The 118,335-nt window shown below is 43.0% G+C and overlaps 3 protein-coding genes across 3 annotated transcripts; all 3 read left to right on the plus strand.

Moving 5' to 3' along the window:
* The first annotated feature begins 33,633 nt into the window (after positions 1-33,633).
* On the plus strand, positions 33,634-43,460 carry LOC135508068 (26S proteasome regulatory subunit 10B). Its single transcript, XM_064927992.1, has 13 exons — positions 33,634-33,763; positions 34,137-34,216; positions 34,304-34,343; positions 34,509-34,561; positions 34,679-34,746; positions 34,988-35,102; positions 35,781-35,868; positions 35,989-36,174; positions 36,258-36,319; positions 38,049-38,169; positions 38,349-38,429; positions 38,539-38,610; positions 42,356-43,460. Exons 1-13 carry the CDS (start codon positions 33,679-33,681, stop codon positions 42,472-42,474), a joined length of 1,170 nt encoding a protein of 389 aa, XP_064784064.1. The 5' UTR covers positions 33,634-33,678; the 3' UTR covers positions 42,475-43,460.
* A 4,100-nt stretch (positions 43,461-47,560) lies between these two features.
* LOC135508069 (protein LBH-like) lies at positions 47,561-57,941 on the plus strand. Its single transcript, XM_064927993.1, has 3 exons — positions 47,561-47,777; positions 53,583-53,688; positions 56,144-57,941. Exons 1-3 carry the CDS (start codon positions 47,749-47,751, stop codon positions 56,345-56,347), a joined length of 339 nt encoding a protein of 112 aa, XP_064784065.1. The 5' UTR covers positions 47,561-47,748; the 3' UTR covers positions 56,348-57,941.
* A 10,254-nt stretch (positions 57,942-68,195) lies between these two features.
* On the plus strand, positions 68,196-102,700 carry lclat1 (lysocardiolipin acyltransferase 1). Its single transcript, XM_064927994.1, is given in 7 exon segments — positions 68,196-68,536; positions 97,254-97,423; positions 97,707-97,863; positions 97,866-97,904; positions 98,032-98,178; positions 98,964-99,080; positions 99,858-102,700. Coding segments are annotated over 6 exon segments (1,149 nt in total). The 5' UTR covers positions 68,196-68,536; positions 97,254-97,255; the 3' UTR covers positions 100,379-102,700.
* The last annotated feature ends 15,635 nt before the right edge of the window (positions 102,701-118,335 follow it).

The following is a 118,335-nucleotide window of genomic DNA, read 5'->3' on the forward strand; positions in this document are numbered from 1 at the left end:
CGTTGTCATCGCAGGTGCAGCCGAGATTCGCCAGAATAAATGAACGCTTCCAGCTCAAGATGTTTTTTTTTCTTCTTCTCTTTCCTTTTTTCTTCCCTCCCTATTCCTCTGAGTTGTTTCCAGGCAGGCAGGCAGGGCTTCAGTGTAGAAGGGGAACAGCAGGTCCAGATCAGCCCCACACATCACAGTGAAGCCCAGTCTTCTGGCTTCTTAAAACAGGTTTTTGTCATCACAAACCACATCGACCAGGGGGCAATTTTAATATCTAGCTTCTGATGCTTGCCTCTCTGCCTGCCTGCCTGCCTCTCTGCTTGCCTCTCTGCCTGCCTTTCTATCTTGCTGCCTCTCTTCCTGATTCCTTGCCTTGCCTGCCTGTCTCCTTGGCTGTCTGCCTGCCTCTGTGCCTGCCTGCATTTCTGCCTCTTTGCCCGCCTGCCTGTCCCTTGGCTCACTCCTATAAACTGTGTAGGGTAGCCAAAAGAACAGAACAGAGGAGGGTGTGAGATTGTCAATTTACCAAAAGTCTCTCCATGTATGTCCATGATTACACAGGAAGGCCTCTGAGCCCCCATCCTGCGTGGCATGGTTCTCTACCCGGTCAGGTGGTATTTTTGCTACAGGGCAAGGTGGAGGTGGAGGAGGAAGAAGGAGGTGGTGGTGTTGGGGGAGTGTACTGTAGCTGTAGCTGGTTTTCTCAGCTTGTTATAGGCTGGATCCCTTCCACACAATGCCAGCCAGGCATGAAGACCGCCGCTAACGATTCACTCCTGGGCATCTGGAAGTGTGAGAGCGGTGGCCTAGCCCGGAATGCCACCCATCTCGGGGCCTGGCGAAGAAAAACAAACACCAGTGGTCACAGAGAGGGGATTTCCGGTTAGAGTCATCTAATACCTCCCAGGAATCCCAGATTTCCCTGAATCCAGAGTGGAAGAGCCCAGGCCATCATAAGCCGCTCAGGAGCGCTGTAATACCACTATAAGTTCTACCTTTCTGCAGTACAGCATGTCAGCCTAGCACCGTGCCTCCGTCTACCCCACACTGCCTCTTTGGTTACCTCACATGAAGGAAATAAGAGTAGATTTCAATAAACAGGACTGGAAAGATCAAGTCAATTGCCATAAATAACTAAATTGGTCAATTCTCAATTAGTGTAACAGGAGTCAACATCCCACAGCTGGTTGGACTGGAGGATGATACTGTGCTGGTAGAAAGCTATGGTTGGAAACAACACCTGACTCTGTACCACAGATCAAGCAGTACCAGCACTTCAGGTGAAAAACATTTTCATTGCATTGTATGAGGTTATTCTTCTTATATAAACTGGGGAGGTGAATTGATGTTGTGCGAGGTTGTAATGTCTTCTGATTTTTTGTTGTTGTTATTCCATGTTTTACAGCTTCGGTGCTCTGGAGCCTGGTGTTGTTGTCGCCATGGAGTGTTCGGACTCAGTCAGAACCAGGTTTCAGCTGCTGCGCAACGCTGACATCCTTCCTCCCATAGATGGTCTGCCTATACAATCACCACCTGGACTTTACACAGACCAACTTATCTTTTTGACAAGATCAGGAAGTTTTGAGACGAAGAGGCTGTGGACGTCACATGCCCTGCACCAAAGTCAAGGGCAGGACAGAAACAGACTCTACGAATGTAGATTCCCTTGTTCATGCGTGGTTCGGATGGACCAGTCATCAGCACTATCTGCAGTTCCTCTATTCAAATGACTCTCTCCTAACACACACGCCATACGTTGCTGCTACAAAAACAAAAAGATATTCTGCTGCTCAGCCACTTTACCCCTGATTGTATGCATATAACTACCTTGTCTATCACTGATATTGATATTGTTCTTGTACATATTGCATATTATTTTATTTATATTGATGCTATTTCTGATATTGCTACTATACAATTAACCATTTGGCTGTACAGTTTACAATTTCTGTAGAGACCAATCCACTTAGCAAGACTTAGCAGAATATTGATATATAAAATGAATATTGATATGTGTGGTCGTAACATGATTTTGTGACATACCACAACAATATCATGTGACCATATCAAGAGTCCACCACATAAATATATGGCGCATAAATCTGTTTACGTTCTGTTTATGTACTGTAATTACATGTGCACCTCACTCAGGTTTCAACTCAGGTTGCATGGCCTTAACTTATGTATGGAATACTATGTGATAAGTGCGTGTGGAACAGTATATAAAATGTGCTAATGTACTGTTGTGAAGGCATTTGGGCAGTGGTGTAATGTACTTGAGTAAAATACTCCTTTTGTATTTGGGGGTATCTGTACATTACTTTACTATCTATATTTTTGGCAACTTTTACTTTACCTTCACCACATTCCGGAAAAAAATATGTACTTCTTACTCCAAACATTTTCCCTGGCACCCAAAGTTCTTCACACACTTATCAAGAGAACATCCCTGGTCATCCCTTCTGCCTCACTAAACACAAATGCTTTTTTTGTACTTATGTCTGAGTGTTGGAGTGTGCACCTCCCTATCCGTCAATAAAAACTAAAAACAATTAGGCCATCTGGTTTAATATAAGGAATTTGAAATTATTTATACGTTTACTTTTGATACTTAAGTACATTTGATCAATTCCATTTACTTTTGATACTTAAGTATTTTGAAAACCGAATACTTTTAGACTTGTAGTTTTTTACTGGGTGACTTTTACTTCAGTCATTTTCTATTAAGGTATCTTTACTTTTACTCAAGTATGACAATTTAGTACTTTTTCCACCACTGGATGTGGCTGGAGGTTCTAGCATTTTTTTCACATGACCCATCAATTTAGACAAGTGTGTCTGGGTAAGCGTCATCTAATATTTATAAAATATTTTGATCTGGACACTTTTTGCTTATTGTAGGCTACTACCACTTTTACTCTTAATCTTTACTACACTGCTAACTGTTTAGCACCTGACCTCACATTTGAATCCATAAAGAGATGGGTGGGGCTGGCTTAAGAGGGTGTGAACAATGCTGAATGGGTGTAGACAAATGAGAGTTCTCCAGTTGGTACCAAAACATTCAAAGGCCCTTTTCTCAAAAGTAAGTTAACAAGTTAGCAACTTTAAAAGCAGATTCCCCCCCCCATTGTTCCTCAGAAATGCAGTGTATGATATAACACGTTGTAGCTCTGAGCCTCTACTTTTTACCAATGTAACAAATCATGTTTTAAATTTTGCTACAAAAGACCGAATCCAGGTGGTGAGTCACACACGTCCTGTGAGCACTCCAACCTCTCTGTAGGGTGTCTGCCCATGTAACGGGTGTTGTCGTCTGATGAGGAGGAATCGGACCAAAGCGCAGCGTGGTAAGTGTTCATAACTTTTATTTAACTGAACACTGAAACAAAAATAACAAAGTGAATAACGAAACTGAAACAGTCCTGTCGGGTACAGAAAACACTAAACAGAAAACAACTACCCACAAAACATAGGAGGGAAAAAGCTACCTAAGTATGGTTCCCAATCAGAGACAATGATAGTCAGCTGTTCCTGACTGAGAACCATACCCGGCCAAAACAAAGAAATACAAAACATAGAAAAAAGAACATAGAATGCCCACCCAAGTCACACTCTGACCAAACCAAATAGAGACATAAACAGGCTCTCTAAGTTCAGGGCGTGACAGCCCAGAGTGGATGAAAACACACTTTGGTGATTAAATTTCACTTCCTTACTTTATCAAATACATTTTTACCAAGATAAATGTAATTCTTCATGTTCTGAATCATTCAGTGGTGTCTTCTTTAACATATAATTAACATTATATCCAAAAGGTCGTATTTCGTAACCTAATACCCCCGGTAATAAGCGCTGAGTTCTGTTGACAGAGCGATGCAGCTTACTCACAGCCACATTTGAGGATTTTGCATGTTGTGGTACGTGTCTTCAAAGTTGTTTCCGCAAGTCACAAAAAGTCAAATTAGGATGAAAATACTACATCATGTCTCAAAATTGATATCAAAAGATGATGAGTTCAACAGGAAAGAGAGCCTGTCAGGTAGCCTTAATTCTCGTACAGTATCCAGCCTAGCTTATGCGATGCTATAGTCATTTTCCTGATTTTTGACCACTTTTTTCTCAGGTTAGTCACTCTAGTTTTGTCCTTTTATAAGGATAAAAATGGATTATGATAGAGACATGAGGTTTGAACCATTGGTTTTCTTTGAAGATTATCTACACGTTTACACAATAGTACCCATTGGTCAAAATATGCGTTTTTGATTGGACACCCTACTCTCTGGTGTCTCCAAGGCTAGACTTTTATGTGCTCTGGGGTCCCTGTGATGAGGCAGCTGTGCGAGTGTGTGTGTTAGAGTGTTTGCATTTGCACGTGTGTGTGTGTGCAGACAGATGCCAGGGTGCCGCTGGAGCCCATGTGACCTCTGGCCCTGGTGCTGCAGCGTGATGTGAATGAGCAAGGTCACCGCTTACCATGGCCTGATGAGAGTTGAGGCATCTGTCTCACTCATGATGAATAGAAAGCACCTGCACTGTACACGAGAACCAGGGGGAGAGAGAAAGCAAGAGGGAGAGAGAGACGGAGGAGGGAGGGCAAGAGAGAATGTCCAGTTTCAATCAGCAACAAGAGACCTCACCTGCTAAGGAATGGAGCAATAAAACATACATCTAACAACCACACCACTAGCCCGACTCTACCGGCTCCCACCCATCTGCTGTCCTGCTAGCCTGAGAGGTCCAATCCTCCCTTCCATTACCACCCCCTCCCCTCTCCGCCATCTGAGATGTTTGTCTTGCTAATGTGGGGGACCTCTGGGAGAATCATGCTTAATGCAAGGAGACCGCTCGCTCTGCCGCTTGGGGGTCTTAATAATGGCTAACCGCTCGCCGGGCCGAGGCTGAGGCCGAGCTGGGGGTCCGAGGGGAGAGGATGGGAGGTGAGGGGGAATTGGTGAACGGGGCCAAGAGAGAGAGAGGCTGGGGGATTGTTTTACAAACAGAATTCCTTTAATTAATCACCATGTTTGAACAGCTGGCATACTCAAGACAGGCCGTAACGGGATCCCTGCGTGGAAGTACGGATTACAGACACAGATTTTGGCAGACAAATATTAGCTGTCAAGCGCTGCAGCGGCCAGAGTGGTGGAGGAGTAGGCGCCCTGTTTCCTGGAGGGGAGAGAGCCAGAGGAGTGGGGTTGCTAACATTGGTCCCCATAGGTCCTAACTTGACAGGGCGGCCTGGGGAGGTGTTAGGGATGACCCCCAAGGCTGGGGTGGGGGTGTGTGGGGACCCCCAGCCTGCACTATGGGGCAGCCCTGGGGCCCAGTGTCATTCCTGGAGTGATCCAACTACTATGAATTCCGAGGAGAGTGAGAGGGCAGTTAAAAGGGGGTTCAGGCACTGACATGGAGCCCTAAGGTCAGAAGACCCCTGTTAGCATTTCTGTACAGGCCTCACATATACAGAGGACATTTGTCTATACCTATACCCTTCCTCTCTTACACAGAGCAGCACGTCAGCGGTGCAAGAATATTCCATAACCACAAAAACGGGTCATAGCTAGGGCTGTTGGGGTGACCGTATTACCACCACACCGACAGTCACAAGTCATGAAGGCAGTCAAATTCCACGTGATGGTTTAGTCGCGGTAATTAGGCTTCTCCAAGCTCTGATGCTGCTGCTGGTCATTAGTGGCCTACCAAACATACTATCTGCCTGGTACCCAGCATTCTATTGTCTCTCTAATCACTTTGACATCAATGCAAATGTAATTGAAAATCTAATCAAACACTTAATGAGAGCCCATGAGATCATGTTGCGCAACAGATCTATAGGCTATGCAATTGCGCGAGAAAACAAAACGATGGCTCTATTAAGAAGAGGATCCAATCATCTTTCTATAGGCTGGGCCGACTATATTTATTTCTCATCTTTCCTAATATTTAGCACATTGCTTATATTTACAGCAGGAGTATAGCCTACCAGGCTGGCATGAAAATGAACCCCTCGAAAAGCGGTTAGATGACATGTATTTTTTCCTGCTGCCCCTGTTTCCATACAGGTGCATGATAACGGTCCATTGTAAATCAAAACACATATATTATTTAGTATATGTAAAGACCAGATTAAATCAAGAATAGTCTGATGGGTGACAATATTAGCCTATCACTTGTGAATTACTATATTATCACTTGTGAATGATGCCCAGCATAGGAAACAATGCCTTTTTTGAGTGACTTTTTGTCACATCCTGACCTTAGTTCCTTTTTTATGTCTCTAATTTAGTTTGGTCACGGCATGAGTTGAGGTGGGCATTCTATGTGTTGTTCTATGTTTTTGTATTTCTGTGTTTGGCCTGGTATGGTTCCCAATCAGAGGTAGCTGTTTATCGTTGTCTCTGATTGAGAACCATACTTAGGCAGCCTGTTTTCCCACTATGGGTTGTGGGTAGTTGTTTTCTGTCTTTGTATTAGTTACCAGACGGAACTGTTTCGGTTGTTCTTTTTTGTTTATGTTGTATTGTAGTGTTCAGTTTAACAAAATGAGGAACACTGCATATTGGTCCGATTCTTCCCACTCCTCCTCAGAAGAGGAGGAAAACCGTTGCACTTTTTCTAATTAGGTAGCCTAGCCCATAGGCCTATATGTTTTGATACGGTTTGTATCAAATAACTTCTTAAAATTAAGCACATTAATCCCCTTTACAAGGGGTGTAGATCCTAACTGGCATACATAAGCAGCACGTGAGTTTCAAGTTTGGGAAAGATAATATTCACTATAAAAATGCACCTTTATAATAAAAGCATTACATGAATAATTGCATTTGTGGTCACTTAAGAAAATGGTGTTTTCCTCTAATGGAACATTCCTGCTTATAGCCTACTACCATGTGCACATTGCTGCGCTTATAATGTGAAGATATAGCCTAAACGTTCTGATCTGTTGCTTCAGCCACATTGCGTAAAAAAGTTTTTTGATGCTAGTGGTTGTATTAATTTGGGATCTATCGCATCCCGCAACATTTCCAGACTATGTCTGGAATATTTATTTCTCACACAGAATAGAATAGGTTGACTTTTGTACTAAGGGGGATAGGAGATTGACATGGGCTAATGCTTTTGCTGTTCGTTAGGCCTACTCATCTTGATGGATGATGAAAAGTAAATGTGAATAGTTCTTCCAATATCTTCAATATGTGCCTCAGAATTGGATAAGGACTCACGCAGTTGCATCCCCGATGTGTTGGTCTTCACTTATAGCCTGTGAGAAAGACCTGATCACATGATAGTGAGTGAGAGGTGATTCAGATTGCTCAGCACTCAGGAAAAGGGGCACAACAGCCACTGGCTGCAGAAGGCACTGATATTTTTGGGTGCATTACAGCCACACAAAGGGGATGCCGCCATGAAATTCTAGTGTGTACAGCCTGTGCAAAAAACAAAGCAGAGCTCATGCCTTTCAATAAACTTTTTTCAAATCATCATTAGAGTCGCATCATACATCCTTACAATGTTTTAAAAATCAAAACATTTAGTCCAACGTTTGTAGAACAACTAAAGATACATTAATAACTCTAAATTAAGCATATAGGAATACCTATTTCTTTGTTCAGCGCTCAACACAGAACAGCCGTATGTGCGCACTCCCACTCCCGTTTGGAGAAAATATCTGTTCTATTTTATTCAGCTTTATTCAATTGTATTTTTCGTACTATAAAATAATGGCAAAATAATGCTAAGCTAATCTTGTCTGCTAAATAAACTTGTGTAGCCCACAGCCATTTGGCATAGCCAGATCAGGACCTAACATAAGGACAGCTCAGAGTATGCTATTCTGTTCTTCTGAAATAGACTACATTTTCTTCATATCATGCCTCTTTAGACCTGTCTAAAGGAAATAATGGATTTATTGTGAAGGTGTCGGCTATAATACATGTATTTATTAGACTTTTGAAATGTAGACAGTCCTTGTAGGCTATGTAGGCTATGTTTGGAAGCTAGGAGATGCTAAATGTGTTTATGTTAATTAACGCTCAATTACCTTGACACCGCCACAGCGGTGAAGTGGAGCGCTAAAGCTAGCCAGCTCACTACCAGCTATGCTAGCGGTCTTCAGCTAACCGGTCATCAGCTAACCTTTAGCTCGGAAAGCTCTCGCCAGTTCGAACAACGCGACTCTAACCAGAGCATAACGGACCTATTTATTTTTTATCCCCGGATTCCCACCGCAAACGGAACATCTTTCAGCTGGATCTTCACAACTAGCTATCTAGCTAAATCGCAACCCCGGATGATTTACTCCTGGCTAGCGTTTCCACCCACTTAGCTTGAAGCTAGCTCGGCCAGAGCCCCTGTGCTACCACCGTAGCAGACTCCTGGGCTACAATACCTACCACCGTAGCATACTCCTGGGCTACAATACCCGGACCCACGACCGGTCTATCGATGTCACCGCATGAAGAGGAATAAACAGACTCACCCCATTGCGACATCCCCCAAAGGCTAACTCTCTAACCCTTGCTATCTCCTTGCTTGCTATTTCGGCCTGCTAACTGCCAGCTTGTTTAGCCCCGGTCCGCTAACTGCTACCTTGTTTAGCCCCGGCCTACTAACTGTTAGCTTGTTAGCACAGGCCTGCTAACCGTCTGAATCGCCGCGTCCCAAACACTCACTGGACCCATATTTACTCTCTATCTCTTTTCGATTTTTAATTTGTTTATACCTTCCGGTAACCTGCCTCACCCAATGTGATACGGAATCGCTAATATTTTTAATTTTTAAAACACACTCAAGAACCTCCAGAAGCTAACCAGCTAAAGCTACAAGCTATTTAGTCATTGTTAGTTTTTTTAACCTGGTTAACACTCACCAATCCAGCTTCCCTGCCCCCTGGACACTGATCACTTGGCTACATAGCTGATGCACGCTGGACTGTCCATTAATCACGGTACTCCATTCTGCTTGTTTATGTTTTATCTGTCGGCCCCGTTGCCTAGTCAACGCCATTTTACCTGCTGTTGTTGTGCTAGCTGATTAGCTGTTGTTGTCTCACCTACTGTTTTCGCTAGCTTTCACAATTCAACACCTGTGATTACTGTATGCCTCGCTGTATGTCTCTCTCAAATGTCAATATGCCTTGTATACTGTTGTTTAGGTTAGTTATCATTGTTTTAGTTCACAAGGGAGCCCCTAGTTCCACTCTTCATACCCCTGATACCTCCTTTGTCCCACCTCCCACACATGCGTTGACCTCACCCATTACAACCAGCATGTCCAGAGATACAACCTCTCTCATCATCACCCAGTGCCTGGGCTTACCTCCGCTGTACCCGCACCCCACCATACCCCTGTCTGCGCATTATGCCCTGAATATATTCTACTATGCCCAGAAACCTGCTCCTCTTATTCTCTGTCCCCAGTGCTCTAGGCTACCAGTTTTGATAGCCTTTAGTCGCACCCTCATACTACTCCTTCTCTGTTCCGCGGGTGATGTGGAGGTAAACCCAGGCCCTGCATGTCCCCAGGCACCCTCATTTGTTGACTTCTGTGATCGAAAAAGCCTCGGTTTCATGCATGTCAACATCAGAAGCCTCCTCCCTAAGTTTGTTTTACTCACTGCTTTAGCACACTCTGCTAACCCTGATGTCCTTGCCGTGTCTGAGTCCTGGCTCAGGAAGGCCACCAAAAATTCAGAGATTTCCATACCCAACTATAACATCTTCCGTCAAGATAGAACTGCCAAAGGGGGAGGAGTTGCAGTCTACTGCAGAGATAGCCTGCAAAGTAATGTTATACTTTCCAGGTCTATACCCAAACAGTTCGAACTACTAATTCTGAAAATTAGTCTCTCCAGAAATAAGTCTCTCACTGTTGCCGCCTGCTACCGACCCCCCTCAGCTCCCAGCTGTGCCCTGGACACCATTTGTGAATTGATCGCCCCCCATCTAGCTACAGAGTTTGATCTTTTAGGTGACCTAAACTGGGATATGCTTAACACCCCGGCAGTCCTACAATCTAAGCTAGATGCCCTCAATCTCACACAAATCATCAAGGAACCCACCAGGTACAACCCTAACTCTGTAAACAAGGGCACCCTCATAGACGTCATCCTGACCAACTAGCCCTCCAAATACACCTCCGCTGTCTTCAACCAGGATTTCAGCGATCACTGCCTCATTGCCTGCATCCGCTACGGAGCCGCAGTCAAACGACCACCCCTCATCACTGTCAAACGCTCCCTAAAACACTTCTGTGAGCAGGCCTTTCTTATCGACCTGGCCCGGGTATCCTGGAAGGACATTGACCTCATCCCATCAGTTGAGGATGCCTGGTCATTCTTTAAAAGTAACTTCCTCACCATTTTAGATAAGCATGCTCCGTTCAAAAAATGCAGAACTAAGAACAGATACAGCCCTTGGTTCACTCCAGACCTGACTGCCCTCGACCAGCACAAAAACATCCTGTGGCGGACTGCAATAGCATCGAATAGTCCCCGCGATATGCAACTGTTCAGGGAAGTCAGGAACCAATACACGCAGTCAGTCAGGAAAGCTAAGGCCAGATTCTTCAGGCAGAAGTTTGCATCCTGTAGCTCCAACTCCAAAAAGTTCTGGGACACTGTGAAGTCCATGGAGAACAAGAGCACCTCCTCCCAGCTGCCCACTGCACTGAGGCTAGGTAACACGGTCACCACCGATAAATCGATGATTATCGAAAACTTCAACAAGCATTTCTCAACGGCTGGCCATGCCTTCCGCCTGGCTACTCCAACCTCGGCCAACAGCTCCGCCCCCCCCCCGCAGCTCCTCGCCCAAGCCCCTCCATGTTCTCCTTTACCCAAATCCAGATAGCAGATGTTCTGAAAGAGCTGCAAAACCTGAACCTGTACAAATCAGCTGGGCTTGACAATCTGGACCCTCTATTTCTGAAACTATCCGCCGCCATTGTCGCAACCCCTATTACCAGCCTGTTCAACCTCTCTTTCATATCGTCTGAGATCCCCAAGGATTGGAAAGCTGCCGCAGTCATCCCCCTCTTTAAAGGGGGAGAAACTCTGGACCCAAACTGTTACAGACCTATATCCATCCTGCCCTGCCTATCTAAGGTCTTCGAAAGCCAAGTCAACAAACAGGTCACTGACCATCTCGAATCACAACGTACCTTCTCCGCTGTGAAATCTGGTTTCCGAGCCGGTCACGGGTGCACCTCAGCCACACTCAAGGTACTAAACGATATCATAACCGCCATCGATAAAAGACAGTACTGTGCAGCCGTCTTCATCGACCTTGCCAAGACTTTCGACTCTGTCAATCCCCATATTCTTATCGGCAGACTCAGTAGCCTCGGTTTTTCGGATGACTGCCTTGCCTGGTTCACCAATTACTTTGCAGACAGAGTTCAGTGTGTCAAATCGGAGGGCATGCTGTCCGGTCCTCTGGCAGTCTCTATGGAGGTGCCACAGGATTCAATTCCCGACTCTTTTCTCTGTATATATCAATGATGTTGCTCTTGCTGCGGGCGATTCCCTGATCCACCTCTAAGCAGACGACACCATTCTATATACTTCCGGCCCGTCCTTGGACACTGTGCTATCTAACCTCCAAACGAGCTTCAATGCCATACAACACTCCTTCCGTGGCCTCCAACTGCTCTTAAACGCTAGTAAAACCAAATGCATGCTTTTCAACCGATCGCTGCCTGCACCCGCATGCCCGACGAGCATCACCACCCTGGATGGTTCCGACCTTGAATATGTGGACATCTATAAGTACCTAGGTGTCTGGCTAGACTGTAAACTCTCCTTCCAGACTCATATCAAACATCTCCAATCGAAAATCAAATCTCGAGTCGACTTTCTATTCCGCAACAAAGCCTCCTTCACTCACGCCGCCAAACTTACCCTAGTAAAACTGACTATCCTACCGATCCTCGACTTCGGCGATGTCATCTACAAAATTGCTTCCAACACTCTACTCAGCAAACTGGATGCAGTTTACCACAGTGCCATCCGTTTTGTCACTAAAGCACCTTATACCACCCACCACTGCGACTTGTATGCTCTAGTCGGCTGGCCCTCGCTACATATTCGTCGCCAGACCCACTGGCTCCAGGTAATCTACAAGTCCATGCTAGGTAAAGCTCCGCCTTATCTCAGTTCACTGGTCACGATGGCAACACCCACCCGCAGCACGCGCTCCAGCAGGTGTATCTCACTGATCATCCCTAAAGCCAACACCTCATTTGGCCGCCTTTCGTTCCAGTTATCTGCTGCCTGAGACTGGAACGAACTGCAAAAATCCCTGAAGTTGGAGACTTTTATCTCCCTCACCAACTTCAAACATCTGCTATCTGAGCAGCTAACCGATCGCTGCAGCTGTACATAGTCTACTGGTAAATAGCCCACCCATTTTCACCTACCTCATTCCCATACTGTTTTTATTTATTTACTTTTCTGCTCTTTTGCACACCAATATCTCTACCTGTAGATGACCATCTGATCATTTATCACTCCAGTGTTAATCTGCAATATTGTAATTATTTGCCTACCTCCTCATGCCTTTTGCACACAATGTATATAGACTCCCCTTTTTTTCTACTGTGTTATTGACTTGTTAATTGTTTACTCCATGTGTAACTCTGTGTTGTCTGTTCACACTGCTATGCTTTATCTTGGCCAGGTCGCAGTTGCAAATGAGAACTTGTTCTCAACTAGCCTACCAGGTTAAATAAAGGTGAAATAAAAAAATAAAAAATAAAAAACAGCCCTAGTCATAGCTCATTCTAGAATTTTAATGAGCCCGCTGTAACCACGCTACCCATATGATCAACGAAGATGTGAGCTCAAGTACACTCTTCAACAACAACAAAAAGGCTTCTACCTGGAACCAAAATAGGGTTCTCCTATGGGAACAGCCATAGAACCCTTATGGAACCCTTTTTTCTAAGAGTGTAGTTGAGTGAGGGCAACACCATTTGACCTCGAAGCTAAGCAGGCATCAAAACACTCTAAGCCCCCCACACGCACACATCACATCCTTAACCATTCCAGAGGAAACATAGCAGAGTAATTGCGTAAACTCCACCACCAGAAGACTTTCTCTGTGGCCTGCTGATGGAATTACTCAGACACTTAATTACTCACTGAGAATGTTGGAGAGCGCTCTCTAGCCAAAGATATTTACAGCATGGCTTTCAAAACCCTCAGTCCCTGTGTTATTCAACGAATGCTCATCCCAGCCACAGTCATGTTAGGCAATGTAGACCACTGGCAGGGTATGGCTGTTTAAGTAATCGGATATTCAACCGTCAAACCAATGACTGAAATATACAGTGGAGAAAAGGAGGAGAGGACATACTCACCAAACAATAGTAGGTCTAAAAAAAAACAAAGACCCTGCCTTAAACATCTGTTGATTTTTCCATTGAGAGCCCCATAAAGTTACTCCGCATAGTTTGGGGTGATTGTGGGGGTTTCTGTATGTATCCCTATAGAGTGGCAGTAGTTAGCTCAGTGAACTGTGCTCAGTTCAAAGCAGGGAGAGGAGTGAGCCGAGTGTTGAGGAGGATGATGTATTGGCCTGGAGCTCTTAGCAGACCACCAGGGTCACGGAACATGGCTTTGTTGTGTGTGTGTGTGTGTGTGTGTGTGTGTGTGTGTGTGTTTCAGGGATGGAGTGAACACACACACACGTATGCACACTATCTCACACAAATACTGTAAAAACACATATACATACACTGAGCACCCCTCCCAAAAAGTACAAAAACAGACCGTTTCCATAGCTCCAGTGTGCTATGAACCCATAGGACATTACTGATGGTTTTGTTTCTCTTCTGAGAGGAACCCTGGGTTGTGGGTGGTAGGGGTGGTGGGCGGTGGGCGAAGGGTAGGGAAGAACAGCCTTGTAGGGCAGCTTGGAAACACAACCAGGATTTTCCAGGATGCAACAGGCCTGCTGTTTTTGTTCTATGTCTGTCTACACTTGTCTGCCTCAGGATTTTCTCATGTCTCACTATATACAGTAGCATGGAGTGTGTATGTGTGTGTGTGTGTGTGTGTGTGTCTGTCTGTCTGTCTGTCTGTCTGTCTGTCTGTCTGTCTGTCTGGCTGGCTGGCTGGCTGGCTGTCCTTCTTCTCCCCTCTCTTGCTCTCTCTCTGAGCAGTTGTTTATGTGTGCCTGTTCTGACTGAGCACTGCTTCAGAAGTGATAAACAGACTACGAGTGACGACACACGAGAGCGAGAGCGTGAGAGAGACAGAGAGAGCGCGAGGGAGTGAGCGAGAGAGAGAAAGATAAAGATAGAAAATGACCATCAGAGAGAGGGAGAGAGAGAGAGAAGAGTGGCTATGTAGTCCCATAGCCTGAGTATCGACTTAAGTCTGCTCCCCGCTCCCACGTCCCTGCTCCCCTCCTCAGCCGACCCTGCTCCCCTCCCCAGTCTGCAGTGGGAGAGAGAGGAAATGGACGAAGGATTTATTGTTGGGTCCTGACTTGTACACATTCCTGGTGTTGTTTTTCTCCCCTTGGCCCCTTCGGCCATACCAAAGGCCTCTAAAACAACAGCCTGTCAGGTTGTGACAGCTGGCTTCAAACAGCTCCTGCAGCACAGCAGCACCCCAAACCCTGGTTCCCATGCATGCAGCAGCCCCACACCGATGGGCCAATGTGTGGGGAGAGATTGAGTGTATATTTCTGTGTATCATGTGTGTACGAGTGTTTTGTGGCATGTGTGTTTCTGTCACAGGAGGCTGCTGAGGGGAGGACGTCTCATAATAATGGCGGGAACAGAGCAAATGGAATGGCATCAAACAAATTGACACCATGTATTTGATACCATTCCCCTTATGCCGCTCCAGCCATTACCATGAGCCCGTCCTCTTCAATTAAGGTGCCGATAACCTCCTGTGTTGTATTCTATAGGGTGGGGTGGTGGGACGATGGGTGGTGTTTATGTTTCTGTAGATCGGCATGTATGTACAGTATGTGTGTTTGTGCGGTTTGTGTGTCTGTATATATTTATATGATACAGGGGTGGAGTCCTGATGGGGTTAGTGGTCTAAAACATTGTTTGTCTTGGGTGGTGTGTTTAAGCATACAGTGTGTTTGTGTCTACTTCCTTGTGTGTGTGTCTGCACGCTTGTGTGTGTGTCACATTCATCTCCCCCTCACCTCCTTCCCCCCACTCCCAGGTGGCAGTGTAGCGTTGAAGCGCGGTTAGCGTCCCTCCCTCCCTGTGATTTCCCTCTACTCTGCCTGTCCAGGTGTGTATGGGCTGCACCCGGCTGTCTGAGAGAAAAAGGCCCTTTTTGTCTGAGCTCTGTCAACCAGCTCTGTCACACCATTGATCTCTCTGCTTCCTCCTCTCTCCTTTAGAGTGCTACCACACCTCTCAAATACTCCCCAGTCTTAGATGTAGGACCTGGGAGAAACCAAAGCCTATTTGGGGGGTAGGGGGGTAGAGATAGGTAGGTAGGTAGGTAGGTAGGGTGAGACTGTCCTTTTGCCACTAATCAGATAATTGTTTGCACTCTACAGGTGCTCGCCTCCTAAATGAGGTCACAGCTCAAGTGCACCTCTTCAGAGGGAGAGGGGGATTAGAATTCCTAGGAGTGCTGGGATAAGATGTGGAGAACACATACACACAGCACACACACACACACTTGCTAGAGGAGAGACATGCATATACACACACACTTAGCCTGTCAGTGTAGGAAGGCTACTGTAAAAAAGATCACAGTCATCATGCGACTTAACACACATATTCTTGTGTTACCTTTTAGGGGTCATGACTCTTGTCCAAAATGTAACATTGCCAGCAGACCCCCGAGTCCTGGTTCAGAGGGAAACACTACTAGCTCCAGAACGTGAATAAATCACCCTGCAAGGTGGATCTTCTTTTGTGTGCACACGCTGGTAAATACTTGTTTTGAGCTTCAGATCTGCTGTTCAACCCTCTACTTTTGGCCCACCTGCAAACAATAGGAGTGAAGAGAACAGAACAGAACATTTTGGGTTTGAGAGATCCCATCTGTCTTAATAGAAGAGAGAGGGAGGGTGTGTGAGAGGGATAGAACGACAGACAAACAGACAGACAGACATACAGACAGAGTGAAACACATAAACACATAAGATGAAGAGGGAGGAGAGGGACAAAGAGGGGGGGAGCATATGAGAATGAATTCATGAAAGAGGAAGAAAATGGGTGAAATTAAAACGATTTTATTGTCTTTGATCACATTGTCGGTTGGATATTTGGGGATTTAGGCTGCACTCTGTTCCAGACTCGTAGCGCAGAGGCCTCTGGCTAAACTTTAGCCCAGATGAGAAATGGACAGAAGATGTCAGACAATTACATGGAGATAAGAAGCCTGGTGAAGAATGGCCATGAACAGCCTGCTCGCCATCAGGCCCACACACAGACACAGACACAGACACAGACACAGACACAGACACAGACACAGACACAGTCCCATTGTCCTCCTTATTAGTTGGGGGCACATGCAGGTATTTTCATCCTGACATTTCCTGTGCTTTTGACTGGTTCATTGTGTCTCTCTCCACCATTGAGTCTTACACAAATCTCTTTGAAGTTTTCCCCCCTATATCCACAGGTATTTACATTCACAACTCATTTACTGTTCTTTTTCTCAGGAAGCTGTAAAGACAAAAAAAAATCTCCAGGAAATTCCCACCGGGTTGTGAAAGTATGGATTTGGTCGTATTTCTGAGGTAACATTTTCAGGAAGGCAAGTCCAGACGGCCTCTCAGTGAGGAAATGCACTTTAGCGGATTAGGTGCAACATGGAAGGCTGAGGAGAGAACTACTTCCTGTTGTAACTGTCTGCTCTTCCGTAGCCAATTAGTGGCTAGCTGAATGAATGGACTGTATTGAGAGAGCTGGACCTATTAAAGACCAGAGCCAGGGATGTGAATGTTGGAGCCGGACCAGAGAACAGAGGCAACGTCCAGACAGAGGGTATGTCTTATCTGCTGAATGAGAAGGGAGAGGATGTCCCAGAAGCCAACCCCACTCTCAGGAGCCAAAATGGACACTCTCTACACTAAATGAATGATGCCAACCCCATTCTCAGGAGCCAAAAGGGACACTGCGCGAGGTGAATGACGCTCCTAAATAATAGTACATTTGATTGGACAGCCAGCCAGCCTCTTGAATGAAAGAGCCTTATAATTCTGCTATGTAGACCTGAATAGGATTGAGCAATTGGAAACGTCATAGAGTCATGGCCTGTAAATGTTAGCTTTAGCTACTTTTACATCAACAGTTTACCCATGGCTAATTGGAACATGCCCCTCCACACCCCCTCCCACTACACACACACACACACACACACACACACACACACACACACACACACACACACACACACACACACACACACACACACACACACACACACACACACACACACACACACACACACACACACACACACACAGTCCACCAGAATTACGACAACATCTGGAGGAACTCACCCAATGCACAGACAAACGTTTCCTGGAGTGCACCGGAGGAACCATCAGAAGGGCTTCAAACGCACACACACACACACACACACACACACACACACACACACACACACACACACACACACACACACACACACACACACACACACACACACACACACACACACACACACACACACACACACACACACACACACACACACACACACACACCCATGGTCACTGAGTACATCAGAGATCAGACGATTGGAACAAGGGGGAACAAAGAGAGTCTCATAGCACTCCTCACCATAGAGGCACTAAAGGTTAAGTCTCTCAACACAAGGGCAGTCTTTCTTCTTTTCTCTTCTCTTCTCTTCTCTTCTCATCTCTTCTCTTCTCTTCTCTCTTCTCTGAACACAGGTCATGTAATATACTGCCCGGCCCGGACCCACCAGGACACACAAAGAGCCATGGGGCATAGAGAGCTTCTTGTGAATCAATTTCAGAATGTCAGGGTCAGGCCGTCTGGCCCAATGAGAGAGAGGAGGGGGCAGCTCCGACATGTATATAGACTCTACAAGCTCTATAAGAGCGAGAGAGTGAGAGAGACAGAGAGAGAAACAGAGAGAGACAGAGACAGAGATGGTTGATATGCCTCTGCTGTTTTGAGAGGAAAGGAAATACAGGGGGGAGAGATCGAGATAGATAGAGACAGAAACATAGAGAGAGACTTTGAGATGAATGGGTGAGTCTGTGTCAAAGCAGAGCTAGAGAGAGGGAGATCGTGTTATTAAGTGGGATTGAATAATCACTGCGTCAGAGTGGGACTTGAAATCAAATATTCTCATCCAAATTTCTCAGAAATGCATCCTTCCTATGTAATAACTTCCTCAATGTAATCATCAATCATATATTTTTTTAGCCACTGTCATCAGTGAAGTGTGTCATGTCAGTTAACTATCGAAAATAAAAGAAGCGTTAAGGAGGGGAGAAAGGAGCTATCTTACAACACCTCAATTGGGTCAGGCACAGAAAAGCAACAGTGTGGTGACAGGAGAGAAGCAAAGTATCTCTTTCTCTCGCACTCTTTTCTTTCACTCAGTCGAGCTATCCAGACAAACACTGTTTATCATTACCGCCCCCCTAACCTGAGACCTCACCTCTCGCCCCTCCCTCACTCTTTTTCCTGTCCCCCCTCCATAACCCCCTCATCCCACCTCAACCCCACCACCCCCACTTATCCCTTCACACACACACACACACACACACACACACACACACACACACACACACACACACACACACACACACACACACACACACACACACACACACACACACACACACACACACACACACACACACACAAACACAAACACACACCGTAGACACATACACACGCACACATGTGCATATGCATACACATGTTCAATACACATTCATGGACATAGGTTTTCACACTGCAGTGCACACACACACACTTACACTTTCACACACACTCTTGCCCCTCTCTCTTACATATGATCCAGCTTGCAGCGCAAAGCTCTGAGGCCTGTGTTATGTAAAAGCATACAGAAACAGAGACAGTTGCAGTGCCTCGAGTGAACCAGCTAAAAGTCATGTGAGGGTGAAGGCCCTTTAATGAGGATATTGACAGGTTCCTCCCTAAGGCACAGAGCTGCTACTATAGTAATAGCCCTTCAACGCTGACAGATTCATAATCAAAGTCTGTTTGATGTGGTTCCCCAACTCCGCTCCTACTTTGACTTCTCTTTTGGCAGGGGAACGTGTTCTTCAGAAGAGTAGAAGAATTTCAAAGGACGGCAAACGGCAATTAACGTCTTCTTTCCATGTTTTACAGGCTGCTAATGTTGCACACTGTTCCTGGAACACTGTCTGGCTGGTGTGTGTGCATCTCTTTGGTTGAGGATCACTACGATTAGGCCTTTTGCCATTGTCTTACTCCTTTTATAGAATATTCCCACGAAACTGCAGGCCTATGGCCTATTTGGCCTAACATTTGAAATACATGTGTGTGTGTGTGTGTGTGTGTGTGTGTGTGTGTGTGTGTGTGTGTGTGTGTGTGTGTGTGTGTGTGTGTGTGTGTGTGTGTGTGTGTGTGTGTGTGTGTGTGTGTGTGTGTGTCAGGGGTTATATGCGGCTGGGACAAGGGGGTTCAGGAGAGTATACTATAGTATAGGCAGTCTAATTGAGCTAAAGCTGAGGATGTAGAGGTTTGGCTGGGGGTTGTCTTGGGCCTGTCCTCACCACAACACCACCCAGCCCCTGTGTTTGGAGAGGGTTTATTTTCAGCCTCTCTGTGGATGTTTAGCATGAAACCCTACCCTGCAATAACCATGCACTGAGCAAAAGAAGGGACATGTGGCCACCAGACTCCCTCATCTCTCCCTTTCTCTACCTCACTCTCATCGCTCCTGCTTTTCCTCTGAAAACATTGCGTCCTGCGGCATGAGCAAACATGTTCCTCTGTCATTCTGTGGAACTGTAGAATGGCGGGACTCCCTTTCTCTTTGAGGTACACCCATAATACAACACTGCCACCTCTCTGTGTTTCTGAGATCTGGTATGACCACACCTCTGTTAGTTGTCTCTGGTCTTTTTCACACATTCTTATGGCTGTATTCATCCAGGAAAGAGGTGGGTAGTGCACTGGGGCAGTCAGGACACACCTCATCACATTGGAAGACACTGCCCTCCAGTGGTGAACAGATCAAGCACCCACACGTAGGGACTGGGAGCATCTCAATAGTCTAATGTCAAATCAAATTTTATTTGTCACGTGCCGAATACAACCCTAACCTTACAGTGAAATGCTAACTTACAAGCCCTTAACCAACAATGCAGTTTTAAGAAAGTACCCCAAAAAAGTATGAGATAGGAATAACAATTATTAAAGAGCAGCTGTAAATAACAATAGCGGGGCTATTATACAGGGGGTACCAGTACAGAGTCAATGTGCGGGGGCAACGTTGTCAAGGTAATTGAGGTAATATGTACATTTAGGCAGAGTTATTAAAGTGACTATGCATGGATAATAACAGAGAGTAGCAGCATAGAAGGGGAGGGCAATGCAAATAGTCTGGGTAGCCATTTGATTAGCTGTTCAGGAGTCTTATGGCCTGGGGGTAGATGCTGTTTAGAGGCCTCTTGGACCTAGACTTGGCGCTCCAGTACTGCTTGCCGTGCGTTAGCAGAGAGAACAGTCTATGACTAGGTTGGCTGGAGTCTGACAATTTTTAGGGCCTTCCTCTGACACCGCCTGGTATAGAGGTCCTGGATTGCAAGAAGCTTGGCCCCAGTGAAGTAATGGGCTGTCCGCACCACCCTCTGTATGCAAGGATCCTGGGACTAAACACCTCCCTCTGCAACTGGATCCTGGACTTCCTGCCAGGCCGCCCCCAGGTGGTAAGGGTAGGTATATCCGCCACGCTGATCTTCAACACTGGGGCCCCTCATGTGTGCATGCTCAGTCCCCACATGTACTCCCTGTTCACTCGTGACCATCATTAAGTTTGCTGATGACACAACAGTGGTAGGCCTGATCACCGACAACGAGGAGACTGCCTATAGTGTTGAACGCTGAGCTGTAGTCAATGAATAGCATTCTCACATAGGTGTTCTTCTTGTCCAGGTGTGAAAGGGCAGTGTGGAGTGCAATAGAGATTGCATCATCTGTGAATCTGTTGGTGCGGTATGCAAATTGGAGTGGGCCTAGGGTTTCTGGGATAATGGTGTTGATATGAGCATGACCAACCTTTCAAAGCATTTCATGGCTACAGACGTGATGGGTCGGTAGTCATTTAGGCAGGTTACCTTAGTGTTCTTGGGCACAGGGACTATGGTGGTCTGCTTGAAACATGTTGGTATTACAGACTCAGACAGGGAGAGGTTGAAAATGTCAGTGAAGACACTTGCCAGTTGGTCAGCGCATGCTCGGAGTACCTGGTAATCCGTCTGGCCCTGCAGCCTTGTGAATGGTGACCTGTTTAAAAGTCTTACTCATATCGGCTGCGGGAAGAGCGTGACCACACAGTTGTCCGGAACAGCTGATGCTCTCATGCATGTTTCAGTGTTACTTGCCTCAAAGCGAGCATAGAGGGATTTCTTATAAGCTTCTGTGTTAGAGTCCCGCTCCTTGAAAGCGGCAGCTCTACCCTTTTGCTCAGTGCGAAAGTTGCCTGTAATCTATGGCTTCTGGTTGGGGTATGTATGTACAGTCATTGTGGGGACGACGTCCTCAATGCACTTATTGATAAAGCTATCGAATCCAGGATAGAATTATGGACAGATTTGCCAAATGGAGGGCGAGGGAGAGCTGTGTACAAGTCTCTGTGTGTGGAGTAAAGGTAGTCTAGAATTTTTTCCCCTCTGGTTGCACATTTAACATGCTGATAGAAATGAGGTAAAACTGATTTAAGTTTCCCTGCATTAAAGTCCCCATCCCCTGGATGAGCGTTTTCCTGTTTGCTTATACAGCTCATTGAGTGCGGTTTTAGTGCCTGCATTGGTCTGTGGTGGTATGTAGACAGCTACAAAAAATACAGATGAAAACTCTCTAGGTAGACAGTGTGGTCTACAGCTTATTATGAGATACTCTACAACAGCAAATCAAAACCTCAAAACGTCCTTAGATACCTTGCACCAGCTGTTGTTTACATATATGCATAGGCCCCGCCCAGTGTCTTACCAGAGGCTGCTGTTCTATCCTGCCGATAGAGTGTATTACCCGCCAGCTGTTTGTTCTTAATGTCGTCGTTCAGCCACGACTCGGTGAAACATAAGATATTAGTTTTTAATGTCCTGTTGTTAGGATATACGTGCTTTCAGTTCATCCAATTTATTTTCCAGTGATTGAACATTAGCTAGCAGGACAGAAGGCAAAGGCAGATTAGCCACTCTTCGCCTGATCCTCACAAGGCACCCTGATCTTTTTCTGCAAAATCTCAGTTTCCTTCCACAGCGAATGACGGGGATCTGGGCCTGGTCGGGTGTCTGCAGTATATCCTTCCCATCCGACTCATTGAAGAAAAACTCTTCGTCCAATTTGAGGTGAGTAATTGCAGTTCTGATGCTCAGAAGTTCTTTTCGGTCATAAGAGACGGTAGCAGCAACATTATGTGCAAAACAACTTACAAACAACTCGAAAAAACAAACAAATAGCATGGCTGATTAAGAGCAGATTAGACGGCAGCCATCCCTTCTGGGGTCATCACACTCCTTGTCTCCTTTCCGTCCTTGAAATAGCTGGGGTCAGTTTCCCAAACACAAAAAGATCATCTTTAGCATTAAAATCATTATTCGTCCATTTCATACTAATATGTTGTTAGTGCTAAAAATTATGTTTGTGTTTTTCAGTTTCAAATCAATCCTTAGAAACTAATGCCTTCCACATGCTTCGAAATGGCTAGCGCATTGCCAAATTCGGCTATCCAAACCGAACGATTGTGCTCGGATACTCCCTTAATACCTTTGCTTAAAAAACAAAAAGAAAGCGGCAATAGTACTGTTTGTCCATCTTGAGATGCCAAAGCCAGTATACATTTCCTCAAAATAGTCAAAAATAATCTAAGATAACTCAAGAAATCTGGAAACGTTTTTGCTGAGGAAATCATATTTGCGCAATTTTACATCTATCTAAGATGTTTGGTGCAGTATTTCTCAAATGTTTTTCTTGTTGAATGACAACAAACACTCAATTGAAGAATACCTACTGTTGACAAATCACCGACGTAGGGGCATAGACTTGTTTGTATGTGAACGAACAGCCGAGAAAATTACTTCTCGAAGATCAAAACGAGAAAAAAAACGTCACAAAATGTTGTCATAATAAACAGTATGCACAAACTGTTCCGGATGGGAAGCCTTAAGGCCTCCACCATGTTCCTTTCACCTGTCATGTCTTTATGGATACGTGCAGAAGAGGGGAGGGAAGAAGAGGGAAGGAGAACACTGAGATACTTCCCAGAGACTAGGAGCTGACCTGTAATCCACCTCACAGGTGCTTGCCTGACTCAAGGTTAGTATTTTCTTTCATCCTGTGACTGTATACAACTCTGTATGCAGGATGATTGCTTTCCAAACACACCCCATTGAAGAAATCCAAGCTGCCTGCCTTCAAGGACTGAGAGGCCAGTGTCAGACAGGATTGTTTTTAGAGCTCGACCCTCTCCCCTTCCCTGCGCCTCTGTGTTGGTACGGAGCAGAGGTCTCTGTGATGTGGTCATTAACTCCAAGGGTCAGGGGTCATAGAGAACATCAACATACAGTAGAGAGAGAGAGAGAGAGAGAGAGAGAGAGAGAGAGAGAGAGAGAGAGAGAGAGAGAGAGAGAGAGAAAAGAGAATAAGAGAGATGGACTGACAGAGAGAACTATCGAATGAGTGTGTAGAACAGAAAGAACAACAGAAATACAGGGCTAGTTAGGACTAGCATGCACAGCTGCAAGCCCCACCAGCCCTGGTGTAAGTCCCACCAGGCCAGAGGCGCGTGTTGCCAGAGCTGGGATCACTCCCTCTAACTAATAAAGCACATCTAAAATGGCCAGGGATCCCTAGCAGGGGGACCAAAGGGCCGCTGGATCAGCAAACACCTGCTTCTTATGGTCCTTATGGTCCTCCGTTGGAGTGAGTAAGCAGAGCGGAGGACTTACACAACTTCACAGCATGCAGCTCAGGGACCAGGCAGGCCCCCTGTTAATGAGAAACACTCCCAGAACGCTGCTGCCCAGTTCTACTTTAGCTATGAATTAAGTCAGGAGAATGTTCCGGAGACAGGCAGGTTGGGTAGAAGGGGGAAGGACGTGCGTGTGTGTGTTAAGCCTGTCTGTTGTCTCCTCTATAACGTGAGGTCATTGACATGTGAACGACACGGGGGAACAGCCCACACAGCCCCACAGTAACAAGGCCTTGTGTTTGCTTTGGTCACTCTCCCATGAATGGGGAATGGTTGTGTCATACATACAGTATGCTGCTTCATGCCTTAGACCTCAAGACAGTAGCCGAACCCTGTCCTGGTTGGGTTATGGTCAATGCACTGGGTGGACAACAGGACATAAGGTCAGGGTTTGGTCGAGAACTGTGCATAACCTTTCACCTGTCATTTTCTTGCACAATGACCATAATCCGGCCAGCAACTGTTAGTATAGTTTAGAGTTTGGTGGTGAGATTTTGAGTTGAGAACATACTTGCGAAATGTTTGGTACAGTAAATTGCCTGTAATCTATGGCTTCTGATTGGGGTATGTATGTACAGTCACTGTGGGGACGACGTCCTTGATGCACTTATTGATACAGTAAAGTACAGTAAATACTAGTTCCACATTTACAGTGTATTCCCATGACTGAAATTATAACATAACATAACATACAACGCACAAGATAAATCCTGAGGAACCCATAGTCCTCAGTGAAGTCCCACAACATGGACAAGCTGTCGAGCTGAAGGCTGATATGTTTGAGAATTGTTGTTTGCTCCTCTGGTCTTGTTTAGTCGGGGGCGGTGTGTATGTGTTGTGTGTGTGTGTGCATAGGACTGCTCAGTGGAAAGGCTGAGGGGGGCTGCGAGTGTGTATCTACACTAAATCACCAAAAGTATGTGGATACCTGCTCGTCGAACATCTCATTCCAAAATCACGGGCATTAATTTGGAGTTGGTCCCTTTGCTGCTTTAACAGCCTCCACTCTTCTGGGAAAGCTTTCCACTAGATGTTGGAACATTGCTGTGGGGACTTGCTTCCATTCAGCCACACAAGCATTAGTTAGGTCAGGCACTGATGCTGGGCGATAAGGCCTGGCTCGCAGTCGGTGTTCCGATTCATCCCAAAGGTGTTCAATGCAGTTGAGGACAGGGCTCTGTGCATGCCAGCCATGTTCTTCCACACCAATCTCAACAAACAATTTCTGTATGAACCTCACTTTGTGCACTGGAGCATTGTCATACTGAAACAGGAAAGGGCATTCCCCAAACTGTTGCCACAAAGTTGGAAGCACAGTATCGTTTAGAATGTCATTGTTTGCTGTTGCATTAAGATGTCCCTTCACTGGAACTAAGGGGCCTAGCCCGAAACATGAAATATAGTCCCAAACCGTTAATCATCCTCCACCAAACGTTACAGTTGACACTATGCATTGTGGCAGGTAGCGTTCTCCTGGCATCCGCCAAATTCATTCGTCTCCAGAGAATGCATTTCCACTGCTCCAGAGTCTAATGGCAGCGGGCTTTACACCACTCCAGCCGACACTTGGCATTGCACATGGTGATCTTAGGCTTGTGTGCGGCAGCTTGTCCATGGAAACCTGTTTCAAGAAGCTCCAGACGAACAGTTCTTGTGCTAACGTTGCTTCCAGAGGCAGTTTGGAAGTCAGTAGTAAGTGTTGCAACCAGCACTCGGCAGTCCCGTTCTGTGAGCTTGTATGGCCTACCACTTTGCGGCTGAGCCTTTGTTGCTTCTAGACATTTCCACTTCACAATAACAGCACTCACTGTTGACCGGGGCAACTCAAACTGACTTATTGGAAAGGTGGCATCCTATGACGGTGCAACATTGAAAGTCACTAAGCTCTTCAGTAAGGCCATTGCACTGCCAATGTTTGTCTATGGAGATTGCATGGCCGTGTGCTTGATTTTATACACCTGACAGCAACGGGTGTGACTGAAATAGCCGAATGCACAAATTTTAAGGGGTGTCCACATACTTTTGTGTGTGTGTGTGTGTGTGTGTGCGTGTGGGGGGGGGGGGGTGGAGTAGTGGGGGTTGTAAAGGAGCTTGACTAAACCATGTGTTTGTACATAAATTGACGTGCAATTATGGAGATGTACACAGTCCCCTTGGTCCGTTTAAGAGATCTGGAATAGTTTCCTAACAGTTTCAAGATGCCCTACTCTGGCTTGGTTTCCAAATTTAAAATTGGGTTTGTTGTTTCAAGTTTTAGTGTCACGTGCACAAGTTCAGTTAAAATGGTTTTCTTGTTTGCTATACCCCAAAAATAGAGTTTCAATATCATTAGTACTATAAAACATTTATAAAAACGTAAAGTAGGACAAAAACACAAGAGAAATAGAAATAAGAACACGAGGATGTAAGTAAGCTATTGTGTGTGTGTGAAGAGTCAGTATGAATGTGTCAGTATGATTTTATGTTTCTGTTATTTTACCAGGTAAGTTGACTGAGAACACGTTCTCATTTGCAGCAACGACCTGGGGAATAGTTACAGGGGAGAGGAGGGGGATGAATGAGCCAATTGTAAACTGGGGATTATTAGGTGACTGTGATGGTTTGAGGGCCAGATTGGGAATTTAGCCAGGACACCGGGGTTAACACCCCTACTCTTACGATAAGTGTCATGGGTTCTTTAATGACCTCAGAGAGTCAGGACACCTGTTTTAACATCCCATCCGAAAGACAGCACCCTACACAGGGCATTGGGATATTTTTTTAGACCAGAGGAAAAAGTGCCTCCTACTGGCCTTCCAACACCACCTGGTCTCCGAACCAGGGACTGACCAGGACCAACCCTACTTAGCTTCAGAAGCAAGCCAGCAGTAGTATGCAGGGTGGTATGCTGCTGGCAATCTGTAATGGACTGTAGCTCCTGCCACGTGCGGCGGGTGTCGGAGGCTGTGTTATAGGATTCCACCTTGTTCCTATATTGTCATTTTGCTTGTTTGATGGCTCTGAGGGGGTCGTAAGCCGGACTTCTTCTACTTGCTCCTGTCCTCAGCCGTAGCCTCGGGGTCGGATGCGATAGCCCTGTGTGAGGTAGCCCTGACCTTCAGCTTGGCGCCAACCTCAGTGTTAATTCAGAACTTTTGTTTGAGGAAGCAGTGAACCTTCAGTGATGCATTTCCTAATGAAGCGGGTGACGGAGGTGGTTAGCTAGTCGATACTATTGGCGGAGTCACAGAACATATTCCAGTCAGTGCTAACAAAGCAGTCCTGTAGCATAGCCTCCAATTCGGGGGACCATTTCTCAATGGAGCGCATCATGGGTACTTCCTGTTTAAACTTCTGCTTGTGGACAGGAAGCAGGTGATCTGATTTGCCAAAGGGAGAACAAGGGAAAGCCTTGTTTGACTGCTTGTGCGTAGAGCAACAGTGGTCTAGGACTTTATCGCCCCCAGTGGCGAAAGAGACGTGTTGATGGAAGTTGGGCATTTCGTTTCTTAGTGATGCAGAATTGAAATCACTGTTAACAAGGAAAGCAGCCTGCGGGTGCATGGTGTCCTGTTTGTTTATAGCCTCATACGGTGCATTATGTGCCAGCTTATTGTTTTTCATGTCCAATATATTGTTTTACTTGTTCTGAGGTGGAATATATACAGCAGTCACGATAACAGCTGAAAACCTTCTCGGAAGGTGGAAAGGTTGGCATTTGACCATCAGGTATTCCAAGACGGGTGAACAATGGGTCAAGGCTTCCACTGCTCTAGAGTCAGCACACCATTTGCTGTTGATGAAAAGGCATAGCCCTCCCCCTCTCAATTTCCCTGAATCCAATGTCCTGTCTGCTCGGTGAATGGATAATCCATCGAGTTATATAGCCATGGGGGGTGTCTTGACCAAAAGCCATGTTTCAGAAATGCAGAGAATATTGCAGTTACGAGAGTCCAGTTGATAGCAAATCCACGATCAGGGGTCCTCCATCTTATTATCAAGAGACTGTACATCAGTTTTCCCTTCGCCTTTATCTCGCCAGGGCTCCCCTTCTCCTGCCTCTTTTTGGATGAAACAAAAATTGGGTCGGAATTACACAAAGAGCACAGGGTCGAATTTGAAGTCGGAATGGAGGTTAGTAACTGCCGATCTGATGTTCAAAAGTTATTGTCAATCTTAAGAAATGATAGCAGATACATTTAGTGCAAAAAAAGATAAACGCAAAAATAATCACAAAATATATAAAGTTGGGTCAGCGGTCACAAGACGGCAGTCATACAGTACGGTGCCATCTTGTATTGCTCGAGCCAACCTGGACTCACAGCTCAATTTGCAAGTTTCTTAGTTAAAACAAACTCGGAAAAAAAGAGCTGACATCCTTTTACAAGGTAGATGTACTGAGCCCCTTGAACCAGTGGCGTATCCAGGGGGTGGCCCGGCCCAGGGTGGCCACGCCCCACTCTGATACAGTGCCTTGCGAAAGTATTCGCCCCCCTTGAACTTTGCGACCTTTTGCCACATTTCAGGCTTCAACCATAAAGATTTAAAACTGTATTTTTTTGTGAAGAATCAACAACAAGTGGGACACAATCATGAAGTGGAACGACATTTATTGGGTATTTCAAACGTTTTTAACAAATCAAAATTATTTTTGAACATTGGACCTTAAGTTAATACTTTGTAGCGCCACCTTTTGCTGCGATGACAGCTGTAAGTCGCTTGGGGTATGTCTCTATCAGTTTTGCACATCGATAGACTGAAAATTTTTCCCATTCCTCCTTGCAAAACAGCTCGAGCTCAGTGAGGTTGGATGGAGAGCATTTGTGAACAGCAGTTTTCAGTTCTTTCCACAAATTCTCGATTGGATTCAGGTCTGGACTTTGACTTGGCCATTCTAACACCTAGATATGTTTATTTTTGAACCATTCCATTGTAGATTTTGCTTTATGTTTTGGATCATTGTCTAGTTGGAAGACAAATCTCCGTCCCAGTCTCAGGTCTTTTGCAGACTCCATCAAGTTTTCTTCCAGAATGGTCCTGTATTTGGCTCCATCCATCTTCCCATCAATTTTAACCATCTTCCCTGTCCCTGCTGAAGAAAAGCAGGCCCAAACCATGATGCTGCCACCACCATGTTTGACAGTGGGGATGGTGTGTTCAGCTGTGTTGCTTTTACGCCAAACATAACGTTTTGCATTGTTGCCAAAAAGTTCAATTTTGGTTTCATCTGACCAGAGCACCTTCTTCCACATGTTTGGTGTGTCTCCCAGGTGGCTTGTGGCAAACTTTAAACGACACTTTTTATGGATATCTTTAAGAAATAGCTTTCTTCTTGCCACTCTTCCATAAAGGCCAGATTTGTGCAATATACGACTGATTGTTGTCCTATGGACAGAGTCTCCCACCTCAGCTGCAGATCTCTGCAGTTCATCCAGAGTGATCATGGGCCTCTTGGCTGCATCTCTGATCAGTCTTCTCCTTGTATGAGCTGAAAGTTTAGAGGGACGGCCAGGTCTTGGTAGATTTGCAGTGGTCTGATACTCCTTCCATTTCAATATTATCGCTTGCACAGTGCTCCTTGGGATGTTTAAAGCTTGGGAAATCTTTTTGTATCCAAATCCGGCTTTAAACTTCTTCACAACAGTATCTCGGACCTGCCTGGTGTGTTCCTTGTTCTTCATGATGCTCTCTGCGCTTTTAACGGACCTCTGAGACTATCACAGCGCAGGTGCACTTATACGGAGACTTGATTACACACAGGTGGATTGTATTTATCATCATTAGTCATTTAGGTCAACATTGGATCATTCAGAGATCCTCACTGAACTTCTGGAGAGAGTTTGCTGCAAGCGTGTGCACACATTGAAGGTCCCCCCCCCCCCCCACCGAATGTCATGGGTATAAACCGCACTCTGGATGGCAGTTTCAAGTGAATTCACTGCTGTATGCTAAAACCCTTATATAAAATCCGGACCTTGAATGCAAATACTGTAACAATACTTTTTGTAATTGATTTATCAAATCAAATCAAGCTTTATTCATACAGTAAATTTCAAACATGGAATGCAACGCATTTTGCTTCACAAGAAACACAAATAAAAACAAGGAAAATGAAAACCTAAATATTTTCTACACAACATGAGGATAAACAACTAAAGAATAAAAAAAACAGAATGACTAAAAAGCCCCTAACGAAAAAGCTAAAAAATGTGTGTTTTAAATATTCATGATTTATTTGAACAGGGAAATGTACCAAACCTAAGCTGAAGCATTTAATGCATTGAACCATCATAATTATATTGAAAAAACCCACCTTGCATCTATTAAGGTTCAAAATGTTATGGCCCCCTAAACTGGGTCTGTGCCCCACCTCCACCTTGTCTCGGGGCATTTCGTATTATTCTATACGTAAATCGGAGACACTCCATATTTTTTTACTTTATTTTACCTTTATTTAACTAGGCAAGTCAGTTAAGAACAAATTCTTATTTTCAATGACAGCCTAGGAACAGTGGATTAACTGCCTATATAAGGGAAGATACCTAGTCAGTTGTCCAATAATGTATTCAACTGAAATGTGTCTTCCACATTTAACCCAACCCCTCTGAATCAGATAGGTGCAGGGGGCTGCTTTAATTGACATCCACAGCGAACAGTGGGTTAACTGCCTTTTTCAGAACAACAGAGTTTTACCTTGTCAGCTCAGGGATTCAATCCAACAACCTTTCAGTTACTGACCCAATGCTCTAACCACTAGGCTACCATATAGTATGCTAAGTTTTGTATGGTATGTATTAATTTGTGGATGTACATCGGCCATTTCATATGTTATGTTACAAATTACAATTAGGATATGTTACGAATTTTTAAAAAGTGCAATATGTTACGAATTTGCTGAACATATGATATGTTACAAATTGTAGCTAGGTGGCTAACATTAATGAGGCTAAGTTTAGGAGTTAGGTTAAAGGGTTAGCGTACATGCTAAGTAGTTGTAAAGTAGCTTAAAAAAGTAGTAAGTAGTTGAAAAGTTGCTAATTAGCTAAAATGCTCAAGTTGTCCATGGTCAGATTCGAACTAACAACCTTTGGGTTGCTAGACATTCATGTTACTAACCACTCTACTTTCCTTTTTGCCTTATGTAACCATAGCAAACGTAACATATCACACTAATTTGAGTGTCCCGAATTTACTTTTACTATGTTACGTCTAGTCTATGAGACCAGGCTGCCCACTTGGCCACCCTGTTCAAAAATATTCTGGACACTTCACTGCCTTAAGGTTGTTGAGGAATACTTAGCTGAATTTCAGCTCTGTACAACAGATTTCGCAATTGTTTCGTAAACATGTTTGGTTTATGCTTTCTGTTTATATAGTCTGTGGAAGTGGAGAGGACATTAAAATAGGATGGCTGGAGCTGAACCATCTCCGCCTGCTGGTGATCCTCAGTCTCAAGCGCTGTAGGCAATGGCATCTCTCCCAGCTCACTTTTTCTCTTTCCGTCTCGCTCTTTCTTTCCCTGTATCTCCCGCCACCACTCTCTAACAAACATACACAGGCTGTCATTCTAAATAAGAATTTGTTCTAAGCTGGCTTGCCTAGTTAGATAAAGGTTAAATAAAAAAAATAAAAAGCAATACTTAGTAATCAAACTTAATGTACAAAGTTCTCCAGACCAAAGCCCCTTTATAGATAGATGTCCTTTCTCCTTCTGTGTGACTCCTTCATTCATATCCCCATAGCAATTTCAACTATTCACTAAAGAACCCACAGAGGTCATTAAAACAGAGGGCTCCAGTATGGCATCCAATGGGTTAAAGACAGCTACCAACATTTGTAGCTGGCTTGTAATTGTGAGGCCCAGCTAGCGAGCAGGCTGGAAAGGGGGGGGGGGGCTAAGCACATATTTCAGCCAAGTGTTCACAGAGTGCCTTTCCGGCTTGCCATGTGGACTCAATGATGGCGTCCAGGGGAGTGCTGCGTTCCTATGAAATCTGCTGCCAGCCCCGAGCAGGGACAGACCACCTGCAAGCAAGCGTGGCATGCGGCGAACGAGGGGATCGGATGTCCCCCAGCAGACACACGCACACAAACAGTTGCACACTCACAGAAATTATCTAAAAATGTCCCAAGCACAGATGCATGAACATAGACACACTAAACTTGAAAAGCATGTAGGGCGTACCAGTTATGCACATATTCACTGTTACTGCATGCATTCTAAATACCAACATGAAGTCACAAAGATACCTCCATTGAATATATAGCTTTGTATTATCCTTCTCTAACTGCTGATAGTGTGACCAATCTCAGCGATACACAGCTGTGTCACAAGTGTCAGAGGTGACAGGACACACACAATCTGGATGAGCTGAACTGACCCTTCACACCCCTTACAGGGTTTCTGACCACTCTGGCTTTAGGAGTATAAGTATATTGTGGCATGCAATGTGCAAGGACCCTTCACCTCACAAACTCAAAGGTGGGTATACACAAAATGACCAGCAGCTAAAAACAACGACCAAGAAGAAAAGAAGAAGAAAAAGAACAGCACACGGAATGTCCAGAGCTCCTTGGAAGGAGTTTAAGCCTTTTTGGAAAGTTTGCCAAGAAGATGACGGGTGCTTGGCGAAGGCCGTCCGTTTACACATTGTGCGGACGGCCTCCCGCCTCGCCCGCCCAGATGTGCCTTTGTTTATGTGGAGCGGCGATCCTGACAGCTGGCCTGAGAATGCTCCCAGCAAACAGTGGAGGGCGCCGCCGTGGCCACCACTCCGCTGGGAGGAACCAACCACTCTGGTTTTATCCTATTGTTTGCTGTTAACTACAGGTTCAAGCTCAGTTAGAAGTATTAGCATTTTAGAAGTAAAACAAAACAAACAAATTATCCATTTGACGATTGTTTTGGGCGGTCGATAGGCCTAGTTCACTCCAAAACCAAGGCGTCTTACCAAGTTCTCCAACCTAAAGTTTAAACCCTGACTGTCACAACCCTTTAGTAACCCCCTGTATCAAATAACGTATCTGTTCAACTCCATCACCCCACTGACTGACCATCCCTGCCCTCTGTGACTCAAGCCCAGATTGATGTAGGACCCCTGAGACTGTGCCCATTGTGTTCAAATGAATCCTCCAAGGCATGGTACATTGCTTTTGTAACTTTAAATACTAGGAAACTCGAAAACATCGGACAAACTAAACGGTTATAGTAGTTATACACGTTCCGCGTTCAACCAGTTAGCAAATCGGACATGACTGAGTTCCTGAGTTCCAACTAGCACTTGAAAGCTGAATTAGTCATTGGGGTAATCGGTAAATTGAATGCATTTCTAAAAGCTCCACAAAATACTACTAATATGTTGTTTTGAATTAATGTCGTCACAAAAATGTCACATGTTCTCAAAATGCACAATTAAATCCACTTCAAATGAATTACGACGTTCCTCTGACAACATAATGTAAACATGGCAAAACATTTTCTCTGATGTCACAACTTTCAATCCCACAATTCAGCGTGGCAGTGCCGGTTTTTTCAAGGCATCATGGCGGATCCCAGAGACAGGGGACTTCAAGATTACAGAAAGAAATTGCTCGAGCACAAAGAAATTGATGGACGCTTGAAAGAATGTATGTATCGTTTCTGTCAATAGCCAGGCTTTAGCAGCCACAACAACTGTCCATGTAGCTTTGTCATTATAATGTAACCCTCTCCAGTTACCTAGCTAGCTAGACCAACATAGCTATTGTAGCCTTGAAAATGAGTTCAACACCAGGTTATTTATACTAAACTATCTAGTGTGTAACTGTTCATATACCTTTTATTTATGCACAATGTTAAGGACGCACCCGAACGAGCAAGCTAGTTTTATAACATTAGTTAGCTAGCTAACTAGCTAGTGTTCGACCAGATGATGATGATGATGATGATGATGACAGCCTATGTGATGGTACACACGCAGTCAGTGTCAATCATTGTATTTGTTTTTGTTTGTCTTTCCAGTGCGTGAACAACTGAGAGAACAGACAAAACAGTATGAAAAATCAGAAAATGATCTGAAAGCTCTACAAAGTGTTGGACAGGTGACTGCAAGTTTAATCCCAAGTCATCAGAAGCCTTGATATAGGTTTTTATTTGATTTACAACGGTCTCTCTTGACTCCTCTCTAGATTGTTGGTGAGGTCCTGAAGCAGCTTACAGAGGAAAAATGTAAATCCTAAATTATAATGAAAATCCCTTTGCTGCATATGATGTTGTTTTGTTGAATCTACCGCTAGGCCTACATGGCTGAAAAAGTTTAAATGTTCCTACTAGCTTGCATTTATTATATTGTGTGTAACGTGGGGTTTTCTTCTATCCTTTCGTGTTATTCAGTCATTGTCAAAGCAACCAATGGCCCACGATATGTGGTTGGATGCAGACGGCAAGTAGGTGAAAACCCATAGCCACAACAAAATATTTACAAATAACATTGCAACTTGTATTTCACTTCCCATTTCATATTGATTATGCTTGAGGTGCCAACCTTATATTTTGTCACCCAGCTGGACAAGGCTATGCTCAAACCTGGTACTAGAGTTGCATTGGATATGACCACTCTGACTATCATGAGGTGAGTTGATATACTTTCCCAAGTCTATAATGCCTCTTATTATTTCATATGTTTACCAAGCAAAACATCATTGTATTGTGTTAGCCTGCATCCAACTTTCTGCAACAGTCTCCCTATTGAAAGCGTTTTAAGAAAAACAAATAATATATATTCTGCTTATAAGACATCTCTATGACGAATATAATCAGTAAGAACAAAGGCACACTGTGATGACATATCGGTGTGCTGTTCCCCCATGCAGGTACCTTCCCAGAGAGGTGGACCCCCTTGTGTACAATATGTCTCATGAAGACCCTGGCAGCGTCTCCTACTCTGAGATCGGAGGCTTGGCTGAGCAGATCAGAGAGCTCAGAGAGGTCAGTGAGGCACAGACACACACTTTATCTATACAGGACAGAGTTAGCTTTTTCTGGGGGCTTTTTCTCATTTGGGAAAAGTCTGCCCTTTCTCCTCCGTGACCCGGAAACCGATAAGTCGATGAGTGTCAATTCGTTAGTAGGAAAATGGTCCTCACCTCCTTGATAGACTCCTTTTGGCGAGGAAGCACAAGTTTATCCTACCTGAGTCCTTTGCGGAAGAGTTTTGAAATCTGATACACTGACTTTTTAATCAGCTATTGTTTTCTCGAAAGAAAAAAGCATGCAAACATTTAAAAATGATATGCTACTTATCCTTTTATCTATAAAATGTTTTGTACAACTAGCGAAATGTTGTTTTTTTAATCACTTTATACATTTATTTTGGGATTCCACCCTGTAAACTTAGTTTGCCTGATGATGTACAATTGGAGAAGGAGTCTCACTTTATACAAGTGTATTTTTGCCCACACTCCCTCTACTTGCCACCTCTCATTTTAAATGGAGGCCAGAGAGGAGGGAGGATATAGGAGTTGAGCAAATAAAATTGAGAGTGCGGAAGTTATTTATGGTCCAATTGTGAGAGGGATGGATGTTGATGCATTTCGCTACACCCACAATAACATATGCTAAACATGTTTGTGACAAATAACATTTGATTTGAAAATGTTGTTTCAGGTGATTGAGCTGCCTCTGACCAACCCTGAACTCTTCCTGAGGGTGGGCATCATCCCCCCTAAAGGCTGCCTGCTCTACGGACCCCCAGGTGAGGAGATCAACTGGCCTGGTTCTCTGATAGCACTACATGCTAGCCTGAGGGCTGCTTTCCAGAAGCCAGTATTATGTGCCTTTATAATTTACTGTATTTTCTTTTCATGCTTTTCAGGAACTGGAAAAACACTTTTGGCCAGAGCAGTTGCTAGCCAACTTGACTGCAATTTTCTAAAGGTGGTGTCCAGCTCCATAGTGGACAAGTACATTGGTGAGAGCGCTAGGCTGATCCGAGAGATGTTCAACTACGCCAGAGACCACCAGCCCTGCATCATCTTCATGGATGAGATCGATGCCATAGGTACATGAACTAGAGCTACAGACTATAGAAATTAACAAACTGAGTTCCAGATAGACACACACGAGTCTTTGTCTGTTTAACAGGTGGTCGTCGTTTCTCTGAGGGGACGTCTGCAGACAGAGAAATCCAGAGGACACTGATGGAGGTGAGTCTCTCAACAGAGAACAACTATAAGCTTAACTGCACACAAAGTACTACCTAAGATGGTTTAGTATGAAAATACACTACCATTCAAAAGTTTGGCATCACTTAGAAATGTCCTTGTTTTTGAAAGAAAAGCAAAAAAAAAAAATCAATTTCAAAGAAAATCAAATTGATCAGAAATACAGTGTAGACATTGTTAATGTTCTTCTAAAAGACAATTGTAACTGGAAATGGTTGATACATTTTTTATTTTTTTTAAAACATTTTATTTTTATGGAATATCTACATAGGCCCTAGAAGGCCAGTATGCAGGAGTCGCCTCTTCACTGTTGACATTGAGACTGGTGTTTTGCGGGTACTATTTAATGAAGCTGCCAGTTGAGGACTTGTGAGGTGTGTGGTTCTCAAACTAGACACTCTAATTTACTTGTCCTCTTGCTCAGTTGTGCACCGGGGCCTCCCACTCCTCTTTATAGTCTGGTTAGAGCCAGTTTGCGCTGTACTGTGAAGTGAGTAGTACAGAGCGTTGTACGAGATCTTCAGTTTCTTGGCAATTTATCGCATGCAATAGCCTTAATTTCTCAGAACAAGAATAGACTGACGAGTTTCAGAAGAAAGTTCTTTGTTTCTAGCCATTTGAGCCTGTAATCGAACCCACAAATGCTGATGCTCCAGATACTCAATTAGTCTAAAGGAGGCCAGTTTTATTGCTTCTTTAATCAGACCAACAGTTTTTAGCTGTGCAAACTTAATTGCAAAAGGGTTTTCTAATGATCAATTAGCCTTTTAAAATTATGAACTTGAATTAGCCAACACAACGTGCCATTGGAACACAGGAGTGATGGTTGCTGATAATGGGCCTCTGTACGCCTATGTAGATATTCCATTAAAAATCAGCCGTCTCTAGCTACAATGGTCATTTACAACATTAACATTGTCGACACTGTATTGCTGATCAATTTGATGTTATTTAATAGACAAAAAATTTGCTTTTCTTTCAGAAACGAGGACATTTCTAAGTGACCCCAAACTTTTGAACGGTAGTGTATGTAGAAACTGCTTCCCTGATAGAAATCACAGATCACGCTTGTAGGCAATGTCATGGCAACGTTGGCTAGCTAAGCTCATGCGCAGAAACACATAATCGGATCTAACGGTTGCCTCTCGCCGAACTGCGCATGTGGAGGCCGTCAAATCAAAGGCACTCCTTCGATGTAAAGTTGTTTTTGACTAAAATGAAAACGTGTCAGTTTGTCACTTTCACAAGGTTGGAGTAAAAACATATTCAGCTACATAGAGTAACTTTCATGAAAAAAACATGTTTTTAATCAAAGACCAGATATCTTAGTTAAAGTGAAACTAGTGAATTCTAGTTTTCATTTTCACAGTTTGTTGCAAAGGTAATATTTTAGTAGTAGTAAATCTAGTCTTTTTGCTCCTAGCGGTTCAACTCTATAATTGAAATTGTGGTGTAGAGGCACCTTGAAGGTACTATAGGTTGTGCCTTTTTGGATTGAGAATTTTTTTTAGAACAAAGGAAGACATTTTCTCTTCTCTCATTGACTTCTGCTTTGCAATTGTTCCCGGAAGTGTTGGGCTTCTGGGTTAGAAACTCTGTGGTACTACTCATATTATTGAGCCTCAAAGTGTTGAAGGCTAAACCTGTAAACACTTGGTTTTATCAGCCAATTATGACTGAAGATGCCAACTTTTTCATCTGTCCTGTCTAGCTGCTGAACCAAATGGATGGCTTTGACACCCTGCACAGAGTGAAGATGATCATGGCCACCAACCGTCCGGACACGCTGGACCCTGCCCTTCTAAGGCCAGGGAGACTGGACCGCAAGATCCGTATGTTTCCTCTCGAGACTTTTAACTATCCTGGTTTGGGAAGCATAGATAATCATGTGGTTCCATTTCAGCACCTCGTCACTTCCCCAAAGGGCCAGGGAAAGTGGCTGAAAAATAACTAGGACTTGGTAAATGACAAGGAACTGCAGAAATCTTAACTTCTGGCTTTGTCTTTACAGACATCGAACTGCCCAATGAGCAGGCTCGGATGGACATTCTGAAGATTCACTCTGGACCAATCACTAAGCATGGAGAGATGGGTGAATTTAGCGACTGGATAGTGTGCTGTGGATGTGACATATTTTTGTGATGAAATGAAGTTGCATGTTGTGAATTTCATGGTGGGCTGTAACTTGAATTTCTTCGCAGATTACGAGGCCATTGTGAAGTTGTCTGATGGATTTAATGGAGCTGATTTAAGGAACGTGTGCACTGAAGCAGGTTAGTAACCTATCTAATACACTCTATAACTGTATATTCTACATGTTAAAAACAAGCCATTCACTCAGTCTGTTCCTATATTAGGGTTTGCACAAGGTGCTAAAAGTACTTGAATTTGGCACTCTGAAATTCAAGTACTAGAATACCTTGAAAATCTGTAATTTTCTCAAGTTGTAACTTGAAGAGTACTTGAATTAAAATGAGGTGAACAGGGAACTATCAAATATGTTAATATGAAAAATATTAGAAAAATGTATGGGTCTTCCGAATTAATTTCCAGGCAGACTACCGAGTTTTATTTCCTCACATGTTTCGTGCTCTGGATGCCAGGCAAGCTTGCTCATTCCACCTATACTGCCACTCAGCCAAGCAGGTACAGAACTGACTGATTCGGCGCTGCCAAATGTCACATCAATAGCCAGGCAAATGTAGATTCAAACTTGCCTGCATGATATTGATGTTTCTGAATGGGTTTTGCCAGACCTAACCAGGGATGTGGTGGAGGGTGAACGCAGTTTATACCTTCTTTATTTGGGAAATAGCATTTACTCACGTTTTTGTTAATTATAATTTACACACTTATTGCGCGTTGATCACCGCTCTGAAGGCTTCTTGATCTGAGTTCTAATCGTGCCTACCTCTGCGAACGAGGGGAATCATAAATTATTCATGTATGCTTGTTATGTTCGTCTGCTCCCCCGGATTTCCCTTGTTAGCAGCGCATTCATTCACCACTCTGTCCCGCGGGAAACTCCGCCCACGACATAGGCTGAGAGGTGAAACGAACTACCTCAGCCCAGACCTACAGTGGCAAGTAGCAGAGAGATGTCACTGACAGTGAGACTTATTTTAACAACCCTTGACTTCAACAGACATCCCCCAAACAAACCAACCCAAGACTCTCAGCGAATGAGTGTACAACTGGTAAATTGTCACTGATATTTCAGTCCGATGTCTAGCTAGGTAGCTCAAGTGCTCCGGCTATTAGCCAGGCAGCTAACTATAACTACCTGGCTGGAAGGATGAAGTTAGATGCTAATGTTGAACGGAGCCTGACCGCAGCATGAGCAGTTGACTGAAATTAAGGTAGCTATAATCAAAAGATGGGATACTATAAATTATTTTCTTTATTGAGAGTAGTGAGACAGACAGTGTGGTGTGTCAGGCCATAATGAAGGATGTAAAGGAGATGCACAGAGAGAGGAAGCATTGACACGAGCAGGAAGAGAGGTTACGCCTTGATCACACCGACAGCGTGAATGCATTTTGGTACACCAGAAGTACTGTACATTAATTTCCAATGGAACGCTGTGTTTGACTTGCAACATTGCGGTGCAGAGGCAGTTGCAGTGCGTTCTGTGTGGTGCATACCTTGGATTTATCGAAGGAATGCATAAACGGCTTGACAGAAATGGTAGCAGAAGGTGAATGTTGAACTTCTGTTGCACACACATCCAGATGATGCTGCGTACCAATTGTGCAATTCGCTGTAGGTGTGATTGAGGTGTTCGTAGTACAGTGGTTCCCAAACTAGGGGGTCCGTGACCATGTGTGGTCCGGGACCCATGTGGGGCCCCCTAAAATGTAAATAGGGTCCTGAGAGTCTTTAATCTTAACAAACACATTCATAACTTCTTTCTCTTCAAATGCGTATAGAATACAACATTTTAGAGTCAACTAAGGCTCTTTTACACTGTTAGAATTCATTTTCATGTCTGTGTTGGGACAGGCTATGGAACCTAACATTTTGTGAATTATAAAGACAATTTTAAATATAAAGACAATATATTATATACACTGAACAAAAATATAAATGCAACAATTTCAAAGATTTTACTAAGTTACAGTTCATATGAGGAAATCAGTCAACATCATCAGTCCTGACTTACCACTCGTGTATGTAGTGAAACACGTATTATTGAGTAGAACTTAAGGTAGTAATGAATAGTAAGTTAGATATTTATTTATTTTTTCATGAGGTTCTGGCGACATACTGCCATCTGTTGGCGACTAGAAACAATTTCATAATATGACTTATTACAAATATATACAGTTGAAGTCGGACGTTAGCCAAATACATTTATACTCAGTTTTTCCACAATTCTTGACATTTAATCAATGTAAAGATTTCCTGTCTTAGGTCAGTTAGGATCACCACTTTATTTTAAGAATGTGAAATGTCAGAATAATAGTAGAAAGAAGGATTTATTTCAGCTTTTATTTCTTCCCACATTCCCAGTGGGTCAGAAGTTTACATACACTCAATTAGTATTTGGTAGCATTGTCTTTAAATTGTTTAACTTTGGTCAAACGTTTCAGGTAGTCTTCCACAAGCTTTCCACAATAAGTTGGGTGAATTTTGGCCCATTCCTCCTGACAGAGCTGGTGTAACTTGAGTCAGGTTTCTAGGCCTCCTCGTTCGCACACGCTTTTTCAGTTCTGCCCACAGATTTTCTATGGGTTTGAGGTCAGGGCTTTGTGATGGCCACTCTAATACCTTGACTTTGTTGTCCTTAAGCCATTTTGTCACAACTTTGGAAGTATGCTTGGTGTCATTGTCCATTTGGAAGAACCATTTTCGACCAAGCTTTAACTTCCTAACTGATGTCTTGAGATGTTGCTCTCAATAAATCAACATAATTTTCTTCCCCCATGATGCCATCTATTTTGTGAAGTGCACCAGTCCCTCCTGCAGCAAAGCACCCCCACAACATGATGCTGCCACCCCCGTGCTTCACGGTTGGGATGGTGTTCTTAGGCTTGCAAAGCCTCCCCCTTTTTCCTCCAAACATAACGATGGTCATTATTGCCAAGCAGTTCTATTTTTGTTTCATCAGACCAGAGGACATTTCTCCAAAAGTAAAATCTTTGTCCCCATGTGCAGTTGCAAACCGTAGTCTGGCTTTTTTTATGGCGGGTTTGAAGCAGTGGCTTCTTCTTTGCTGAGCGGCCTTTCAGGTTATGTCGATATAGGACTCGTTTTTACTGTGGATGTAGATACTTTTGTAACTGTTTCTTCCAGCATCTTCACAAGGTCCTTTGCTGTTGTTCTGGGATTGATTTGCACTTTTCGCACTAAAATACCGTTCATCTCTAGGAGACAGAACGTGTCTCCTTCCTAAGCGGTATGACGGCTACGTGGTCCCATGGAGTTTATACCTGCGTACTATTGTTTGTACAGATGAAGGTTGTACCTTCAGGTGTTTGGAATGAAGGATGAACCAGACTTGTGGAGGTCTACAAATTATTTTCTGAGGTCTTGGCTGATTTTTTTTTGTGTTGATTTTCTCATGATGTCAAGCAAAGAGGCAGCCAGTTTGAAGGTAGGCCTTAAAATACAGGCACAGCTCCAATTGACTCATGATGTCATTTAGCCTATCAGAAGCTTCTAAAGCCATGACATCATTTTATGGATTTTTTTCCCAAGCTGTTTAAAGGCACAGTCAACTTAGTGTATATAAACATCTGACCCACTGTAATTGTGATACAGTGAAAAATCTGTCTGTAAACAACTGTTGTAAAAATTACTTGTGTCATGCACAAAGTAGATGTCCCAACCGACTTGCCAAAACTAGTTTTGTTAACAAGAAATTTGTGGAGTGGTTGAAATGCGAGTTTTAATGACTCCAACCTAAGTGTATGTAAACTTCCGACTTCAACTTTATTAGTGCTCCAAGAAGTACTTGAAAGTCCTTGAGTTTGACTTGCGACTGTCTGTATGAACCCTGCTATGTGTGTTTCCCAGGTATGTTTGCAATCCGTGCTGACCATGAGTATGTGACCCAGGAAGATTTCATGAAGGCCGTTCGCAAGGTTGCAGATTCTAAGAAACTGGAATCCAAGCTGGACTACAAGCCTTTATGATAGTACCACCAACCAACCTATCAGGAAATATATGTTCATTTGAGTCTGGAAAGAGTAAAGGAACAGACGACAAAAGCAAACATATTTGTGGTTTTACTGTATTCCAAATGTATATTTCAAAGACATCATTTTAAATCTTTAGCTAATACAGACTTGTGTGGTGAAAAATAGGGTTTGGTTTTTATTTTCGTAGTTTGCATAAGAATACATATTTAAATAAGCTGTCGACCATCTTATATCCAATCATATGATTATCTTAATGCCCATTCAGAGGTTACTGAGCAATACACCAGTCAGTGTAACATATCCTTATGGATTTTTGGAATTCAGAGTCAAAACCACAGATGTCATGTACTTTTCATTTTTGCATTTGGCAGTTTCACTAGTCTGATTCAAGAAATGGTTGAGATTTATGGCTGACGTTGTGCCATATTAAAGTTATCGTCATAACTCCACTAAATGGTGGAGAAGACAAAATGCAAATTACTGACTTAAAGGGGCAAATTGCAGTTGCCACAAACATTTTTAGACTTAGAAATTAATAATATGAACCCATTGATTCTTGAAGAATATAACTTATAAATGCCTCATGAGCTTAGTTCAACTGTCGTACCCCATCAGAACCCAAAATATAAGCTTGTTTTACTCATGTTTGTAAACAAACATTATATAGCCTAATTTTTGATATCATGGCAGGTCAGTCCTTGCATCCATAGCTTTGTCTTTGAATTTGAGCAGTTACATTTCTGCAGCCCCATCCCTCAGCTTTTTTTTACAGAAATAGCTACGAGACGCTTTGTTCTCGTTTCAAATACTGATTGCTGCTTTAAAATGAATCGTATTACAACAGGTTAACGTGCCTTGTCGTTGACTGTAAATGTCTTCACTGGCAAGCACAAAAATGTTCCTTCTGTCTTTGATCTTGAATTTCAGAAAAGATTCCCCTTTAAAACTACTGCTGCAATAAAAATGTCACCCAATCAATATATATGCTGTCCTATTTCTTGATCCCAAGAATGTGCCGCATGATGGAAAAATAATAGCTCCAACATGCTTTCAATCAACTTCTTTTAGGTTATGGAAAACGTAATCTAATGTGGGAACGCCATAAAGAGCTGTTTTGCACCCGGTGAGGCAGCCACAGTGTTTGGTCGCAGCTTGTGTGTTTACTGTTCAAATTACTTTTGGATGTATGTAAATTGTCTTCTGTCTTTAAATGTTGTTTATCACTAGCTGCACCAAGTAACATTCATGGTGCCTTCAGATAGTATTCATACCCCTTCACTTATTCCACATTTTGTGTTACAGCCTGAATTCAAAATGGATTAAATGTTATTTTTCCCACCAATCTACATGCAATACCCCATCATGACAAAGTGAAAACATGCTTTTGGAAATGTTTGGTAATTTATTGAAAATGAAATGCATAAGTATCTCATTTAAATAACTATCCACACCCCTGAGTATATACTTTGTAGAAGCACCTTTTGCATTGATTACAGCTGTGAGTCTCGAAGAGCTTTGCACACCTGGATTGTGCAACATTTGCCCTTTTTATTATTTTCAAAATTCTTCAAGCTCTGTAAAATTGGTTGTTGATCATTGCTAGACAACCATTTTCAGGTCTTGCCATAGAGTTTCATGTAGATTTAAGTCAAAACTGTAACTCGGCCACTCAGGGACATTCACTGTCTTCTTGGGAAGAAACTCCAGTGTAGATTTGGCCTTGTGTTTTAGGTTATTGTCCTGCTAAAAGGTGAATTAATCTCCAAGTGTCCGTTGGAAAGTGCTGAAACAGGTTTCCCTCTACGATTTTCCTTGTGCTTGGCTCCGTTACGTTTCTTTTTTATCCTGAAAAACTGACCAGTCCTTAACGATTACAAGCATACCCATAACATGATGCAGCCACCACTATGCTTGAAAATATGGAGAATGGTATTAAGTAATGTGTTCCTTTAGTGCCCCCTTGTTGCCACAAGGTGATGCTAGAATACTAGTTTGAAGCCAGGTCATTTGTATTCTGTTCATCAGAGGACAGTGAAGTTGTAATAAAATCCGTTATAGACCTCGTCTGCCAAATGGTTGCTGTGTCCCAGAGCTTGAGACAGCATCCTGTATATGACACTAGGAAGCTCCAGCTTTAACCTTTTATATAGCCTTGTAAATATTGTATAGGGCTACTTTAGATGTGACCTTTACATTTTCAGTATTGTTGTGGATTATTGATCTTAACCAGTCACATTTGTATCTCAATGTATTCAGAAAAAGAACCTTATAGCTTACTCTGGAATCATCATCCTCTCCTATTATGCAAATATAATTGCAATATTTGAAAATCAAATGTACTGTATATTTCTTTGGACAAGTTAGTGAATTGACGCTGGATATTCTGACCTGAGTTTCATAATATAAATCATTACGAGAAGGATAAATAAGCAGAGACTGGTTTGACTTTTTTGTTTATTTGGGTTTAATTTTGGAGCTAGTGGCCCGCTCCCAAATTTTCTGAGCAAAAAAAATAAGAAAAAAACTAGCAAATCAGCTCCAAGTGATTTTAATTTTGGAAATCTTTTGCAAAGTATTCCCATGCATAATAGAGCGATATATGTGACCGTTTACAAATGTAAGCAAGGTTTGAAATGATGTTCTAGTCAAATATATCTGAGCTTCTTGCGGTCCATTTGCAGCCTACAAATGATTTGTAATTAAGTTCCGACCCCCTGACCATCCGCTCAATAAAAAATATTAGATCCAAGTCATATCAACATAGCGACTAGCAATAGCTATGTTTCCATTAACTTGTCCAGTGATTTTATTGCTGTTAACATTTTGAAAGTTTGCATAGAAAATAGATGTGACAATTGCCTGCTATGGTGTCTTTCCATTTAACTATCTTGTGTCGATAAAAACAGATGGAAGTAATGACTTCACACCTGCAAAACCCAGCTTGGATGGAATGCAATCGTGGATTGGCCATCTGCCAATTCTGGCAAATGCCAGATGGGCTGGACAAATATTATTATTATTTTTTTGTGATGAGCGAGCCACCCTCCTCTCCCCCATGTGTTTGAGAGAAAGAATTGTTCTGATAGTATAACGTTTCAAAATGCAATTGTGGGAAAAACACTGCTTTGGAAGCTTCGTCCCCTTGTCCTTGTCAAAGAGAGGAGGGTCTCAGCCTTCTGTAGGTATAATATGTATTTCCCAACTCTCAATATTCAGCTGAATAGCAACTATTTTACAGCCAAGATATTTGATATGGCTATGAGATATGGAGTGGTGTGTGTGAAATGTGTACCGGCCATTGCGAGAGCATATGCCTTTTGGTCTCGTGTAGTAGGCTGTTATTTTAGGACATTATATTTACTGTTGTATGAATGCATGACTATTAGCAGTGGGTATTATATTTAGAGTTAGCAATCTAGTTAATGTGTTGCGAGTTTCCATTTTCCCCAAATCAATTAGTTTGTTATTAGTTGGTGCACATAAAGATGTATGTAATTCCTCTCTATTGAACAAAACAAATCTGGAGTCCTATTTGGACAGTAGAATATAACAACAATATCCTATTTGGACAGTAGAATATAACAACAATAGTCTAATTGTCAACCCAAAATTCACAACAATCACTGGATTAGGTTGCACATCAAAATACTATCTTCAATCAGGCATTCATGCTTGGACGTGTTAGATAACTTAATTATTTAATACCTCAGTAGTCTTTATTATACTTCTTAATAAAGAATGAATGACTTTATAAGATGAAGACTTATGATTTGGGTCTGACTAAATCACGGGCTGTTGCCACCAACTGAACTAAGTAGTGGCACCCTGTAATACACTCTTTAGGGAAATAAAGAGTTCTTCAGGTGTCCCCATATGAGATCACTTTTTGGTTCCAGGTAAAACCATTTTTAGTTTCAGGTAGAACCCGTTTGTCTGTGGAAAGGGTTCTACCTGGAACCAAAAAGGGTTCTCTTATGGGGACACCTGAAGAACAATTTTAGGTTCTAGATAGCACCTCTTTTTCTAAGAGTGTAGTAATTAACACTTAGGGTAGGTGTTGATTCAGGGGGAACACATATGACAGGGACTAATTTGCAATATAGCCACGGTCGTTATCTTGGCTTTTATTAGGTATTAGGCTTAAAGCATTTTGGGTGACCCGACCAAATAAAGATAACAATGTGAGTTATTGATCTGTCTTTCTCATTGAAAGCAAGTCTAAGAAGTGGTAGATTTGTTATGTGCACTCTTTCTATGCTTCTTGTTCTCATGTTTAGTTTTTGAGTCCTTTACTTTATACCAGCTTCAAACAGCTGAAAATACAATAATGTTGTTTTTGGAAAATATATTTCACAGCAGTTTAAATGGTAGAATGATGCGCACAGTGACGTGGGCTGGTGTGGATAAAATGCCAGGGCAAAATTCGTGTCCCAGTCCGCCCCTGAATGCATTAATTGACTAATATTTGCCCCATATCCTAATAATTCTCATGTGCCAACATATCACCACATGGTGAAACTTGCACTCGTGTAGATCTGAAATAATTCGATGGTGAAATTTGCCAGCCAACCAGAAATGCAAGGCGAAGCAATTCAGGCGTTCTTGAAAGTCATGACAAGCCTTGTCCTGCAAAAAAACGTGTTTATAGTTAAAAAATGGATTTGGCAAGCAGTGTAGAGTAGAGCTTTATAGTTACGTGCTTTATTCAATTAGTCTCAATAAGGAAAGTTCGACAAAATAATCCACCCATGTCGAACGATAAAAATGTTGTCGATCTTTAGAAAATGTATCCTATATCCGACGTTTCCATTACACATGTCGCAATGATTGTTTTTTTGCGACATTGCTTTCGTTGAATTAACCTGGGTCAATGGAAACCTGCATGATGCAGTATCTTTTCTATTTCCAATCAAATTGTTCATCCCTTGCTATCGTCAGCGCGGGTACGAGGCACCTGTCATTTGATTGGTCCGTAGTGATGCTGCTTCCATTTAATAATTTGGACCCCATGTGAAAAAGGTGTGTCTTCAGCGACAGTACACGCCTCTTACATAAAAGTCATTTCAACTAGTCAGGATATCATATGGGCAAAAATACTTGAGGGTTGTTTGTTTCACTAAGGTCACGGCTTCGCTTCGATTTCTACTTTTCTCTAAAAAAAACGCTTTCGTTTAATCCTCTTGTGACAGGCGTTCCGTTGTGGGAGAAATACACCATCAATATCAGATTAATTCCTTGATCATCAGAATCAACTGCAGGTGTGAATTCATGTCTGTATTTTCTCCCCAAATATACTGGTAAGTATTATTTTTGTAATGATTTGTTTTTTTTACACCTGCGATGTAATGACTGCTATGTTGCTGAAACACTTTAATGGTTTTTTAAACAGAATTTCATTTAGTTATTTTTTTTAGCATTGTTTTTATATTTGTTAATGGGTATAATCAAGAGCACTACGATTTTCCTTTTTTTTATGTAATCGTCAAAAGAAGCTAGGCTATTTACTCCTTCAAACAATCACACATGCACTCTTGAACGTGTCAAAGTGCAGTTAGTGGATTTTTTTTTTCCACAACGTGTAATCCACTTGAAAGAGAGCAGATCGCAAACAAAGCTCTTCTCTGTTTTTCACATGGTGTCAGGTGGCCCACCAAGACTGTCTATCCAGGTGTGTCTGAGGATCACCTTTTTCCTTTCACAAGGGGACAATAGATGGGCAACCGCATGTTTTCACGTTGCTATGGGAGCATTGAGATGCAATAGCTTTTAGTCAGACTACATACAATTGCAGAAGTAAGAACATAACATGAGTTTAGCTTGGTTTCTCGGCAAGCAAAGATACAACAATATGAGTGTTAAACCATATGTAAGACTGTTTCACATCATTTGACCTTTAGTGGTTGGGACTACTGACCTTTATTGGCAGGGGATTGTGGTAGGGTGTAATAGAGGGAGATGGAATGACCCTCTTACCCATTCACGGTCGGTCCATCACCTAGAGGAGGCTTGTGACTCAATCTCTCCATTTTACTGTGTACTCCTTCCTCTATATAGGCTAGTAACATTGCATCTAGGTTAAGACTTTGTCCAAAAACTTCAAGCAAGACTTTGTTTTGCTTCTGTTTTTGTTTTTTTTACCTCTGCAAGTCTCGGTTTGCCTGCACCAGGAAGTGAAGACCCGACCCTGTTACTTACTGTAACCACAAAGCTTCTCGTCTGCGCTTTCAGTGTGCTTCTCTGTTCTTCAGAGAATCTGCTACATGGGGATCCTTTTGCTTAGTTCTCTTGATTATTGTTTCCTCATGAATTGCTACTTAATGTAGCACTTCTCTGTTCCTTTTTCAAAATGTTTAGTTATTGAATTTCAGGTTGATAAAATCATGAATTATATAACTGCAGTCCAATGGGAGGCATTTGATAGCTTTCCATGTTTTGCCATGGGCAGTTGTTGTGTTACACTTTTTCTTTTTTAAACAAGAACATGTCATTCTCCTATAAATTGATCAGGTCATCATGGACTAAATGCCTCTATTGTGGCATCTTTTAAGAAAAACATGTGGCATGGCAATATGTCATCAAGTTGAGTTGAAATAAACATTAGCTTCTTCTGCCCAGCCAGTAACACAGTGTTTCCTGTATTCTGAGAAGGCTGAGCCACTCCATAAAGCAGCCCATGGACTAAAGCGGTGATCAGGACATGGCCCATTCATTCCAACATGTTTCAGAGAGAGTGACGCAGGCCCTCTCCCACCCCCTACACACCTACAGGTTGTGACTTGGCCACCAGGCAGTCCAGCGATGGCATGGAATGTCAGCAGCCGCTTCGTGTTGTCGCCCCTGCACCTCAGATTTATGATGCGCGTAGCATTGGGAGGAGTAGAGAGGAAACCATGTCAATTATGCAACATGTAATATCCCATCCTGTGCACTGAGTCACATTGCTATGGGGATATATGTTTGGTCTCCATCAGCACCTTGGGCGAGCATGGGCCTCTGGTAAAGAGACTGGTAGATGACTTGGTAGGCAACTTGGCAGAAACTATGTTCCCACAGACAGACCTTCACAAATGTGCCATAATGATTCCCAAAAGCCCATCTAGATTGAAATAACCCCCCCACTTGGCCTATATCTTTTAAATGCAGCAGGTGACCTCTGATCCTTCGTTTTTTATTTGTTTAGCCTGGACACGTGTCAGTCTGAGATGCGTCTCATGCCAGACCTCTGACTGGAATGTGTCTAAGGCTGGCATTAGCCCATATAGGACTGGCATTAGCCCATATGAGCATGTGACTATGTACAGTATGTAGGCCTAGATGTTCCTGTGGACAGTGCTAAAGAGGGTCACTGAAGTGCCTGATCATGTCACATGCCCATTGAAGATGGGATGACAGGTCTAGCCAAAAGTTCTACTTGGCAATACTACTACAGACTTAAACCTTGTGAAATTACCTGAATGGGACTGGTCATTCAAATCAAATGTATTTATATAGCCCTTCGTACATCAGCTGATATCTCAAAGTGCTGTACAGAAACCCAGCCTAAAACTCCAAACAGCAAGCAATGCAGGTGTAGAAGCACGGTGGAAAAACTCCCTAGAAAGGCCAAAACCTAGGAAGAAACCTAGAGAGGAACCAGGCTATGTGGGGTGGCCAGTCCTCTTCTGGCTGTGCCGGGTGGAGATTATAACAGAACATGGCCAAGATGTTCAAATGTTCATAAATGACCAGCATGGTTGAATAATAATAAGGCAGAACAGTTGAAACTGGAGCAGCAGCACGGCCAGGTGGACTGGGGACAGCAAGGAGTCATCATGTCAGGTAGTCCTGGGGCATGGTCCTAGGGCTCAGGTCCTCCGAGAAAGAGAGAGAGAGAGAGAATTAGAGAATGTACACTTCACACAGGACACCGAATTGGACAGGAGAAGTACTCCAGATATAACAAACTGACCCCCCCCCGACACATAAACTACTGCAGCATAAATACTGGAGGCTGAGACAGGAGGGGTCAGGAGACACTGTGTCCCCATCCGAGGACACCCCCGGACAGGTCCAAACAGGAAAGATATAACCCCACCCACTTTGCCAAAGCACAGCCCCTACACCACTAGAGGGATATCTTCAACCACCAACTTACCATCCTGAGACAAGGCTGAGTATTGCCCACAAAGATCTCCGCCATGGCACAACCCAAGGGGGGGGGCGCCAACCCATTCAGAAAGGAGCCATTCCAGGTCAATCCTGGTGAATGATTTAAGATCCTAGGTCAAATCTGAACTGCACGTTTTGAGTACATATGGAGTGCCGTGACTGATCTTTGGCAGTGTGCGTTTTAGACAGAGGGTTTGAGGTGCCCTTATAGAATAAATGTGTACTTGTATGGGTCCTGCTAGGGTAGAAGTAGGAATGCAAGACATTTGATCTCTTTGCCTCTGAATTAGTTGACACAATGGCTGCAAACTTTGAACTGGAAGTGTTTCCTATCTGCATCCCTGACGTGAGCCTGTGGTAATCCATTATCCTCATCAATTTGGAGCCTCTTGATTGTACTTAGCATGGCTGCTTGAGGCAGACATTTCCACAAAAAAGGACACATTGCGTAACCTCGAGCAGACACATTTAGATATAATGTATTTGAGTGGTATGTTCTCTCCCCGAGTCGAATTGTTACGTGTGCTCCTCCACTTCCTTGTCATTGTGCCCCTTTATGTTTTAGTAGGCTGACGTTCTGTTATTCTTAGCTAAGCAGGATGTTTGTACGATCCCAGAGCAGAAATATGACTGGCACAAGCAGTGTTTCTTTCTCCCCTCTCTTCTGCACAGGTGTCTGTGTTTCTGGCTTACCCTATGTCACTCTCTCACCCCTCTCAAGAATGAAATGGGTTCAAGAGCATGTCTTTGCTGACAAAAAATTTGACACTCAACCTTGCATATCCTTTGGACTAGTTTTTATTTGTAGATTTCTGGCTATTGTTGTCACCGACTTGATTGACTTGTAAAAGTACAAGATTCCAGAAACCTATTCTGCCCTTTGGTCTTGGCTTGTGCGTTTCCCCTGTGGCTCCCACCTGCACGAAATAATTTTTGCTTCTCCCAATTTGTATGTGACACATGGTATTCAAAGTTGGGAATGGAAATATTGAAAGATTAACAGCAGTAGCCATTGCTTCGGGGTGTGGCAATGCACATGTTGCTCTGTAAATTGATTTTTTTGCGTGCATTTCTCCTTTTCAGTTTGAAGCTATTGAGACTTTCTGACAGATTCAGAATAGATGAACACTTTATGGTATATGGGATTTGTTCCTTATCCTAAAGAATGTGTACATCTGCCTCGGTCCTATATTATGGGACCACAAGGCTGACTTTCTACATGAAAGTGATGTTGGAAAATGTGGATGGCCTAGGGCCTTTATTTGCAATCATTGGATTGACCGAAGTTTAAAGATTTTTATCTGGAACTTAATCCCTGTACAATGTAATACTGGTGGTTGAGCTCCACTTGTTTTTTGCCAGTCAGAGTATGAGAGAAGTTTTTATTTTGGTGCTTTCTAAACTGCCGTCACTGACGTTCTTTTAATGGAAAGTCTTGATTCCCATTGGAGACTGTCTTAACATTACTGTGCAGGGATTAATAGGTTCTTGAATGATGTCAAACATGGACGTCTTGGAGGAAAGAAGAACTCAACAAAGCAGTGAAGTAACATGAGAGATTGGCAAACTGAGTCATAGGAAACATCTCTCTTTTTGCCCACAACCTCTTATGGTGAAAACGTTTCATGCTCCGATGACAGAATGTTAACAAATCGAAAGGTGCCACTCTTAATTTCTCCATAAAGGGAGTCGAAGTCCGGGGTTCACAGCTCAGGGTCTTATCTGACATTGTACACAGGATTACTGTCAAAATACCTCTGGGGAAACTTGACAAGTATTGGGAAAATATATATTTTAATTTGAGATGATAAAGAATTTAGGCTCCTTTTTTTTTAAAGTGCACCTCATAGGTTTACCTAAAATGTTTTACTGGTCATGTCTAGAATATGTCGAAATGGCTAACCACTTAACTTTCCATCGTCTCTAAAATAAACAAGTTTTTTTATATATTCAGGGTTAAAAGTAGGTTAATGGCACCCAATGTTCTACTTTTTTGTGGAAACAAATGACTGACTTGTTATATTTGGACCAAGTATGTGCTTGAGCTGCTCATCTGATGCAGGTGGTCACCTACAGTATGTCCTGTTTCCTGTCCCAGTTGTAGTTGTCCTATAGTGGGTTGACCACTCTGACCATAGTCCTGTGGATGCTGACCACTGTGCCACCGGGCTTTAAATAGAAAGCATGAGAAGAACACTCTGCTCGGTTGATAGCTTGGTTCTCAAACATCCCAAGAATAACTTTTCCTCCCACAAAGTGCCTCAGTTCAGTCATTTCTTACAGTGCTTCAGCATGTACAGTGCACTGAAGTGGATAAACAACATCTTGTTGCTTCAACTAAAATGGAAAGTTCTGTGAACCTTTTGATGTAACCGAGGGTATTGGGTCCGTCCCGTGTTATGGGTTCCAGTCAAATTGCACTGCACGCCCACAATGCATTCTTGCTATGACTATCCCCTCACTGCTAGTTTAATCATACCTCATCTTGTATGAAGACATGGCTACTCAATGCAAACCACATCTTGGTGGTGGTGTAGCTTTGTTGTGCACTACATTTATGCTGCATAGTCTGTCAGTGGTCAGACTAAATATAAACAACTGCATGCATGCGTACAGACCAAACGAAAGACTGAACAAGGCTTATGCGTAGCTTTTTCATTGCAAACACAATACCAAAGGGCCATATCTCATGCACATCAACTACTTGAAAGTCATACTCTGTCATCTCACTAAATGGACTGGATGAATTTGCATATTACTTCCCAAAGTAATAGCTACACGTAAATTATATTACACCAACCTATCAGTTCTTCATTGTGCAGCCTCTTGTACAGCACCATTATTGGGACACATGTACCTGTTCTGTGTAATGCTCCTCAGTGTGAAAGTTTGGGACTAACAGTAGATCCTGAATGGTCGAATAACCTACTCCTTTCCCCTATGTCTCTCTCCAGCCCAGTGTTTGTGCCAAGTGGAGACGACATGACTGAGGTGATGATCAGTAGCACCCCCATGGAGGACATAAGGCTCAGCCCCAGCAAGGACCGGCTCTCCTTCCAGGTAACACGCACACACAAGTTCAAGTTTCTACTTTGTTGTCCCAGAGGGAAATTGGTTTGCTGCTAGATCATGGTACAAAAGGGGGGAGGGGAGGGGGGTGTTGTATTTTTTTTAAATTGGTTTATGTCACTGTTCAAATGTCCCCACCACTATTAGTAACCCTCTGAACAAAAGGATGGATTAGGGACAGCCAAGGCTGTATGTTCCATTATAGCTCTTACTGTAAGCAGCTCACCCAGGGGACTATGGGTAAGGAGTGGTTTGTTTTCCCAATCAGGAGGTCTAATCATCAGCGTTATTGTTGCAAGTTATGCAAACAAAACCTTTTTTTAGGAATTTAGGGGTGCTGTTTAAGGAAAGGGTCTTCGTGTGGTGGAAAAAATGTGTATTTGCCTTGTGGTGGGGAGGAGTGCAGATTTGCACGGAGTTAGAGATGATGACAAAGACTTTACAAACATGCAAAGGAAATGAATAGAAGTTTGTAGAATCGCAATGTCACAACCCACAGAGGCAACTTTCTGAATAGCAAGCCAACTGGTGGCCTTGACAAGTTTTGATTTGTTTCCGCTGCTTCTGTTTCTTACTGCTGGGTCAATGGTTAATCTCTGGAAACAAACAATCACGGCCATATTAAGGCCAACCCACTCCTTTATGATCGTCTGGGACCTGTATGTGTCAGAGTTGACTCAGAGGATGCAGACTGATCATATAGGAAGGTGGGCTGCCTGCCCCTCACCATTTACACACCAGCTGTGTGTCTGTCCTGTGAGGATAAGGACGGAGGTGGTGAAGGTCTCTTCTCTGCCCATGAGGATGGACAGACAGCTGGGTGATTAACTGCTTCCTCATCCAAATTCATTGGCTTTGGTCCAATTTGTGAGTCCATCACCTGAATGCCAGCTGTGTTTCTGCAAGGCAACATGGTATTCATCGCTGAAAGAGTGATGTAAGGAATGCAGTTTTCCAGAGCAGAGGAACTGGAGGTTGATTATGTTACGGAGGTGAGAGCTTCTCTGTGGCAGCTTCAATTGTTGTTTGAGTCAGCGCTGGAGTGATTCCTGATCTACAGCTACAACCCAAAATAGCTACAACCCAAAATAGCTGTCATTGTGCCTCGCTGGCGACGCATTGCCGTTTCCTGTCGCTGGAAGTAAAACAAGCTGTGACGTGTTTGCCGGTGGTCTTATAGCAAGGTTAATCTCTGCCCAATTCCCCTCGGTGATGACGCATAGACATTAGCAACACAGGCAAGGAGATACTAAACCTCCCTGTGCACACATGCACTAACACACACACATACTCACCATCTCTCAGACCTGCACTAACATACACGTACTCACTCACTCAAACACACATGCACTGACTAACACACATGCTCACACTCACATACCCACACACTTTAGGAGGCTGAGGGGAGGACGGCTTATGATAAAGGCTAGAATGGAGTGAATGACGGTATCAACCACATTGAAACCACGTGTTTCATGCCGTTCCATGTATTCCGTTCCAGCCATTACTATGAGCCCGTCTAAACATACTGAAACACAGCTGTTATCAGAACATTTTGTTCCTCCCTTTCTCTCATCATCCCCCTCTCATTGTATTCAGGGAGACTTGGACACAGCTGGACGATCTCTCCCAGCCACTCTCCCCCTACCTCTCTTCCTCCCCCACACTCTCTCCGTCGATCCTTCTCAGCCTCATCTAATGCTTTCTTTCCACTGTGTTTTTGCCCAGACAGCGACATCGCTTTCCTCTTCCAATGTCTCCCACTGAAATATGCAGATCTAAAAATATTCTTCCACTTTATCCAAACATAAAAAATGCTGTTCTTGGACCAGGAAAGACTATTTTTTTTCTTTTTTTGTTGTTGCCATTTCTCTTGTCTTGAGAGCAAAAGGAAGGCAGGGAATGCATGTAATCTCTCATGCCCTTCATTTTAGATCCAAAAAAATCAGCAAGTCTGGCATTGCACACCCACAATGCTTTTGGTTCTAGGTTTCACTGCTTTTTTTTATGATTTTTGTCAACCCATTGCTTAGCTTTCAGTATCATCAGGGTATTGGTTGTTATTTTGTCATCCTGTCACAGAGTAAGTAAGCATTTAATTGTACTGTGTATCCTGTGCATATATGACAAATTAACTTGACAATATCTATCACCTTGTTTTCATTTGGTTAAGTTATTAGTATGGTCTACTTCCTTAAAGTGTGCTTGGTTTTTTGTTTCTTGACGATAACAGACTTGCTGTAGGTTTTCAATGCTATAACTTGCTCTTGTTATAATCTACCCATTTGTCAGACACACGGTGTTGGATAACAAGTTGTAAGCACTTAAAAGCAGCTTTGGCACCATGCTTTCCAAAGCTGTAAAATGTAGCATGATGCCACATGAAAAACTGTGACCAGACCCAAGGACACCCAAGACATTAAGTGTGTTTTTGTGCTTTCCTCAGATCTTTCCAGACCCCTCAGACTTCGAGCGCTGCTGTAAGCTGAAAGACCGCCTGCCCTCCATCGTAGTGGAGCCCACGGAGGGGGAAGTGGAGAGCGGCGAGCTGCGTTGGCCTCCTGAGGAATTCATTGTCAGTGAAGAAGAGGAGAAGGAGAACCATGGCAAAAGCCAAACTGGACAGCCAACACAGAACAACCAGGACTAGAGGCCAAACAACAAACCCTACATCCCACTCGCACTTAACCACTCACTGAGTGACTAGGGGAACACATGTCAGTGATGCTCACTTTCCTTCCCTTGACACCAAAGCATCTCTCTAAAGAGAAGCAATATGCATGCTTTACTTAATCTACTTTTTGGATTTCACCTCTGTTGCTTAACCACACACACACACACCATATGTATGAAAATACACACACACACCAAGCACCCCTGTGTCTCACCCTAAAATGCAGGTCCAGTAAAATGGTGGCAGCTCAGTGCTCCATGGACAGATCTTGTACTGAAGGAGACTACAATGCCCACGCCAAATCTGCTGGCCACATGACTCCAGAGACTCTTATACCCAGAGACTACTGCTTTGGTACGCAAGCGGATTTCTGTTTTTCATACCTTCGATATATGGATTGAAATGTACATGACTACGATTGCCATTGCCATCTGTGGATCTCATAGTCTGACTTAAAGTCTTGTGTGTATGTTGGTGGGGTTTGTTTTGTTCATTTCGGTGGATTGTGATGACTGACAGGAAGTAGGGGTTACTGTGAACAACACAAAGAGACCGTTAGTCTCCGTTGGGCAAAGGAGTAACTTTTACACTGAGAGGGAATTCTTCCCTACTTCTATGAAAGTTCATAATATGTACAGTATAATATGAACGCTGGTTGTGCACTGAAACACTCATCTGCTTTGTTTTTTCCCTTGTCTTGTCCCCCCTGATGACATTTGATAGGTATTGGAAGGGGGGGGGGGCAATTAGTCAATATGAATCAATGTATTTTTTTTTTTTAGGTGTAGTGATTAAAACCAACAATGTCACTAAAATAGACACTCAGTGAAGGACATTTTTGCCCTCGGAGCCAATACCTAAGGTTGTTGTTGATTGGTTTATTTTGTTATTGTCACAAAACATTCATGAGACTGAAATTAGTTCTAAGTGATTCTCACCAGAGCGCTGAGTTCACTGATCTCATTTTCACTGATCAGCCATTATGTCACCCTCAACCAGTAAGGTATATCACGATACAGGGACTTGACTAGCTACCTCTTGTACATTTCTGAACAACTCCCAATTTTCCAGTTCATAAACTCTGGACTCTGTTCTCTTACTAACAAGTCCTCCACAGAAGCTTCCTTTTTATAATCTTAAAAACAGTTACTGGTATCTGTCCTTGTTTTGTTAAAGCCAGTTAGTTGACCCCAACTCATCAATTGCCACCTGGTTTGTATGCAATTTGTTAAACTAATGATGTTTTGCGATCTATTTCTCTATTCTACATCACCAGCTGTTCAGCCTTCTTGGAAAGATGTTAAAGGCATGATGTTTGCTGAAAAAGGAGATACCTTAATGTATTGTTCTGATAGTGTATATGAAGTTTTGTGTATGTCTCTCCCTCTGTAAATGGCATTAGGGCTCTGTACAGAACATCTCCTTTTCTCTCTGCTGTCACCCACAGGTACTGTGCTTTGTTTTTGTAAAGCTCAGGGAGGATAGCTGCCATTTTGCTCATTTCTTTGTTGTTGTATTTAGATCACTTTACTCTGACGAACAGAGGTTGTAAATAAACATTTGAATTTTCTTCCAACTGTCTGACTGATTCCTTGTGCTATGTCAGAGGTTGCAGAAGCAGATCCAGTGCTATGGAGCAAAATACACTTTCTGGGGAAACCCTACAGTTCCTTGTTTTCAACAAATGCACTTTTTTTCTTTTGTTAAAGTATTTTTATTCCCCTCACCTGCATTGTTTACAGAATCTGGTGCCCTTTTTACTTCCTGCACATCATTGCATCTCTAGCTTCTTGACGCATGTATACAGAAAATATACAGTTGAAGTCAGACGTTTACATACACCTAAGCCAAATACATTTCAACTCAGTTTTTCACAATTCCTGACATTGAATCCTAGTGAAAATTCCCTGTTTTAGGTCAGGATCACCACTTTTTATTTTAAGAGTGTGAAATGACAAGTGATTTTATTTCAGCTTTCATTTCTTTCATCACATTTCCAGTGAGCCAGGAGTTTACATACACTCAATTAGTATTTGGTAGCGTTGCCTTTAAATTGTTTAACTTGGGTCAAATGTTTTGGGTAGCCTTCCACATGCTGCCCACAATAAGTTGGGTGAATTTTGGCCCATTCCTCCTGACAGAGTTGGTATAACAGTCAGGTTTGTAGGCCTCCTTGCTCGCACACGCTTTTTCAGTTCTGCCCACAAATTGTCTATGGGATGAAGTCATGGCTTTGTGATGGCCACTCCAATATCTTCACTTTGTTGTGCGTAAGCCATTTTGTATTAACACCAGAAGTATGCTTGGTCATTGTCCATTTGGAAGACCCATTTGAGACCAAGCTTTAATTTCCTGACTGACGTCTTGAGATGTTGCTTCAATATATCTACATAACTTTCCTCCCTCATGATGCCATCTATTTTGTGAAGTGCACCAGTCCCTCCTGCAGCAAAGCACCCCCACAACATGATGCTGCCACCCCCGTGCTTCACGGTTGGGATGGTGTTCTTCGGCTTGCAAGCCTTCCCCTTTTTCCTCCAAACATAACAATGGTCATTATGGCCAAACAGTTATATTTTTGTTTCATCAGACCAGAAGACATTTCTCCAAAAGTATAATCTTTGTCCCCATGTGCAGGTGCAAACCGTAGTCTGGCTTTTATGGCGGGTTTGAAGCAGTGGCTTCTTCCTTGCTGAGCGGCCTTTCAGGTTATGTCGACATAGGACTTGTTTTACTGTGGATAAAGATACTTTTGTACCTGTTTCCTACAGCATCTTCACAAGGTCCTTTGTTGTTCTGTTCCAAAGTACGTTCACCTCTGAGAGACAGAACGTCTCCTTCCTGAGTGGTATGACGGCTGCGTGGTCCAATGGTGTTTATACTTGGGTACTATTGTTTGTACAGATGAACTTGGTACCTTCAGGCATTTGGAAATTGCTCCCAAGGATGAACAAGACTAGTGGAGGTCTACAATTTTTATTTTCCTGAGGTCTTGGCTGATTTCTTGACTCAAATGATGTCAATTAGCTTATCAGAAGCTTCTAAAGCCATTACATAATTTTCTGGAATTTTCCAAGCTGTCCAAAGGCACAGTCAACTTAGTGTATGTAAACTTCTGATCCACTGGAATTGTGATACAGTGAATTATAAGCAAAATAATCTGTAAACAATTGTTGGAAAAATGACTTGTCATGCACAAAGTAGATGTCCGAACCGACTTGCCAAAACTATAGTTTGTTGGAGTGGTTGAAAAAACGAGTTTTAATGACTCCAACCTAAGTGTTTGTAAACTTCCGACTTCAACTGAATATATAACTGCATAGACCACACTTCCTGTTTTCTAACCTCTTCTCAGACACTGAAATTATTTTTGCAACCTACTGAAACCCATTGCTGATTCTGAATTCAAGATTTGTGAAGAGTGCTATGAACTGTGACATTATAGTACAATGAGGGAAAACACACATGCCGATACTTTACAGCAGGGGTACTCAACTCTTACCCTACGAGGTCTGAAACCTGCTGGTTTTCTGTTCTACCTGACAATTAATTGCTCACACCTGGTGTCACAGACAGGCCTTAATCAGCCCCTGACGAGAGGGGAACAATGATAAAAGTGCAGTGAAACTGGCTTTGAGGTCCAGAGTTGAGTTTGAGGACTTCACAGGAACGAGTCAAGTCCGTGAAAACACACTTCACAGATGACTCACTGCTTTGTACTGATAAACATGATCTGGTCAAGTTTGTTTGACTTGTACCTGGAAATGTCCATCAAAGGTGAAGAGGGCGTTATCTGAGGGGGACAAGGGCCTCTTAGATTGGCCAGGGGGCACTCTCAATGTCCTCATACCACTTTCTGGAATGTGAACAATGAGCTGACATAGAGAAGGATAGTGGCCTCTAGTGGCCAAGGCTGTAATAGCATGGGCAGCGCCATTGAGGGCTTCCACCATTTTAATGTAGTCAACTGGGTGGGACTTCGAACTTCATTTGCTGATGACCCTGTTAGAGTCATGTCCAACAAGGTCATCAGGAGGGATTAGCCAATTGCGAATATGAACATTTATTACTTCAAATTGGAGATTGCCTCAATGGTGCTGCCCATGCTGTCACAGGCGCCATAATGGCACAAATACAAAGATGAGTCCTCTATGTATCTCTATGGCTGACATTCTCCCTTGCTTCCTTCTTCCTGGAAAAAGTGGTGCTTAAAAAGTTATTAATACATGGTCAGCTCATAACAGCAAGGGACGTGGGACCACAGGGAGAAGGTCGGACCCAGCCAATCAGTAATTATGACTTGCTTTGTCCCGCCACCACTGCTATATTGGGGGAATTTGTTTTGCATATGGCACAGTGTGCAGGGGGAGAGCGGGGTTTGAACATTTTAGATTATTCCATTGGTGAACTCTCCACCCACCTGGGGCACCGGGCCATGCAATACGAACTGGCCCATTGTCAGGACCACTTTGTTGATAAGAATGCTCAAAATATATAGGATATCGTACACTATACATACAAAGAAGTGTAGCAGGATTTGACTGTTTATACAGTTGAAGTCGGACGTTCACATACACCTTAGCCAAATACATTTAAACTCCGTTTTTCTACAATTCCTGACATATAATCCTAGTAAAAATTCCTTGTCTTAGGTCAGTTTGGATCACCACTTTATTCTAAGAATGTGAAATGTCAGAATAATAGTAGAGAGAATGATTTATTCAGCTTTTATTTCTTTCATCACATTCCCAGTTGGTCAGAAGTTTACATATGCTCAATTAGTATTTGGTAGCATTGCCTTTAAATGTTTTAACTTGGGTCAAATGCTTCAGGTAGCCTTCCACAAGCATCCCACAATACGTTGGGTGAATTTTGCCCCATTCCTCCTGACAGAGCTGGTGTAACTGAGTCAGGTTTGTAGGCCTCCATGCCCGCACATGCTTTTTCAGTTCTGCCTACAAACTTCCTATGGGATTGAGGTCAGGGCTTTGTGATGGCCACTCCAATATCTTGACTTTGTTGTCCTTAAGCCATTTTGTCACAACTTTAGAAGTATGCTTGGGGTCCATTTGGAAGACCCATTTGCGATCAAGCTTTAATTTCCTGACTGATGTCTTGAGATGTTTTTCAATATATCAACATAATTTTCTTCCCTCATGATGCCATCTATTTTGTGAAATGCACCAGTCCCTCCTGCAGCAAAGCATCCCCACAACATGATCCTGCCACACCCGTGCTTCACAGTTGGAATGGTGTTCTCCGGCTTGCAAGCCTCCCCCTTTTTCCACCTAACATAACGATGGTCATTATGGCCAAATATTTCTATTTTTGTTTCATCAGACCAGAGGACATTTCTTCAAAAAATACAATCTTTGTCCCCATGTGCAGGTGCAAACCGTAGTCTTGCTTTTTTATGGTGGTTTTGGAGCAGTGGCTTCTTCCTTGCTGAGCGGCCTTTCAGGTTATGTCAATATAGGACTCGTTTTACTGTTGGTATAGATACTTTTGTACCTGTTTCCTCCAGCATCTTCACAAGGTCCTTTGCTGTTGTTCTGGGATTGATTTGCACTTTTTACACCAAAGTACATTCATCTCTAGGAGACAGAACGTGTCTCCTTTCTGAGCGGTTGTGACGGCTGCGTGGTCCCATGGTGTTTATACTTGCATACTATTGTTTGTACAGATGAACGTGGTACCTTCAGGCGTTTGGAAATTCTCTCAAGGATGAACCAGACTTGTGGAGGTCTACAATTTTTTCCTGAGGTCTTGGCTGATTTCTTTTGATTTTCCCATGATGTCAAGCAAAGAGGCACTGAGTTTGAAGGTAGGCCTTGAAATACATCCACAGGTACAACTTCAATTGACTCAAGTGATATCAATTAGCCTATCAGAAGCTTCTAAAGCCATGACATCAATTTCTGGAAATGTCCAAACAGTTTAAAGACACAGTTAACTTAGTGTATGTAGACTTCTGATCAACTGGAATTGTGATACAGTGAATTATAAGTGAAATAATCTGTAAACAATTGTTGGAAAAATTACTTGTGTCATGAACAAAGTAGATGTCCAAACTGACTTGCCAAAACTATGGTTTGTTAACAAGAAATTTGTGGAATGGTTGAAAAACAAATTTTAATGACTCCAATTTAAGTGTATGTAAACTTCCGACTTTAACTGTAACTGGCTTAGTGAGTTTTTTCTTCTGATCAGTTATCTTGCATCAGTATCGTAACAGTAACATTCATCCACTCAGCTCAAGTTCCAACACTCCATGTCTCAATCAAGTTCGAGCAAATCTAAAGCTAATCATGTAGTAGTTACATAACTCAACCCTTAGTGAATTGACATCTGATTTTAATCCATTTGTTTTTCTTTTCCTCCTGCTGGTCTATAAATGTCATTGCTTTCCCAATTTCCTTGTGTGAACAACCATGTAAGTGCATTGGGGTTGCAACGGCAACAGCCTTCATTTGGCCAGCGATAACATCAGAGCACCAAATTGACACTGGGGACAGATTGCGTATCCTATACTGTTGTTGGCTTGTAGCACTGGGTGTGTGAGAATGTGTATTAGTGAGAGTGTAAGTGGGGGCTTGGCTGTGTAATAAACATTGGTCAGAAGGCTTGAAGCACAGTCACTGATAGCTCTTCTAGCAATTCTTGGAATTCTTTCCGATGGAAACAATCCGCCACTGATTCCAGTGTGTCAGCACAGTCTGTCCCTCCACCCCCTAACTTCTCAATGACTCTTGAAGTCAACCACATCCACACACACACTCTCTTGCTTCACTGTCTCATTCTCTCGCTCTCCCTTCTACTCCCAGCACCATTCCCCACATTCACATACTCACATCCGGACCCGACCGACCACTCACACACCCTCTCTATCTCACTCAAGCATGGTACTGTATCTTGGTTGACACAGTGGCTTATGCGACAGTATGAGCTCATGCTGGCTCTCTCTCTCTTTCTCTCTCGTCCTTTCTCTTTCTGACATCTTTAACCCCCTTCACCATACTACTCTGATGTTCTAGTAAGTTTCCCATAATTGACTGCAGTTACATTCACTGCCTCACGTTACATGTTATGTAATGTTACATGACATTATAGCAATACTTATAACCTTGTTATCTGTTTTGTGCCCAATCATGGTATGCTTGCTGAGTGTGCTGTGTGTGCTGTGTGTGTGTGTGTGTGTGTGTGTGTGTGTGTGTGTGTGTGTGTGTGTGTGTGTGTGTGTGTGTGTGTGTGCGAGTACAAATTTGCAAGTACATTTGTGTGAGAGTTTGTGCGTTTAAGACTGCTTTTTTTGTGTGTGACATGTGCGTAAGGGAAATATTTTTTTTCCCATGGTTCCTCAAGTGTGAGAAGCAAGTAGAGCTCTCAGGGCATGAAGCAAAACATCTGCTAGTTATTTATACCCTGTCTGGAGACTGGACACCAAGAGTACACATAGCTGGCACAACCAACCAGGGGAGAGATACGCACATAGGGGCATAACGAGAGAAGAGACAGAAGAGATGAAGGGACAAATGGGAAAACATAAAGGAGGGGTGGGGGAGATCAGAGCAGGGCTGGGCCAAGAGAGAGCTGAGCAAGAGGTGCATTTGGCCAAGGGATTGAGCATAGCTAGAAATTACATTGGGTTCATCAACAATCAATTATTTGGTGACTTACAAGGTAGACCAACAAAGGTAAGATAAAGATAGTATAAGGATAGGGAAAGTGAAGATTTGAAAGCAGAAATTAGTTAAGGGCACAACAAAGGAGCTTTGTCTCTGATCGTAATTATGTCAATTTAATCAGTCTATGCTTGCACATTGTTTAGCATGATGGTATGATTTTTTTCAGGAAACCATTCCAGAGATATGATGTATAGTCAGGCAGTAAAGGGTATGTATCTTTGAGGTCAGGGAGGTTCTTGGATTGTGTGGGCATGTGTCTTTACCCCACAGAAGTGAAAGTACCACATTCATTATCAATACACCCAGTGTGGCAAAGAGACTGACTCATTGACTGGTGTTCAAAACAAAGCCTCAATGATTTGTAAATTAATTAAAGTCAAACACAGTCAATACTTGGAAACGGTACATTCAACTGAAGCAGTCCCAGCAGACAGTAATACATAGCCCATATAGCCTACACAAATGTGCAATACTGCATGCATAATAGGACAGATGATTCAAAGCATTCTATATCAGAGGGATTAATCTGCTATTTAATATGGTGATGTTAGGGTACACTGCCACCTTGTCCCAGAGCTTTATGAGCTTTGATCAATTACGGATGTACTTTTGTGTGTTAATGTGCTAATCTGCAGCTAATCTGTCTATTCATATCAATGACAGGTTATGATCTTCCATAACCTGTCATTGATATAAATAGACAGCTTATGCCCCCCCCCCCCTGATCTGTAATGCCTGAAGAGCAGAGAGGAACAAACTGGCTCAAATCACCATTCTAAAAAAGAGAGAGGGAGAAGAGGTAGAGCAAGAGAGAGAGAGAGAGAGAGAGAGAGCTAAAGAGAGGGAGAGAGAGAGAAAGATAGAGGCAGGTGGGGTATCAGTTCAAAACAGAACAATGGTGACTGATTTCACTATGGACATTTAGAGGTGTCAAATCAATGTTGTCATCAGTGTTTTAACGCAGATGTATCTGGATAGAAAGAAGGCAATAGTTCTGAATAATGAGAACGAGTGACATGTAGAGAGTAACAACAGAAAGACAGGGGAAATTGAAATGAGACAATTATGCAAGACCCAATAAGAGAGAAGAAAGGATGATGGTACAGAGGAAGTGTCAAATCAAATCAAATCAAAATTGTATTGGTCACATACACATGATTAGCAGATGTTATTGCGGGTGTAGCGAAGTGCTTGTGCTTCTAGCTCCGACAGTGCAGTAATATCTAACGAGCAATATCTAACAAATTACACAACATATACCCAATACACACAAATCTAAGTAGGGTTGAATTAAGACTATATACAGTGGGGAGAACAAGTATTTGATACACTGCCGATTTTGCAGGTTTTCCTACTTACAAATCACGTAGAGGTCTGTAATTGTTATCATAGATACACTTCAACTGTGAGAGACGGAATCTAAAACAAAAATCCAGAAAAATCACATTGTATGATTTTTAAGTCATTAATTTGAATTTTATTGCATGACATAAGTATTTGATACATCAGAAAAGCAGAACTTAATATTTGGTACAGAAACCTTTGTTTGCAATTACAGAGATCATACCTTTCCTGTAGTTCTTGACCAGGTTTGCACACACTGCAGCAGAGATTTTGGCCCACTCCTCCATACAGACCTTCTCCAGATCCTTCAGGTTTCGGGGCTGTCGCTGGGCAATACGGACTTTCAGCTCCCCCCAAAGATGTTCTATTGGGTTCAGGTCTGGAGACTGGCTAGGCCACTCCAGGACCTTGAGATGCTTCTTACGGAGCCACTCCTTAGTTGCCCTGGCTGTGTTTCAGGTCGTTGTCATGCTGGAATACCCAGCCACGACCCATCTTGTCACGTTCTGACCTTAGTTCCTTTGTTATGTCTTTGTTTTAGTATGGGCAGGGTGTGAGTTGGGTGGGTTGTCTATGTTCCGTTTTCTATGTTGTGTTTTTGCATTTGGCCTGGTGTGGTTCTCAATCAGAGGCAGGTGTCGTTAGTTGTCTCTGATTGAGAATCATACTTAGGTAGCCTTTTCCCACTTGTGTTTCATGGGTGTTTATTTCCCGTGTCAGTGTTTGTTTCCACACGGAACTGTTTTGGTTTTGTTTTGTCAAGTTGTCGTTTATTGTTTTGTTCAGTGTTCTTATTAAAAACCAAGATGAACACTTACCACGCTGCGTATTGGTCCGATCCTTGCTACTCCTCCTCTGAAGAGGAAGAGGAAAGCCTTTAGACATCTTCAATACTCTTACTGAGGGAAGGAGGTTGTTGGCCAAGATCTTGCGATACATGGCTCCATCCATCCTCCCCTCAATACGGTGCAGTCGTCCTGTCCCCTTTGCAGAAAAGCATCCCCAAAGAATTTCCACCTCCATGCTTCACGGTTGGGATGGTGTTCTTGGGGTTGTACTCATCCTTCTTCTTCCTCCAAACACGGCGAGTGGAGTTCAGACCAAAAAGCTCTATTTTTGTTTCCTCAGACCACATGACCTTCTCCCATTCCTCCTCTGGATCATCCAGATGGTCATTGGCTAACTTCAGATGGGCCTGGACATGCGGTGGCTTGAGCAGGGGACCTTGCTCCATGACGGTGTAGTGCGTTACTAATGGTTTTCTTTGAGACTGTGGTCCCAGTTCTCTTCAGGTCATTGACCAGGTCCTGCCGTCTAGTTCTGGGCTGATCTCTCACCTTCCTCGTGATCATTGATGCCCCACAAGGTGAGATCTTGCATGGAGCCCCAGACCGAGGGTGATTGACCATCCTCTTGAACTTCTTCCATTTTCTAATAATTGTGCCAACAGTTGTTGCCTTCTCACTAAGCTGCTTGCCTATTGTCCTGTAGCCCATCCCAGCCTTGTGCAGGTCTACAATTTTATCCCTGATGTCCTTACACAGCTCTCTGGTCTTGGCCATTGCGGAGAGGTTGGAGTCTGTTTGATTGAGTGTGTGGACAGGTGTCTTTTATACGGGTAACAAGTTCAAACAGGTTCAGTTAATACAGGTAATGAGTGGAGAACAGGAGGGCTTCTTAAAGAAAAACGAACAGGTCTGTGAGAGCCGGAATTATTACCGGTTGGTAGGTGATCGAATACTTATGTCATGCAATAAAATGCAAATTAATTACTTAACGGACTAAGATACAGTAGAATAGTACAGAAAGCAGTATGTAAATATGAGATGAGTAATGCAAGATATGTAAACATTAAGTGACTAAGATACCATAGAATAGTATAGAATACAGTATATACAGTGTGGGTGAAAGAGAATAAGACTTCAGTTAAATCATCCCTGTTCCTTTTCGGAACCCCATGCTCCCCTTTGTCCTCTCCTCTCTCTTATCCCAAAAAGCACAAGGGGTCAGAAGGGACAAGAATGTTTTTGGTTTTTTTTAAACATGGGATATTTTTTCCCTCTTCAATAAAGCATCGCTAAAGTGCATGATCTGTTTCTCTCACAGCTGGGGTCCAATCACAGACAAAGTGAAATGATTATGTTCTTGCACTGTTATGAACATACGAAATGTTATTACAGGTATTTTCACCCTGTTAAACATCCAGATTTTGCATTAAGAATCTATTTCTTCTGAGACATGGAAGGGTAGCCTACCGCTGAGTGTCACATTGACATGTTTAATTAAAAGCCACGTAGGCTATTTCAGGAGGGACTTCTGATGTCACCTCTTAAAATGGTGCATTCGGGGCTCCTGGGTGGTGCAGCAGTCGAAGGCACTTCATCTCAGTCCTAAAGGTATCACAACAGAACCCTGGTTCGATTCCAGGCTGTATCACAACCGGCCGTGATTGGGAGTCCTGTAGAGCTGGCATTGAAACAGAATGCAGTGAGGTTGTTTCACAGCACATTTTTCATGCTCCCTCTGAAGTCATGCGCTGACCCTTGAGAAGTTTACTGGTCAACCCCTACTCAGATACTCAGATAAAGTGCATGCCACAGGGAGCAGGTCATGGAAAGTCTTGAGTTTGACTAAGTGCTACTCATGCTTGCTTGAACATTTGCAATGCTCTAAAAGGCTTGGTGTTTGATTAGGGGAGGAAGTTTAAGAAAGCTGTTTGAGTCCCCTTCGACACAGATATGAAGTCCACTTTTCCTCACCCAACCAACATAAACAGCGTCCCCTGTTGACGCGTGCGTGCAGTGACGGGTGAGAGTTGGAAGTTGAGAGGTCGTAGTATGAGGTGAAAAGGTAGCTAGCTGGTGCTGCGACAGCTGCAAAGCTTGCATCCATCTCGCGCTGTTAACTTTCATAAATGCAAGTTTTATAACCAATAATAATAGTTTTGTTTCTACTTAGCATGCGTTTACTCCAACCAAGTGTCAGAAAATATAGTTTTCGCATCAGCAACTGGTTGTATGCTTGCTAACGCTAGCTATCTTGCTGGCTAGTATGTCGCAACCAAGTTGTTGACATTTCTTCTGGCCGCACCCGACTGGTGCTCATTTGTAGCGAATTTGGTGTGAAGAACATTCAGGTGGGTGGCATTTTTTTGTGTTTTATGTTTACATTTCTCACAATACTCTGATATTGAGTGTAACTTTGTTGTACGAAACAGTTTGCAAATCAGTGTTGTCAAGCCAACTCTTGCCAGCGTCTGTTAGTTAGGCGAACTCGCTAACAGGCTAGCTGTAATGGACTGGCTGAGCTAGCTCGCTAATTTAGCGTGTTTAGCTCAGCAGCTAAAAGAAAAGCAGACCCATATACGTTACTTAGATACCATTTCAGGTAAATTATTACTTTGTTTTTTGGACAAACCAACTAGCTAACAATTGGCTATGGTACTATTTCACAGGAAACATTGTAATGTGTGCAAGGATGCAGAACTACCTAACAATTGGCTATGTTTACAGCTGACACTATTTCACATGAACACACATTGTAATTTGTGCAGGGGTGCAGAACTAAGTATTCCATGTGAAGGTGGAAAAATAGGCTTCGTTGCAACCAGTAACGTTAGCTAGAAAGGATTTATCCAGTATTGTATCCAATAATCCCTGTCTTTGAGTTTAAATGAAGGTGTGCTGTTAGATTGCGAAAATGGCTCAAATTAAGTCTACTAACTATCCTTTTGTTTTTTTTGTTTAGACTAAATCATTAACCTAATTAAACTGCTTTCTCGCTGTCAGTATGAGTTTTTCACAGGGATTAAGCCGACCCCATTGATAAACTCACATGCCCTCTGTCACCAACGCAAATCTTCAGTGGTGATGTCCATTAGCGAAATGAGCAGGCAATCTTATTTCAAGCATTTCTAGGCCTATTCACTCTTGATGGTATTTTTGAAGAGCTTTCAGGTTTTTGTTATCCACGCACATTCACAGTACACACACACACACGTTCTTCACAAGGTGTTTCTTTCAGGAGGAGGGAAGGCAGTGCTTTATGTGGGCCTCTGTGGGCACGGTATCCTGGCAAACTTACCTGACCCTGATAAGAGCCCGAGCTGAATGGTGCTATTCAAGTCCAGTCAGTGTGTCCTGTCTATTGCCCTGACTTTGATGACCTAATGAGGTGGAATAGCCCATGTGATGCAATTAAAGTGCAATGGACGTTGTACTGTGATACATAGATAATGCCACACTTGTAACTACTGGTTAATACTTGGGCCACAGTTGGGCCTAGTTAATGTTGTTGAGATCTTCTCAGTTCATTTTGAAAGTAAGCTGACTTTTGTCTACTGTATGGACTGACTTGATCTGCAGGCAGTGAAGTGCTTGAAATTCAGGCACATTTCTCAGTGGCAAAACGGGACAGTGCCAACTGAAAGCTACTGCCTGGAATAAAAAAAAATATATATATACACACACAGTGGGGTGAACAAGTATTTGATACACTGCCGATTTTGCAGGTTTTCCTACTTACAAAGCATGTAGAGGCCTGTAAATTTAATCAACTGAGAGACTGAATCTAAAACAAAAATCCAGAAAATCACATTGTATGATTTTTAAGTAATTAATTTGCATTTTATTGCATGACACAAGTATTTGATCACCTACCAACCAGTAATTTTTCCGGCTCTCACAGACCTGTTAGTTTTTCTTTAAGAAGCCCTTCTGTTCTCCACTCATTACCTGTATTAACTACACCTGTTTGAACTCGTTACCTGTATAAAAGACACCTGTCCACACACTTAATCAAACAGACTCCAACATCTCCACAATGGCCAAGACCAAAGAGCTGTGTAAGGACATCAGAGATAAAATTGTAGACCTGCACAAGGCTGGGATGGGCTACAGGACAATAGGCAAGCAGCTTGGTGAGAAGGCAACAAATGTTGGCGCAATTATTAGAAAATGGAAGAAGTTCAAAATGATGGTCAATCACCCTCGGTCTGGGGCTCCATGCAAGATCTCACCTCGTGGGGCATCAATGATCATGAAGAAGGTGAGGGATCAGCCCAGAACTACACGACAGAACCTGGTCAATGACCTGAAGAGAGCTGGGACCACAGTCTCAAAGAAAACCATTAGTAACACACTATGCCGTCATGGATTCAAGTCCTGCAGCGCACGCAAGGTCCCCCTGCTCAAGCCAGCGCATGTCCAGGCCTGTGTGAAGTTTGCCAATGACCATCTGGATGATCCAGAGGAGGAATGGGAGAAGGTCATGTGGTCTGATGAGACAAAAATAGAGCTTTTTGGTCTTTACTCCACTTGCCGTGTTTGGAAGAAGAAGGATGAGTACAACCCCAAGAACACCATCCCAACCGTGGAGCATGGAGGTGGAAACATCATTCTTTGGGGATGCTTTTCTGCAAAGGGGACAGTACGACTGCACCGTATTGAGGCGAGGATGGATGGGGCTATGTATCGCGAGATCTTGGCCAACAACCCCCCCCCCCCCATTGAAGATGGGTCGTGGCTGGGTCTTCCAGCATGACAACGACACGAAACACACAACCAGGGCAACTAAGAAGTGGCTCCGTAAGAAGCATCTCAAGGTCCTGGAGTGGCCTAGCCAGTCGCCAGACCTGAACCCAATAGAACATCTTTGGAGGCAGCTGAAAGTCCGTATTGCCCAGTGACTGCCCCGAAACCTGAAGGATCTGGAGAAGGTCTGTATGGAGGAGCGGGCTGAAATCCTTGCTGCAGTGTGTGCAAACCTGGTATGATCTCTGTAATTGCAAACAAAGGTTTGATTTTCTGGATTTTTGATTCCGTCTCTCACAGTTAGTGTACCTATGATAAAAATGTACAGACCTCTACATGCTTTGTAAGTAGGAAACCTGCAAAATCGACTGTGTATCAAATACTTGTTCTCCCCACTGTATATATAAAATACAGGCCTTGGCCAAGATCTCACAAAGCGGATAATAATTTAATTACAATGTGTCATATTTCTACATTGATTGTTTGGAGGGGAAAAATAAATAAAACCCGTGCAATTTAAAAAGGGTGTTCATTTTAGTCATTAAGCTAGAGACCATTGTATTTGGCTAATGGTGTGTTTTGTGCTCCAGGCAGTTCCTCGTAAATCTAATGCCTTCCCCAGACTCGTAGAGCAGCTGTTTGTCGGTAATGCTACAAAGTCCCCAATGTCTTTGCAATTGTTACAAACAATATGCTTCAAATGAAAACTGGGATGACTACCTATAGTATTGGCCTATATACAGTGCATTTGGAAAGTATTCCACAACCTTAGTCTACTGTATGGTCTGACTAGATCTACAGGCTGTGCAGGGGTTGGAATTTCCACATTTTGTTACCGCCTTATTTTAAAATGTATTAAATTATTTATTTTTCCTCAATCTACACACACTACCCAATAATGACAAAGCGAAAACATTTTTTTTTTTAGAAGTTTAGGAAATGTATAAAAACCAGAAGTATTCAGACCCTTTTGCTATGAGACTCGAAATTGAGCTCAGGTGCATCCGGTTTCCATTGATCATCCTTGAGATGGTTCTAGAACTTGATTAGAGTCCACCTGTGGTAAATTCAATTATTTGGAAAGCACACACCTGTCTATATAAGGTCCCACAGTTGACAGTGCATGTCAGAGCAAAAACCAAGCCATGAGGTCAAATGAATTATCCATAGAGAAGACAGGATTGTGTCGGCACAGAACTAGGGAAGGGTACACAATAAATTCTGCAGCATTGAAGGTCCCCAAGAACACAGTGGCCTCCATCATTCTTAAATGGAAGAAGTTTGGAACCACCAAGACTCTTCCTAGAGCTGGCTGGCAAACTGAGCAATCGGTGAAGAGGGGCCTTGGTCAGGGAGGTGACCAAGAACCCAATGGTCCCTCTGACAGAGCTCCAGAGTTACTCTGTGGAAATGGGAGAACCTTCCAGAAGGACAACCATCTCTGCAGCACTCCACCTATTAGGCCTTTATGGTAGAGTGGCCAGACGGAAGCCATGTTAGGCCGCTTGGAGTTTGCCAAAAGGCACCAAAAGGACTCTCAGACCATGAGAAACCAGGTTTTCTGGTCGGAAGATTGTCTTCACTGACATTTTCAACCTGTTCCTGACTGAGTCTGTAATACCAACATCTTTCAAGCAGACCACCATGGTCCATGTGCCCAAGAAAACTAAGGTAACCTGCCTAAATGACTACCGAACTGTACCACTCACGTCTGTAGCCATGACGTGCTTTGAAAGGTTGGTCATGGCTCACATCAAAACCATTATCTCAGAAAATACTAGAACCACTCCAATTTGCATACCGCTCCAACAGATCCAACTCAACACAGACCTTTCCCACCTGGACAAAAGGGACACGTGAGAATGCTATTCGTTGACTACAACTCAGCGTTCAACACCATAGTGCCCTCAAAGCTCATCACTAAGCTGAGGACCCTGGGACTAAACACCTCCCTCTGCAACTGGATCCTGGACTTCCTGAAGTGCCACCCCCAGGTAGTAAGGGTAGGCAACAACACATCTGCCATGCTGATCCTCAACACGGGGGCCCCTCAGCGGTGCGTGCTCAGTCCCCTCCTATGCTCCCTGTTCACTCATGACTGCATGGCCAGGCAGAGACCTGGCAGTGTCGTGCAAGCATAACAACCTCTCCCTCAATGTGATCAAGACAAAGGAGATGGTTGTGGACTACAGGAAAAGGATGCCCGAGCACGCCCCCATTCTCATTGACAGGGCTATAGTGGAGCAAGTTGAGAGCTTAAAGTTCTTTTGGTGTCCACATCACCATCAAACTAACATGGTCAAAGCACACCAAGACTGTCGTGAAGAGGGCACGACAAAGCATATTCCCCCTCAGGAGACTGAAAAGATTTGCATGGGTCCTCATATCCTCAAGGTTCTACAGCTGCACCATTGAGAGCCTCCTGACTGGTTGCATCACTGCCTGGTATGGCAACTGCTCGGCCTCTGACCACAAGGCACTAGAGGGTTGTGCTTCCGGCCAGTACATCAATGGGGCCAAGCTTCCTGCCATCCAGGACCTCAATACCAGGCTAGGTCAGAGAAAGCCCCAGAAATTGTCAGACTCCAGCCACCGTAGTCATAGACTGTTTTCTCTGCTACCACATGGCAAGCGGCACCGGAGCACTACGTCTAGGTCCAAAAGGCTGCTTAACTTCTTATGGCTACAGGGGCAGTATTGAGTAGCTTGGATGAAAGGTGTCCAGAGTAAACGGCCTGCTCCTCAGTCCCAGTTGCTAATATATGCATATTATTATAAGTATTGGATAAAAAACACTAACGTTTCTTAAACTGTTTGAATGATGTCTGAGTATAACAGAACTCTTATGGCAGGCAAAAGCCTGAGAAGAAATCCAAACAGGAGGTGGGAAATCTGAGGTTGGTCGATTTTTCAACCCAGCCCCTATTGAATACACAGTGGGATATTGGTTATGTTGCACTTCCTAAGGCTTCCACTAGATGTCAACTGTCTTTAGAAACTTGAATGAGGCTTCTACTGTGATGTGGGGCCGGATGAGAGCTCTTTGAGTCAGTGGTCTGGCAGAGAGCCAGGTCCTGGTCATGTGCATAAACATCACAAATGGTCCTTTTGTTCAATTAATTCCATCTATCTATCTAATGTCCATTTATTTGGCACGTTTGATCCAGAAAAACACCGGTTCCAACTTGCGTAACGTGACTACAAAGTATCTCAAAAGTTACCTGTAAACCTTGCCAAAACATTTCAAACTACTTTTGTAGTAAAAATACTTTAGATATTTTTTTTTACATAAAAAATTGAAGACTGGATGATCTGTGTTCAATACAGGAAGAAAACAAACTCAAGCATGCTCTCTGGTCTTGCGCCTCTATCAAACAAACATGAAGTGACACTCGTTCAAGGTGTCCGTACTTCATTGAACAAAGGAATAACCTCAACCAATTTCTAAAGACTGGTGACATCCAGTGGAAGCGGTAGGAACTGCATGGAAGTCCCTTTAGAAATCTGGATTCCCAATGAAAAATCATTGAAAACAGGGTGACCTCAATCTGAATGGTTTGTCCTCAGGTTTTCGTCTGCTACATAAGTTCTGTTATATTCAGTCATGATTCAAACAGTTTTTTAGAAACTTCAGTGTTTTCTATCCAAATCTACTAATACTATGCATATCTTCTGGGGATGGGTAGCAGGCAGTTGAAATTGGGCAAGCTTTTCATCCAAAATTCCAAATGCTTCCCCCTATCCTAGAGTAGTTAACTAGGGAAATTGTGTCACTTTTCTTGCGTTCAATGCAATCAGAGTCGGGGTATATGCAGCAGTATGGGCCACCTGGCTCGTTGAACTGTTGAAAGGCCATTTATTCCTAACAAAGACTAATTTGCCAGAATTTTACATAATTATGACATTGAAGGTTGTGCAATGTAACAGTAATATTTAGACTTGGTGTTGCCACCTGTTCGATTAAAATACATAATGGTATTTCACTGAAAGAATAAATGTTTTGTTTTCGAAATGATAGTTTCCGGATTTGGCCACATTAATGACCAAAGGCTTGTATTTCGGTGTTGTTTATTATATTATAATTAAGTATATGATTTGATAGAGCAGTCTGACTGAGCGGTGGTAGGCAGCCACAGGCTCGTAAGCATTCATTCAAAAAGCAGCTCTTAGCAATGCTGGGATTCACAGCGCTGTTTGACTTCAAGCCTATCAACTCCTGAGATTAGGCTGACAATACTGAAGTGCCTATAAGAACATTCAATAGTCAAAGGTATATGAAATACTAATGGTATAGAGAGAAAGTCCTATAATTCCTATAACTACAACTAAAAATTCTTAACTTGGAATATTGAAGACTCGTGTTAAAAGGAACCACCAGCTTTCATATGTTCTGTGCAAGGAACTTAAACGTTAGCTTTTTTACATGGCACATATTGCACTTTTACACTGTTTTTGCGTTTTTTAAAACCCAAATTGTATGTTTCATTATTTATTTAAGACTAAATTGATTTTATTTATGTATTATATTAAGTTAAAATGTGTTCAATCAGTATTTGTTGTAATTATTACATATATATGCATATAAAAATTGGTATTTTTGTTTTTTTGGTCCTCCAATAATCTGTAACAGCATTGAAAAATCATGATCGGTCAACCTCTAGCCTGAATGCCAAGCGTCACGTCTGGAGGAAACCTGCCAGCATCCCTGCGGTGAAGCATGGTTCTGGCAGCATCATCCTGTGGGAATGTATTTCAGCAGCAGGGATGGGGAGACAAGTCAGGATCAAGGGAAAGATGAACGGAGCAAAGTACAGAAAGATCCTTGTCGATAACCTGCTCAGGACCTCAGACTGGGATGAACCCTAAGCACACAGCCAAGACAACGCAGGAGTGGCTTCGGGACAAGTCTCTGATTGTCCTTGAGTGGCCCAGCCAGAGGCCGGACTTGAACCCGATCGAACATCCTCTGGAGAGACCTGAAAATAGCTGTACAGCAACACTCCCCATCCAACCTGACAGAGCTTGAGAGGATCTGCAGAGAAGAATGGGAGAAACTCCCCAAATACAGGTGTATCAAGCTTGTAGCGTCATACTCAAGAAGACTTGAGGCTGTAATCACTGCCAAAAGTGCTTCAACAGAGTAATGAGGAAAGGGTCTGAATTCTTATTTTGTTTTTATTGGTTGTAAATTCTTTTGCTTTGTCATGGGGTTTTCTGTGTAGATTGATTGGGGGGGGGGGGTGCAATTTAAACAAATTTAGAATAAGGCTATAATGTAACAGTGAGAAATCCAAGGGTCTGAATAGTTAACGAATGCACTGTATTTCAATGATATAGAAATTAATCGTCGTTGTTGGTAATCAAGCCCACTACTGTTGTGTCATCTTCAAACTTGATTGAATTGGAGGCCTGCATGGCCATGCAGTCATGGGTGAACAGGGAATACTGGAGGGGGTGGCTGAGAACTCTCCCTTGTGGGGCCCCAGTGTTGAGGATCAGCGACGTGGTGATGTTGTTTACTACTTTCACCACCTGTGGTGGCCTGTCAGTCAAGGACCCAATTGCATAGGGGCAGAGTTCAGACCCAGGGTCTCAAGCTAAATGATGAGCTTTGAGGGAACTATGGTGTTGAATGCTGAGCTGTAGTCAATGAGCCACATTCTTACATACAGTGGGGGGGAAAGTATTTAGTCAGCCACCAATTGTGCAAGTTCTCCCACTTAAAAAGATGATTTTCATCACAGGTACACTTCAACTATGACAGACAAAATGAGAAAAGAAAATCCAAAAAATCACATTGTAGGATTTTTTTATTAATTTATTTGCAAATTATGGTGGAAAATAAGTATTTGGTCACCTACAAACAAGCAAGATTTCTGGCTCTCACAGACCTATAACTTCTTCTTTAAGAGGCTCCTCTGTCCTCCACTCGTTACCTGTATTAATGGCACCTGTTTGAACTTGTTATCAGTATAAAAGTCACCTGTCCACAACCTCAGAGTGACACTCCAAACTCCACTATGGCCAAGACCAAAGAGCTGTCAAAGGACACCAGAAACAAAATTGTAGACCTGCACCAGGCTGGGAAGACTGAATCTGCAATAGGTAAGCAGCTTGGTTTGAAGAAATCAACTGTGGGAGCAATTATTAGGAAATGGAAGACATACAAGACCACTGATAATCTCCCTCGATCTGGGGCTCCACGCAAGATCTCACCCCTAGGACCTAGTGAATGACCTGCAGAGAGCTGGGACCAAAGTAACAAAGCCGACCATCAGTAACACACTACGCTGCCAGGGACTCAAATCCTGAAATGCCAGACGCGTCCCCCTGCTTAAGCCAGTACATGTCCAGGCCCGTCTGAAGTTTGCTAGAGAGCATTTGGATGATCCAGAAGAAGATTGGGAGAATGTCATATGGTCAGATGATACCAAAATATAACTTTTTTGATAAACTCAACTCGTCGTGTTTAGGGGACAAAGAATGCTGAGTTGCATCCAAAGAACACCATATCTACTGTGAAGCATGGGGGTGGAAACATCATGCTTTGGGGCTGTTTTTCTGCAAAGGGACCAGGACTACTGATCCGTGTAAAGGAAAGAATGAATGGGGTCATGTATCGTGAGATTTTGAGTGAAAACCTCCTTCCATCAGCAAGGGCATTGAAGATGAAATGTGGCTGGGTCTTTCAGCATGACAATGATCCCAAACACACCGCCCGGGCAACGAAGGAGTGGCTTCGTAAGAAGCATTTCAAGGTCCTGGAGGGGCCAAGCCAGTCTCTAGATCTCAACCCCATAGAAAATCTTTGGAGGGGGTTGAAAGTCCGTGTTGCCCAGCAACAGCCCCAAAACTGCATGGAGGAATGGGCCAAAATACCAGCAACAGTGTGTGAGAACCTTCTGAAGACTTACAGAAAACGTTTGACCCCTGTCATTGCCAACAAAGGGTATATAACAAAGTATTGAGAAACTTTTGTTATTGACCAAATACTTATTTTCTGCCATAATTTGCAAATAAATTCATAAAAAATCCTACAATGTGATTTCTGGATTATTTTTTTTCTCATTTTGTCTGTCATAGTTGAAGTGTAACTATGATGAAAATTACAGGCCTCTCATCTTAAGTGGGAGAACTTGCACAATTGGTGGCTGACAATACTTTTTTGCCCCACTGTAGGTATTCCTTTTGTCCAGATGGGATAGGGCAGTGTGATGGTGATTGCATCGTCTGTCAACCCGTTGTAGAGGTATGCAAATTGGAGTGTGTCTAGGTGGAAGTGATATGATCCTTGACTAGTCTCAAAGCTCTTCATGATGAGATGAGTGCTCCAGGGGCAATAGTCATTTAGTTCAGTTTTCTTTGCTGTCTTTGGTACAGAAACAATGTTGAATAGTTCTAGTGACGGGTACATCCTGTTTGAGTTTCTGCCTATAGGACTGTAGGAGCATTTGACGAAGGGAGGGCGGGGGAGGGCCGTTTTTGCATCGCGGAAGTTAGAGTAGCAGTGATCCAGTGTATTACCCGTACAAGTGCTGCAATCAATATGGTGATAGAATTTAAGTAGCCTTGTTCTCAAATTTGCTCATGTTTATTATGAACTATCATGTGCATAGTGATGCACCAAAACTTTAGTGCATTTTTATAGGATAAGCATTAGGGTTGCACAATTTGGGCAATATTCAGAGGTGGAAATTTTCTGTGGGAATTAACGGGAGTATATGGGAATTAACGGAATATATGCAAATTAATATTAATACCATTTAAATGTAGATGTTTTTTGCATAGGATATATTTACCATATGGTGACAAATATAAACCTTTTACCTTATCATAAGTAGACATAATTAAATCCTTCCAATAGAAATAAAAAAACTTTATGAATTGAACATTAATAGCAGGAGTTGACTCTTCACGTGATGATGATTTCACTGAATAAAAGAAAGGGAATATGGAATGATCCCCAATGAGCCATTGCATCTCAAACATTTTCAATATACGTCTGTAAAATGATAGTCTAGAAACTAAAGCTTTGGTTGTCTTCCTCTCAGGCTTCCATGCATTCTCCCTGGACCTCAATGTCCACCTCTTGAACATCACTCTGAGACCTCATCTTCACTGTCACTTTCCAACCTTGTTGAGGATGGCTCGTTGTCAGGCTCAGAAAGCCTCACATTTGCCCAATGGCCACCAATTTTTCAACCCGTGTATTGGTCAGCCTGTTGTATTCCCAAACAAGGGCCAGTTGTGCTCTGAGGTGGCTGATGTTGGTGGGATTTGGAGAATGATGGAGGCAAATGGGGGGAAAGAGCCTCAGATCCACAAAGTCCCTTCCACCAGGTGGCTGATGCAATATGGCAGTCATGCTAACATTCCAAGTCCTTGCTTGGAAGTGTACTTCCCCAGAATGCCAAGAACCTTGCCCTCATCCAGGCCAAGGTGGCGAGACATGGTAGTGATGACACCGTAGGCCTTGTTGAGTTCTGCACCAGACTGATGCTCTTGCCAGCATATTTGGGGTCAGACATGTATGCTGCAGCATGTATGGGCTTCAGGCAGAAGTCTTCACGCTTTTTGATGTATTTCAGAACTACAGTTTCCTCTGCTTGGAGCAACAGTGAAGTGGGCAGGGCAGTATGGATTTCTTCTCTTACATCTTCAAGCAGTCTGAACATCAGACAGGATGGCATTGTCTCCCTCAATCCGTGCAATGGCTACTGCTATAGGTTTCAGGCTGCTTACCACTCTCTCCCAAAATACATCATCCATGCAATGTACACACCGGTGTGTCTGTTGTCCCTTGTCTGTGCTCTTGTAGAATAGTGGTTGAGGGTGGAGATGGTGTAGTTAATTATTCCTTGCCCACACATTCGACCACCCATCAGAGATGACTGCAATAGTCTGCTTTCTCTATGATTTGCTTTGCCTTCACTTGAATTCTGTTGAACTCTGCATCCAGCAGATTAGTAGATAAAGCATGTCTGTTTTGAGGGATGTATGCGGGGCGAAGAACATTCAGAATTCTCTTCCAATACACATTGCCTGTGGGCATCAGAGGTGAACCAGTTGCGTACACAGCTCAAGCAAGACATTAATCAGCATTTCTCTGACTACGTTCCTCCATTGAGTCCAAAAAACTTCTAATTCCAGGAGGACCATGAGCTATTGCTATCGATAAGGTGTCTGATTCATCATTTTCACCTCGAATAGAAGAAGAGGGACTTTTGTCACAGGTTGTGAGCGCTGAGGGAACTTTATGCACTTGGCCAGATTCTGCATCTTTGTTACATTCTTCACATGTGATTTGGCACAGTATTTTCAAATGTACACCACTTTTCGTTCTACATCAGCTGCAATGAAATGTCTCCACACATCAGATATTACCCGTGGCATTTTCCTGTAAAGATTGGGGGGGAAATGTAGTAAAAAAAAAACTAATACAATTCCATGTACAGGTAAACAGTTAGGTAGTTAGATTTAAATAACTACTTTTGTAAGATGTTTTAAAATGAAACGTGTATGGAAACAGGTGAATTAACACTCAGTTAGCAGGCTCAAGCAAGCTAAAAACCCACATGGTAGCAAAAACTAACTAGCAGAAATTGCTAACAAGTTAGAAATGATTTAACACTTTGCTGTAGGCTACTATTTACTAGTTATCAAAAAATCATGCATGTCATTAAAATATATTCACCCCACCCAGTATTGTAATCAAAACTTACAGAAATAATGTAGTCCTTTGGCTCAGACAGTGTAGTACTGTGGGCTTAATAGCATCTCGCAGAACGACAGATTTTCACCTTGTCAGCTCGGGGGATCCAATCTTGCAACCTTACAGTTAACTAGTCCAACGCTATAACGACCTGCCTCTCTCGTTGCACTCCACAAGCCTGTTACTTGAATGCAGTAAGCCAAAGTAAGTTGCTATCTAGCATTTAAACTTATCTTATAAAAACAATCAATAAATCATTATCACTAGTTAAGTACACATGGTTGATGATATTACTAGATATATATCAACAAACAGATTACCGACCATTTTGAATCTCACCATACCTTCTCTGCTATGCAATCTGGTTTCAGAGCTGGTCATGGGTGCACCTCAGCCACACTCAAGGTCCTAAACGATATCTTAACCGCCATCGATAAGAAACATTACTGTGCAGCCGTGTTCATTGATCTGGCCAAGGCTTTTGACTCTGTCAATCACCACATCCTCATCGGCAGACTCGACAGCCTTGGTTTCTCAAATGATTGCCTCGCCTGGTTTACCAACTACTTCTCTGATAGAGTTCAATGTGTCAAATCGGAGGGTCTGCTGTCCGGACCTCTGGCAGTCTCTATGTGGGTGCCACAGGGTTCAATTCTTGGACCGACTCTCTTCTCTGTATACATCAATGAGGTCGCTCTTGCTGCTGGTGAGTCTCTGATCCACCTCTATGCAGACGACACCATTCTGTATACTTCTGGCCCTTCTTTGGACACTGTGTTAACTGTGTACAGGCAAGCTTCAATGCCATACAACTCTCCTTCCGTGGCCTCCAATTGCTCTTAAATACAAGTAAAACTAAATGCATGCTCTTCAACCGATCGCTACCCACACCTACCCGCCTGTCCAACATCACTACACTGGACGGCTCTGATTTAGAATACGTGGACAACTACAAATACTTATGTGTCTGGTTAGACTGTAAACTCTCCTTCCAGACCCATATCAAACATCTCCAATCCAAAGTTAAATCTAGAATTGGCTTCCTATTTTGCAACAAAGCATCCTTCACTCATGCTGCTAAACATACCCTTGTAAAACTGACCATCCTACCAATCCTCGACTTTGGCGATGTCATTTACAAAATAGCCTCCAATACCCTACTCAACAAGTTGGATGCAGTCTATCACAGTGCAATCCATTTTGTCACCAAAGCCCCATATACTACTCACCATTGCAACCTGTACGCTCTCGTTGGCTGGCCCTCGCTTCATACTCGTCGCCAAACCCACTGGCTCCATGTCATCTACAAGACCCTGCTAGGTAAAGTCCCCCCTTATCTCAGCTCGCTGGTCACCATAGCATCCTCCCACCTGTAGCACACGCTCCAGCAGGTATATCTCTCTAGTCACCCCCAAAACCAATTCTTTCTTTGGCCGCCTCTCCTTCCAGTTCTCTGCTGCCAATGACTGGAACGAACTACAAAAAGCACTGAAACTGGAAACACTTATCTCCCTCACTAGCTTTAAGCACCAACTGTCAGAGCAGCTCACAGATTACTGCACCTGTACATAGCCCACCTATATTTTAGCCCAAACAACTACCTCTTTCCCTACTGTATTTAATTAATTAATTTATTTTGCTCCTTTGCACCCCATTATTTTTATTTCTACTTTGCACATTCTTCCATTGCAAATCTACCATTCCAGTGTTTTACTTGCTATATTGTATTTACTTTGCCACCATGGCCTTTTTTTTGCCTTTACCTCCCTTATCTCACCTCATTTGCTCACATCGTATATAGACTTGTTTATACTGTATTATTGACTGTATGTTTGTTTTACTCCATGTGTAACTCTGTGTCGTTGTATGTGTCGAACTGCTTTGCTTTATCTTGGCCAGGTCGCAATTGTAAATGAGAACTTGTTCTCAACTTGCCTACCTGGTTAAATAAAGGTGAAAGAAAGAAAGATATATTATCTAGCGTGTCCTGAGTTGCATGTAATCTGGCTGAGCATACAAGTACCTAAGTATCTAACTGAGCGGTGGTAGGCAGAAGCAGGCGTGTAAACATTCATTCAAACAGCACTTTCTTTGCGTTTTGCCAGCAGCTCTTCGTTGTGCGTCAAGCATTGCGCTGTTTATGACTTCAAGCCTATCAACTCCCGAGATGAGGCTGGTGTAACCGAAGTGAAATGGCTAGCTAGTTAGCTCGCGCTAATAGCGTTTCAAACGTCACTTGCTCTGAGTCTTGGAGTGGTTGTTTCCCTTGCTCTGCAAGGGCCGTGGCTTTTGTGGAGCGATGGGTGACGCTGCTTCGAGGGTGGCTGTGTTCCTGGTTCGAGCCCAGGGAGGAGTGAGGAAAGGGACGGAAGCTATCCTGTTACACTGGCAATATTAAAGTCCCTGTAAGAACATCCAAAGGTATATGAAATACAAATGGTTTAGAGGGAAATAGTCCTATAATAACTACAACCTAAAACTTCTTACCTGGGAATATTGAAGACTCATGTTAAAAGGAACCACCAGCTTTCATATGTTCTCATGTTCTGAGCAAGGAACTTAAACGTTAGCTTTCTTACATAACACATATTGCACTTTTACTTTCTTCTCCAACACTTTGTTTTTGCATTATTTAAACCAAATTGAACATGTTTCATTATTTATTTGAGGCTAAATTGATTTTATTGATGTATTATATTAAGTTAAATTAAGTGTTCATTCAGTATTGTTGTAATTGTCATTATTATAAATAACATTTTTTTTTAATCGGTATCGGCTTTTCTGGTCCTCCAATAATCGTTATCGGTAACGGCGTTGAAAAATCGTAATCGGTCGACCTCTAATCTCATTAGTGTGCAAGATCTTGAGAATCAGCTGTACATGTGATGGAAGAATGCACTGTGCATGCAGAGGGTTGCAAGTCCATTGACTTGGGGATAGTTTAACCAAAATATGCCTCAAGACCTAGAATTGCCCTATGCTTATCCCACAAAAAAGGTTCACTGTTATAAGCTATTTTTTTAAATGAATTTAGCAAATTTCCCAAAATTCCAGTGCTTAACTTCCCATTGAAAGTTTTCGGAAAGTTTCCTACCCTTTGCAACCCTAGTAAGCATTAGAATAAGCCACCTCGGTATTTTCAACCATTGTTGATCATATATCTCTAGGAGCTAATTCGTTGTCAGTATTGTGGAATAATTCTGTTAAGGTAAGATTTTGAATGGAGAAAGCTGACCCAAGAGCAGTGCTGCCTTTTTGATTCAATCAGTATCGACACATGCCTCAACGACGCAATGAGAGAATTTTCTCTTTAGGTTGTGTTCTGGAAAACATGTTACATCTTTGACGGTTGTAGGAAAGATGCATCGTTAAAACACTTGTAAGCCTAAATTCCATTGCTATCGGGAAACCGGGCCCTGGAGGGTTTCCAAAACCTCCCGGGCCAGCGGGCAGCCCTGTATGTCGATTCCTGCTGTGTATTGATCATTAGCACAACTAAGCCTTTCTCTCTCCCTGACCTTTATCGGAGATCCAATGGAAACAAGTCATTAAAGTGTTGTTGTTTTTTTCTCCCCCCACTGACTAACGCTTCACTCCCTGCAAACTGCACAGCTCATCAGACTGCAGCAATTAGCTGTGAGCAAAGTGGTGATGGAACCCAGGGGTAGAAGTCCTCTTTTTTTTCCACTGCAACTGTTCAGCTAGACTAACTCACTAGTTCAGTTAGTGGCTCAGTTGGTAGAGCATGGCACTTGCAATGCCACAGTTTGATTCCCACGAGACCAGTATGAAAAATGTATGCACTCACTACTATAAGTCGCTCTGAATAGAAGTATGCCAAATTACTAAAATGGAAGAAATTAAATGTAATTATTTAGGCAAATGGTTTAGAGAGCATAGAACCAAGAATGGGCAAGACTCGGCTTGCTGTTTAGACATGGTTGAGCTCTCATTTCCATTTGCTCTATGGTGATATCTGGTCTAGACTCAGACTGGAATGCAATACCATTGCCAGGGTATGCACGGTCAGACTAACAGCAAATATTCTGCATTGCAGTTAGGCAAGATCCTATTTTAGGCAATGCTCTGTGGACATTGCTATGGTGATTTGAATAAACATTTAGTCAAGCCTCATCTTGTGATTTTATTACAGGTTGTCTGCAGGTCCTTAAATTAATTTAAGACTGACTTTTTTATTAGATTTTAAAATGCCTTAACAGCAGGGTAGGTAGCCTTTACAATTTGATAGTATTGTCGAATTAGTGTTTCCCCTATGTATGTATTTTTTTGTTTATGACTAAAATCAGATAAAGTATGTATAACATTTTATGGAACAATATATTTTTAAATAACAGTCTTTGAACTAACAATCACCAAAATAAAATGTAGACAGTCTGGTAGAATCTAAAATTCCAAAAATGTCATGGCATGCGGTCCCCATTTTTAAAATTTTGTGAAAATGTTTGTGTCATTCTGACAATGTGTAGAATTACAGGAAACTAGCATTAAAGAGCTGAACACTCCAATAGGCATGTGTGTTATTTTGTTGCTCATTAGAAAAAAACATATTTCAGTCTTGGTGTTTCCTGACCGATTCCGCTTTTGGTTTATTATATTAATTATTTTTGTCCCCCATGAGACACTGAAGCCTATTTCACTTCCTCAAAATCCCCAGAATGAAACCAAGATGACTCAAGACATCTGTAATGTTTGTTTTTGCCGAGGATGTTTTAGTTGTGCAATTTTACAATGTAACTAAGGTGTTTGGTGCTGTATTTCCCAAGTTAATAAAAAAAAGTGTGGTCTTATGTAAACAAAGTCTGAGCTGCTGGGCAGGTCTGTCTCATTGTCTAATGCTATTGGATAGAGTGCAATCACTGCAGCTGTTCACCCAATGTTAGTCGGCAAATGGACATTGTCAAATCAAAACCCAACCTTCATTTACCTGTTGTGACGCACGGATGTTCCAAACTCCCATTTTAGACAATGAACCTATTTACACTTTGTCGTCAATGTTGACACTAGAATAACTGTTTTCTGACTCATCAATGCCAAAAAGGCCATTTTCAAAGGGATTCATTGCTTTTTAAAGGCACTTTTTTAAACTGTAAAATGTTTTCCCCACCCAATGGCAAAATGTGTAGTATTGTAGGAAATTTGATTTAACTCACATTTTATTGTTTGCATATACACACATTTAGATGTTAAGGGTGGAGCCAAAATACTTGTGTGTTTTAGCTCCAACAGTGCAGTAATATGTAACAATAGACACATGTTAAAAGCAAAATAATGGAATTAATTCATATTAGTATGAGCAATGTTAGAGTCCAGAGTATAAATATACAGTGCATTTGGAAAGTATTCAGACTCTTTCACTTTTCCACATTTTACTTTTTCTAAAATTGATACAAAAACACAATACCCCATAATGACAAAGCAAAAAAAAATGTTTTTTGCACATTTATCATAAATGTAACCGATATCAAATTCACATACCCTTTCAAGCCCTTTACTCAGTACTTTGTTAAAGCTCCTTTGGCAGCGATTCTTCTCTGCAGGTTAGAGGTCGACCAATTATGATTTTTTTTTCAACACCGATACTGATTATTGGAGGACCAAAAAAGCCGATACCAATTAATTGGCCGACTTAATAAAAAAACATATATATATATGACAATTACAATACTGAATGAACACTTATTTTAACTTAATATAATACATAAACAAAATCAATTTAGCCTCATAAATAATGAAACATGTTCAATTTGGTTTAAATAATGCAAAAACAAAGTGTTGGAGAAGAAAGTAAAAGTGCAATATGTGTTATGTAAGAAAGCTAACGTTTAAGTTCCTTACTCAGAACATGAGAACATATGAAAGCTGGTGGTACCTTTTAACATGAGTCTTCAATATTCCCAGGTAAGAAGTTGTAGTTGTTATAGGACTATTTCTCTCTCTACGATTTGTATTTCATACACCTTTGACTATTGGATGTTCTTATAGGCACTCTAGTATTGCCAGTAACAGTATAGCTTCCGTCCCTCTCCTTGCCCCTACCTGGGCTCGAACCAGGAACACATTGACAACAGCCACCCTCGACACAGCGTTACCCGTGCAGAGCAAGGGGAACAGCCACTCCAAGTCTCAGAGCGAGTGACGTTTGAAACGCTATTAGCGCGCACCCCGCTAACTAGCTAGCAATTTCACATCGGTTACACCAGCCTAATCTCGGGAGTTGATAGGCCTGAAATCATAAACAGAGCAATGCTTGAAGCATTGCGAAGAGCTGCTGGCAAAATGCACAAAAGTGCTGTTTGAATGAATGCTTACGAGCCTGCTGGTGCCTACCACCGCTCAGTCAGACTACTGTATCAAATCATAGACTTAATTATAACATAACACACAGAAATATGAGCCTTAGGTCATTAATAGTTTCCGGATTCGACCATATCATCTCGAAAACAAGATGTTTATTCTTTCAGTGAAATACGGAACCGTTCCGTATTTTATCTAACGGGTGGCATCCCTAAGTCTAAATATTCCTGTTACATTGCACAACCTTCTATATTATGTCATAATTACGTAAAATTCTGGCAAATTAGGCGGCCCAAACTGTTGCATATACACTGACTCTGCGTGAAGTGAACGCAAGAGAAGTGACACAATTTCACCTGGTTAATATTGCTTGCTAATCTGGATTTCTTTTAGCTAAATATGCAGTTTTAAAAATATATACTTCTGTGTATTGATTTTAAGAAATGCATTGATGTTCATGGTTAGGTACAGTCGTGCAACGATTGTGCTTTTTTCGCACATGCGCTTTTGCTAAATAATTCCCCGTTTGGTGAAGTTGGCTGTCTTTGTTAGGAAGAAATAGTCTTCACAGTTCACAATGAGTCATGTTAGCAGGCAATATTAACTAAATATGCAGGTTTAAAAATATATACTTGTGTATTGATTTTAAGAAATGCATTGATGTTTATGGTTAGGTACACATTGGAGCAACGACAGTCCTTTTTCGTGAATACGCACCGAAACGATTATATGCAACGTAGGACACGCTAGATAAACTAGTAATATCATCAACCATGTGTAGTTAGTGATTATGATTGATTGTTTTGTATAAGAAGTTTAATGCTAGCTAACAACTTACCTTGGCTTCTTTACTGCATTACTGCATTTGCGTAACAGGCATTCTCCTCGTGGAGTGCAATGATGACCAGGTGGCGAATCGCATCTCTGCATGTCTGGCAGACATATCAGTGTGGATGACGGATCAACACCTCAAGCTGAACCTCGGCAAGATGGAGCTGCTCTTCCTCCCGGGGAAGGACTGCCCGTTCCATGATCTCGCCATCACGGTTGACAACTCCATTGTGTCCTCCTCCCAGAGCGCTAAGAACCTTGGCGTGATCCTGGACAACACCCTGTCGTTCTCAACCAACATCATGGCGGTGGCCCGTTCCTGTAGGTTCATGCTCTACAACATCCGCAGAGTACGACCCTGCCTCACACAGGAAGCGGCACAGGTCCTAATCCAGGCACTTGTCATCTCCCGTCTGGATTACTGCAACTCGCTGTTGGCTGGGCTCCCTGCCTGTGCCATTAAACCCCTACAACTCATCCAGAACGCCGCAGCCCGTCTGGTGTTCAACCTTCCCAAGTTCTCTCACGTCACCCCGCTCCTCCGCTCTCTCCACTGGCTTCCAGTTGAAGCTCGCATCCGCTACAAGACCATGGTGCTTGCCTACGGAGCTGTGAGGGGAACGGCACCGCAGTACCTCCAGGCTCTGATCAGGCCCTACACCCAAGCAAGGGCACTGCGTTCATCCACCTCTGGCCTGCTCGCCTCCCTACCATTGAGGAAGTACAGTTCCCGCTCAGCCCAGTCAAAACTGTTCGCTGCTCTGGCCCCCAATGGTGGAACAAACTCCCTCACGACGCCAGGACAGCGGAGTCAATCACCACCTTCCGGAGACACCTGAAACCCCACCTCTTCAAGAAATACCTAGGATAGGATAAGTAATCCTTCTCACCCCCCCTTAATGATTTAGATGCACTATTGTAAAGTGGCTGTTCCACTGGATGTCAGAAGGTGAATTCACCAATTTGTAAGTCGCTCTGGATAAGAGCGTCTGCTAAATGACTTAAATGTTAAATGTAAATGTAATGTAATCAGGTGGTTAGAGCGTTGGACTAGTTAACTGTAAGGTTGCACGATTGAATCCCCCGAGCTGACAAGGTGTAAATCTGTCATTCTGCCCCTGAACAAAGCAGTTAACCCACTGTTCCTAGGCCATCATTGAAAATATGAATGTGTTCTTAACTGGGTTGCCTAGTTAAATAAAGGATAAATAAAGGTGTAAAAAAGAAAAATGGGCCAAATCGGTGTCCAAAAATACGATTTCCGATTGTTATGAAAACTTGAAATCGGCCCTAATTAATCGGCCTTTCCAATTTAATCGGTCAAGCTCTACTGCAGATCCTTTCAAACTCTGTCAGGTTGGATGGACAGCGTAGCTGCACAGCTATTTTCAGGTATCTCCAGAGATGTTCGATCGTGTTCAAGTCTGGGCTCTTGCTAGGCCACTTGGACTTTCAGATTCTTGTCCCAAAGCCACTCCTGCTTTGTCTTGGCTGTGTGCTTAGAGTTGTCAAGTTGGAAGGTGAACTGTCGCCCCATTCTGAGGTCCTAAGCAGGTTTCCATCAAGGATCTTTCTGTATTTTACTCCGTTCATCATTCCCTCGATCCTGACTAGTCTCCCAGTCCCTGCAGCTGAAAAGCAAACCCACAGCATGATGTCAATGTGTCTGAATACTTTCCAAATGCACTGTACATATGAAGTCAAATCTAATTTTATTGGTCACCTGCAAATAACATCTGCTAACCATGTGTGAGTGTAGCGAAATGTTTGTAAGGACTAGAAGCGAGGCAGCCCTCTGTCGGGTCCATCAAGTGGGTAAAACCGTATGAAAACATTTATTTAAAATGACCAGTACCATGACTACGTACATAGGGCAGCAACCTCTAAGGTACATGGCTACCACCCGGTTACTCTTCCATCTAGTGACAGTGACCTAAAGTTCAAGGCATTGTACTGGGTGGGGGTTGGCTAGTGGTGTCTCTTTAACAGACTGATGGCCTTGACATATAAGCTGTTTTACAGTCTCGGGACCAGCTTTGATGCACCTGAACTTACCTCGCCTTCTTGATGATAGCGGGGTGAACAGGTCCTTGATGATCTTCTTGGCCTTCCTGTGACACTGGGTGCTGTAGATGCAGGCAGTGTGCTGCCGGTGACGTGTTGGACAGACCGTACCACCCTCTGGAGAGCCCTGTGGTTGTAGGCGGTGCAGTTGCCGTACCAGGCGGTGATACAGCCCGACAAGATGCTCTCAATAGTGCATCTGTGAAAGTTTGAGGGTCTTATGGGCCCAAACAAATTTCTTCAGCCTCCTGAGGTTGAAGAGGCGCTGTTTCACCTACACCACACTGTCTGTGGGTGGACCATTTCAGATGGTCAGTGATGTGTACACTGAACTTTTAAGCTTTTCACCTTCTCCGCTGCGACCCCATTAGTGTGGATTGGGGAGCGTAACTGTGAAATGTTATTTTTGCCCCATGTCAAAACATGTAGAGTTGCAGAAAATGTCAATTCAAAACGGCAACATTTTCTCTCTGCGACCTCTAAAGCCGTGCCCGACGCTAAGTTTGCCACAGCTGCTGAAAACAATATAGGAAAAACACTGAACTGGAGCTGGGACAATAAACCAAAAATTACTGACGTTGCCTTCCTCTTACCAATACAATTTTGCTGACATCGGTGATTAGGTGACACAATGTTCCTGCTGATTTTGGGGGTTAAAAAACATTTGTCAACAGTAATGTGCAGAATTTGTATTTTTAAAATATTTTATTGAACCTTTTATTTAACTAGGCAAGTCATTTCCTGCAATGAAAGTGTATGCCTTGTCCCTTTTTCGCTTCACTCCTGCTCCCCCCTCTTGCACACTGAGTAATGCATGCATACTGACAGTGAGCAACAGTTTTTAAAACTGTTGGAGTTGAGTCTCTGCTTTGTGAGTATAACAATTATTTCCTAACTGTCAGTATAGAGGAAATAACACCACAGAGAATATAATTGAGGTGAAGCGCCCAAGGAGCGCAGAGGGCATTTGCGGTGAATACCAAAAATAGTCTCTATTGGCCTACAAAAGGGATGCTTTTTCAGAATATTACAGTGTACTGTTAGATCAATTCCATGGCTAAACAGTAACAATATCATATTCAGAGTTTGCAATCTAGCTAATGTGTTTTGAGTTCCCACTTCCTCTGGTGGTAAATTATGTATAAAATAGCCTAGGCCAATATGTACAGAAACCATGCAGGCAAATTCATCTCTCAAAGTATCAGGATCCTATTTTGACAAATGTCCATTGTGCATTCCCTGAACATGCTAAATGAAATAGCTGACTTCTTTCATGTGTTACTTGGCACTGGAAAAAGTCAGTCTCGAGCGCTCCCGCTTAGCTACCTTGCTTCGAAGTATAGACATTTGATACCTGAATCCCTGAATGGGGGATATTATACTGAATGGATATATATTATAAAATAATAAGACTTTGTTTGGTTAGTTGGCATAATGTTTGTTTGGTTAGTTGGCATAATATCTCCAGGAGAGCTACTGGGTGTGTAATTTTTGTTGTTGCTGAATTACAGTTCGTATAAACAAATCAGTCGATTTGAAATAAATTTAATTGTACCCTAATCTATGGATTTCACATGACTGGGCAGGGACGCAGCCAATCAGTCCCTGCCCCCCGCCTTTAAATTTAACCTTTATTTAACTAGGCAAGTCAGTTAAGAACAAATTCTTATATACAATGACACTGGCGTACACTGGCCAAACCTGGACGACGCTGGGCCAATTGTGCGCCGCCCTATGGGACTCCCAATCACGGCTGGTTGTGTTACAGCCTTGATTCGAACCAGGGTGTCTCTAGTGACTCCTCTACCATTGAGATGCAGTGCCTGCGACCCGGTGCAGACAGAAATACTCCACTTTTCACCTCTCATCCTCTGAGGACCCTAAAGGTGTGTCCTCCTCACTTCCTGTGTGTGCTCTTCAGCGTGTGTTTTGGGAGTAAGTTGTGGGAGAGAGCAGTAACAGGGGAGGTGTAATTGTGCTGAGCCAGGGTGTTCCTCACCTCTGCCACGCTTCATGTTAAAAAACAACTCTTAAACCCCATCCTGGCTTTGTATGACACACACCTGAGTTGTTAGTGCACCGGTCTATCATCCACTTTGCGTGCTGCTGCCGTGAGAGCTGCTGTGTCATGCTGTTGCTATGCATGGTGGTAATGACAAGAGGGGGGTTGGGACTAGGAGACTTGTGCAATAACAGCGGTAATTGAGGTGGAGGAGCATGAACCCACAGGTGAAACACCTGCTTGGTGGAGCAGAACTCCCTTCACCAAGTCAGCAAGACCGAGCAATAAAGACTAGCTGCATAAAAAAAGCCATATTCAAAAGTGATTCAAAAGCTTCATTTTGCTCTACATTTTAGTTTCTTTCCTACTGATTTAGTGTAATGATAATTTTTATTTCCTTAGGATAGGCTTATACTTTTATCCAAAGCACATACATAGCCTACATCCCAATTCTTAGGCCAGTAGCTGACACTAACAGTAGTTCTGGGAAAGTTTGTCCCACCTCTTGGGTTTCAAATAAAATTGTATTTGTCACATACGCTGAATAGAACAGGTGTAGACCGTACTGTAAAATGCTTACTTACAAGCCCTTAACAAACAATGCAGTTAAGAAAATAAATACTAAATAAATAAAAAGTTACACAATAAATAAAAATCATGAGGCTATATACAGCGGGTACTGGTACCGTGTCAATGTGCGGTTGTACAGGTTAGTCAAGGTAATTTGTACATGTAAGGTAACGTGACTATGAATGGATAATAAACTGCAAGTTGCAGCAGTGTGAAAACAAAAGGGGAGGGTGAGTGTCGATTGACTAAATTAAAAGTTTTGGCAGTTTCCTGGACTTTCTGACTGGTCGCCAAGGTGGTGAAGGCAGGAAACAACATCTCCACTTCACTGACCCTCAACACTGGGGCCCCACAAGTGTGTGTGCTCAGCCCTCTCCTGTACTCCCTGTTTACCCATGACTGTGTGGCCATGCATGCCTCCAACTCAATCATCAAGTTTGCAGACGACACAACTGCAGCGGGCTTGATCACAAACAACAACGAGACAGCCTACAGGGAGATGAGGGCACTCTGAGTGTGGTGTCAACAAAACAATTGAGTTTGTCTCCTGAGGGGGAAATGTGTTGTCGTGCCCTCTTCACAACTTTCTTAGTGTCTTTGGACCATGATAGTTTTTTTGGTGATGTTGACACTAAGGAACTTTAAACTTTCGATAGACAACTCTAGATGGATAAAACCCGTTTTGGCATGGACATTGCCAATGGCTTCCACCATTTTAAAATGATCAACTTGGTGGGACTCTATGGGTTAAGGAAGGAACAATTAGGGAAGCACGTTATATCGGTGAACATATCGGAATCGGTCGATATTAGCTAAAAATGACAACTTCTGTATTGGCCAGATGTCTAGTTTAACGCCGATGTGCAAAACTGATGTCAAAGCTGACGTGCATACCTATATGACGTAATGACGCCACATAAAATGTTGCGCAACACAGCATTCCTAACCTAGCCCACAATGTCTGCTGTGTGGATCAAGCAGTCATTTGAAAGAGTAAGAGCATTTCAGCGAGACAACTCAAAGGCGAAATCCATTAACACCAAGATAATGGAATTGATTGCCCTTGACAATTAACCGTTCTGTCGTGGGTGATGTTGGCCTTCACGACTGGTTGAGCACTGGTACACACTAACAAGTGCTCTATTTTTCAGATGTTGCCCTACCGGAGTTGCACAGTAATAACGTTACTGCTATTAGCTTCACAACATACTATGGAATGCCGTTTGGGTCTTTGCGTGTCAAATAACACTATTTGACAATAACACTTTGACGTGTTAAATAAGCTTTTAATTTGACACTTCAAATAACACAGTTGTATTATAGAAGGATGTGTGTGCTGAAATTGCATGTGCAAGCCAATATTTAGACTAGATAATGTTAAACAAGGTTGGAATGTAAAGCAATGAAATGGGGTATCGGTCTACTCTGTGACACCCACAGAACTGAAGAGTTTATGCCAATATTAGCATTGTAGCTCTTATTGCTTGACATAGGTTGACATATATGGCTCAATCCGGTTGTTTAGAGTCCCACCATAAGATCGACGATGCTAAAATTCTTTGGGTGTCACTGAGTAGACTGATACCCCATGTCATTTATCCACAATCCATAGGTAAGGCTGTACAGTGAAATAAGTATACCACCAATGCAATTTTAAAGTAATACATCCAGTGTGATTTCAACAGATTTTTGTCAAATTAATGAATTGTCTTGTTTGTTTTTTTTTATATAACATTCCAACATCGTTTTGTATGATGTAGTCAATTATGGCATAATTCTACAATTTGTATTCATTTGCATCACTGTCAATGACATATTGGTGTTAGAATGGCCAAGTCAAAGTCCAGACCTGAATCCAATCGAGAATCTGTGGAAAGAACTGAAAACTGCTGTTCAAATGCTCTCCATCCAACCTCACTGAACTCGAGCTGTTTTGCAAGGAGGAATGGGAAAAAATTTCAGTCTCTCGATGTGCAAAACTGATAGAGACATACCCCAAGCGACTTACAGCTGTAATCGCAGCAAAAGGTGGCGCTACAAAGTATTAACTTAAGGGGGCTGAATAATTTTGCACGCCCAATTTTTCAGTTTTTGATTTGTTAAAAAAGTTTGAAATATCCAATAAATGTCGTTCCACTTCATGATTGTGTCCCACTTGTTGATTCTTCACAAAAAAAAATACAGTTTTATATCTTTGTTTGAAGCCTGAAATGTGGCAAAAGGTCGCAAAGTTCAAGGGGGCCGAATACTTTCGCAAGGCACTGTATATGAAATACGAGTGATAGTGTAATCAATGTGTAATAGCTACGTAAAGAATGTATGAATGCGTTACATTATTATGTGATGTACAGTCATATTCAGGTCCTGATTGGTCAGTGTTATTTGACACATTAAGTGAAATAAATGGGGTTTTACTGGTAATGGGGACATGTGTGAATGCCAACAAAATGTATATATATATTTTTTTCCAACTTTATTTAACCAGGTAGGCCAGTTGAAGTCGGAAGTTTACATACACCTTCGCCAAATACATTTAAACTCAGTTTTTCAGAATTCCTGAAATTTAATCCTAGTAAAAATGCCTTGTCTTAGGTCAGTTAGGATCACCACTTTATTTTAAGAATGTGAGATGTCAGAATAATAGTAGAAAGAATGATTTATTTCAGCTTTTATTTCTTTCATCACATTCCCAGTGGGTCAGAAGTTTACATACACTCAAATAGTATTTTGTAGCATTACCTTGAAATTGTTTAACTTGGGTCAAACGTTTCGGGTTGCCTTCCACAAGCTTCCCACAATAAGTTTGGTGAATTTTGGCCCATTGCTCATGGCATAGCTGGTTTAACTGAATCAGGTTTGTTGGCCTCCTTGCTCGCACACGCTTTTTCAGTTCTGCCCACAAATCTTCTATGAGATTGAGGTCAGGGCTTTGTGATGGCCACTCCAATACCTTGACTTTGTCCTTAAGCCATTTTGCCACAACTTTGGAAGTGTGCTTGGGGTCATTGTCCATTTGGAAGACCCAATTGCGACCAAGCTTTAACTTCCTGACTGTCTTGAGATGTTGCTTCAATATATCCACATAATTTTCTTTCCTCATGATGCCATCTATGTTGTGAAGTGCACCAGTCCCTCCTGCAGCAAAGCACCCCCCACAACATGATGCTGCCACCCCCATGCTTCACGGTTGGGGTGGTGTTCTTCGGCTTGCAAGCCTCCCCCTTTTTCTTCCAAACGTAACAATGGTCATTATGGCCAAACATTTCTATTTTTGTTTTATCAGACCAGAGGACATTTCTTCAAAAAGTACAATCTTTGTCCCCATGTGCAGTTGCAAACCATAGTCTGGCTTTTTTATGGTGGTTTTGGAGCAGTGGCTTCTTCTTTGCTGAGTGGCCTTTCAGGTTATGTCGATTATAGGACTCGTTTTACTCTGGATATAGATACTTTTGTACCTGTTTCCTCCAGCATCTTCACAAGGTCCTTTGCTGCTGTGGGATTGATTTGCACTTTTCACACCAATGTACGTTCATCTTTAGGAGGCAGAATGTCTCCTTCCTGAGGGTTATGACAGCTGCGTGTTTCCATGGTGTTTAAACTTGCGTACTATTGTTTGTAGAGGTTGACCGACTGATTTTTCAACGCCGATACCGATTATTGGAGGACCAAAAAAGCCGATACCGATTAATCGGCCGATTTTAATAAATAAAATAAAAACATTTATGTATATATGTAATAATGACAATTACAACAATACTGAATGAACACTTATTTTAACTTTAATATAATACATCAATAAAATCAATTTATCCTCAAATAAATGAAACATGTTTAAATAATGCAAAAACAAAGTGTTGGAGAAGAATGCAAAAGTGCAATATGTGCCATGTAAAAAAGCTAATGTTTAAGTTCCTTGCTCAGAACATGAGAACATATGAAAACTGGTGGTTCCTTTTAACATGAGTCTTCAATATTCCCAGGTAAGAAGTTTTAGGTTGTAGTTATTATAGGAATTATAGGACTATTTCCCTGTATACCATTTGTATTTCATTAACCTTTGACGATTGGATGTTCTTATAGGCACTTTAGTATTGCCAGTGTAACAGTATATACAGTGGGGCAAAAAAAGTATTTAGTCAGCTACCAATTGTGCAAGTTCTCCCACTTAAAAAGATGAGGCCTGTAATTTTCATCATAGGTACACTTCAACTATGACAGACAAAATGAGAAAAAAAATCCAGAAAATCACATTGTAGGATTTTTTAAATGAATTTATTTGCAAATTATGGTGGAAAATAAATATTTGGTCACCTACAAACAAGCAAGATTTCTGACTCTCACAGACCTGTAACTTCTTTATATTTAGGCTATTCAGTGAAAATGTGAAATATTCAGGTCTAAGATGAGATTGTCGGCGAGCTGCATAAAATCCAGTTCCTTGATCACAGCATTTTAGCAGTAAGAAACCCCTGGCTCCGACCCCTATTTACATTCCACAATAGGAATGTCTGCCTTGGTTTTTCCACTGTTTTTGTGGAAATGTAGGAAGATCCACAGAACATGAGGGTTTGGTATTGATGAGGACATAACTCCATTTTTGTCTTACATTAGGCTGGTTCATGATTAATCCAATCCTTCCTCATTATGCCCAACTTGCAGTTCCACATCAACATAGGAATTTGGCAGAATTGATTAGCCGTCTCTGGAAGTGTTTCCTACTTATCTCCTTCATGATCAGTTTAATACTGTAGTGAACTAACAAGTTGTCTTCACTGATGCATAAGGAGAGTCCAAATATAAATATGAAGTAATCTCTCTCCTTCCCCAGGTATGGCGGTGTCTGTGCGTGGGCTGTACTTTGTGGTGACCCTGTTTCTGGGAAGTTTTTTTGGCAGCATCTTCATGCTGGGCCCTGTGCTACCTCTAATGCTGCTGTCACCCTCCTGGTACCGCTGGATCACAGACCGTATCGTGGCCACCTGGCTCACCCTGCCCGTGGTGAGTCATCTTACCCCTCATCTGTTTCTCGGTGTTCCTTATGTCTGCATCCACTTATGTCTCTTATCACCTTTTGTTTGACCACTGTGGTTAACTGTTTCACCTTTTTGGTTTTGACCTAACATTCTTTGATCTATTGTCTTGATATTCTTTGACCTCTCACTGACTTTTTTTTTGTACTATTCTTGGTGTCTGTGTTTTGGAACCAAATGAAATGAGTCTTCCTGTTCCTACGTACCTCCCACCCTCTCCCTCCCCCGTTTCCCTCCCTACCCCTGTGCAGGCCCTGCTGGAGCTGGTGTTTGGGGTGAAGGTGGTGATCACGGGTGATGGCTTCATCCCAGGGGAGCGCAGTGTGATCATCATGAACCACCGGACGCGTCTGGACTGGATGTTCCTGTGGTGTTGCCTGCTGAGGTACAGCTACCTGCGACTGGAAAAATCTGCCTCAAGGCCGCCCTCAAAGGTGTGCCAGGCTTCGGTGGGTGTAAGCAACACACATACACCTCAGCATGGGTTACACAGTGATTTTTTTTTTTATATATATACACAAGACTGTAAGTTTCTTTGGATAAAAGATTGTCATTAATCTGGTTAATTTGCTTCAGGCTGGGCCATGCAGGTGGCCTGCTTCATCTTCATCAAGCGTCGGTGGGAGGAGGACCGCAGCCACATGGAGACCATGCTAGAGTACTTCTGTGACATCAGAGAGCCCCTGCAGCTCCTCCTCTTCCCTGAGGGCACTGACCTCACCGGTAACAGCTTTCAGTGACAACAGTCACTTAGCCAACCAGGGCAATGGTTTGGCTAGGACTTCAACAATAGTACCCTGCATCAACCTCTTCCATCTCTCATCCCCAAGCTTGTTTACATCGGTTTTATTACTCCCTGAGGATGTATGTGTGATCTGTGCATGTGTATACAATCCTCTTAATCAGTTGACTTACAGATCCTGGGCCAGATATGACAATTTACTAATAGTTTTAGTAATGGTTCCTCCACTTCCCCTACTGTCCTGGAGGGCTGGTGATAGGATTTGGATCAGGGTGTGCTTTTATGTGACTCCTTCTAGATCAAAGATGTCTTTGTCCCTGAGAAGATATCTAAGGATCTATAGGTGTAGTGCTCCCCCTAGGCCAGTGTCATATCTTTTGATGAAATCAGCTTATGAAATGATATTTTATTCATATCTAGTAAGGACATTTTTTATTAATTTAACCTTTTATTTAACGAGGCAAGTTGGTTAAGAACATTCTTATTTACAATGATGGCCTGGCAAAAGGCCTCTTGCGGGGACAGGGGCTGGGATTAAAAATATACATAAATAAATAAAAATATAGGACAAAACACACATCACGACAAGCGACAACACAACACTACATAATGGGTGGTCATATACCATACATCAATATTCTCTCACTCTTACAGTAGTGTGCTAAACCCTATCCAAGAAATGTAATTTATTACAGTCAATTATCCTAGATGCTGACAATATTATTGAGCCTACTTCTCATTTTCTGTTTTTCTCTCTCTCCTGCAGACTACACTAGAGCAAGAAGTGATGACTTTGCGGAAAAGAACGGCCTGCCTAAGTTTGAGTATGTGCTGCACCCCCGCACCACTGGATTCACCTTCATCGTGGACACTCTCCGCAAAGGTCAGGGGTTAAGTTTTTCTATATTTACTGTCATTTTTGACCCATGTTGCTGTAACATGCAGGAAAGTGAAACCAAGGGTGTTTTACTGGCTGTTTGTATTGTAGTCATCTGTCTTCGCTTGTTATGACAACAGTTAGCCTATGTCAAATGACTCAAGCGTGAAGGAATTATAACAAGCCACATCAGTGTTACCTGTTTTTCTTTAGGAATCTCAGACTAGTACTTCATCAACACTGTGACACATTACAGCACCCCAAGGCATCTCATATTGGCCTGTGAGCTAATCCTGGCAGCCTTCCATCAGTCTTAAATACCGCCGCCTGCAGCGCTTAGCTGGGCACTAACTCACCAAGCAGGTGTTCTGAACCACAGTGATGTCATCGGACTTAGGCCTGTTCCCTCACCTCTGGTGATTGACATGTTATCTAGGTGGTCTTTGTCTGAGTGCGCTGTGCCCCTGGCCTATTTATATCCACTGACTCTCATACAGTACAGTAGGGAGTCGGTGGGAGCTCAGGGCTGGCAGGTGTCGTGTCATTCTCCCAGGCTGATATTTCACTCAGGTCCCTGCTCATTGTGTGGTATGGGAGTGGTGCTGCAGGCTTATTTAAGAGACAGGAATGATATAGTGCTCAGTGTGGGAAGCAAGCATGTCCTCTATACTTAGTTAGTTACATTTGACTCAAGGATATGGATCTTCTGCATCAGCATCCACACAAACCCTACAGTTAAAATAAACATGCACGTTGGTCATGCATACCTCCCCTCCTTTACAGGAGACAACCTGGATGCCGTCCATGACATCACCGTGGCCTACCCCAAGAACATCCCTCAGACGGAGCGCCACCTGATCCTAGGGCAGTTCCCCCGGGAGATCCACTTCCATGTGCGCCGCTACGAGGCCTCCGCCCTGCCCACATCCTCTTCCGCCCTGCAGGCCTGGACTCAGGAGCGCTGGGCAGAGAAAGAGGTCCGCCTGAGGGACTTCTACGCCGCTGAGCCCCGGGGCTTCGACAGGGAGGGCATGTGCCGCGTGCCACCTTGTAAGACGGAGCTCCGCGTGGCTCTGATCAAGGCAGCATCTCTGTTCTACTGGAGCTCTTTCATAGCCTTGTCCTTCGCAGGCCTCTGGCTCTGGGCCCCGCTCCGTCTGTACTTCTTAGTGATGATGGGTGTCTACTTCGGCCAGCAGAAGCTGATAGGAGGGCTAGAACTACTGGAGCTGGCCTGTCATCGCTACTGGAAGTCTGTGACTGGGGACGAGAAGGAAAAGGTGGTGGACGGGAAGAAGGAGTGAGGAGGAAGGGACGGCAGGAGGCTAAAGTTTCTGCGGTGTTCAGTGGGGATGCTAGGCCTGAGTCCACTCATATGCTGGAGGGTCATGGGCAATCTCCCTCGCTTCACAGGGAGTAAAGGGTGAACCGGCAGGAAATGTGCATGGCTTCTTGGGTGAGCTAACCTCACGGCTGAGGTTGCAGAAAAAAACACAGGAAAGAATGAATGTTGTTCTTCTTGCTGGCTTGCTGGGGTCATAGTAGCTCATCACAGCCATTACGCTGTAAAGCCTTCATGTGTCTAACTGTCTAGCACCTTTGCTGTCTACAATTAAGAGGACTATCATTGGTCATCCTTTTTGTTCTTATGTTTATATTTCGTATCGTTCTAGAACCAGTGTCCATACATGTGTATGGGTTTCACAATAATATACAGAATATTATGTCTTAGCCATGTGTTTTAAATTGATTTTATTATTGTTTTGCGTATTTCCTTGGTTATGTATTTATTTATTTTAAGTGATGGAACAGAGCCATATACACAGCACTCATACATTAGATTAGTGTATGCTGTGATTATTTTAGTCCATATTTGAACTGTTATTGTTCTGTGTTTAGCCAATGTAGATTATCCATTAGTCTAGCCAAATGAATCACTGTTTTCCGCAAGCAATCATTAGCCAACAAAGAAATGATTACCGGTAGAAATGAATGTTATCTGTCCAAGCGATGAGTCAGTTATACACTTAGTGTAGAATTGTTTACTGGCGTTGAATCAGAACACTCTTAAGACATTAAGGTCACTGTCATGCCATTTACATTAAAGGTGCAATATGCAGAAATTGCTTTGCCATTCCCTGGTTGCTAAAATTCGAATAGTTTGCCAAATTTCAGTTTGTGACAAAGCAATGTATAGTGTAGCATATCATTGTACCATCAGTGAAATATATTTTCAATAACCAAAAATATTGTATTTTCAGCTGTTTTGAAGCTGGTGTACAAAACCGAAAGTAAAAGATGCAAAAACTAAATTTAACGGAAAGCATAGAAATAGTGCATATAGAAAAGATCTACTGCTTCTTAGACTTGCTTTCAATGCTAAAGACGGATCTATAACTCACATTTCTATGTAAATTTGGTCAGGTTGCCCAAAAAGTTACATATTGCAGCTTTAAGCCTTTATAAGTTAAGCTGTTTTCATTGTTTAACTCTTGATAAACCTGATGATTTTTGTATGCAAGCTGGGGAAAAATGCTTTTGCAGGAGGAAATCCAAATGCAAGAATTGGCCATGTGATATAAAAAGGAACCAAACAGAATGTAGTAATCTGCCAAAACTGGGCAGGGCATTTACACCACGCGTTGCTGATAAAGGTGCTGTGGACTGCAGCAAGACTATCGTGCACTCTGGATGGAATGGGTGACGATTTAGGATTTGAGATCTGTGACTAAGCACATACAAAATCAGCTTAGTTTTCTGCTCTTTTTTGGAACCAACCGAAAGAGGGTCAAAGAATGTCATTGGGCAACACCGCTCCACAGAGGACCAGACTTGGAGTGGAAAACTGGTCATGAAGTCACCCTAATCTAAAAAAGCCTCATGCCCACCTCTCTCTCCCTAAGGAGCTGGCATTGATGTTCTCGGTGTGCTGCTAAACTCAATTTAGCGGATGACAACTGAGAAAGCTCTACTGGTTGTGCCAGGGGGAAGAAATATTTAAATGAGAGCATCAGATTGGGCAATGCTCTGTCCACTATTACCTAGCCACTGCTCTCAATGCCACCTCCAACCTTGCCATATATAGAGTTGAATGGTTTCTCGCACAATCCAGAACCGTTTTTATCAATGACACTGTGCACTGTTTGATCTACCGACCACCTCAATGCTGCAGGTCAAATGATCATTTTTGTAAGAGAAGTGTCCTATGTATCAAGTCATAGATGGTTGTCTGTTCTTGTTTCTTGAAATACGAGGCCCTGTTCAAGTGTAGGGGCTGGTTACTGTGATTAGGCTGTGTTAACAATTCTCATCAGCATGTCAATGGTTTACCAAATTACTAATCATCTCTATTACTAGAATCTTTGAACCAGCTAGAATTTCCACAATTCTCCCATCTTTCTCATCTGTAGTCTTTGTTTCCCTATTTCTAGCTTTCTTGGTTGCTCAAAATTCTCTTTTTGTTGTGTTGTCTGTTTTTGTTCTTGTCCATAATAGACTCAACTGCTGATGCTGGACTCCTTTACAATCACTATCCTCAGGTAAATCTTTACTGGCCACTGTTATCAGTTATCACGCTGTTCAATAAATATATCATTTCAACCCATGCAGATGCTCTGCGTGTCTCTAAGAAATGTGTCATGTCAAATTATTTCTCCACTGGTTTGCTTCCTGGATGCTGACCCAACATTGTCAGCTCACCACTGTGGGTGGTCCAGATATTCAACCTAAGTTAATACTAAGTTGTTCTAATTTTGCCAACCTCCACAACCATTAGAATCTCGTAGTTGTGGACTCCTGGAGCGTTCTTATTAAACATTGCAGTGAATGAATCAAGACCCTACACGCTCATGTTACACAACACCGAGCCATGGTGAGCTCATGCCGTAGACCGTATATATAAATACACACACCACTGCAGTCTGCTGCAGTGCCTACAGACAGAGGGCAAGAGAGTTGAAGGTGAAGCGGTGTTGCTGTGGCAACTAATGTTGACTCCACCATTCCCTAGCAACGTGATGCAGAATGATGTCAATGGAAAGTACGCTATTATTTTCTCTACTGCTAACGGAATGATGCCAGTTTGTGTGTGTGTGTGTGCACGTCGGTTGGGTCTGAGCTTTGTCTCCAAGCATGAGTCTGCTCTGATTTTAAATCCCAGCTCATTAATGCTGGTGGTTGAGAGGGATGGCGTGATGCTGACATCTTTGGGCAAATGCAGGTATAGATACCAGGTTTACACAGGACTTTTTAAAATAGTCACCCCAGGGACTATTATTCACAAGGCAATTATGGATATGGGTTGAATTATTCTGTCAGTTTGTCCTTAGCTGTTTCTTTTATCTATGCTTTGAGCAAATTGAAGTCCACAACTCACTATGATGGATATGACAGTGGGTGGATGCATACAGCTTCCATCATTCTGTCGACATGGTCCTATTCCTTCTCATTCCTGGTGGGACATGAAATCAGGGGCTCCTTATAGAGTAGCTTTCTTAAGAGCTGCATAACAGCATACTGACTACATAGGAAGGTTTATGCAAGAAGTATAATGCTGTCACTTAGTGGCAAGAAAAAATAGGTGAACCCTTTGGGATTACCTTGATTTCTGCAAAAAATTGGTCATCAAATTTGATCTGATATGCAACTAAGGCACAAAATTAGACAAACATAGTGTGCTTAAACTAATAACACAATCATTTGTGTATTTTTTTCTTGTTTATATTGACTACATTTAAACAATCACAGTGTAAGTTGGAAACAGTATGTGAACACCTAGGCTAATGACTTCTCCAAAAGCTAATTGGAGTCAGGAGTCAGTTTACCTGGAGTCCAATCAATGAGATGAGATTGGTGATGTTGGTTAGAGCTGCCTTGCCCTGTAAAAAACACTCACAAAATGTGTTTACTATTCACAAGAAGCATTGCCTGATGTGAACCATGCATCTAACAAAAGAGATCTCAGAAGACCTAACATTAAGAATTGTTGACTTGCATAAAGCTAGAAAGGGTTACAAACGTATCTCGAAAAGCCTTGATGTTCATCAGTCCACAGTAAGACAAATTGTCTATAAATGGAGAAAGTTCAGCACTGTGCTACTCCCTAGGAGTGGCCGTCCTGCAAAGATGACTGCAAGAGCACAGCGCAGAATGCTCAATGAGGTTAAGAAGAATCCTAGTGTCAGCTAAAGACTTACAGAAATCTCTGGAACATGCTAACATCTCTGTTGACGAGTCTACGATACGTAAAACACTAAACAAGAATGGTGTTCATGGCAGGACACCACGGAAGAAGCCACTGCTGTCCAAAAACAACATTGCTGCACGGCTGGTTTGCAAGTGCACCTGGATGTTCCACAGAGATATTGGCAAAATATTCTGTGGACAGATGAAGCTACAGTTGAGTTGTTTGGAATGAACACACAACACTATTATTTGGAGAAAAAAGTCACAGCACACCAACATCAAAACCTCATCCCAACTGTAATGTATTGTGGAAGGGAGCATCATGGTTTGGGGCTGCTTGGCTGCCCCAGGGCCAGGACAGCTTGCTCTCATCGACGGGAAAATAAATTCTCAAGTTTATCAAGACATTTTGCAGGAGAATGTTAGGCTATCTGTCAACAGAAGTTGGGTGATGCAACAGGACAATGACAGAAGTAAATCAACAACAGAAAAGCTTCAACAGAATAAAATACATATTCTGGAGTTGAGATTGAGATGCTGTGGCATGACCTCGAGAGCAGTTCACACCTGACATCCCAAGAATATTGATGAACTGAAACCGTTTTGTAAAGAGGAATCGTCCAAAATTCCTCCTGGCCGTTGTGCAGGTCTGATCCGCAACTACAGAAAACATTTGGTTGAGGTTATTGCTGCCAAAGGAGGGTCAACCAGTTATTAAATCCTACTTTTTCCACCCTGCACTGTGAATGTTTACACGGTGTGTTCAATGAAGACATGAAAACGTTTAATTGTGTGTTGTTAGTTTAAGCAGATTGTCTGCTGTTGTGACCTAGATGAAGATCAGATCAAATGTTATGACCAATTTATACAGAAGTCCAGGTATTTCCAAAGGTTTCACCTACTTTTTCTTGCCACTGTATACATGAACGGTGCTTCCCAACATATACAGTTCCTAGTGTATTAACTTATATCCTATTGCGTGCAGAGTAATAGGAAGTGTAATGAACATGAGATAACTTCGATGGCCAAGTCTGCTGAAAGAGATCTGTGGCTAGGGTGGGTGTGACTGCATGGGGGCGGGGCAACACCGCTAGGGAAAAGAATCACCGATACAATGCATATTGGGGACCAGAAACTTGTTTGTTGATCTTTCTGTTTTTTTCTACCTTGAGTATTGGTGGAGTTGTTGAGTGCCAGACCTAATCGTGTTGATATTTTAATCCACCCTCTTTTAACCTCCTGACCCTTATCCTGTTTAGTTCAATTAACTGAGATGCAGTACCTTACAAGTACACTACCCCACCTAGTTCTAACAAAATGGACCACCTATTCTATCCTGCCAAACCTGTGTAGTTAATCAAGATTTGTGTGAGCCTGCCTAGTAAGTGTTGGTTAGTACTATGTTCCTTCCTTGAGTGATTCCAGACCCCTGCTGATTCTACCATTCATGACACCCACAGACAAAGATGGCATCCAACAGGATCAACTCTAAAAAATAACCCCCATGCTTAGCTCTAATATTTATGGGTGGTTTAGGAATTCTTTGTCACTGCCTTTTTTTAATAAGCCAATTTTACACACCACCAAACCACTTTAGTGGGGATATTTTGTGCCTGTGTTGAGTCACAAAAGTGCTTGGGGTTACGTTGTCTGGTCGCACAGCTGTGCCTGTTTGTCTCCTTATCTGGGTTGACTGGGGGGTCCCCATTCTCTCACACTTTCCACTCCTCTCTGTACCCACTTTGAAGTTATCCACTATCAGTTTGTTGTGAGAGTTGCTATTGTTTTCTATTCATTTTTGTTAATTCCCACTGTCCCCTAATGGAGAGCATATTCCCTGTATTTTAAAGTGTGCTGTACATGAGTAAAAAATAATGTCAAATACATTCTTTAGACAAAACAGGTGAAGGTGGCAAAGTGTGTGACTCCTGTGTAGGCTATGCACTAACACAGTGTGATTAACCCTCCGCCGTTGCTGTTATTTTTAGTCTACAAAACTATTGATAAGATATTGGCTGTGTTCGAGAGCATCATATCCGTGATGTATCATGGGTAAATTGTGACTTACCTACAACTACTATGGAGTAGTTATTTATGATGCTAGGGGATTTCTAGATCAGTCAGTCTCGACTTTAAATTTGGCCATTGTTGAATGTGCCGACTGTCCATAGGATTACCATCACAGCACACAGTATGTCATTTGTATTCGGTTGCCATCTAGTGATCTAAAGCTCAAATTGCACCAAACAACAATTGGAAAATTACTTTCAGCAAGAATACACACTTTATTCAGAAATCATCACTACAAAGGAAAAATTGCCAAAGCAGCGTAATGGGAAAAAGAGATGATCTTGCTCTTTATTTTTTAACCTCATATCAAGAAAAACATCTGAATAATAACGACTACTAAGAATAAAAATACAATGATAACCATTAATAAAATGACATCTCTACTAATGAAATAATGATTTGATATGGTTTCAAATCGATCTATTGTATATTGTCCTGGGCAGAGGTTGGAAACAGAGGATACAGTGTGACTGAAAACACTGCTCCCTTCATTCCAATTGGCTGGAATCATCAGAGTTTGGGAGGAAGAGCACCAGTTCATGTAAAGGCCTGCCCAGCAGGCCAATAGTTTTTGGGCATGTTATTGCCCTGCTCAGCTCCACACTTACAAAGAGGCAATGGGCTGTTTGCATTCCTCACTCACACAGAGGGACTTGTGGGGATGTGCATGGTGACAAGCATCCAGAATGGTAGAGATTGAGGATAATGATACACAGTACACAGCACTGGGAGGAAGTTATAGTGACTCCAGCTATAAAGTTGACAACATATCCAGAGTGAGTGAACATATCTACTACTAATCATTAGGACCTGTACGATACCAGTATCACGATACTCGTTAGGAGGGTGGCAAGGGCAAAATACACCAAGCAAATTTCACTCCTTTAGGAAAACGGCCTTAATTGTGGAAACAAACATTATGTTGTCATCCAGAGTCACATTGATTTATTGCCCAAGCTAAAGCACATATTTTCGTGAGATACTTGTATCGTCCTGGCCCAATTAATCATGAATGTGAGCGTCTCGTATGTAAATATGAGTGTGTGTGTCTTGCAGTGTTTGTAGTTGTGTTCAAAATCCTGTGTGCGAGGGCATGGAGTCCATAGCTATGTGAAAGCAGGCCCCTGTCAACGTCTCTAGGTGACAGCAGGTTGTCTTTGGAGGAGGGGTTTAGGAGATGCCAACACAGCATCAAGAGATCCAGCCAATCAGGAGAGGTCAAAAAGTCATAGCTACCTGTAGGTCAAAGGTGAGGGTGGAGCCAAAACCATATTGCCTGGGAGGCTGAGTTTGAGGCTGTGGAGTGTGCGGGAACAGGGTTAGGGCAAGGGTGTGAGCAAGTATTTCGAGCATCAGCTCAGGAGTTGTCAGAGGGGACATGCTCTTCGAAGCCCTCACTCTCCCTGACCAGTGCCCTCCTTATAGGCAAACTCATAGATCAGCCCAGCTTACTGTTGCAGTTCTTACAGCTGACGTCTCGCACCATGTGTCTGCCCGTCAGCATCACGCAATCCTGTACCCGGCTGTACTGCAAGTTCACCATCTAACAGATAATGAATAATAGTGCTAGGTTATTACACAGTCATAACATGGTAATACATATGTGTTTGCTAGGTGTGTTACTTCTGCCTATTGTGGAAATGGGTTTTCTAGGGGTCACGTGTAGTGTAACTTTCTGTGTAAATTATGTGAGTGCACTTGCTAAACATAGTGAGTCTGGCATAAAAGTGATTAGTTTGAGTGTTGAGCATAAAAGGTGTTTTCATTGGACTATTTCACTCCAGGGGTGGAAATACCAACATGAAAACATGTCTCTGAAAACTGCTCCAGAGTGGGGCGAAGGTTCACCTTCCAACAGGAAAACGACCCTAAGCACACAGCCAAGACAACACAGGAGTGGCTTTCAGACAAGTCTCTGAATGTCCTTGAGTGGCCCAGCCAGAGCCTGGACTTGAACCTGAAAATAGCTTTGCAGCAACTCTCCCCAACAACTTGACAGAGCTGGAGAGGATCTGCAGAGAAGAAGGGGAGAAATTCCCCAAATACAGGTGTGCCAAGCTTGTAGCGTCATACCCAAGAAGACTCGAGGCTGTAATTGCTGCCAAAGGTGCTTCAACAAAGTACTGAGTAAAGGGTCTGAATACTTATGAATACTTATGTAAATGTAATATTCTGTTTTATATTTTTAAACAATTAGCCAAAATGTCAAAAAACCTCTTTTGCTTTGTCCTTATGGAGTATTGAATGTCGATTGACAAGGGGGAAAAAATGTTTAATCAATTTTAGAATAAGGCTATAACCTAACAAAATGTGGAAAAAGTCAAGTGGTCTGAATACTTTCTAAAGGCACTGTACATGGATGGGGTTATCTCAATACTGTGCTCTCGCTCTGCATGTACTGTAAATGCATTGTGTAATATTAGTAAAACGGATTTCCAACATTTCCAGTTTGCCAGATTATCAATGTCGTTATATTTAGCTTACAAGTGTGAAGTCTTCAACAGTAAATCTATTTTAGTTTTATGTAAACATTCTAAATTATGCAAATATTTCTTTCTCATAGCGACTGGAATGAGCTGCAAAAAACACTCAAACTGGACAGTTATATGTCCATCTCTTCATTCAAAGACTCCATCATGAACACTCTTACTGACAGTTGTGGCTGCTTCACATGATGTATTGTTGTCTCTACCTTATTTCCCTTTGTGCTGTTGTCTGTGCCCAATAATGTTTGTGCCATGTTTTCTACCGCTAAAATATTGTGCTGCTGCCATGTTGTGTTGCAACCATGTTGCCTTGTTGCCTTGTTGTGCTGCTACCATGCTGTGTTGTCATGTGTTGCTGCCATGCTATGTTGTTGTCTAGGTCTCTCTTTATGTAGTGTTATGGTGTCTCTCTTGTCCTGATGTGTGTTTTGTCCGATATATATATATATATATATATATATATTTTAATCCCAACCCCGTCCCTGCAGGAGGCCTTTTGCCATTTGGTAGAGAGTCATTGTAAATAACAATTTGTTCTTAACTGACTTGCCTTGTTAAATAAAGGTTAAATCAAATAAAACAGCACAACTTTTATCTGCTTATCAATCCAAGCACTTACACCTCACTACAGTGTCAAAACATTGTATTGAGCCGAACCCAAAGAGTGTGTTGTTTTGTATAGGACTCACTGGTGGTGGCACTCCTTCCTGACCAGCCTCTTCATGGCAGTCTAGCTGTTGGTCTACGACATGCACTACTTCTTCTCCAAGCGGCAGATCATCAGCCACCACCATCACCTACTTCCCCATTGTCATGGCGCTCATATTCTTCTTCTTCACAAGGGATTCAACGACAGTGCCACACTATGCAAGGCTAGACACTGTAACAGGTTTTTGCGGAGGAGCTCAAACAAATGGGGTATCTCCCGATTTTCACTGTAACAAACACAGTGCTGGAGCTTTTGGCAGACTTTGGTCGATTCGTCTGCAGTTTCCAGCCACTTTTCTCAATAGGAATTTTATCCGCCTTCAATAAATAGAAATTGGTGGTGCTGTAATAGCGAGCCGAGCAAGTTGAAAATATTGATGCCAGGGATATTGTTGGTGTCTGTGTGCTCCTGAAAGGGCTGTGGCCCTGTCTGCTCTTTCATTAGTTTTGTGTTTTTATTCATTTATTTCTGGTAACCTCATACCTTAGCGGCATGAGGTATTTTGGTGTCGAATTGTTAAAATCATCCCAGTGTTGAGATGAAACACCTGTGTGTTGCAAAGCCACATGCTCTAAGTCCTCTGCTCTACCTCTGTGTTTTCATGGGCTGATGTAGGTAATACTAATATATAGACAACCATTGTAAATGTATTTTCTCTTTATTGCTTTTTGCCTTTTCATGCCATTGTTTACTACTTAAATGCCCTTAAATCTGTCATTTGAAGCATACAGTGCCTTGCGAAAGTATTCGGCCCCCTTGAACTTTGCAACCTTTTGCCACATTTCAGGCTTCAAACATAAAGATATAAAACTGTATTTTTTTGTGAAGAATCAACAACAAGTGGGACACAATCATGAAGTGGAACGACATTTATTGGATATTTCAAACTTTTTTAACAAATCAAAAACTGAAAAATTGGGTGTGCAAAATTATTCAGCCCCCTTAAGTTAATACTTTGTAGTGCCACCTTTTGCTGCGATTACAGCTGTAAGTTGCTTGGGGTATGTCTCTATCAGTTTTGCACATCGAGAGACTGAAATTTTTTCCCATTCCTCCTTGCAAAACAGCTCGAGCTCAGTGAGGTTGGATGGAGAGCATTTGTGAACAGCAGTTTTCAGTTCTTTCCACAGATTCTCGATTGGATTCAGGTCTGGACTTTGACTTGGCCATTCTAACACCTGGATATGTTTATTTTTGAACCATTCCATTGTAGATTTTGCTTTATGTTTTGGATCATTGTCTTGTTGGAAGACAAATCTCCGTCCCAGTCTCAGGTCTTTTGCAGACTCCATCAGGTTTTCTTCCAGAATGGTCCTGTATTTGGCTCCATCCATCTTCCCATCAATTTTAACCATCTTCCCTGTCCCTGCTGAAGAAAAGCAGGCGCAAACCATGATGCTGCCACCACCATGTTTGACAGTGGGGATGGTGTGGTCAGGGTGATGAGCTGTGTTGCTTTTACGCCAAACATAACGTTTTGCATTGTTGCCAAAAAGTTCAATTTTGGTTTCATCTGACCAGAGTACCTTCTTCCACATGTTTGGTGTGCCTCCCAGGTGGCTTGTGGCAAACTTTAAACAACACTTTTTATGGATATCTTTAAGAAATGGCTTTCTTCTTGCCACTCTTCCATAAAGGCCAGATTTGTGCAATATACGACTGATTGTTGTCCTATGGACAGAGTCTCCCACCTCAGCTGTAGATCTCTGCAGTTCATCCAGAGTGTTCATGGGCCTCTTGGCTGCATCTCTGATCAGTCTTCTCCTTGTATGAGCTGAAGGTTTAGAGGGACGGCCAGGTCTTGGTAGATTTGCAGTGGTCTGATACTCCTTCCATTTCAATATTATCGCTTGCACAGTGCTCCTTGGGATGTTTAAAGCTTGGGAAATCTTTTTGTATCCAAATCCGACTTTAAACATCTTCACAACAGTATCTCGGACCTGCCTGGTGTGTTCCTTGTTCTTCATGATGCTCTCTGCGCTTTTAACGGACCTCTGAGACTATCACAGTGCAGGTGCATTTATACAGAAACTTGATTACACACAGGTGGATTGTATTTATCATCATTAGTCATTTAGGTCAACATTGGATCATTCAGAGATCCTCACTGAACTTCTGGAGAGAGTTTGCTGCACTGAAAGTAAAGGGGCTGAATAATTTTGCACGCCCAATTTTTCAGTTTTTGATTTGTTAAAAAAGTTTGAAATATCCAATAAATGTCATTTCACTTCATGATTGTGTCCCACTTGTTGTTGATTCTTCACAAAAAAATACAGTTTTATATCTTTATGTTTGAAGCCTGAAATGTGGCAAAAGGTCGCAAAGTTCAAGGGGGCCGAATACTTTCGCAAGGCACTGTATATAAAACATGTTTCACTATATTACATATTCAACAATAAACATATTACACAACACCTTACAAGGGTATCTGTGATGATTATTGCCATCCAATTATGTTTGATGGCTATCTCTCATGGTCAATTTAGTTTTATACTTTAGTTTTATAGGTTTTCAGCACTCAAGTCCACTTTACATGCATACTTAATACACATCCAAGGTTGACGAGTGCTACACTTTTTAAAAAGGGGAGACGTTTAAAAATCATAGTCTAGCCCAAGACCAATGACTGTTTCAGCATGTACAATTTATACATACATCTTAGCAAACATTTCAAAATGCAACATATTACTGAACAAAAATATAAACGCAAAATGTAAAGTGTCCCATGTTTCATGAGCTGAAATAAAAAGATTCCAGAAATATTCCATACAATGCATAAAGCTTATTTCTCTCCAATTTTGTGCACAAATTTGTTTACATCCCTGTTAGTGAGCATTTCTCCTTTGCCAAGATAATCCATCCACCTGACAGGTGTTGTCAGGACCCGGTTACGAACCTGGGTCTCCGGAGTGAGAAACAGTCACTTAACCAACTGAGCCACGAATAGTCAGCAGAAGCCAGAAGATGAGGCAGACACAGCAGTACTTAAGACGGTGTATTTAATAAAGTAAAAAAAGGAGAAGTCCTTCAATACAAAAATGGTAAATCCAAAAGTTGGTAGGAATAGCACAAAAAAGCCTTAAGAGATACTCAAAAACAAAAACAGAATTCCACAAGAGCATCCACCGGAATCGACAAGAATACACAGAACACTAGGGCTGGGTGCTAACATACAAACACAGAGCACAGAACTGAGGGAAACTAAGGGTTTAAATACAATCAGGGGAAACGAGGCACAGGTGCAAATAATAATGGGGAACAAGGGAAAAAACACAAGGTCAAAAAGCACAATGGGGGCATCTAGTGACCAAAACCCGGAACAACCCTGGCCAAATCCTGACAGAATCCCCCCCCTAGGAACGGCTCCTGACGTTCCTACCAGCTCTCTCAGGGTGGAGGGCCCTGAACTGACGAATGAGGTCAGGGTCCAGGATGTCTTTGGCAGGAACCCAGGAGCGCTCCTCGGGACCGTAGCCTTCCCAGTCCACCAGATACTGCCAGGACCGCTGCACCCGGCGGGAATCCAGTATCCGATGGACGGTATAAGCCGGCTGGCCTCCAATGACACGAGGCGGAGGGGGAGGTCTGTCTGCCGGGACAAGGGGAGAAAAAACAACAGGTTTTAACAATGAAATGTGAAATGTGGGATTAATCTTAAGGGATCTGGGTAAGTGTAGGCGATAAGAAACTGGGTTAACTCTCCTGGCAACCTTGAAGGGACCGATGTATTTTGGGACAGCTTGCGAGACTCCACCCGTAGAGGTAAGTCTCTTGTGGAGAGCCAGACTCTCTGGCCGGGGCGCAGGGTAGGCCCGGGACGGCAACGTCTGTTGGCTTGTTGTTGGTACCTCTGTGAGGAACGCATAAGATTAAGACGGGTCTTCCTCCACATAAGCCGACAGCGTCTGACAAACTTCAAGGCTGAAGGCACTCTGACTTCTGCCTCCTGGTCCGGGAACAATGGAGGAGCATAGCCAAACTGACACTCGTGCGGGGACATACCAGTGGAGGAGGAGCGCAAGGTGTTGTGCGCGTATTCGGCCCAAACAGTAAAGGATGACCATGTGGACGGGTTGTCACGAGTCATACATCGGAGGGTGGTTTCCAGCTCTTGATTCATCCTCTCTGTTTGGCCGTTGGACTCCGGATGGTACCCTGAAGATAGACTGGCAGAAGCCCCCATGAGTTGGCAGAAGGCCTTCCAAAACCTTGTGGCGAACTGGGGACCTCTGTCAGAAACCATATCTTGAGGAATGCCGAAGACTCGGAACACATGATTAATTACCAACTCAGCCGTTTCCTTGGCAGAAGGTAACTTAGTCAGAGGAACGAACCTGGCCGCCTTTGAAAACCTGTCGATTATGACTAGGATAGTAGTATTGCCATGGGATGGAGGAAGTCCAGTAATAAAGTCCAATGAGATATGGGACCAGGGTCTGTGGGGAACAGGTAAAGGGTGAAGGAGTCCTTGAGGGCGGAGGTGAGAAGATTTGCCCTGGAAGCACACGGGACAGGCATTGACGAAAGTGGCAACGTCTTCTCTTATGGTAGGCCACCAGAACTTACGCTGGATGAACTCCAAGGTGCGACCTACGCCCGGATGACAGGTGAGGCGAGAGGAGTGCCCCCACAGAAGGACCTGAGTCCTCACTGCCTTGGGGACAAACAACCGATTGGCAGGACCTCCTTTCGGGTCCGGTTTGCTAGCTTGAGCACGTCTCACGGTATCCTCAACTTGCCACGAGATCGGAGCCACAATCTTAGCAGCAGGAAGGACAGGCATGTCCGTGTCATCTCGAATGGCAGGAGCGTAGACTCGGGACAGGGCATCCGGTTTGAGATTCTTCGACCCGGGCCGATAGGTGAGGATAAACTGGAATCGATTGAAGAAAAGAGACCATCTAGCTTGTCTAGAGTTCAACCGCTTCGCCTGCTGGATATACTCCAGATTTTTGTGGTCCGTAAGCACTTGAAACGGGTGAGAAGCCCCCTCGAGCCAGTGTCTCCATTCCTTCAATGCCATCTTAACCGCTAGGAGTTCACGATCCCCAACATCGTAATTCCTCTCATTCGGGGTAAGCCGGTGTGAGAAGAAAGCGCACGGATGAAGCTTCTTGTCTTCACCCCTCTGAGACAGGACAGCTCCAACACCAACCTCTGATGCGTCTACCTCCACCACAAATGGTTCATCCGTAGTCGGTAGTATCAGGATGGGAGCAGAGAGAACGCGCTGCTTGAGTCCTTGGAAGGCCGTCTCAGCTTCTCTTCCCCACAAAAACCTTGCATTGCCACCCTTGGTTAAAGCTGAGAGAGGGGCTGCCACCAAGCTGAAGTTCTTGATGAACTTGCGGTAAAAGTTTGTGAAGCCCAGGAAACGCTGAACTTCCTTAACGGATTTGGGGGTGGGCCAATCCGCTACCGCCCCTACCTTCCTGGGGTCCATTTGGACTCGACCGGGTTCCACTACAAATCCCAGGAATTGTACTCGGGATGAATGGAATTCACATTTTTCCGGCTTAACGTACAGATGGCTGTCCAGGAGGCGTTTGAGTACTTGTCTGACATGCTTAGTGTGTTCTTGAAGGGAGCTCGAAAAGATGAGGATGTCATCCAAGTAAACGAACACAAATATGTTAAGCATATCCCTAAGCACATCGTTTATGAGCGCTTGGAACACCGCTGGGGCGTTGGTCAGGCCGAAGGGCATCACCAAGTATTCATAGTGACCAGTAGGCGTGTTGAAAGCGGTCTTCCACTCATCACCAGGTCTGATCCGCACAAGATGGTATGCGTTCCGCAGGTCAAGCTTAGTGAAAACAACTGCTTCCTGGAGCAGCTCGAAGGCTGTGGCCATAAGGGGTAGCGGGTAACGGTTACGGACGGTTATGGCATTGAGTCCCCGGTAGTCGATGCAAGGACGTAATCCACCGTCTTTCTTGGCCACAAAGAAAAACCCTGCTCCCGCCGGGGAGGTGGATGGACGCATGAGGCCTGCTTCCAGAGCGTCCTTGATGTAGGTATCCATAGCAGCTCGTTCGGGTGGAGATAGGGAAAAGATCCGACCCCTGGGGGGGGCAAGTGCCCGGAAACAGGTCGATGGGGCAATCGTAAGGTCTATGGGATGGTAGCATGGTGGCCCTCTGTTTGCTAAACACCAGTTTGAGGTCATGGTAACACTCGGGAACTCGGGTCAGGTCGATGGATTCTAAAGACTCGGGAGTAGAACTCGGGAATTCTGGAAAATACAAGTAGCTTGGCACGTAGGACCCCACTGCTTGATAGTGCCCACAGACCAGTCGATGTGAGGGTTATGGCTGTGAAGCCAGGGGTATCCAAGGACGAGAGGGAACTCGGAACAGGAGATCAAATGAAAGTTCATCAATTCCTGGTGTTGTGAAACTGAAAGTCGCAAGGAGGTAGTGACATGAGTGACAAGTCCAGATCCCAAAGGGCTTCCATCCAATGTAGTGACCCTCATGGGTTCACTTAGAGGTTCAGAGGGAACGCCATTCTCCTTCGCCCAGACACCATCCATGAAGTTACCTGCGGCTCCAGAGTCTACCAAGGCTTGAAGGTGAAGCTTGTGGTTGTCCCAGGAGAGGGTGACTGGAATGAGCAGACGGGAGTTGGACGGATGGGAGGAGGTTATGTTTCCCGTTACAGTTCCCCCGGTCTGTACGGGACAGAGCGTTTCCCTGGAGCCCGGGACACGTGGAACGGAAATGGCCCGGTTTGCCGCAATATAGACAGCGTCGCTCCTCATCCGGCGGTCTCTCTCAGCCTGGGAGATGCGTCCAATCTGCATGGGTTCCGATGGAGCCAGCGATGATAAAGGTGGGGACTCGGAGCTGGGACTGATAGGGGCTAGAGGTCTACGGTTGAGTTCTCTCTCTCTCTCAGACGCTGGTCAATGCGTGAGGTCAACTTGATCAGGGACTCGAGATTGTCCGGTGGTTCCCGAGTGGCCAGTTCATCTTGGATAGTGTCGGAAAGGCCTTTCAGAAAGCACACCGTGAGCGCCTCGTTGTTCCAGCCACTTGCTGCTGCCACCGTGCGGAACTGGATGGCATAGTCCGTCACGCTGCGCCAACCTTGGTGGAGAGTCAGGAGCTGTTTGGCTGAGTCAGAATCACTGCTTGGGCTTTGAAACACTCGTTTGAATTCCTCAGCAAAGGCAGAGTAGCTGGCACAGCAGGAACTATGGGCATCCCACACAGCAGTAGCCCAGGCCAGGGCTTTTTCCGACAGCAGGGTGATGATATAAGCGATCTTAGACCGGTCGGTGGGAAACGACGAGGGTTGTAGCTCAAAGGAGAGAGAACATTGGGTGAGAAACCCTTTACAAGCACTTGGATCACCTGAGAACCGTTGGGGAGGTGGAAGACGAGGTTCAGCCAGGGGGTTAACTGCCATGGGTACGTGAATCTGAGGTACTGGGACGGGAACTGTTGCCGGGGTAAGACGATCAGATATTTGCTTAATGGAAGTCAGCATCTCCGACAGAAGATGAGAATGTCTAGCCATTAAGGCCTCTTGCTGAACCAGGGCGGCTTCGTGGCGTTGGACAGTCTCCTGGTGGTGGGACAGCATGGCAAAAAGGTCCTGGGAACTGGCTGCCTCTGGGTTCATTTATGGCTCTGTGTTTCTGTCAGGACCCGGTTACGAACCTGGGTCTCCGGAGTGAGAAACAGTCACTCAATCAACTGAGCCACAAATAGTCAGCAGAACCCAGAAGATGAGGCAGACACAGCAGTACTTAAGACGGTGTATTTAATAAAGTAAAAAAAGGAGAAGTCCTTCAATACAAAAATGGTAAATCCAAAAGGTGGTAGGAATAGCACAAAAAAGCCTTAAGAGATACTCAAAAACAAAAACAGAATTCCACAAGAGCATCCACCGGAATCGACAAGAATACACAGAACACTAGGGCTGGGTGCTAACATACAAACACAGAGCACAGAACTGAGGGAAACTAAGGGTTTAAATACAATCAGGGGAAACGAGGCACAGGTGCAAATAATAATGGGGAACAAGGGAAAAAACACAAGGTCAAAAAGCACAATGGGGGCATCTAGTGACCAAAACCCGGAACAACCCTGGCCAAATCCTGACAGGTGTGGCATATCAAGAAGCTGATTCAAACGCATGATCATTACACATGTGCACCTTGTGCTGGGGACAATAAAAGGCCAGTCTAAAATGTGCGGTTTTGTCACACAAGACAATGCCACAGAATTCTGGCCAATACTCCCCTATTGGCATGTGAAACACATTAGTGAGTTCAGCACAAAAGCTCTCACGGATAACTGACATAGCCTAACATGACTTACTCAGGTAAAGACTGTTTAAAAATGAAAAAGAACAGACCGTGTCTTCTCAGTTTCACCACGCTCGCCACCGGGTCTGCATCGCCCCAAGCGGCAGGCATCACAGACATAGGTGCTCTTCAATTTCAGTTGCTCCACCTCAACAGTTGCTCCACCCCACCCCAGTAATCACCCCTTTCAAAGGCGCACTCTGGAGAGTAAAGTTAGTCACAGGTCTTGTCCCGAGGCACGTGAGGTGAAGCACCAGCTCCATCTGGGAGGAGGAAACACAGAAAGTCAACTTCGAGCTACTGTTATGGGATTTTTATGAATAATGACTATATTATGTATACATTTAACTTAGTAGTATTCTATTTAGTTATAGTTCTATGTTACTGTATGAATGTATGAATCTTATTATAATCATAATACTGAATATAATGTGTGTAGTTTTAGTCTAGAATTAGAACAAGGACTTTCTGTTGCTTGTTAGAAACTAATGGAGC

Source organism: Oncorhynchus masou, chromosome 21, assembly GCF_036934945.1.
Source record: "Oncorhynchus masou masou isolate Uvic2021 chromosome 21, UVic_Omas_1.1, whole genome shotgun sequence".
NCBI lineage: Eukaryota > Metazoa > Chordata > Actinopteri > Salmoniformes > Salmonidae > Oncorhynchus > Oncorhynchus masou.

Excerpts from the sequence above, each read along its gene's own strand:
- LOC135508068 (XM_064927992.1), top strand. The coding sequence starts at position 33,679 with ATGGCGGATCCCAGAGACAGGGGACTTCAAGATTACAGAAAGAAATTG. Across the intron at positions 34,747-34,987 it reads ACCACTCTGACTATCATGAG|GTACCTTCCCAGAGAGGTGG; the intron begins GTGAGTTGATAT and ends TCCCCCATGCAG. Across the intron at positions 38,611-42,355 it reads GAACGTGTGCACTGAAGCAG|GTATGTTTGCAATCCGTGCT; the intron begins GTTAGTAACCTA and ends TGTGTTTCCCAG.
- LOC135508069 (XM_064927993.1), top strand. The coding sequence starts at position 47,749 with ATGTCTGTATTTTCTCCCCAAATATACTG. Across the intron at positions 47,778-53,582 it reads TTTTCTCCCCAAATATACTG|CCCAGTGTTTGTGCCAAGTG; the intron begins GTAAGTATTATT and ends GTCTCTCTCCAG. Across the intron at positions 53,689-56,143 it reads AGGACCGGCTCTCCTTCCAG|ATCTTTCCAGACCCCTCAGA; the intron begins GTAACACGCACA and ends TGCTTTCCTCAG.